This window comes from Quercus lobata, chromosome 9 (genome assembly GCF_001633185.2).
Source record: "Quercus lobata isolate SW786 chromosome 9, ValleyOak3.0 Primary Assembly, whole genome shotgun sequence".
Classification (NCBI taxonomy): Eukaryota; Viridiplantae; Streptophyta; class Magnoliopsida; order Fagales; family Fagaceae; genus Quercus; species Quercus lobata.
This window is the reverse complement of record NC_044912.1, coordinates 9432245-9576423: the sequence shown is the minus strand read 5'-3', so window position 1 is coordinate 9576423 and position 144179 is coordinate 9432245. Positions and strand designations below refer to the sequence as shown.

Genomic DNA, 144179 nt, shown 5'->3' with positions numbered 1-144179 from the left:
GAGGGAACATAACGCCTCTAGAAGTTAATGGCCGCGCCTCGTAAATTGCAGCACGTCAGAAGTAACGGTCCGCACGCGCGCCACACGCTCTCCTTATTTCCACCCTCTCCCAAAATATCAAAACCCCGTCTTTTCCTCCTCGGAGGGAGATAGAAACCGAAGTTTTGAGGGGCTAATGTGGGGCCCGGCCCAGAAATAATGGGATATTCCAAATTCAGGCCCGTCCGAGGAGCGTCCTGTCCGAAGAGAAACCACGTATGAAGCATTACTCAATCCCATAAACGCCAAGGAAACCTGTCCGAGGAGTAACTCCTCCTCGGACATCACGAAGCCCAGACGAGGAACTCTCCCCAGCCACTTCGGTTCGTCCTCCCAACATATAAAATGAATAAAATCCAAAATATCCCATGGAGAGCTACCACCACATTAATTGCGCCCCAACCACCCTTTTGGCCGCATTAATGAGGAAATGACCCCTGAACAGTACCGCCTTGGCCTCTGCAACTCACATGGGGAAAGATGAAGGCGTCTGATGGGACAGCCACTCAAGTATGTGCTTAGATAGTCAACAAGTGTAGGGTTGAGATGAGAGAAGAGAACTATATAATGTAGTGGAGTCCCTTAAAGAGGGGGACGAAAATTTCTGTATGAGGAACTAAAGAAATAAACTTATACGGGAGAGATCCATTTTCATGTCTTTATTTTCTGCAACCATATTGCCCATGCATCAGACTGAATAGACACGCTGAGGCCAAGTTCTTTGACCCATCCTCTACAAATATTTATTGTGGGTTGCGCTTTGGGCCAGGACCTGATCAATCGAATTTGGGCCAGGAAAATCGTGCAACTACAATTAGCCAAACAATAAATTCAAGTGTGGGACCCACCATTTTATGGATTGCAAAACAAAAAACTTATATTTAAATACTCTTACCAATCAGCCCTTAATTATTTTCTCTCTTTTTTTTTTTTTTTTTTTTTTTTTAGAACTTAGCATTAATTTTTTTTTTTTTATCCTGAAAACACCTCCTAAGTCGTTTTCAAAATCCTGTTTTAAATTAGGAAAATAGGATATAGTTTTTTGAAAACTATATTTAGAAAATATTAGCCAAACAATAAATTTAAGTGTGGGACCCACCATTTTATGGATTGCAAAACAAAAAACTTATATTTAAATACTCTTACCAATCAGCCCTTAATTCTTTTCTCTCTCTCTTTTTTTTTTTTTTTTTTTTTTTTTAGAACTTAGCATTAATTATTTATTTACAAATACCAAGAAAAGTACTACAAACATAGTAATTTTTATTATTGTTTACCTTTAATAGTAAAGTTTCTCTTTCTAAACTCTAAAGTTCTCATGTTACCTATAGTGGTTGCTTTGTCTATAGTCATGGTACACCCTCTCTAGTGTAGATTGAGATGGGTTTAGGAACTTCTATTTATCATTTTCAGTTGAATCCTTTATTTTCTTCTTGTTTTTGGCCGGATGTATGATGTGTTATATATATATATATATATATATATATATTTTTTTTTTTTTTAAATGTCATATATCTTTTATCTAAATAATAAGAGAAAATTGGAGCATTCAATTCAATAGAAGGAATCTTATCCCGAAAATATTACAACACTTAAAGAGGAACTTGAAATATTTTCAAACTACAATTGCGCTGTCACATCGATAAACAATATGGTAGGTTACATTGTGTTGCAATTCCAGTTGCACTGATTAATTGATGAAAGCAAAATGTCATAGCCTGGTCATGTAGTTCAACTTGACTATCTAGCAAACTCCTGGACCAATAATTTGAATTCCTTCAGCAAAATTGCTTTTCATTTTTATACATTCACAACTAAATAACCCTGCATAAATCATAAAATTCTAAAATATTTTGTATTGTCTCTTTACAATTAGAGGCAAGCAATAAATAAAATAAAATTGGAAAAAAATAAGTGTAATGAAAATTGTAAGTATTTTATTTTTTAGATAGATTATGTAAATTATAAGTTAGTTTTAAAAAGTCAAATGGGATTTAATGAGTCAGTTTTAAGAGCATTAGCATTAGTGGTGCCAAAACAAAAAGCTACTTTATCTATTTTGTTACTCCACTTTACAAAACACCCAACATCAAGGATTTTATTTTAGCATTCAACATAATAAAATAATATATCTATTACAATAAACAATAACCACCACCACTAATACAATAAAATAATAGAACTTTTAATAAATTTTTTTTTTTTTACCATCTTAGCTATAATAACTACAATTCACTGTTATCTTTGGTTGTGTACTATAGCTCAACAACAAAAATTTTTGACTTTTCCTCCATCATTATAATATACTTTTTAGTATTAGTGGTACTAAAAATAATAATACGGAACTTTTAGCACTACTAATAGTAATGCTCTAAATGTCAATGCACTGAAATTTATTTACTTTATTTATTTAGAGAAATAATGCTCTAAGAAATTAGTCAATTATTTAACATATCTCTCTCTCTCTCTCTCTCTTCCTACTGACAGATCTAACGTGGTGCACTGAAGCCCACATTTCATTACCTACCACCCTGTCCTAGTCCTTCACCTGCCATAGGTTATAGCTTTTAAATATAAGAATAAAACCTATCAATTATGCTTCAAGATATTAGACTTTTAGAACAGGCTAGGGCACTTTTTGCAAACAACGTTTATATAAGGGCACCTTATTATCAATTTGCAGAGAAGTACGGATGCTCACTTTTCTCGTTATATATAACTCGAACAAAAGAAACAATTCTTCGGAGCTCGGAGTTGATGTAAAATTTCAATTTGTACATAATTCTAGTTCTGCTTTTTCTCCACAGGCCAATGCTATGACTATTGAGCAGAATTTCACGTGAAAAAAAATATATATATATACTTTTCCTTGATTGACACTTTTTGTCCAATCGCTGAATTATATTTTTAAATTTAAAGAAAAATTTTAAGGAGGAATTATTACAAAGTACTGTAGTAGTAGTAGTTGCACGCACTTCGCACTCAATGTCCCCACCAATTCACCAACTTCAATTGTGTTGTTAACTTGTTATTCGTTGACAAAAAAAAAATGTGGATTTTCCTGTTCTTATATTCCGTCAAGACAATAATTAAAAACAATGATGCCTAAGGTGTGCTTTCTTAGGAGTTTGGTTACACCAATATAGACTTCACGGGGGGGAAAAAAAAGAGGCTATATTCATATAGGAGAAAGTTTACCGGCACTTTTTCCATTTCTGCATATTTTTAATGAAAGTAAAAAAGTGATAATAATAGTGTGCATAAGAACATTATTGTTGGTGGTATTAAAAAGTCATATTACTATTTTTAACATCATCAATTACAAAATTAAGGTTGCATTGGTAGAGTCAAAGTCAAATAATTTGGCTTTTCAACTACAGTGTATAGCTACTTTTGGCTATACACTGTAGCTCAAATATAATATATATATATATATATATTATATTCGATCTTCTCTCTTTTTTCTTTCTTTCTCTCTCCAGTCTTCTCTTTTTCGTTTTAACTTCTCTTTTCTCTCCAACACCGCCCTTGTCTCCCTCTCAACTGAACCAAGCCTTTCTTCTCTTTGTGGTGTCTCGTGGTGCCACCTAGGTTCGTTGAGATCGCTAGTGTGGGTCAGGTTTGTTTAGGTTTGTGTGGTTGGGTGGTTTGGATCGATGGTTTTAGTGGTGGTGTGGGTTGTTGTTGGGATTGGTGACTGGGATCGGTGGTTGGGTTGTTGTTGTTGTGGGTGGATCGTTATGGTGGGTTTGTGGTGGTTGTTGTTGTTGTTGTTTGTTGTTTTTTGTTTTTTGTTTTTTTTTTTCTCTCTCTCTCTTAAATCAAAGTTGTGGTGGTGGAGTTTTGGGTGTTGATTTTTGGGTTTTCCGTGATTTTTAGGTGTTTATTTTTGGATTTTTGGGTGTTGATTTTTGGGTTTGCATTGATTTGTGGTGGTTGTGGATTGTGATTTGGGTTGGCAGTGGATGTAGTGGTGGTAGATGTGATCAACGGTGGTATGGGTGTGTTGTTTGTTCACAAATAAGGAGAGGAAGAAAGAGAGGGGAAGAATAAAGAAATAGTAATATTTAAATGAAGTAGCTAAAAAATACTTCCTCCGCCCCAATTTGTTTATCCTGTTTGAAAAGTCAAATTTTTTAAGGGAACATTATTTATTGTCTTATCTGCCTTATAAAAATATATAAGTTTACAAAACTACCCTTAAATAAATTTATCATTTAAAAAAAAAAAAATTATTCTTAATGAGACAACTAAAAAGGTGCTCCAATTAGATTGATTTTTTAAATATTTGTTAGTTTTCTTTTCAAATAGTTTTGAAAATAAGGTAGGGGCATAATAGGAACATTAGTAAATTAATAACTTTTATTTTTATAAATATGACAATATTTTGAGACATCCCAAAATGGAATAGATGACAAACAAACTGGAACGATGGAGTAATATTTAAATGAGAATGCATAAAAGCATCCACCTTGGGTGAGCTTTAAATTTCATTTTCTCTCTCTTATCTTGTGTCACTTTCTCTCTTCTCTCTCAAACTTTAGCAAAAGTAATATAATTTTAGTGTTTTTTTGGATAGTGTTGAAAAACACTTTTTAGCTGCGTCTCACATTTTCTAGTGGGTTTCGTGTACTGTTCACGGAATCCGTAAGTACTTTTTTCAGCAAAAACAATTTCAAAATTGGGTCACATGGCACTATTCATATATTTTAAAATTATTTTGTTACAGTGTTTTCAGCAATAAACGGTATCCAAACACATCCTTAATGTGATGTATTGTAAATGAAAATAGAAGCTGGATGTGTTGTAAAGTAGTTATATAAAAGGGTAATTATAACTAAAGTGACCTTTTGTGAGGTAGAATGTTTTTATCTGTTTTTGGAATAAGCAGATAGGAATGCTCTAAAGAAAGGCTGGAGTCACTCTAATTCGCATCTTTAAAAAAATGGTTAGAAGAAGCGAGGAAACAGGGTATTGATCGAAACATTAATACAGACCAAACCATATGAAAAATCTTTGGTACAGTTGGTACAACCCAATATTTATTTTAGTATGTTTCAGGAAATTGAAACCAGTTTAATTAATGCTCGGTGCGAATTGTACGATGCATAACAAATGAAAAGTTAGTTTTCTTTTCCAAAGGTCATAAGCCATTAATGTATGATACTATAATCCATGTTATCTATTTACATCAAGTGTATAACAAGAGTACTACGCGTAGAACATGTTTTTTCAGCCTGGAAATCACTCTAGCTTAGGATCTGAAATTGAAAAGAAATTTGGTTAAAGATAGAATTGACTACTGTGTTCTCATATGCAAGTCTTGGAGTGTAGAAACAAAAATGTCATACTTGGGTCGTTTGTATTTTCTTGTAACAACATGAATAGACCTAAGAGGACCCCATAATGTCTTCTATTGTTAAAGTAAGTGTGTGGTGAAAAGGATCCGAAGCTAATCCTTGACTTTTTGTTGTATAATCCCATAATGCAAGTTAATATAAAAGGGTAAGACAGTGACCCTAATGTTTAGTCTGTTAATGATGTGTAGTCATTTGATTTTTGCAAAATTGCTAGCTACTTTTCATGGTTAATGAGGTAATATAAGATGAGAATCGAATGGATTATGGATGATCCATGTTGAGTAAAGAAAATGAAAGTTAATATTCAAATGTAGATGGTATTGTAAGACTTGGATAAAACTTGGAGCACATTGATTAAAATGGCTTTCTAGGGACTTGAAGAGCCAAATATACAAGACAATTAAGTTGTTTTGCCACCTCTTTTATGACTAGGCGATTTCGATAACGATTAAACTCTTTTGTATATATCTTAAAAATAAAGGAAGACATATGTCTTTCTTTATTTAAAGAAAATAGAAATATACAGAGGCAACTTTCATTTAAAGAAATCAGCCAATCACTTACCACCACAATTTAAGACAGAACTAAGTAATAAATCATTCAATACTATATCATGTACTATATAATAAAAATTGGGTTTAATAACTATGGTTACATGACTTACATCTTTTTTTTTTGAGAGTCAAAACAAAGTATTATTATTACGATGCTGGAAAATCAGAAATTACAACGTGACTAATATCTGTTGGAACATACTCCATCCAGACTAATAACGGAAAAGAAACAATAGCTCTCTTAGCTAAAGCATGGGCTGCACAATTACCCTGCCGCCTAGTATGAGAGAAAGAAAAGGTTCTTAGAGAACCTACAATAGACATTGTGTCTTTGATAATCACCCCCCAAGCTGAATGAGCCCCGTCCGCTGCCTTCAAAGCCCTCCAAACTACCTCAGAATCTCCTTCAATGACAGCAGCCGATAATCCCAATTCCACAACAAATTTTGCTGCTCTTCTTGCAGCTAGAGCTTCCAGCACCTCCACTGAACTCGGATACGGTATTTTTTCAGCTAAAGCAGCAATCACATCCCCCTTACTATCTCTAACTATAACTCCTATCCCTGCTTCCTCTGACTCGGCGAACACCGCACCATCATAATTTGCTTTAAACATTCCGACCTCTGGGGGTCTCCACTTCGTATTTTCCTTTCGTTGGTGCACCTTAGTCTCATGGAATTTTGATTGGAAATCCGAGAGGTATCTACTAGCCGTTTCAAAAAGCCTATCTCTGGGCACCCCTTTCTCATTCAGCCTCAACTTATTTCTTTGAGTCCAGATAGACCAAGCCACCACCCCAAACAACTCCAGTCCCTTTTCCCTCTGACCGACCAGATTTATTAGTTCATGCATGTCCTGAAGATGAGGACACTCTGTTCGGACCCAGCTGAAACAGGGGTTCCAAATATCTTTCAGTGTCTCGCAACTCCACAACGCATGGAACGTTGTTTCCTGATCCAAAAGGCACGCACTGCACCTCGCATCCTCAAGAATTTTTCTCCTCTTCAAATTATCCTTTGTGGGTAGCGCATTAGAACAAACTCTCCAAAGAAAAAACTTTATTTTGTTAGGAACATGGAGCTTCCAGAGGCGTTTCCAGAAAGCTGATCGGTTCGACGAATCCGAGCTTGATGCAGCGCTAGAGCTTGCTTCCCTACACAACGTTTGGTACCCTGCCTTAACCGAATACTCCCCATCATGACTATCGGGCCAAATGAGACGGTCTTCCTGTTCAGTCCAGCTCAGTGGGATTGCTTTTATTCTGGTAACCTCAAAACTCAAAAAATTCTGGTTGAGCAGATTAATATTCCAAGTCCCGGTATTTGGATTTATTAGTGCAGCCACCTGAGCTCCTTTTAATGCTGCTACTTGAGGAGAAACAATCCTAGCAGATCCCTTCCCTGGCAGCCAATTTTCTCCATATATATCTATGCTCTTCCCATCTCCTATTCTCCATCTCATGCCCATCAAAATCACCTTTCTTGACTTAAGGATACTCTGCCATGCATAAGAACCCGTGACTGCTGAGGCTTCAAAAATGGATCCCTTGGGAAAATACTTCGCTTTAAAGACCCGATACAAAAGAGAGGATTGGTCCTTCAATAGTTTCCACACTTGTTTTGCCAACATTGCATCATTGAATTTTTCCAAGTCTTTGAACCCTAACCCTCCTTCTGATTTAGGCTGGCATAGAACCTCCCATCTTTTCCAATGAATTTTCCGTTGCTCACCCTTTTGTCCCCAAAAGAATTTTCGGATTAATGCCTCAATTTCATGACAAAGGCCCATCGGTAATTTGAAGCAACCCATAGTGAATGTAGGAATCGCTTGCACCACTGCTTTGAGTAAAATCTCTCTACCCGCTTGGGACAATAGCTTTTCCTTCCACCCTTGAAGTTTACTCCACACTCTTTCTTTGATGAAATTTAGACTTGCTTTCCTATTCCTTCCCACCACCGCCGGCAAGCCAAGATACTTCTCATACTCTTTCACCTCTGGTACTTGTAGAAAATCTGAAATTTGAGCCTTCATGTTTTCATTCACTGCCTTGCTAAAAAAGATGGTTGTCTTCTCCCGGTTTAGCTTTTGACCCGAAGCTTGTTCATATAGTGACAGAATATCTTGGATTGCCTGTAAATCTGCCAAAGAAGCTCTACAAAATAATAAGCTGTCATCTGCAAAAAATAAGTGTGAGATTTTTGGGCCCCTTTTACATAAGGAGAATCCCCTTATTTTGTCATTTGCAGCTGCTTGCTGTAACATCCTATTCAGACCTTCTGAGCACAACAAAAAAAGGTATGGAGACAAAGGATCTCCTTGCCTTAAACCCCTTGAAGGCCTAATATCACCCTTAGGCTCTCCATTCACCAGAATCGAATAGGACACTGAACTAATACACTCAAGAACAAGAGACACCCACCTTTCACAGAAACCCAACTTCTCCATGATCATTCTTAAATAGCTCCACTCCATCCGGTCATACGCCTTACTCATATCTAACTTCATGGCCACAAAACCCATTTTTTTGGATTTTTGGTTTTTCATATGGTGTAAGGTCTCAAAGGCAACCAAAATATTATCAGTGATTGCTTTACTAGACTGAAAGGCACTTTGGGATTCTGAAATAATGCTAGGTAAAAACTTCTTAAGTCTATTTGCTAGAACTTTAGAAATAAGCTTATACAAAATATTACAAAGTGCAATTGGGCGATATTCAGAAACTCTTACCGGGCTTTTAACCTTTGGGATGAGAGTGATAAAAGTTCGGTTTATGGAAGGTGGGATTGAACCCGTATTGAGGCATGTGAGAACTGCATCAGCTACTTCATCACCAATAACCGACCAAAATTTCTGGAAAAACAATGGAGGCATCCCATCAGGTCCTGGAGATTTCAAGGGATCCATTTGATTTAAAGCCATGACAACCTCATCTCTCCCAAAAGGAGCAACAAGCTCTTGATTCATCTCCTCAGTTACCACCCTTGGTGTAGCTTCTAAAGCTTCCTCAATCCGACTTGGTAAGGATGAAGTGAATAAATTTTGGTAGAAATCCACCAAAATATTTGCTATGCCATTCTCATCCACACACCTCTCACCCAAATGATTCTCCAGCTCCTCAATTTTGTTTCGCCGATACCTGTGAGTAGCTCTACTATGGAAATACCGGGTATTTTTATCTCCTTCATGCAGCCACAATTCTCTAGATCTTTGTTTCCACATTTTCTTTTCTTTTGATAACAAATCATTTATCTCTCTTTTCAGCCTTGTCACCCGGTTTATGGACCTCCCCCTTATCGCCTCCTCTTCTGCCTTCCTTAGCAACTCTTTTTTTTCCTTCAATAGTCTAGTAATATTCCCAATTGCAACCCGACTCCACCACTTGAGTTGTTTTTGGCAATGACTGATCTTCCCCTCCACCCTACTCATAGCTTGACCGGGTGCATTGAAAAGCCAAGCTGTTTCTACTGTAACTCTACAACCCTCTTCCTCCAACCACATATGTTCAAAACGCCACGGCTTTTGTCGGATTTTTGGGATACCTTTGAGACAAATAAGAATAGGTTTATGATCAGATGAACCACACTCCAAATGAATTACCTTAGTTGCAGGAAATTTATCTAGCCATTCCATCGTAGCAACTGCTCTATCCAACCTCTCCCAAATTGTATGCCCATCCGGATGTCCATTACACCAAGTAAATTTTCCTCCCGTAAAGCCAAGGTCCCGAAAACCACATTCATCCAGAACATCTCTAAACTCTTCCATTTGTCTAGCTGGTCTTTGCCTACCTCCAAGCTTCTCATGACTCCGTGCAATCTCATTAAAATCACCTGCACAAAGCCATGGGCTTGAATTTCTACCCTTTAGTCTCCTTAGACAAGCCCAAGATAAATAGTGATTACTTGTCTCAGATTCTCCATAGAACCCCGTGAACCTCCATTCATCCGCCTTACCCTTATTCAAAACACCATCAATGTGATTTGGGGAGAAGGTATCTAGAGAAAAATCTACTCCCTTTCTCCAGAAAATTACTATCCCCCCTCCTCTCGTATCTCTACACACTTCTATCATACCACCAAAATTTAGTCGGACCCGAATATCTTCTAGCCTAGCCTTATCCAGCCATGTTTCGGCTAAGAACACAACTGAGGGATCTTGTGCCCCGATAATATCCCCAAGCTCTTGTTCTGTCGATTGGTTCCCAAGCCCTCGACAGTTCCAACATAAGAGATTCATTGCTCCTGGCGGGGCTGCCCAGCAGCCTCCACCATTGAAAGTTTTTTTGACTGACATGATCAACCACTCTCCTCTTGTTTGGTAATTCGCAACCATCAATCTCCATGAAAGAGCGTTTAGAAATATCAGCATTTTTCGCCTTCGCTTGAGCATCCCCTTTCTGCGCAAAGCGAACTACCCTAGTCCAAGTTCTGGTTTTTGCTAGACCTTCCTCTCCCACACGGCTAGAAGCCATTCCCTGAGTATCAGATTTGTTTTTTTCCTGTAGTTCATCAGTTAATGAATTTAAAACAGCCACGTGACCAGCACCTGCCTCCAAACCCTTATTTAAAAGTCCTTGGATCTTATTTGATGAATCAGCATTAGGGTTGTCCACGTGTGTCTCCTTATTTGAAGCCGCCTCCCCCCTTTCAATTTCTTCAGTAATTTCAACGCTATTTAATTCTCTATCAATCTCTAGTATCTGATCCTCCAGCAGGTCCCCATTATGTTCATAACTAACTCCATAATTCCCGCTATTATTCTCTCCATAAATGTCGCAATTATTCTCCTTTAACACCTCTACCGTTTCAGGTCTGGTATTCTCATGCACGTTAATTTCTTCCGTAATTTCCTCTTCTGAATTTACTGCTGCCCTCTCCGCTGCTGAGTTGGCAAGTTTGGTCCACTCCCTTCCCTCTTTCCCAACCGGTTTTTTCATCTCAGTCACCGGAATGTTGGCCTGAAGACTATCCTTTTTCCTAGCCTCATAGTAGCCAGGAACCACCACCACAGATTTCCTCCTTGTTTGAATTGGTGCTGCCCGAATCCAAGGACCATACTCCCTCTCCCTGCTATCTAATGTTCCCTCGCTTTCAATCCATCTCCCACAGTCCCTATCGGAGTGATCCAGACATCCACACCAATAGCAAATATTGGGGAGACGTTCATATTTGAATGACACCCAACACTCTTCACCATCCTTCATTGATAACACTCGACCCCGGCACAAAGGTATCGAGATATCAACACGCACTCGAATTCGGAAGAAACTGCCACGATCTACTTCAGTATCCTTTGCACTTCTATCCACCACGCCTACTGCTTCACACAAATCCTCAGCCACACCTCTGTTCAGATAGCTCACTGGAATATGGTGCACCTGGACCCATAACGATACAGAATCCAATTTCAATGCATTCACTGAGGTAGCGCTCTCTAATCGTTGAAGGACCACGAGATGCCTATCAAAACTCCAGGGTTCACTCATTAAAATTTTATTCACTTCTTCTGTATTATCAAAAACAAATAACATCATATGTTCGCCTGCATCGCGAATTTTAAAACCATTTTTGGCTCGCCACAAAGGGCTAAAAGTCCTCACAATCGCCTCAGTATTCAACACACGTTTAGTTAGAAATTTCGCCATGAGAGTAAACTCTTTGTTGGCTCTATCCTTCTTCACCTCCAGCTTGCCTCCCTCTCTTTCATTGAGAGACAACTTACGCCAATGCTCCGTCAAGTTCTCCATCCATCCTCTTGTGTTTCCCTAACCCCAAAAGAAAGACAACCCACTAGCCCTACCGGTAAACTAGTTACCCTAGGGAACCCAAACAGCCTTACAAGAAGGAACTCTCACTTCTACTGTCTAAGAGGCACGAAGTCTAGGACCCCTCTCTTAGTTACAGAGAAACTTCTGAACAGAATTAGTTAACTGAATAGAGTTAAGCAAAGCACGAGTATTTTGAATAGACTTACATCTAAATGGCTATAGTCTCTCTTCAACAAATTTTTAAATTCTCCTTTCTATAAAAAAAATTAAAAAAAGAATTTTAATTCTCAATAATTAGAATTGTTCACTTTAGGTAAAAGTCTTTTCTTTTTTTTTTAATAATTTGATAATTGGGCTAAGGGGATTTAAACCCTAGATGTCTTCGTTAGAAAGATTAGAAAATGCTAACCAGTTGAACTACAAGGCTCCTATAGGTAAAAGTCCATTAGCTTATAAGTTTCTGTTGGAACATTTTAATATTAAATAATTAAAATGAGTAAATGTTATAAAATAAATGTAAAGATGTGGAGTGAATATGGAAGATGAAGAGTTGTGAAAAATGTTTAATCCCACATTGAAAAGGAGAGAGACTTTTTTATTCTTTTTAAATTGTGGTGATTAATGGGCTAACATGAATTGTCTCAGATATTGGGCTAGATACGTGCACAAGGGGGAGGTGAAGAGTGGAGGTATCAAAAATGGAAATGAATCAGCCCCTTGGATCCTCCTACTTGACAGTCCATTCAGAATAATTACCATATCCGTTGGTGAGTAAATGACCCGAATTAATACTCCATTTTTATTATGGACAATGAAGAGCCATTAACCCACTTAATGGACTATCCGTTTGGGCCTATTCATTCTTCAGAAACTCCTCATCTCACCATTAATTGTGTAACTCCAGCCCATCAGATTAATATCCAACAATTAATCTTGTAACACCCACTACATCAGAATAATTGGACCTAATTAATTAGAATAAATTGGGTAGTAATTTCGTAAGGCCCATTGAGCCTATAAATAGACTCATTCAGACCCAATCCAAGTTACTGCAATTCACAATACACACTAAAAAAATAGAGAGATTATTGGCAAGGAAGGGTGTTCTTTCTGGTGGAGCTTTGGGCTTGAACACTTTGTGCAGAGGTTGTTCTAGCCATACAACACTTGTTGGGCTGTTGTATCCTGGGGGAGACAAGTCAGAGAAGGTCTGCACCGGTTACAAGAGTTAGCCAACCAAGGGCTTGAATCTCCTTAAAGAGAGCGAGTGCCGCGCCTCAGTCCAAATAGTGTTGTGTATTTCCTTTCTTTATATTAATAATATTCAGAAGTACTATTCAGTTTCTCTTTGTGTATTATTTCCATTATTATTGTGTTTGCACCAACAGTTTCAAGAAATTTAAAATTTTATAATTTAGTATAGGTAAAAATCTCTATTAGCTAAATTTCAAGAAATTTAAAATTCTACTTCAACTAAAATTCTATTTCAAAAATTTTAAGAATTTTGAGGTAAAATTTATAATTTATTTTGATCATCATCTATCGTAATAATTTTTATTTTAATACAATAAAATTTACACATTATATATCATAGTCACACCAAGTAACTCAATATAGAATTCTTATTTTTTATTTAGATAATATTTTTAAAATATATTTTTCTTTTATATAGAATTCTTAAACTAATTTGTGCATCTCTCGGACATGCTACCAGTTTTCAATAAAAATTGAAAACTTGTTTATGAGTGTGGTGCTAACATTTTACCTATTGACCAAGTTTTTAGAATCTTCTACCATTATAATTAACCTATTTTATGGTTAAGATAAAATCTCTTAGAAAGTTTGGGATGTGAAAATACAATCATTCTTAAAAGAAAAATTACTTATCACCTTGGCTGAATACTTTTGGTAAAGATCTCTCTAGCTAGCTAGTCTCTGACTTCACATGCTATATTGAAATATATTTTGTATACTATCAAAGACATTGTTATATTTAGGTAAGTCAATTTGCACTGTTAATTAAAATTAAGATGAAAATTACCAAAGTTATGAATGATATGACTCGTGAATTGAGCCATGAAAACTGAAATATCATATAAACATATTATAATATAAGACCATTATTGTTATATCACTGAGATAGTTTTTAAGGTACGAAAAGATTTGGCGAGAAAGAGAAACGTACCAAATAGAAATGATCCAAAACGACATGGACAAACAAAGCACGTTTAGTGACAGCTTATGAGTTGTATCCAAAAAAAAAGTGACAGCTTGTGAGTTCTGTCCCAATTGAAAATGAAATTGGATGCGCAGCAACAAATAACTATACCACAAAACGACACCACATTGTGTTCTGCATTTACCGCTTGACCCTTACCGAAAGGCAATAATGAGTGACAACACACTGGTTTATAATTATGCCGATCGCAATCATGATGTTCTATTTCATCTAAGAAAATAGATTAATGCTGGTGCCATAACTTGTCGATGTGGCGAGTCGTGATTGGTGGAGGGGTGATGGTGGGTCCATGTGAGGACACTCCTCCACCAATTACAACTCGTCATGGGCGAGTTTGTGACACCAGCATAACTCAAGAAAACAAGGTAGAAATGAAGATCGTAAACTTTTATTATTATTTTTTTTATATATAAAAAAATTGCTTGCATTGGAATTTGGGGTATTGTTTACTTACCCATATCTTGAAAATATTAAAATAATCTCCTAAAAAAGGATTAAAATAGTTATTATCCTAATAATATTACTAGTTAGTTTAAAAAACGATGCCTAGGAGTCTTGCACAAAGCTACAAGTATAATGATAGAATATCATCTAGGATGGTGGTAAAGACTTTCTCCCATATAAGTTTAATTCTGATTCAATACCTAAGTTTGAACCCTTCTAAAACAAAATGTTTGCTCACTTAAAATGACATCTAACATAGAATATAAATCTTCTATTTTATTTTTTGTATTTCACTTTATATGTCAATTATAATGTGTCATGACTCATGTGATTTAAAATCTATTGAGATTTTAGTGAATATGAAGTTAAACTCATCAAAAATTACTTTCTTAGTAAAAAATGACATCTAATATAGAATATAAATCTTCTATTTTATTTTTTGTGTTTCACTTTATATGTCAATTATAACGTGTCATTTATAATGTGATGTGACTCATGTGATTTTTAAAAAAATATTGTAATCTATCGAGATTTTAGTGAATGAAGTTAAACTCATCAAAAATTAATTTCTTAGTAAAAATTATTATGGACACATTGATATAAGATTAGGTTTTTACCATCACTTGCCCCCATTAAAATAAATGACAATATTTTTTCAAACCCAAATTGTAATTGTCTCTTTATTAATATTAGGAAAATTACACTTTACTACCCTAAACTATACTTTTAATTACACTTTGTATCATAAACCTTTTGAATGCATGTTTTGCACCATAAAGTATGATCATTGTTATACTTTACATCTTAACATCAAATTTGCTGTTAATTTGGATAGAAAAATATGACACCACCCGAAAAAACCTAACTGACCATCTTCTTATTGCTTTAAAAATAAAAAATAAATTACACTTTACCATTCTAAATTATACTCCTGATTATACTTTACACTCTAAAATTTGAATTTCTATAAAGTTAACCAAAAACTTAATGTTGGAGTGTAAAGTGTAACAAGAGTCATAGTTTATAGTGCAAAACATGCATTCGAAAAGTTTATCACTCTAAACTATACTCTTGATTATACTTTACACTTTAAAATTTGAATTTCTATCAAAGTTAACAACAAACTTAATATTGAGATGTAAAATATAACAAAGGTTATAGTTTATAGTGCAAAATATAACTTCAAAAAGTTTAATCACACCTAGCGTGTAAAAGGATTGGCAGCATCGACAATTACATTCTTGTACATCAACAGAGACATTAACTATAGCCAATCTTGCTGCCTGGGACTGGTGAACTGTAGAGACTAGAGATAACTTACTTCACCAAAAACAAGTGCAGATAAGTTATCGTTACCTTCCACAATCTAAAAGGTAATGATAATAAGTTGGTAATGTTATTATTGTTTTCTGTTTATTCGTTTTCCAAAGTTCCAAACAATAATTGTTACCTGAAATACATTGTGTTTTATATATATTTATTTAGTCCAAATGTGTTTGGCATTTGATACTCAGAGTCACAGTAAACAAAAAAGAAATCAAAAGCTAGTTCAATTCTCCATCACAAATAAGAACATTCGTAATTGGGTATTATTATATCCTAAATTTTAGCACCAGAGCAAAAGTGATTCGATTTTTTACCTCTCATTGCTTTTTCTAGCATAAAGGAATGCCAATAACTGTAGGTATAAGTATAAGGTGCCCCAAAGACCACATTATTTTCATGCCATCAAAGAGTGTGGCACTGTGTACTAAATTACAGGTCTCTTTAGAAGCTTTTTTACACTTTTTTACTGAGAATATCTCACAAATCAGAAGCTATAAATTATCAAGGATTTTACTAATACGTGTCTTAAGGGCACATATTAATTTTCATTTTTTGAAAAAAATTTCTCGTGAATTGAAAAAGTAATGACAATTTTTTCAATTCTCGAGAAAATGTTTCAAAAAACAGAAAGTTTAATATGTGCCCTAAGGGCACACATTAACCTAACCCAATTATCAAATACTCTTTCGGGTACTTATTAGGCCCACATGAAATGATTCCTAAAATATATTTCGAACCATGGGGTCCCTTCAAGGATCAGGGTTCACACGTGTCACGTGACACGTGGTTCGACCCCTTTTTGTGGTCTTATTCTTTTCACATTTTGGGTCCATGTCCTCCATCTTTTTTATATAAATTTTTTTAAAAAAAAAACTAAGCTGTCCATGTTGCCACCTACCCCAAGGCACAGTGCCATGAAATTGTTGACACTTACTGTTATTATTAGTGATTTTTTGCTTTCTTGAAAAGAAAATTTGTATAAAAAATTATGTAACCACAATTTATTACACACATTTTGTATAACTCTCTTATACGGCTGGCTGTGGTAGTAGAAAAAAAAAATGTTGGGATAGTTATAATCTGTTGTATAAAATGTTTTTAAAAGTATTTTTTAAACAAAAAAATCTTATAAATAATTATATGAACTTGGAAATAATTGATAAAATTATAGGTGCATCAGTTTCATGATTTACTATTTGGCCCTTTATTAGTTAGCAAAACCTAATGAATAAATAAATAAGGAAGTTCCTCTCTCTCTCTCTCTCTCTCTCTCTCTCTGTTTACTATATGATACGTTTTGTGTAGGTGTAAATGAGGTTGGCATCTCATATTTAGGACATAATAAGGCAATGTTTTGATCGATGTTACTTTGCTACCAAATACCAATGAGGGCCCGATGGGTTTGGCAGATCACAGATTGATCTTTACAATTCACATGGCCACCAAAACATCACCACCTACCTTTGACAATCATCCTCTACGCTACGTATATTATAACCAAAGATAAATAAAGAAAGATTTCATGAGGAACGTAGGTTCATCAAGAACATGAGGTCATTCTTTGAGCAAATCTTGAGTTTCATCATCAGAACCTTCAATACTAGCCCTACTGAAATTGATTAAAATGTACGTATAAGGTATTCTTGATTCTTCTAATATTTCTTTGGATATTTTGATTAAAGCAAAATGGAGATGCTCCATGAAATGAATGATGTGCTAGTGGGCTTCTTCTTTGCGTGACTAATAAGTAGTTTAATTTCGACTCAATTGTTTTGAAATTTCGAATTTCTCCAACTATCAAGGAGTGGATCTAAACACATGGAGTTTCATAATCATAAAAAAAGAAAAAGAAAAAGAATAAAAAAAAAGGCATTTTCTCTTTTCCACGGAACCATAACTATCATTCTTATTATTAGGAGTTTAGAAGGGTATAGAATAGGGGAATAAGAAAAGAGAGAATAATTAACCTTTTATTTGTTTGGAAGAACTTATTTTCATCTCAAAAGAGAATATATAATTTTTTTTATAAAAAAAAAAATATCAAATTTTTGTAAATACAATTATACTTTTACACACTAAACAAAATAAATCTATACACGTAAGTTTTTCCAAAAGTCCAAATACAAGCTAGGTACTAAAATGGAAGAACATAATAAACATCTCTTTCCTTGTTCATTTATGGCTTGTTTGGAAGTTTAAAAAAGGAGGGGGGAGTAGAGTAGAGGGAAGGAGAGTAATTCAATTACCTTGTTTGGAAGTTTTTTAAAGAAGGAGGGGGAGGAGTTTGGAGGGGTTTCAACCACCTCTAACCCCTCATTTTTAATTTCCCCAAATTGGAGAGATTTGGAGGGAGAGTAGAGTAGATAAATTATTGACTAGATAAATTTCTCAATTGACCCTTTCTAAATTAATAATAGACCAATGTTGCAAGTTCATTTTCAAATAGGGGTAAATTTGTTTATTTTAATCATTTGCTCTACTCTACATCCTAATTTTTAAAACATCCAAACAAGGGGAAGGGCTAATTACTCCCTTCCCCCTTACTAATTTTAAAAACATCCAAACAAAGTGGAAGGGAACCATTCCCCTCTACTCTCCTCCCTCTCTAAACTTCCAAACAGGCCATTAAGGAAATAAAATGACAAGATATTGTGTAAATTGGCCGATGAAGAAATAAGTTTAGATATTATTAAAAGTTCCAGTGCAATTCCTCCAAAATTTTTTTTTTTTATTTATTTGGACATTAGACGTACAACATTTATTTGATTTAGTGCGATTTACATGTATTTTTAAGGTCATTAACTTTTTGGTTTTTAAAATGTCATATGTCTCGCGTCTTGAGGAAATTTGAGGATTTAAAATAATAGGTCGAGCACAACAATGCCTGCAATAAAAGGTGGAAGGTAAAAGGTACTTAGAGTAGCACATGGTGAAGGTGCCATCGTCTTGTTGGCACCTCAATAATTGTCTACTCTTTTATTTGCAAATTGGAGATTGACACTCCTACGAGGCGAGAAGGCACTCTTTCCAATTGACGAAAATATCCCATGATGCCGTTCATGGAATGCCCCTCACATTTGATAGACCCATCACATATGTGGTATCCACATGTTGTGAGAGGGGTACTAGCTCTATATAAAACGGTTTCATAAGATAATTTTTCCTAAATATGAGATGATCTCATGTTGGATGTCGACTTGGTCAATGTCACAACAAGAATAAGAAAACAAGCACATAAAAATTTATTAAACATTCTAATATCTTTTTTTTTTTTTTTTTTGTGTGTGTGAAATTCTTCAAATTAAGGATGGGGTGAGGGGAAGGGAAAGAGCAATGGGGCTACACTATCCCTCCAAATCCATTCCTTTTCCCTCTTTTGTTTTCTATTTTTGCACTTTCCAACACAAACATAATCACCACTTTGTTATCTTTATTTTCTTTTGATTTTCTTAACCTTTTAAGATAATTTATTCTAAATACTAATTAACTCATGTTGCCAGGGTGCCAGATTTGGAAATTAGGTATGCCTCCCTGTGATAAAACCTTGTCTACATACTCATGGCACATGGTTGCACTTGCAGAATTGGAAGACAAAACAAAATTTAGCATGTAAAAAGCATACACAAGAGAATCTCCCCCATAATCTCATGCATAAGAGTCTCTTACTAATTTTGGATTTGTTTTCAATAGTTCATCTGATCTGAACAAAAATTATGTCCCAAAGGCCATCCTGCATGTGCAATGCAATGCAAAATTTGTTTCCTTAGATTTTAAGGCGACAACGATGTCCTACCTCTTTTTTTTTTTTTTTTGCTACTTGCTAGCTAGGTGTGCTACCTATTTTAATTGACTTAATAGAATTTTCATGTATATAAAATGGAGATGGATGTATAACACTTGCAATTCTTGAACTACCCAACAAAAATCAATGATGATTTGCTTAACATTATTAATAATTAACCAACAAACTTTTGAAAACTTTTGATAAAGTTTAAGAATTATTTAACCTTATTTAAACTTTTTAAAGTTTAGGGACCAAAAACAAACTTTTTGTAAAGTTTAAGAATCAAAATAGTATTTTACCCAATAATTAATCATATATATGTAACATAATTATTCAATCTCATCGAACTGTTGAAGTCAAACTGAGGTTTTTGGTGAGCCAATAAACAGTAAAAGTATTGTAAGGACGCGATTCGTGGCGGACCGTAACAGTGTCGGGTTCGCACGTGAAAAGGCCCCCAACAATATCATTTGTAGAGCGTGGGTTTGGAGGGCTAGGCCTTGATCGATAGGAGGTGGGTTTTTCGCGGTGTCCGTACAAGTTTAAGTTTTCTTACACCTCTGGAGTCTTTCTCCTGGAGGTGGGCTGGGAAGCTCTGGTTTCTGGCCATTTTTCCCAACCCCCTTTTACGTTACTTCTTTTTCCTTTTTATATTCGCCTGCGTTCATTGTCCGTCATCCACGTATAGGGTTAACCTTTCCAAAATTGATACTTGTCCCATCAGCCCATATTCAAAGTCGTTGAGGGTGGTTGTAAAAGCCAAAGACTGCGGCTCTGTCAGGTTCAGAGCATAGAATGGCAGTGAGAGCAGCTTTCCCTGGATATTTTAGATCTTTCGTCCTGATTTCGGTCCTATACCGTTTTTACCCTTCCTTCAGGGAGGGGAACTTTGGGTCTGCCGAGGACTGAGCCGTCCTCGGCGATATCCATAGGCTATTTTGTCGGGCTTGGGCCATAGCCCTCCTCGGCTTAGGCCTTCGGATTTTTCCCAGGTAGACGGGCCCGGCCCATAAATCATTTGGGCCCCACAATAGCCCCTCAAAACCCGGCTATCCAACCTCTTGGTTGGAAAGGGGGGTTTTGGCGATGCCAAACCTCTTCCTACGGCCCAATTAATTTGGCCTTTTAATAATGCTAGCGGCTCCTCATCTGTCCAAGAAACGCGCCGGTCTATGAGGCAGCCTTTTGATTTCGCGCTTGACGCGCTCGTATCGTTTGGGCATCCTAAAACGTGCTTTTAATGACCACTATTTACGAGACTGCTTTAATTCGGCGGTTTGTTTTGATGGGGTGGAGAAACGGAACCGGCATGTTCGTGTTGGCAGATTCCTTTGGATATCTGAACCTATTAAATGTCTCCCGCTCCCCCCTCAGTATAAGAAGGAAGGGCGGAGGTTATTGTTTTTGTAAATAATTCCTTCTCATCTTTCTGAGATTTGAAATATTTGGCCTCCCCCAGGGTTCATTTTACCGAAGGGTTTACGCACTAAATCGTGATACACTTTACCATAACGACGAGCGATGCGAGAGCCAAAACCCTCTCATAAACGCCATGTTCCAATAAAGCTCATTATGGCTCAATCGGGACAGGGGTGGCGAAGACTCAAAATCAACCTCACCCTCCTTTCAGTCAAAATCCGAAGCAGGGACTCGTCACGTCAAACTTTCGGCGTAACTGAGTCGAGAACACCCATCATCAATACCAACCGCTCTCCTATGAGCATACCTAGTATGGCTCCAGTGTGTTGGGAGTCAGGATCGAGGCAGGGACTAAGTGTCTCTACTTCTTCCCCTCTTCCTTCACTGGGGCTATTCTCCGTCTCCTTTTCTTAGTCTTCCCAGCACCAGTTCCACCCTGGTGCTTTCACTTCTCCCTCTTTTGCTCCTTTTTCTTTCCTTTCATCTCTTCTCTCTTCTTCTCCTCCTTCTTTACTCATGTCCTCCATCTTCTTCATTCATCTCCTCCATCTTCTTCATTGATTTCTTCCTTACTATTTCCTTCTCCGCCATTTCCTCCCAAAGAAGGTTCTTATCATAATATGAGCGGTATTGAGGCAAAGATTGGAGAGACTTTGAAGACGAGTTTAAAAGATGCCTGGGAGTTTACTTATCTATACTACGGATGTAACCGTCGCTTAGGCAGTTCACATTTTGCATAGGCTCGTTCGAGCCCCTCTTTGTACATTGTAATAGTTTTTCGTATTAATAAAAATCGTTGTTATTTTATTTCGCATGTTTTGTCTCTATGCCTTTTTTTTTTTTTGGATCTACAAACGCTGCTCGGCACAATAATATAGCATCTAAATCAATGACGACTAAAACCAAAAGATTTGATAATAAAAAGATGTTACCATAACTTTAATAGAAATGCTTGGCATAATAAGGCCGATCAGTGAAGAGTCATACTTACCCCATGCTAGCCGAGGAGAAAAACGAAGGCTTGATGTCATGTATGGAACAACCATTTGAAGATATATCACCCACCAAATGAGCGGCCTTCTAATATGACTAAGTGCTGGGCCGTTCCACTCCCTTCCTTACACCTTAACTGGCCTTAACCTTTTATGGTGTTCAAGCCGTGGATGAGGTGACTTGACATTCTTACCAAGTAACCCATCTTACGAGATTCAAACCTTGTCTTATCCAAGTATTTGGTTTCCCCATTGGCTGGGATCCGAGGACCATACAAGGCCTTGGTTCTGTCCAAAACTTGTAATTTTTATAATTCTTTGTACTTGGTTTCCCCATAGGCTTGAGTCCGAGGACCATACAAGGCCTTGGTTCTGTCCAAAACTTGTAATTTTTATAATTCTTTGTACTTGGTTTCCCCATAGGCTTGAGTCCGAGGACCATACAAGGCCTTGGTTCTGTCCAAAACTTGTAATTTTTATAATTTTTTGTACTTGGTTTCCCCATAGGCTTGAGTCCGAGGACCATGCAAGGCCTTGGTTCTGTCCCTGGGCCCCTATGTTAAACGGGCCTGGGCTGCGAATTTACTGGGCCCACAAATTAAGAGGTGTCTCCATAACCTTTGATCACGCGGTACCTTTTGGCGTCCCAGTGTTCGAGGTGCACCTTCTCGAGACTCCTTTAGCCTCAGGGTTGCAGACGACGTTGGAAATCGAGCCAGAGACGTTTTGTCTGTAGCGTTCCTTGGGACGCTGCGCGAATTAAATGCCACCGGTTTACTTCTGGGTATAAATGGGATAGGGGATCACTTCACTTGCACATGAACTCCCCCGTTCCCTTCAGAACTATATTTCTTCCATATCCGCGATCCCTCTTTCTAGTGCCACTGCCCCAAAGCAAGATGTTTGAGGCTTGGATAGGGACGAAAGGTCTCCGTACGCTTCAGAGGCACCGAATCCTCAAGGTGATATGGTATGGACAAGGATGACACAGATTTAAGCCAGTCCTCCATCTTGAGGGGAGGAAGATGGTATTCCTCCTTCTTTTAATCAAAACCCGAAGCAGGTTCTGGTCATGCCAGATTTTTGGTATGTCAGAAAAAGGAATTTCCGCCATCAGCACTGTCTACTTTGTGGTAGGCAGATTTTTGCGGGGGCTTCCCAACTTCCGGCTCCCTGCACCTTTTCTGTAGATGGTGTTAGCCTGAGGTCAGGTTCTTTTGCTGCCTGAGTTACGGGCGTGCAAAAGCATGGAGAAGGAATAAGGTCTCGAGGCAGAAGCCAACCTCTCCTCTGAACTGCCTCCTCGGCTTTATCTTCACTCTCTTGTATTCTTCGTTACTCACGTAGTTAGCTTCGATGTAGGTTTTGTTTCAGCTTTCCATTGTACACTGTACTGTTCTTTTGTCTTAATAAAATATGGGTCTATTTCTCTATACATATCTTTCTTCTCCGTAACCACTACTTTATGCATGAATATTAAATATGAGCTTGCCCTTAATGATATTCTAGGCAGAGAAACGCCTTAACACAGATTCCTACTAGTTTAGACTTACAAATATTATCAAGCGTAACAAGATTAATCATCAATAAATTAAACTCCTGGAACTAACCGGGATAACGGCTAAGTGCTGCGCGATGCGTGCTAGAGCGATGTCCGAGTACGATAAGCTCTAGGTAATTCGTCCAAGAGGGTAGCCGAGTAGCGAGGGGCTTTGGTTGCGCTTTTGGATAATTTGTTGCGCCGTATCGCATCAACCCCTTTGATATTGGGGGATCAGAGGGTAGACTGAGGAACCCACGCAATCAAGGTATTAACCCATCTGTTAACGCGGAGCTCTCTTCAGATGAATTTTGAGGTTTATGTGCCATAGTTTTTTTTTTTAAATAGTGGGTTCCCCATCCAGGTAGTTGGTTTCCCCTGAGGCTTGGGTCCGAGGACCATGCAATGCCTTGGTTCTGTCCAAAACCTAGTTTTCATTACATCTAGGTAGTTGGTTTCCCCTGAGGCTTGGGTCCGAGGACCATGCAATGCCTTGGTTTTGTCCAAAACCTAGTTTTCATTACATCCAGGTAGTTGGTTTCCCCTGAGGCTTGGGTTGCGAGGACCATGCAATGCCTTGGTTCTGTCCAAAACCTAGTTTTCCCTTTGTGCAGGATCTTTGGCTTTAGGGGAGTTAGCTCCTCAGCCAAGCCCCTAGAGTTTTATCCATACGGTTAACGTTATTAAGTGCCTAGTTTGCTCTTTACGGGGGACCTTGGCTTTAAGGGAGTTAGCTCCTCAACCAAGCCCCTAATCAAGAAACGTAGTTCCTAACAGAACTTTATACTAGAACCCTATAACCAACGGTTAGATATAACGAAGAAACTCTATCAACCCACTTCCTATACCAACACACAAGCCCTCCCCACAGACGGCGCCAATTGTAAGGACGCGATTCGTGGCGGACCGTAACAGTGTCGGGTTCGCACGTGAAAAGGCCCCCAACAATATCATTTGTAGAGCGTGGGTTTGGAGGGCTAGGCCTTGATCGATAGGAGGTGGGTTTTTCGCGGTGTCCGTACAAGTTTAAGTTTTCCTACACCTCTGGAGTCTTTCTCCTGGAGGTGGGCTGGGAAGCTCTGGTTTCTGGCCATTTTTCCCAACCCCCTTTTAGGTTACTTCTTTTTCCTTTTTATATTCGCCTGCGTTCATTATCCGTCGTCCACGTATAGAGTCAACCTTTCCAAAATTGATACTTGTCCCATCAGCCCATATTCAAAGTCGTTGAGGGTGGTTGTAAAAGCCAAAGACTGCGGCTCTGTCAGATTCAGAGCATAGAATGGCAGTGAGAGCAGTTTTTCCTGGATATTTTAGATCTTTCGTCCTGATTTCGGTCCTATACCGTTTTTACCCTTCCTTCAGGGAGGGGAACTTTGGGTCTGCCGAGGACTGAGCCGTCCTCGGCGATATCCACTGGCTATTTTGTCGGGCTTGGGCCATAGCCCTCCTTGGCTTGGGCCTTCGGATTTTTCCCAGGTAGACGGGCCCGGCCCATAAATCATTTAGGCCCCACAAGTATCTTTGTCACTCAATTAATCATTGAATATACATGTTCATTGATCATTTGACTTTTTTTTTTTTTTTTAACTTTTATCAATTTAATTTTAAAAAAATAGATCGTTACTGTCAAATAACCCTCCCTCAACTAAAAATTTTGTTCTTTAGTAAGTATTATAATATAATTATTTAAATCTTAAAGTGTTACTAGTTTTAGAAAACTTTCAGTTTCACCATAACATTGTTTTTGGAAATATTGTAATGATATATTTTTTTATCTATAGTTTCGGACAAGTCACAAGTGATAGTTCTTAATACTTAATGGTACTATATAATGAGTTTAACCAAGTTTCCATTTATACCATACCTTCCATATAAATAAATAAAAATTCTACGTGGACTTTTTTTTTTGCATGTGTTTTTTTTTTTTTTCTTTGTGAATTGATGGAAATTAAGTGATTAGGAATCCAAATTTATATATTGTAGTTGTTTTTTTTTTTTTTTTTAAATAGTTCAGCGATAATTAATTAGTAATATATTTTCTTCTAAAAAAAAGTAGTACTCCAGTAATATATTTTGATTTGGCATGTGGTAATTAAATTAAATTTTGTGAATCCCGAACCTAGCTAACTAGTAAAAGATTCAGATCAGCACATAAATTTATCCGAACCACAACTTAGGTTAGGTTTTGGCTCCTTGAACCTTTAAGGAAATTCCTTACGTACTCCCTCCGTCCCACTTTGTTTGTCATCTATTCTATTTTGGGATGTTCCAAAATATTGTCTTGTTTCTAAAAATAAAAATCATTAATTTACTAATATTCCTATTATACCCCTATTAATTTACTAATTCAATTTTTTGATAAATTTATTTAAGGGTAGTTTTGAAAACTCATATATTTTTAAAAAATAAACAAGAGAATAAATGATGTTCCTTTAAAAAGTTTGACTTTTTAAATAAAATAAACAAAATAGGACGAATGGAGTATCTTCCCAAAAAAAGAGAACATAAAGGAAAAGAAAGGTAAGAGAAAGTTGCTTTCTCTCAGAAATCAGAATTTTTCGTAAACTCCGCTTTTCTTTATTCATATCATCATATTCAAGGAGCAACATAACGAGGAAAAAGTTGGATCAATCATAAAAAAATTGCATTTGACCATAGATTAAATTAATTGAAAAACCCAATATCTTTAGTCACCAAACTCAAGAAATCATAGATGCAAGGGAAAATAATAAACAAAAAAGAGAGGTGAAGAATATTTAAATGGGGCATGTGGGGCTAAACCATCAATAGTTAGATCATAAACAACATATTTTATTAGATTATGTGTAAATTTGTGCATTTTGGGCTGCTTCACATGATGATGATGATGATGGTTGTAGCGTGCTTTAAGCGAAAAGTACAAGCAATGAAATTGAATAAAAATTGTGGAAACACTTAAATTAACAAGATTATGAATTGGAAGCATTTGCTTGTCCACTAGCTGCAAGTAGGAATAAAAGTGGTTCGAGGAAAAAAAAATGCTACTCTTCCTCTTAATTTTTTTATTTGCCTAATATTTACAATTTTCAAGTGATTGTTTAGAAAGTTTATTTTAGTTAGTTTATTGGACTTTAAAAAAATAGGATAAAAGTATAATTTTATCTTCTTCTTTTTTTAAGAAATAAACACATACAAGGAAGAGAGAAAATGAGTTATAATACAAAAGCATACCACAAACCTCACTAAAAAACTATAGTAATTTTTACGAGAAAATGAGACAATAAGTATAATTTTATCTAAATTGAAAAAAAAAATGGGATAAAAATATAATTTTATCTAAATATTAAAGTTTCAAAAAGTTGTATATTAATTTGTCAAATAAAGTTACCCAAATAAACTTGAGGATTCTAGGGTCTAACTTCTTTGTTATTTTTTATTACCGTTTTATAAAAAGGAAATTAATATGCAATATTAATAGCAATTTAAAGCCAAAAGAACACATGCTTAACAATGGAAAAAAAGAAATAAATAAATAAAGGGTGGGAGAGGATAAAAGGTAAAAGCTTCATACTTTAGGGAAAGCAACAGCAAAAGTAGTGGTGTACCTCTCTCTATCTGTTATCTTTATAATGACATATTAGTTTTTGGAAAAAGTTAATAAATGATGAGGGGTATTAATTTATGAAATATTTTTATAATAAATTATGAGAAAATAAAAAAATAATTAATTTTTTAACAATTTTTTATATTTTCTATATAAGTAATGTCAAAACTTTTCTAAAATAGTTTATTAACAATTATCTTAAAGACACATTTTTATTATTATTTTTATATAAGATAAAAATTATACTATAATATAATCTAAATATATATATGTGTGTAAAATTCTCTGGAGATTTAAATCTCAACCCTTACCCTCATCCCATAAAAACTTTATATTTGTGAAGTGATCATCGTACTAAGAGTATGCGATAATCCTAAAAAAACTATTAACACCGTTAGTTTTTATGTCAAAAGTGGAAACTGTCGTTTTTAAGTTATAAGGCAGCAACCATACAAGTGCAACTCTCCAAAAGTAGATTTGGGTGAGCTGGACTTGGAGGTTTTCTTCCTATTCTGGACTTGAAGACCAACGCACTTACCGTATTGCATGATTTTCATTGGGAAACATTTTCCATTATTGGTTGCCCCATCAATTTTTTCATAAATAATCAGAGTCCAAGCAAAACAAAACTCATAAATGAATCTTAGGCCCACCAGGCCCCACCTCAACAAAGTCCCAAACCCTACTTGGCTTTTGACCTCTTTCTCGATATGGCATCCATGTGAAGGATCAAGGGAAAAGTATTTTGTATTAAATAATATTATGTCATATGTATTAAAACCTAGCTAATAAATGAAAGACTTGATTATATGCAAAAAAATAAATAAAAAAATAAATAAAAATGATCTATTAACACAATTCTTTCATTTGTCAATAAGAAAATTATTTTTTGTAGACATGTCTCTTACTTATTGGATTTTGATACCGTCGATATGGTATCATTTGATACAAAATATTTTCTTTTAATTAAGCTCATATATTGGGATTTCCAATTTCGGGATTTAGATAGTGTACAATTACGGTGTGTTTAAGAGATGTAAAAGTTTAAAAAGTGAAAAACTAAAAAACTAAAAGCTTAAAAAACCTTTATGATTGAAGGGCTTCTCAGTCTTTGATTCACCATTGAATGGTGTAATAGCCTGAGCACTAGCAACACCCCCCAGTTGACGTTGTATGTGAAGAGAAAATGAGAGTGTGAGGAGACTACTTTTTATTATTTTACTAAGTGGTTTATATTATTTTATTGGGTTGTGCGTAAAAATAAAAACTAGGATATAGGGTAAGTTATAAAATAGGTTGGTAAAATAGATAAAAAGTGGTATTTAAAGATGCAAAATAGGTTTTTTTTTTTTTTTTTGCATCTCTGGATGCTAATGCTTTAGATTGCATTTGGGATTTGAGAAAAAGTTAGCTTATTTTACTTTTTAGCTTATTTTCGCTCCTAAAAGTGGATCCCATTGCACTGTTAAGTGGGTCACATTGCTCCAAAAGTCAGCTTTTAGCTTCTTCTTTTTTCTACATATTTTCAGTAAAAAATTTTCAATTTCAATAAAATAAGTGATTCTCAAATAGAAACTTAGCTATCGCAAACCAACTATAAGCCATTGTTAACTACTAGTCTCTGAGCACGCATGTACTCAGAGGCTCTTCTATTCTTTTTTTAATAAAAGTTAATAATTTGCATCTATTATAATTTAAAAATATATTTTTTATTTTTAAACAAATAAAAATGATAAATTTTAGAGATAAGTAGTAATTGTAATTTCTTTTTTGAGCGTGAAGAGAAAAAAATTCTAAATTTTAGGAATTCTCTTTTTGAATTCAAAATGAAATTTGTTATTTAACATTTATTACTCTATTCTAAATGAAGTTACCATTCATTAATAAAAGTATTTTTAAACCACATAAAAGTCCAGTTGAAAGAGGAGAATCCTCTTATATATAGTATAGATTACTCATGAGTCATGCCTAACTGTAAAAACACATATAGGCATTTCCAAAAAAAAAAAAAAAAAAAACATATATAGGCATTCCAGTCATTGAAGCTAGAAGTCAAAAATTCTCTCTTTTGGTCCATTTTCTTTTTCTTTTTCAACTAGCTATAAATTAGAAATGAATGCACACAATTAATTAATTAATTAATATTGTCAACTTATCAACATGAACATGATAAAATATAAACTATGACAAATGGATGCGGCCTCTCGAAGCAGTTGTAAACACAAAACAATTTGGCAACGTATTGTTGTCTGGGCGGTGTGTGTGTATGATACGTCGTCGTATGTCAGCACATGGGAAGGCTTAAAAGTTAGATCTTTAGAAGTACACACTCGACAAGTAATGTTGAGTTTAAATTATTTTTTTTATTCAAAATACAAAATAATTTATTTGAATAATGGAGACAAATGGTTAATAAAAAAATAAATTAATTAGTTAATGAGACTGTGATATTGACCGTTTAATCAGTTGAGGAGTTGGTACTCTTTCACAGATTCTAAAGGTCAGAAAATAAATAAAGTCACTTCAATATTGTATGGGTAAAATCTTTCATGCGGCAGGTGCATGAGGCCAGCCTTTCACAAGTCGATAGGGCTTACCTGTTTGGGAGAGGCTAGTCTCATGCACCTAGCGCACGAGATACCATTAGCTTATGTAGTATGATGAGTCATGGGTGAGGTATACAAGTTCTAAATAAGCTTTGTCCAATAATTTATGGCATTTTTATAAGATTGAAATATTGAATGATGAAGAAATTAGATTCTCAATATATATATTGAATTTTTTTTTAAGAGTTTCAACCTATGGTGTCCGCTCCTAATAATAACTCTTCATTATCAAATCAAAATACCAATTGAGTTTTGGTGTAAATAAGGATTGAACCTCAAACCTTTTGTTCACTTACTTTAACGTGGGTTTCAAAAACTACGCACTCAATTATAGGTGGTCAGTGTAGTATGAAGTGGGGTATACAACTTCTGAACAAGCTTTGTCCAATAATTTATGGCATTTTTATAAGATGCTGAAGAAATTAGATTCTTGATATATATATTTTAAATGTTTTTTTTTAAAAGAGAATTTTAACTTATGGCGTTCGTTCCTAATAATAGCTCTTTATTATCAGACCAAGACATCAATCGATTTTTGGTGTAGGCGGAAATTGGACCCTAGTTCTCTTATTCACTCACTTCAATGTGAGTTTCAAAAACTACGCACTAAATTATAGGTGGTTAGAGCAGTCACAACAATTTTCTCAAATATTTAGCTAAACTAATTCAAAAAACTCTATTTTTGCTAGTTTAACCATCTATTATTTTTATACACATACATCAACCTAAATACTTTATCAACATTGAAATCTAATGTAGCGAGGATAGAGGTTTGCTACATGTAAAGATGAGACTATCATCTTAAAAAACTTTAGTTAATTTAGTAAGGCTGATACATGCTTATTTTGGTTGAGTTTAGATAATTTTTTGCTAAATAGTAAATTGGTGAAATTTATGTGAATGCTCAAAGTTGTTATTGATTCTAATTTGAATCCACAACTTAAATTACTTTTTTTTTTTCTCACAAATAATAACCAATAACAATCTGCCATTTAAAATTTGATGTAAAAATATTATAGTCATAATATTTATTTTCATTGGTATGATAAGCAAAGTGGAGAGAAATTATACAGTTATCATGGTGGACCACGTCAGTTGTCCATCATTCTACTTAGTAAGGCTGATGCATGCTTATTTTGGTTGAGTTTAGATAATTTTTTGCTAAAATATTAAATTGGTGAGATTGCTGTGAATGCTCTAAGTTGTCATTGATTCTAATTTGAATCCATAACTTAAATTAATTTTTTTTTTTTCACAATAATAACCAATAACAATCTGTCATTTAAAATTTGTTGCGAAAATATTGTAGTCATAATATTCATTTTCATTGGTATGATAAGCAAAGTGGAGAGAAATTATATAGTCATCGTGGTGGACCATGTCATTTGTCCATCATTCTACTAAAAAGACTCTCACTTGTTTAAAATTGCTGAGTCAATAATTAGTTTATGTTTTTAAAAAAAAAAAATTCTGACTCAACAATTTTAAACAGGTAAAAGTCTTTTAATGGAATGGTGGATCACGTCACTTGTCCACCAAGAGAACCTTATAATTTCTCGAAAGTGGGATTCTTTCTTTTTCAATGGTTTTGGAGAAATTTCAATTTTCAAACTTGTTCAAGATGATTTCACTAAAAAAATGTTAAAAGGATTGACTTAGATTTTGTTTTATCATAAATAATTTAAATAGATATTAAAATAGTGATATTTAATTTTTGTTTAAAATGATGATGAGTGATAGAATTTGATGTGAACTTTATTTTAAAATGGTAGAAAATTTGAAAATCCTAATTTGAAGGCTGAAGGGGACACGAAACTTGTAGGAATGAAATAGTATACTGACCTAAATGAGAAATAAATTTTGGGACACACTTAACATCATCTTTTTGGGTAACACCTATTTAATTTCCCATTATTCTATCTCATATATAGGTTTGGTATTTCAAACTTACTTCTTCTACTACATACATACAACGCATCCTTTATTTTGTTTGAATCTTCATCATCCCATATAAGGAGTATTATATGATATGACAAAGAACATAAAACAAAAGGCATTGGCATCTTGAATGAAATTTTTGTGGTAGAACTAGCTTGAGTGCTTGACTGAAATGTTGGGTATAGTGATCTTATGTCTTTGTTGAGAAGGCAGTGAACAACTTCAAGGAAAGTGCTTACCCAACAAGGTTGTGCTGAGATTTGCACTTTGGAAAGCAAGTAGGGTCATTTTACTAGTATTTTTCCTCTTCTAAGATACGTGTGGGTAACGAAGAATTTATTACATTTTAATTTTTTTAAGCATAAATTATTTATTGATGAGCTCATCACACTTTTCTTTTCTTTTTTTAATTATTATCCTAAACAAGAGATTGGGAAAGGTATAGATGATTTCATTGATTCATGCACATACAATTATAAAAATACATAGTCAATGTTTGAAATTTTCTTCAAGTTATCAATAATAAATGTTTAAATCTATTGCAAATTTTTAAGATTCTCAAAAATTGTTGATAATATATAAAATGATGCTGCACACATTGCTATTTGTTTTTTGGATAAGAGACACTGAGACAGTGACATGGTTTATAATTTTTGCGGAAGTACTAATATCTCTTTTATGTTTTTTAGAGTAAAATGGAGAACAATCTATGAAAAGTTGTGTGGTGTGTAGTTTGATTTGGATGTTAGAGTGTTGTACTTTCATATTCAAGTCCATGGACCACAAAAAACTTATCTCTAATCAGTCTAACCTATTCACTCATTTAAATATACGCATACAAATGTAATAGTCAGTTGATATAGTTAAAAAATTTCGGGTAAACTACATATTTGGTCTCTATTTTTTATATCATATTTTAATTGTGTCAGTTTAGTCCATAACCTTTCAGTGTTGCGTTAATTTTGTTCATGCCGTTATCTCTTGAATGAAAATTACTGACGTGACAAATAGCCAAAATAAAAAATTAGTTTCCGTTGATACGACAATAAATTTTTTTTTTTTTTAATAATTTTGACTGTTTGTCACTTCAGTAATTTATATATAAAAGATAATAGTAAGGACTAAATTGATATGACACTAAAATGTTAGAGACCAAATTGACACATTTGAAAAGTTAGGAACCAAATTAAAATATGATGTAAAGAATAAGGACCAAATACGTAGTTTACCAGAAAAAAATTATTACTAAGTGCAATACTGGTCTAAACAAGTTCAAGTGTCTAATAAGCATGATAGTGAGTTTTTTTATTTTAAAAAACAATGAGTTAACTGACATGATTGATACGACACTAAAATGTTAGAGACCAAATTATCACAATTGAAAAGTTAAAAATCAAATTAAAATATGGTATAAAAAATAAGGATGAAATGAGTAGTTTACCAAAAAAAAAAGATTACTAAGTGGCATTGCAATATGTATATAGGTGGGGCCACATGGGTGATGGGTTGTAGGTCCAAAAAAAACTCATTGTCAAGCTTATTAGACGCTGTCTAATAAGGTTGACAATGAGTTTTTTTGACCTGCCCAGCGTCTAATAAGCTTGACAATGAGTTTTTTTTATTTAAAAAGACAATAAGTTTTTTTTTTTTTTTTTTTTTTTTTAAAAAAAGACAATAACTCATGATGATGTCGAGAATCGTCAATAAGTCACACAGTCCTCACGTGTTCGAGACAACACCTGAAAAATCGAAGACCTTAGGAGAGTACCGGGGTGGTACCGGCCAAATACCCTCCGAAGGTTAAGTTAGAGAACTTTCACAACTCTAGAGTGCCAGAACTGGGGAAATAATGCGTACCTTAGTTTGTGAGGGTCTTGGGGTTTTTATAGTAGCATGGGGTTGACATTCGTTCCTTGGCTTAGAAGATCTTTCCTTGTGGGAGAGAACTTCTTTAATTCATGTATCTTACGGGATCCTTTCCTTATAGGACTCTCTTGATTAGAGTTAAACGTGGAGCACAAAATATTTCCTTATATGCTCATGCATGGAGGCCAAGTAAGGCCATGTCAGCCTCGTCAAAGGTTCACTTATCCTCTTCAGCTTCCCTCCGTCAACTTCTTATCCCGTCTATATATTCTAGTCGTCTCGTTCAAGTGTTTGTTGACCTCAAGGTGCAACTGTTAGCTTTGAAGTGGAACCGTCGACTTTATCCTATCGTTGTTGGGCCATGAACATGCGAGACTGAGGAGTTCATTAGGACCGTTGCTTTTGCCTAATATGGACGACTTTATTAATACCACAAATATCTTTATCAACTTAATTAATGAGTAATGAACTAGAAAATATGACAATGAGGGGAAAAAGAAAAAGAAAAACAGAAACTGAAGAAATGCCATACAAATAAAAGAATCTAACAAAAAATAGAAAAAGCTATAAGATAATACGGCAATACAAATGCATGAAGTTGGGTGAGAACATGTGTAAAATGAGTTTTAATAAGAAAGTTTGTGAGATTTCTTGTAGGAAACATATTTTTGAAAATTGTTACACTTACAAATTTGAAATTCATCTTATCATGAACTCCTACGAATACTGGGATCTTTCCAATTTAAAGAAGTTTTAAGTGAAAAAATAATGCATGTTACCTCACAATTGGAGATAGCTAACAAGTTTGGGATCTACATTTAAGAATTAAAATATTGAGGGAAAAAACTCTTCTTCTTTTTTTATTTATTTATTTGGAATAACTAAGAATCAAAGTCGTGAATGTCCTATGATCCTATATATCCTCACTCAATGTAATGGTAGAGCCAAAATTTCAATTCAGGGGTAAGATATAAGACAAGATTGTAAGCAAAAATTGATCAAAAAAAATATTAATTGATATAAAAAAAATAATTATATAATAAAGTAAAAGTCATACAAAATGTAATATAAATGTAAAATCTATAATTTATTTTTACACCTAGGGTAATTTACATAATTTTCCTCCATGATTTTTTATATTATTAAAAATAAGAAATAAAAACAATCAATTCATAGCTAATAAAATTAGCTCAAGTAATTAATATTTTCACGTAAAGTCTAAACGTGTAATTTGATTACTCAAATAAATCGAAAAAATTCATCAATATAAAGTGTTAAAATTATAACAATATACCTAGAAAGTTGTATATTGTCTCACCATCTTGAATGCTTTTTTTTTTTTTAATTAAAATTAAAATTTCCTTCTCTGTCCCTCTAATTATTTAAAATTTGATTTTGTAGCAAAATTTAGAGTTTGAAACTTTGAAAGAGTGATTGAAAAAAAAAAATTAGAGGAGAGATAGAGGCAATAGGAATTTAGTGCCATGTTTTTTTGGGAGCTATTTTAAGTTTAAAATATGGGACTCTTTACCTTTAAAATATAGTGCAATGATAAAAATGAATTTGGTTTGAATTTAAAGAATGTCATGATACGAGAAAATTGAATTTCACTAAAAATGCCGTAAATTCCAATTCAAAAACAAAAGCTGTGAGTTCAAACAAAATAAAAAAGCTTTGAGTCCTCTAATCTTTTACATAAAAAGGTGAAACTTCCGTGAGCCCATTTTAATTTGATTACTTTATCTCTTTTTGCTAATATGGGTATATATAGGAAGCTAAATTCTGGACTAATCATATACTAATTATGGTTAATAAACTTGTAATACATAGGAGACTCAATTTGCATACAAGGTAGGATCGGGTTTGAGCCTCTGTTATTGGACTAATATGTCTCTAACAGCTAACTATGTTAAATTTATATCTTTTTGCTAGCTATGTTAAACTTATCTTATCTCTTTTTGCTTATCAGATAAGGAAGGGAGCAAGCAAACTAATCTAAAAATCTAATTAGGAGGCACTAAATTAAGAGAAATGCTATATTCACAACATTTTCACAATAAATCATAGGTGACAAGTTGTTAATTGTTGTTATGGGTGGACAAAAAAGTAATTTAAGTTGCAAATTCAAATTAAAACCAATAACAACTTATCACCTACGATTTGTTGTAAAAATGGTGTGAACATAACACATTTCTTAAATTATTCCTCGAACTCCTATATTAAAGGAGTTTTTGGGAGGTCGCCCCTCCCCCTATATATCATCCAAATAAAAGAAAAATCCTAGCTGTCATGTACAAATTGATTTTATTTTATCTAGTTTACTAAAATAAGATAAAAGCTATGCACCATGCAGTTTATAAAAATGTCACATTTAAAACTAGCTTTTGCTATGAATATGTATGTGAGAACACTAAAGTTTTAAATTTCAATTTTGGAAGGAATATTTTTGAAAATCAAAGCTAAAATCGGTTTTTATATATATAGGCAGTATATCTAGTTCAAATAAAAACCAGTTTATATATATATATATAAATAATTACTAAACTGATAACAATTAAAACTAATTATGTTGCTCTTGACTTGCTTGGTTTTGTGATTTGCCAAACACCCCTTAGTTCCAAGACTTTAGGGTTCATCTTCTATCTCTTTCCACTCCCATCAACTTGAATCAAATTATTATTCTTCACTAATATATTAAAATGTCAAACTAATAAAACTAAATGATATCATAATTTTGTTAGTAGAATTAATTTATATGTTCTTCTTTGCCAAGGCAGGCCCAAGCGTTTCGGAGGCCTAAGGCGAAATCTTCAAATTGGGCCTTTATGTTATTATTTAAATAATATTTAACTAACATTTTATATAATAATTTTTTTTTAAATCCATTCTTTTTAATTTTTAATATGATTTTTTTTGAGAAAATGCTAAAGTTATAACAAATTTTATTACGAACTGGTGTTGTAATGAATGTGATCAATAACATGAGGCTTACAAAAATACTAGAAATATTGTAAAATTTACAACATAAGAATTACAAAGATATATCACCAATCACAAATATTCATTCAAAAATGCATTTAATAATTTGTTGAAATCTACTTATCATATTCATTGTCATATCAAATAATAAAAGTTATGGAGACCACCACGCACCTTTAGTGTAGTGATCAATCCACAAGTATAAGTTTTTGTGAGGTGTGGGAAGTAATGACTGAGATTTAAGTCTCTAGAAGAGAGTTTCACACACATAAATTATAATTTTTATTTTGTATAAAAATAATTAAATAAATAAAAGTTATGTAGTAAAATTTATAGTATTTTTTAACATTTTCCTATTTGAATTACTTGTGATTAGTAATACGTCTATTTATAAAACCTATTTATTTAAATTTGTCTTATCTCCATCTCTAATATTACTTAATTCTTTGAGCCTTCTTAATAAAAAAATAAATAAAAAATAAAAAATTTGCCCCCAAATTTGGGGCCTTCTCTAGTAAGGGGGTCCTAGGCAATGGCCTAATTGACAAAGCCTAGGACCGGCCCTGTTCTTTGCCATAATATCGGCCAAGTTCATGGATTGGCAAAATTTGTAGGGTAAGAAAAAGTAGGGGAACGAAAATAATGGAAAGTGAGGTTTTTTTTTTTTTTTTTTTTTTTTTCTTACTTTTTTGGTACAACAGTGATCTGTAACTCTTTTTTCACGTGCATGCATGTTTTGCATTGGCTCTTCCGTCTTCATGTCTTTTAATTCGATCAGGTGTCACGTCAATTCAAAGCGTGCATTATTATGTATGTGTACATGTAGCATGTAGGGTAACAAAAAAACATGAAAAAAGGAAAACATAGACTAGCTAGGGACATTGGAAGATGTCGTGAAGGTGATTCTTCAAAAAGGTAAAGGGCGGCCGACCCCAAGTCTAAACAACACCAATAATGGTCGCTAAATTAGTAGATAATCTCGGAATATAGTACCGTAGTACTCTTTTATTTTACATAGATAATAATAGTATCATAAAATTAATTATTAAAAGTTAATGAACGTGATTCCTCAAAAGGTAAAGGGTGGTCTTCCCAAGTCCAAACAACACCAATAATGGTCACTAAATTAGTAAATAATCTTAAAATAGAGTAACGTGGTACTCTTTCATTTTACATGAATAATAAATATTATCATAAAATTAATTAATAAAAGTTAGAACACATTATTCTGTAAGGAAAATAAATATTATGTTATTATATGCTCAAAGTAATAACTCATAAAATTTGAATCAAAACATTAAAAAAATTCAAGTAAACTAAGGCAAAGATAGCATTAAAAAAATGTTCATTTTAAAAAAGGGTGGAGCAAGTTATACTACACGCAACATACTCTCTTAAGTAATGTGTCTTTGTGTTAGAACCACTTTCCCTCTTTCTTATGTGTGTGTGTTTGTTTCTCAAAAAAAAAAAAAAATGTTCCTTTGTAATTAGCAAAACATTTGGGTTAAATAACAAAACAAATTTAATTTTTAGTCTATTTAAAAAGGCACATATAATATTATTAAAAACTAAAAAAAGTAAATAAATTTTTTTTTTATTAGTAATCTTTGAAATCCTTTTAAGAATTGAGAGTTTAAAAGTGAAAAAGGGGCCTGTACAAGGCCTATGCCATTGGCAGGAAAAAAGCCTCCAAGGTAAAAAGTGAATTTTTTATTTTAAAAAAATTGTACCTAAGTGGTACATTTTCCCCTTCTCTTAAGAGGGACTATAAAATTAAGTAATGGTAGAGATATTACAAATTTTATTACATAGATTTTACAAATTGATGTGTCATCAATCACAATAAATAATTCAAATATTCATTTATTATTTTATTAAAGTGTCACCAATCATATTCATTACCACGCAAGTTTGTAAACTTTTTGTAATAAAATTTGTGGTAGTTTTATCACTTTCTCATTAAAAAAAAAAAATCATGGATTCTTTTTTTTTTTTTTTTGAGAAGAATCATGGATTTAACGCCATTAAGTGAATTAATAATATTTAAAAGTAATAATAAGAGTCTTAAAGTAATGAGGGTTTAAGTTGTAGTTAAACAAACACGAAAAAGTTGAAAAAAAGAAAGAAATGAGGGTCTATTTTGTAGTTAAATTCTCAACAGTCATATAGGTTTTGTACAACAATAGTAGCTCCAAAAAAAAAGGGTTTTGTACAACAATAAGTTTGTTTTAATTTTATAAGTCAATAAAAAATTAATTTTTAAAAAAAGTCAATGAAAAATCATTGACAAAAAGCTAATAGTCATCAACTTACAAAACTCACTTTTGGGTGCAATTAAATAGGTAATTAATTTCCGGTAAGAAATCATCTTATTGTAACAAAAGCATAAGCAGTGAATTCCTTATGATAAGAAAGTATGAACCTTTTGGCTCTATTGGTAGTCAAAACGCAAAGGATTTTATCATAAAAAAATTAAAAAAAAAAAAAAAAGCAAATGATTTTCTAAATTCCCATTTAGCTAGAAAGAGCTCTACTAATGATGAACGAGATAAAAAATCTGTGAGAATCACATTTGCAATCTAATATTTTGTTTTTAGGTGCAAAAGGAAGCTTCATTGTTATTGTCCTAATACACACTTTTCTTTATAATTGACAGAGTTCCAAACTTGGTTGACTCTGTATTATTAACACCTGTTTAAAAGCAATCATTTCGACATATTCCAATTTCCTTATAATTAATTTAACAGTGCCAATGCTTGTTATTCCAAGTTGTCCTAACTACTGTTGAATTTGTATGGTGTTTTTTGTTGACTCGTGGGGCTCATCAAGAGGTAGATAGTGGTAGCTAGGTTGATAATTTTTTGTTTTAATTTTGATAAAGTGGTAGGTTGATATAATTAGTATTTGCTAGACCATCCAATCTTATTCAGTGGGTAGTTGAAAGAATTAAATAAAGATTATAAAAGCTTATGTTTACCAGTTTCATCGGAATAAAAAAAACTATATTATATAAATTATAATATAAAGACTACAACTTTGAGGTAACTAGAATTATAAAATATTTCCACCAAGGCACCAAGCCAATAAAGCAATTGCTTTTTAGCTTACTGGGGACGAAGTTTCGACCTTGTGTGGCTAAAACAGAAAATATACTCTGCTTTAAGCTTTTCATTAGTCAAAACTCCACCTATTGATATTTGATAATTGATTCTGTGTGCCTATAAAGAAAGAGAAATCTTGGAAAAGGAGTGTACTGGAGTTTTTGCATACATGTATGTTAATGATTGTGATGTTTGTTTGTTTGTAATTATGGACTACTTTGATTATTCTAACACCAACCATGATGACTTCGATTATTATAAACTTTGTTTTCTAAAATGTGGGTTTCTTAAACTTTATTAATGATTAAAAAGGGTTGTGGTGATGGTGCATTTCAGAACTGAATTCTATAGCAAATGCAGAATTTTCAAATAAGAATGATTATGCCTAGTTAAACTTTTGCCGTGTAAAAGTATCTTTCATCATTCCATGCATAGTTTCTTGATAAATTCAAGATGCATGTGAGTCATGAACAGCCAAATACCACCTTTTTAGAAGTTAAAAGTTAAAGGTTCCTCACGTTTATAGAATTTGAGGGATTCTTTTGAAGTTACAGGGAAGCAGCCATTTTACTTTCCCTTTTGATATGAGCATAAAAAATTAAACTTATGCAACAACTAGCAGGAGTGGTCTATTTTTGGTAGAGACTGGAGAGAGTGGTTGTTGGTAAAGATTGGGGAGGGACATTAGTTTTTGCTCTCTCAAAATAAGTAGAAACCAATATTCCTGTCGCTGAAGCTGAAGTAATAAATTGGTTTCACATAATATTAGTTGAGCCATTGTTGAAAGTGATGCAAAGATATGTATAGATGCTATTAATGGACCATCCATTGCATCTTCATGGAGAATTCAGGTTCTATGTTCAAACATATCAAGTTGGTTGCTCTTTGTTAGTTTATTCAATTTAAATTAAATGGGCTCCTAGAGAGGCAAATCAAGCTGCCCATGTTTTGGCTTCGTGGTCTTTCAAAAACAAGTATTCAAGTTGTTTTATTCTTAGCTCTGCCCTTTCTGTATTTTGCGATGTATTAACTCTTAAGCAAGCTAGAAATTTGATTTCTTAGCTGTTGTTTCTTGTTCTTTTGTTAATAAAATGGTTGCTTAAAAAAAACACAAAACAAAACAAGAGTGGCCTATTATAAGCCATGCATTCTCAAGGCTTCTTAACTCACACCAATGTTTCCCATGGTCCACAATCATTATGAAGAAAGATGTTGCACACTCTAAACCCTAGTAATAAAAAGAAGTTCTAAAATGTCATTTATTTATTTATTTGGGGTACGAAAAGTATGTCATGTTAACATTTTTTTTTTCCTTTTTTTATGGGACCATGATCCTGTTCTGCATACCATTGTCACGGTAAGTTATTTGCCACAGAGACATGATGAAATTGAATTGTCAGTCACATTGATGACAATAAATAGATGGTGATATTTATGAAGTTTCATAAACTTTTTTGTTTTTTGTTTTTTTTTTTTTTTTTTTTGGGGGGGGGGTGTGGTGAGGGAGATGGTGGGGTTAAGGAAGTTTCATAACTTAGTATTCAAGTTTTGGTAGTTAAGGACACAGTTTTGTATGTGGTAGATAGCAAGCATTAAGGTAGTTGAGTTTGGATTTCACATGCTTGTGGGTGATGAGTTGATGTCATCTCATATCATTGTTTGGTTGTTGGAAATTAAAGGAGGAAGACAGTTGGCTTATCGTTGTCTTTGCCTAATCAGTGACTTAATTTTCTTTTTTTTTTCCTTTGGTCACATTTATGACACTATTCACTGTTACTACCAATGGTTTCTTTGGTGATGGTTTTAATTTTGAGAGTTATGTTGCAATTGGATGTCTCATGTGTTGTGTTCAGCTAAAAAACAGAGGGGCCTAGCTTTAAAGAAGTGAAAAATTATAAATCAAATAATTGTGGCTAGTTGGGCTGGAAAATAATCGAAAGAATCCAATCTTCTTCGGGCTCTCCTCTCAATTAAGTTGCAGTGTAGCAGGATAAGAAAGCCCACTATGATTTGGGCTGAGATGCAAGGAAGCTTTTTTGTGGAAAAAATCAGTTTTTTTATGGGATTGGAAAAAAAAAAAAAAAACCCTTGTTTTTGTATTTAATTGAGTATTTGAAAATGGTTCAAAAAAAATTTCTTGCCATTTTGCTTGCTCGAAAATCTTGAATATTTCTTATAAGCATGCTAGTGGTAATATAGGTTGCACAAAGGAATTTAGGGACCGTGAGGGTGAGGGCAGAAGGAAATGGTAGAAAACATTTTCCGCAATCATTTTTACTTTGATTTACATTGATCACAAAAAATTAGTTTCATTGACTTCTGTTTTTCGCGGTCCCAGAAACAATCACAGGCAGCTTAAATGATTTTTGTCAATGATTTTGGGGGAGGAGACAAGTTTTAGGGCTTCCTTGTTGCCTTGAACAAATTCAGCAGCTTTCTTCTTATTAAGGGTGTCTTTGGATACCATTTATTTTGCTAAAAAATTTCTTGAAAAAAAAAAAAAAAAAAAAAAAAAAAAAACACAAACGCAAACGTTATAATCTGAATCCAAACGGTTACTAAGTGTGAGTTTGGAAAGTGTTTTGCGCGTTTTCCAACAGGTGCATTTTCTTAGTAGGTCTCATGTACTGTTTACGGAACTCACAAGTATTTTTTTCAGCAAATATAACTTTAAAACTGAGTCCTACGACATTATTTATACATTTAAAAATTATTTTGCTACAGTATTTTCAGTTTTCAACAATAAGCAGTATCCAAACAGACCTTAAAAGAGATGGGCTTACTTAAAATTGTCCATTTTTATAGAAAACTCCAATACAGTTAGGCTTTCTATAGCACTGGCCTGCTCTTTTCTTTATATCCTCTTTCTTCTTCTTTTTTAAAAGAAAATTATTGGTTTTTTTTTTTTTTTTTTTTTATAAATGATTTCTCCCTCAGGTGGTGACCAGTGTCTGATTAAAAATCCCAAACCATACATAAATAATAAATAAATAACTCAACCTTAAAAAAAAAATGCAATTATGCTAGAGAAATTTTTGCAAACTCTTAACCAAAAGAAAGTAAAGCAAAACAAAAGACAACAAAGGGAATGGGAAGCAGCAGCTAAGAAATGTACAATTATCTTTTCCTACAACAATCACAGCCCTAAAAAGACCAACCTAAATCCGGTTGTGGCATTTCAAAACCTTTTTTTTTTTCTTTTTTCTTTTTTCTTTTTTTGCAGGTAACTCACTCAAACATCAATAATAACAGAGCAAAGAAAAAATTCGCATCCCAAAATTTCAACTCTCTCAAAAGATCAACTTCAACTTCTAAAGCTCAGTGTCACATAAACGCATCATCAATCCAGAGACCATTCTCCGAGCAAAAGGAATATAACTCAGACTGTACCTGAAACAGCTCATCACTAATATGCTCAGTGTCTATCAAAACCATCATGAAAAGTTAGCTAGGTCTTACAAAGTCAAGAGTAGTGAAGCTATATTAAAGATCTTGCTAGAGAATTGGTTATAGAGCATGTAAAATATAAGACACAAATTATGAAGACTGTTAACAAGTGAACTAAGGTAGAGAGGAAAGTGCTGATCTCCCTCTCCTTGGGCACAAAACTAAGGTAGAGAGAGGTGATTGTGAAAGGAAAACTCACCAAATAAGGGCGCATAACTCACTTATGATTGCAATTATTGTTAAAATCTTGTTATGGATCTGCAAGATGAAAAGAAATAGTGAGAAGGAATAATCACTTCTTGTACCTTAATAAATCATATCATGAACATGAAAATAATGGCAAAGTGTTTTGCAAGCTTAAGACTTCTTTGACTATTTTTTAATAAGATGCAGCATGAACACAGACCAGGGGAGGGCATGGCACATTTGTTGCAAAGAACTTAGGGGGCTTGTAATTTAACCTTTTAAGTCAGAATCTGAGGCTTTCTAAGAATTAGACCCTTTCCAGCATCTCAATAAATTTTAAAGCAGGGAAAATATTATTGATACATGATGGAAATTCTTGCACTGCACAAAGCAAGGGCATGAGGCAAATGAGGGGAGGCAATGTTGACGTGAAAGCAACGAAAAGTGGGGTTACAAATTTCACCAGTTTGTTCCAAAGCTTGTCATTTCAAAATTTCAACCCATTTCAGCACTCTAATGAGCGTTTGAAAAACCAAAAAATCAAGGTTTCACATTCAACAAAGTTGAGATTGCCGGTAAAAATGTGCAAAAGGAGTCACCGCCTTAAGGAAAATGGTCAGGGCACATCATCAGATACCACACTATAAGAATCAATTCAAATAAGAACACCCAGTCTTTCCTATCTCATCTCATAAGTTAAACATAGGAAAGGTGAGAATAATTCTGAAAAAAAATATCCTGTGAGGACACATATGCTCCTGAAGATTGGTACTATCTTAACAAAGGAATATCCCTCATGTTACCAAGATTATTGAGAATCCCTGATCCATCAACTTTTAAAGCCTGCTGATTTCAATTAACAGTCCTCAATTACATTTTCATAGGATCAACATCGCAAACTTACCCAGAGAGCACAAATGAGAGCTAAAACAACACATCCAAGGTAAATAGCAGTTGCATAGACACGAGAAGAATCAAACATCATCCTCATTTGTTGGACAGGTCCAAGGAGGAAGGCTGTGCTGCCAAACAGGACCACAATTTTAGAGTATTAAAAACCTTAGGAAAAATGAAACCAAAGGAAGGACAATTAAAGTGAACCAACAACAATTTTAGAAAATTGTTGCTATGTATATCAATACTGAAACTTAATACTAATATACACATTTAAACCAATTGAAGTTCATCCCTGCATATCATAATAGCAGCACTTGATAAGTAGATAATTTTGGACATGGACAGACACAAATATGTCAGACAATCTGGTTAATTTGATTTTCATTAATCAGAACCCAAGCTTTTGCCATAGGACAACAATAGGTGAAAACAAGCTAAACAAATGTGATGAATTCAAGATCAAGGAAGTTGGTCACTCTCCCCCCCCCCCCCCACCACAAATAAAAGCATAAAAGTTATTCTTCTCAACAAAAATATCCAAAAGTAAAAACTGTCAATCCATTTTCTTTAAAAGAGAAAGGGAAATTTAAAATCAAATGACAAGTAAACCTCAAAGGATATCTTGGTCTTCATAGTCTGCCCAATTTTGTTACCAAGTACATAATATTAAAAACTCATTGCTTGAATCCATTATCAGTTAACCTACCTTCCAACTGCCAACAGGTTGCCAAATGTGAACAGTACGGAAAATTTGATGGGTTTGGCAAAAACAATAAGTGACTGCAAAAGAAGGAGAATGATAAGAATATATTGTAAGGGTAGAACAGTTACATTTATATGTTGACACTTAGTGACTGGGCTATAAATTTCCTGCAATCTTCCTAAATTAAGAAAGTTCTCTATTGCAAAATGCGGACCAACAACAATAAAGCCTTAATTTCAAAATTTTGGGGTCGGCTATAGATCCTCAATAGACTAATCATGGTCAGCCACATGTATTCTTTACCGTCATTCTATTCTATCTAAAGTCATACTCTTCGTGTCCTCCTTAATTGACATGTTTTTACAACTTCTACTAATGTTTTTTTAGTATTTGTCTACCTTTTTCAAAACAAATTAGAACTTTAATGGGCACAAACTTAACATATCAATGTATGAAAACCATCATACAACTCAAATTTAAAAGTTTTCGGCTTTATCAAATTGTTGTAAGGGGTGATTTTGATGACAGTGAAATGTTAATATTTGGAATGTGATTCCTTTGTGCATAGTGTGGAGTGAATAATTTAGAGAGAAGGAAATGCTTGTATGTTTGAAGGGAATGGGCAATCCATTCTAGAGCTGAAAACAATCCTCTTATGTTCTATGTATGATTGGATGACAGCCAGCCTTGAGTGGTCATTCTTTTTCCAATATGCTCAAGTTTCTTCAATCATTCAGTTTTAGATGACTTTGGGTTTATCTCATGTATACTTCCAGCATACTTGGGTTGTGCCTCTTTTTTGAGTTCTGTTAATAAAATCTTTTTTCTTACTTATCAAAAAAATTATGAAAAATCATTAACCTCAGATGGCGAAAAAAATGATCACAAATCACCAACTTGCATCCATGAAAATTCTTATATCACTACATGATTTTTCCAATGCCCCACCGCTATGAGTGCTTCGCAACCAACCTTGCCACCAGTATAAGGGCCTTGTAATCACTAATTAATTTCCATTACATCACTCTGTCCACTTGATTAGCAAATCAAGATTACTTTCCTAGCTTTGACAACCTAAGACCACTGCCAATTATTGCTTTAAAAAAGCAATAAAACTCAAACAAAACTTAACCCCAACTACTTTGGGGGCCAGCAATAAGGATCCTCTCTTGCCATTCACTCCGGTATAAGGCCACAAACTTTAAAAAAACACTAACCCAACACCATCCTACATTCCAATGCGTATTACTCATAGTATTAAAAAAATTCATAATACCCAATTAAATTCTACACACAACATTGCATAAACACACATTTATTCAACAATTTATTATTAAAAAAACAATAAATAAATAAATAAGAGTGAACAAATGCTTGTACCAGGATCATACAAGCTAGACCAGCGACAAAAAACGCGGCAAAAGCATAAATTCTCTGCAAAATCAAAACCCAGGACGAGTATAGTTTTATAAAACCGAAAATTAACAAAAACCCAAGTGCTTGAAATTAAAAATTGTGGGAATTCATATATATATATATTCAAACAGTACCTGCATAGGAGAGAGAGAAAAAAACCCATCTGCTTCTTCATCCAAGAAGCCCTCTCTTGATCCCTCTTCATCATCATTTCCCAACATAGACTCCTTGAGCTTCCACATTGATGGAAAATCAAAGCTCTCTTTGCTTCTTCAATGGCTTTTTCAAGTACAGAGAAAGCGCATAGAGAACAGGGACCTGAGTATTTAATTAGGTGTTTCGCGAATAGAGTTATAGACCGTGCTTTTGGGCTGTGAAAGCCAATCGTTGATTGACGCATCATAATTGAGTATCATATGATTTGCACATGACTTCATTTTGCTGATAACTCGGTTTATGTGGCCATTGACTATTGGCTATGTTTATCATATTGCCATAGTGGATGTCACAGCAAATCCCGACTATAAACGAGTGGGTAGGCAGCACTCCGAGGTAATTTGCAAGCTAGCGTTATTGACAGAAAAAATATAATAAGTTGACATGTGTTCGAAATGATGCTGCAAAGTAACATCTTGAGTTTTAATGGCTCGAGTTCTATCTAAAAATCAAGACTCAAAGATATGAGTTCCATTTGTGGATATGGAAGTTTTAATGCCACGTAGATCTCGAGTCTTATAGACTCGGGTTTACTTTTTCAAAACCCGAGTCTATAAGACTCGATTAATGTTGGTATAAAGATGACACACGTAGATCACTTAGTAGAAAACTGAAACACTAACACTCCTTAGTGCCTCTAACACTCCACGTTGCTCACTCATCCATAACACCCACACTTCTCACACCACAGTGCCTCTCTTTGTCACTACTCCTCTCTCTCAACAAATTTACATCTAAGGTAATTGTTTGGGTTTTATTGTCACTGCAATTGGGTGTGGGTTAAAGACTTTGCCTATTTATTTGGTAGATACTTAACATAACTTAGTTGAGATACCATAATATTGTGAATATATACAACTTTGTTTTGTTAGTGTAAATATTTTGAGTATTTATTTGCATGGTTTTTGTTAGCAAAATTTATTCAACAGCTCTAGTAATGTTAGGCTCTTATCAATAATGTGTTTTTATCGTGATCTTAGAAGGATTTTGGTTTTTTTTTTTTTTTGGTAGTCTTATTATAACTAATTTGAAGAAATTTTTTTGTCTAACGTACGAATGTATAATGAAATTCATGCACTTTGAATGAATTAGAATTTGTACTTTGAGTAGAGAAAATGTTTTGGAATTTGTACTCGTATAATTTCTTTTTATTACTTTCCGGAAAGCAGTTGTTTAAAAAAAATTATAAAATGAGTAATACTATTCATATTATCTTACAGTTTAATTACAAAAATATCGAATTTATATCGTCAATGAGATAATATGTCCAAGACCTGGCCAATGGCAAAACCCATTATTATTTCATACAATTAACTTTCAATTGTGCATTAGGTACATTAGTTTCCAATATTTCATTTGGGAAGCAATTTTATTATAGATTGCCCAAATAAGATGAGCTCCTAATACTAATAAAGATAACGTAGTACATGTAAAGGGAATAACCATCACCTCGCATTAATTACCCTCACTTAGAGCATCTCCAATAGATACTCTATCTCTATTTTTTGGAGAAAAAAACTCACTGTTCACACTCCAACCGGTTCTCTAAACACAAAACTTTTCCAATTTTTTTTTGGAGTTGCTACAGTAGTTCTCTTAATCTAAAGAACACTGTAGCAACTCCAAATGAAATTTTTTTCCTTAAAAAAATTAAACAACCGAATAAAAAACAATTTGTTCTCTCTCCTCTCATCTCTTTGTCTCAGTCTCTTTGCTTCACTCTCAAAAAACGGCTCACATAATCCAAACACAAAACAAAATCCAATTCTTACAATAAAGTTGAATCAGAACAAGCAAATATGAAAAAGAAAAAGAAAAAAAAGAACAAGCTAATCTGACCCAGCCTGATGGTGGGGAGGAGGATGAGCGGCGGTGGGGTGGCGGACATGGTAGTGTCGCATGGTGAACGCCGATCTCCACCGTCTTTGTCCTTTCGGCGACCTCAATCTCTACTCGCCTTCTATCTATGCAGCACTCTCTCTCTCTCTCTCTCTCTCTCTCTCTCTCTCTCTCTCTCTCTCTCTCTCTGATGTGAAGTAAATGTGAGGTTGCTGGAATGTTCTTGAGGAGAAAAAGAAAATAAAAGAAGGGGGGATACAGATAGGACACTGGACACTTGTGCGGAGGAGAAAAACAAGAAAAAAAGAAATGAAACATATGGATGAAAATGAAATGAAAAAAAGAAAAATAATATAAAAAATAAAAATCCAAATTGAAAAATACTACCACAATATTTTCACATTAAATTTTAAGTAACAGATTGTTATTAGTTAATATTGGCGAGTAAAAAAATAATTTCAGTGGTGGGTTCAAATTAGAACTAGTAATAATTTTCCACATAAATTTTGTTGTGAAAGTATTGCATAAAATGTCGTGGACATAACACTTCTCATTGAAAAATATAGTTGTTAAAAAAAGAATAAATGATGATTAAAAAAAGAATAAACAAGGAATGAATAAATAATATTTAAATGAGATAGAGAATGGGATAGAGAATCCGTTAGAAAATGTATTTGAAAAAGTTGGTAACTAGAAGGTAAAAGCCTCTGTTTATTCTCCAAACAATAAATAAATTTAGAGAATCTGCTGGAGATACTCTTACTAGCAACTTCTCAATATTAAATGCTAAATGATCAATTTAAGTAGAGCAACCTACTACAAGTCTATTCCCTCTCTCCTCCCAAATGACCTATAATAGCACTCTCACGTATAATTGATTGATTGGGAAAATTTGATGACTTTAGAGAAATCTTACAAACAAACAATCGAAGAAAAAAAAAAAAAAAACAAAAAAACAAACAAAAGAGAACCAAAGAACAAATCAATGTTTATGTGGTTCGGCAATAGTCTAGATCCACATATAGCATGGGATAATTTCATTATATAAAGATAAATATTACAAAGTGCTTACACACTTAAAGGATGCTTCATAATAATATTTTTTTAGGGCTCTCTCAAAATAGTTGTAAGGACACGATTATTTAACGACCCAAGAATGACGTTGGGCTCGTGTGTAAAGGGCCTTAACAATATGATTTGTAGAGAGTGGGCTTGAAAGGCAGGACCTTCGTCACAGGTCAACGATTTAGTCGTGGTTTTTTATGGAAGCTTATATATGTGTGGACTTGGCTTGACTAGCTCAACCTTCCATTGTTGCAGATTGTAGGGTTTAAGTCCTCGGACGTCCGAGGAGCACAGTATCCTTCCCTTTCTCCTTTTTGTAGGATTTTCCCCTTCCCCCAGGGGATCCTTTTCCCCTTCGCTCTCTTTCCTTTTTATACTAGTGTTCACCTCCCTTTTAGTGTCCACGTGTAAGTTTTACTTTCTGGGGTGCAGACCTATCCTGTCAATCCATACCTAGAGTGATTGGGGATGGTTGGAAAAGTTAAATAGCATGGTTTGGAGTATGGGCCTGTCAGATGCAGGATTCTGTACTACGATGTTGGTAGTTTTCTCCCTTGTCCTGCCCCTGTACTGAGTTTGTCATTTTCTTCAGGCGTTTTGCGAGGTGCTGAGCATAAGATCGTCCTCGGCCATATCCTTGGCCTTTTTTGGGCTTTCATTATGCGTCATCGGCAATAGCTCTCCTTGGCTTAGGCCTTGGGCCCTAATGTAGAGTGGGCCTAGGCCACGAATTCTCTAGCCCCACAATAGTAATACTAAGTGTGCCTTTGGATACTGCTTATTTTGTTGAAAACAATAAAAAATCATTTTTCGGTTACTGTTCACTTTTAAAATTACTGTACATTGGCCTATTTGCAAAAAAAAAAAAAAAAAAAAAAAAAAAACGTAAAACGTGGACGTGAGATGCGCAAAAAAAGCGGACCTTAAGTCTCTCCCATGTAGAAGGACCCAACTATCAAAACCACCAAATTGAAGTTTAACCCTGGCTAAACAAAAAAAACAACCCCCCTTACCTTGGAGTCAAATCATAATTACTCAAACAACTAAATTATTTTATAATTAAGAGCCCTAATAATGCTAAGGGATATCCATTATCTTCAACAACATGGTATATACTTTACCATTAATACTGTTCCAAGGACCATTCTATCAAATGTTTTTTTTTTTTTTTTTTTATAAAGCTTTAGTAGCCTAAAATATGCTTGTACATTATAGCTAGATTATTCCAACAATCTTGTTATTTGCTTCTTTTGTATCCTTGAACTTTGTTATCCATGGTATCAAAAAAGAAAAAAAAAAGAAAGCCTTAATAGCTCAATTGGAAATTACGGGAACTCCTTTATTTTCAGGATTGGAGTTCTTGATCCAAAATTTATTTACTAATGTATACAGAGTAGTGCATAATACTTCTCCATTGGTATGAATGCCAAGATTTCTTTTTTGAAAACCATTGTCCCTGTGTTGTGAAAAAAGCCACCAAAGGGGTGGTTCAAATTAAACTTTGATGGCTCGACATTGGGGAATCTTGGCAGAGCAGGAGGAGGTGCTCTGATTCGAAATCATAATGGTGAATAAGTCAAAGGCTACACTAGATCTCCTGGGTTTACCAATAGTTTCGTTGCTAAACTTTGGGCCCTTAGGGATGGATTAATTCTCACTAAGGATCTTGGCTTAAACAACCTTATCGTTGAGTTGTATGCTTTGAGTGTAGTTCATTTGATGAGCAATGATAATGGAAACTTATTAATAGAATCTCTATTGTTTGATTGTAAGAACCCATTGAAAACTATATCTCTAGTAAGCGGATTGAGCATGTTTACCGTGAGGCTAAATCAATGTATTGATGCATTGGTAAGGATTGAATCGAGATCTATATCCTCTTTTGTTGTTTATATGGAAACACCGCGTGGGTGGGAAGCCTTTTGGCTTTTTGACAAAACTAAAATGTTTTATAATAAACTTATTAATTCTCAATTTATGCATATCTCCCCTTCTTCTTTCTTTTTTTTCCTTTTTTTTTTAAGTTTCAAACATAAGCAATTACCATTCAAATCCTTCCTCTTTAATTGCAATTATAAAATTTATCACCAAAAAAAAAAAAAAAGTCTCAATTCATTTATGGCCTACTAATTCCCAATCTTTCTCTTAAAAAAAAAAAAAAGTTTAAACTTTTAACCCCAAAAAAAAGCAAAATAATACAAATACAAAAATATACGTGGCACTGGGAGCTATAACAAAAAAATCCACAGTTCACTCCCAGAAAGAGGAGAGAGAGAAAAACCCTAACTCTGATTTCAACTTAATCGTCCAGAGAGAGAGAGAGAGAAGAAGAAGAAGAAGAAGATGTCGTCGACGTTGCTGGAGGTGACTCGGTCGGCTCACGAGGAGGTTGAGCGTTTGGAGAGGCTGATAGTGAAGGACCTTCAGAACGAGCCCACTTCCAACAAGGACCGTCTCTTTCAGAGCCACCGCGTTCGCAACATGATCGATAACATTATCTCCACCACCGATAAACTCGTATTCTCTCTCTCTCTCTCTATTTCCTTATCTTTGTTCAATTCTCTCTTTGTTTGCTATGAATTGAATGTGAAACTTTGAATCAAATAGTTGCTATAGCTATATAGTATCGTGCTTAGCTAAAGTCGGTTAGCGTTTTTGGAAGCAAATCCGTGTCTAATTTTGTATAGTGTTTCGGTGCTGAAACAAGAATTAAGCTTAGTTTGCTCTGTTTTCAGGTTGAGATTTATGAAGATAAAGATAATGCCAGGAAAGACGAGATTGCAGCTCTTGGAGGCCAAACCGCGGCAGGGACAAATGTGTTTAGTGCATTTTATGATAGATTGAAAGAGGTATACTCTATTCATTAATGGTTTCTAAGTAAATGTAAAACTAAGGTTGATAAATTACTCAACTGATGTCGTTATATTTCGAGGAATGGAAAACAAAATTACCAGCATAATTGTAATGCCAAGGGCGTTTTAGCTCAATTGGCACCTCCTGGTATTTTCCATCAGAGATGTCCAGGGTTCACTTAACTACATGCACGAAATGGATATTTAGTCTCAACTCTCGAATTAATAGTGTATTCATATTTACTATTCATTTTTAAATCTCTGTATATACCAAGAAAGATTTATCTTTGGTCCTTGGACCAAGTGGAGGATTACTACTTGTCCTTACTCCTTTTTAAAGTCTAAACACACGTCGAAACAACCATGTATGGAGCTATTACAGAACACATAGGATATACGAAGAAAGATAATATTGTTATGTGCATGTCCCAAACTGTGCTCTCACAATTGACTAGTTGAACTGCTTATTTGTTAATATTTTTAATCATTACCATATATGCAGATTCGTGAATACCATAGAAGGCATCCAGCTGCACGTGTTGTTGATGCTAATGAGGAGTTTGAGGGACTACTTAAAGAGGAACCGCAAATTGAGTTCAGCGGAGAGGTGCCTTTTGCTCTTTATTTCTTTATACACAGCATATCTAACCAAATGTTTAATTGTAGTTCTAAGCGTTGTTGTCCCGTGACGGTTATTACAACCAATGCATTACACTGCTCTTTTTTTTTTTTTTTTGGTCTCTTAGAACTTTATACATTCATTCAAACCTGACACCACAATCATATGAAGAATATATTGAACTATTTGAAGAAGTGTTTTGTTGGGCTTGCAATTTGGGAAAGCTAGCCTAACACAAGCCCAACTTAACTTGGGCTCTGTGTGAGCTTTGCTTGGAGTTTTTCAAGCCTGGGTTTCGCCTGAGTTAAATACCTCAATTGGAGCTTCTAAAGCTTGAATCTAACATGTTTGCCAAGACCAACCCTGCAACCAATAGTTCAATATTCAATTATTTAACTTATATGTATTTTTCTTGTTTACTCTTTAGATATATATGCATCTTATGTTTATTATTATTTGAAGTATGTCAAACTTAATTTTATAGCTATGTAGGGTCTGCTATCAAAGTTATAAATTCCGTTCTAGAAAACATTATGGTTTATCCATTGAACTGGAAAATGCTGTCATTGGAGCAATCTGGCTTATTGTTTTTGAATTATTGATATAAATATGACATGAACACAAAATAAAGTTTTATACTTGGTATTGATGTGACAAAGTAATAGACTTTTCCGTATCAAAAAGAAAAAGAAAAAGTAATAGACTTTTCCATATACAAGAATTATGGAGCTTTAACACAACACATTTTATATATTTCGTCATTTGGAAATTATTATTCTCAAAATGAAATGAAGGTAAGATAAGAAAAAATAGTAGGAATTGAGTTGTAAGAGAATTATATTAAAGATGGTAATTGTCAAAATGTTAAGATTTTATAAAATTACAAATAAACCATGCAAAACTTCATGGGGCCGAAAAGCGTATAGCGTATACAGTTACACTGGCCAAAATAGCCTGAAACACACTGAAATGGCTAGAATGGATTGTAATTGGTCAAAATATTGAACAAAACAGAATGGGGTTTGGCATTCTGGTTTGGTTAATGCCTTGATGGACATAATATTATGGCTGTTGTGGGCTCTGAACAGGACGAAATTTATACTTATGTTTGATATTGTGGTTTTCTGATGATGATTTAGGGTCAAATATTTCATGGTAAGTCATATTATTGGTTACTTTTGTAGCTTGAATCCAATGTAGCCCACAGGCTAGCTCAAAACCCTAAAGATTGGACCAATACAACCTAGAATAACAAGCCAGCCTGAGTTCGTAAAATTTGTACAAGCCATGCGTGGCTTGTCCAGTCTGAAATCTGAAGGTTAAGTTCTGTAGGTTAATTACACTTGGTCTGAGCTTAGGTTGGCCTCCTACGCAGGCCTAACCCTGCTGACTAATGGTTGTAGTTTTTGCTAACTGGTTGGTAACTTCTTGTGGTGTTCACTGGTCAAGGATATATATATTTTTTAATTTATTCCCTTTTTCAAAAAAACCAAATTGAGCTATGTAGCATATAAAATCAATGGTTTACTATTGCTATGTTGTAAAAAAATAAAAAATAAAATAAATAAATGCTATGATATGAGGCTATGAGCTGTCTCATCACCAAAAAAATTCGTTAAGATATTGCTCACTATTTATAGTTTGTGATATTAATCACCATCAGTGTCTACTGCTTCGTATTGAAGCAAATGTTACTGCAATGTTTTTCCCTTTTTTTAGGAGGGGCAGTTTAAGTATGTGTTATAAGTTGAATAAGCACCTTTTTTTTTTCTTTGGGTTGTAGATATTATTTGTTCAACTCAAACAGGTTATGGCATTTAATAATGATAATCTTATTTGTATTTTTATGAAGTACCATTTGCCACTGTTCAGTTGTCTTTTTGTAATAACTTGAGTTTTTGTTTTCAGGAAGCTATGGGGCGATACCTAGACTTGCATGAATTATTTAATCAGTTCATTAATTCTAAATTTGGAGACCCTTCTACCGAGTACTCTACTTACCTAGATGTTTTTTCACAACCACATAAGATTCCCCACAAACTGAAATTAACAAGGTAAAGTACAGTCTGATCTTATCTATATTTATGTAGGGTTTTACCATCCTCCCCACAAAAATCAAGGAGAAGTCTGGTTGTGAATGTTCATGCACAAGGATTTTGAGTTAAGGGAGAGGCAGCCTTGTGAGATCAGATCATAGAGACGGCCTTGATCCACTCTTTGCTGTTGTAGAGATCAGGGATGGTGGACTCAGTTGAAGGACTGAATGTCCTTGTTGGTGGCTGTAGCCAAGGTGCCAGGGCAGGCACTGGTGATGATGAAGTTGAAATTTTCAAACAAGAGAAAGCAAAATGCCTATGACTGTTAATGAGTACCCATTTGAAAATATGAGAGAGAGAGAGAGAGAGAGAGAGTAAATTTAAGAAGTTAGTCAGTTACATGGAGTGGGAGAGCAGAAGTGGGATGAGTCTCTGGTTAAGGATCTCCTGGGGCAGTTTCGAGTTGCATATCGTGAGATAGAGAGGAAACAAGGGACAAATAGGGAGACATGGTATGACGTGATTAGACATGGTGTGACTTGGGTGGGGTAGTGTGAGTTGTGAGGGTGGTTTTGATAGTTGGGGATAAAAATGCCCACACCTTATATGGAGAAAGTGGGGAATATTTGGCTAAACAAAAACGGGAAGGCTGCTATCCTTAACTTGAAAGTGGGAATGATAGTAAATCCCTACACACACACACACACACGTATGTACGTGTATATGTGCAAGTACATAAATATTTTACAAAAATGACGGTTCAATGTGTTGCAATTTTGATTTTCTGCAGGCAATACAAGGAATACATGGAGAATCTATTGGAGTATCTAATATATTTTTTCCAGCGGACAGAGCCCTTGCAAGATCTTGATAGAATATTCTCAAAGGTACACAAACACACTTCATGTGATCTATTTTTCACGCAATAGTGAGACCTTTTTATTTTGATAAGTACAATATTGAGACTCATTTTTAAAGTTTTAATTAGGCACGTGCTAAATTAATATGATTAATGGCAAAAATATTTAGACTAGGTAGCTTAACCTAGCCTCATAAACGAAAGGTGGACTGTGAATTCGTGGGTTTAATTCCATATGGGTGTGAGTTGTATTTTCCTTTCTAATACTGCTTTTAAGCTGTGTGAATTAGAGGTTCTTTGGTATGTTTTTGACTGTTGGAACTTGGAAGGCCTAGATTGTAATTGGTTATATTGGAAATAATTTATTTATTGGGCTTTAAAAGTGCTATGTAAGATACATGTGTGTCAGAAGGCATTTAGTTCCAGAAACCACTAACCAATTTATTATAGTTAAATTATATTATCCTCGGCTTCATCCTTTGATTTATTCTATAGAAATTAATAGCATGATAGGCTCTAAAGTTCTGTGTAAAATTCATGTATTGGAAGTAATTTTTAATTCATAAAATCAATTTATCATAGTTAACTTATGCTATTTTCATCTTCATCCTTAAATGCATATATATGGAATGTGAACGAGATTCCATCAAAATACTGTGGACCCTAATCTTTTAGATTTAGAACCTTCTATATGTGTTGCTTTTTTTCCCCTCAATAAAAATTAAGGTATGAGGGGTTTGTGGCAGGTCGAGACTGAATTTGAAGACCAATGGGCAAATAATGCGATAGAAGGATGGGAGAACATGGGTCAAGAAAATGGATATGTTCCTGCTCAGCACACTGTAATTGATCTTGATTATTACAGCACAGTTGAAGAGTTGGTGGAAGTGGGTCCTGAAAAGTTAAAGGAGGTAAGGAGTTTTTTTTTTTTTTTTTTTTTTTTCATTTATAAATCTATAGTTGTAAGGCTCCAGAACATATGTTTAAGTTGCTCCAAAGATTCAAACTCAGGATCTATCAATTCTGTTCTTGATGTTGGGAAATACACAGGACCCAACTCAGAAAATAAAACAATAAGAAACAAAATCTAAAGTTTCGATTATTAATAAAAACCTGATAAGGAACTACAACTTACAAGCTGCAAAGGTAGAGGACACTGAAATCCATGAGAACAGCATTTTCAAGAACCCAATTAATTTGTTGATATTGTAATTATAATCACAGTTGTTCTTGTTGCTGTCAATGCTCTTAGTTCTTACATCCTCATCTGCTTATGTTGATTGTTAATAATTATTATTATTATTTTTTCGACTAGTGTTTGTTGTTAATTTTAACTGAGTTACTAAATTTGAGAGTAAAAAGTAAACATGATCATGGAAGGGTATTCATTTTTTCCATGTGGTGAAATATGACGTCTTGAAGATGCTTATCAAATATCTGGTCAAAGTTTCTTTCAGACTCCTATGGCATAACATATTTTTCTGCCACGTGTTACCTAATCATGTTTGCTGGAAGTTTTCAAATGCACTCAGAATGGAGTTGGTAACTTTCAAGGATAAAAGGAAATATTCTCAATATATCACGCATTAAGGCTTCTGAATCTGTTTCTCTGGTTTTTGAGGTGCTTATTGCGATAATATGAATCAATGCAATTTCAGTAATTTTTAATGAAAATTGAAATTTATTAGAAGTGTCCCCAATTAGTTAGAATCTTTTTTTTTTTTTTTCTTTTTCTTTCCTCGATTCAAATGTTTCCATCAATTCATTCTTGCTTTTAACAAGTTTCAATGTATTTACGTTAAATACATGTTTCCAGCTGTCTTTTTTAGATCCATTTTCCTTAATTGATCTCTGTATTGTTGCCTGGCAGGCATTGGCTGCATTAGGACTAAAGACTGGTGGCACTGTTCAGCAGCGTGCAGAAAGGCTTTTCCTTACAAAAGTAATTTTGAATCATTTCCCCCCTAGTAAAAGATATAAGGTGTTAGTTAGCAAAAATTCTAGGATGTGAATGTATGTTATTGTCTGTACATTACTTTCTAATTAAATTTTAGTCAAATACCTAGTCAGTTCTCAAAATTATTATCACCTTTTCCGACTTTTAGTTTTTGTGATTACTATTAATTTGGATCTGCTGTTTAGGGAGGAAACCATTTTATTTTTCTTTAAATTATGTTATTGTTAATGGTGAACATGCTTTAAATTGAATATGCAATAGTTGTATGTTGGAACTACTAGATATCCTGTAATTATATGCTCTTTCTGATAGGGATGATATTGAATGAAATTGGCTAGAGGATTAGAATGACTGCTTGCTTAACCTTATGAGTTGAGAGGCCTTGGAAGGTAATAAAATATTGTTCAATTTTCAAGTATTAGAGTTTCAATAAGTAGTCATTATTCTTTAGCCTTTTTAAAAGGTGGATAATTTGTGTTCTGAATCCATCTTCACGCACAGTCTTGTTTGGTTGGGAGTGACCTTATTTTTTTATTGGTAAGTTACACACACATCCAGTGGGTCTTGAGCCCACAACCGCATCTTCCATCATAATGGGAGGGGCTATAGCTTTCTGGTTGGGAGTGACCTTGATTCCTGAATTCTGATTTTATATGATGTTCAGCTCACTTTCTTCTAAACTTTCTTTATCCATATGTCAATTTTTTAATTTGACTTAGTTTTCAATCCCCCTTATACCTATTGTGCAGAACACACCACTGGAGAAGTTGGACAAGAAACATTTTGCCAAAGGTTCACGCGTGTTTCAACAAAATGGGACTGCTGCAGCTCTGCAACAAGATGAGAATTCAAAAGAAATTGCCCTAATGGAAGCCAAAATGCAAAAATTGTGTGACTTACTGGATGAGGTTAGCCTGTGTTCCATCCTCATCTAATCTTACCTTATGTTTGTGCCCATTGTGCATAATTGAATTACTCTTTTATGTTTGGGGGCATTTAGATACATGCATGCAAAAGTTCTTATATATATATATATATATATATATATTAACTATAATGTATAGTTCTTTAACAACTACATGTGTGATTTTTTTCTTTTTTTCTTTTGTGATCTTCCACAGACAATTGCACGAACAAGAGACAATATTGTGAAGAAGCAGGCTTTGACATATGAGGAAATTGAAGCAGAACGTGAGGAGGTGAGTAAATAGACCTTTATTTCAGTCTTTCCAAGCATTTAAGGTAGAAGTTCAAATCCTGATTTTGAAAAGACTTAGTTAAAACCTTTAATGTGTCTGTTCTGTGGCATCTTGTGTCTATAATGCAACACATTAAATTTACGGCAAGGGTTATGCATCCAGTATGGTGTGATTAGTTTGGGAGCTGCTGATGGGGTAAACTATCCATGCTGTATACAATATTAATTTTGTTTCAAGTTTTGAACCACCCCAAGGTGGTTCTGCTCTCATCGTGTGTATACCCTTAACTGCAGCTCTGTCTCTTAAATAAAACCTCCTGTATATCTATCAAGATATTGAAATGAGTCCACAACTTGGGCCTAACAAAAACTTGAGGTGGGCATGAAATTCCTTAAAAGCAACATGAAGACTTGAATATTAAATTCATCACAGTTTGAGCAGGTTCCTCTTCAGAACCTAATTTTTCTCTTAGTTGGCTGACTGGGCAAACACATATGCTACCTAGCATCTTGAGACTGCCTAATATAAGTTGCTTCTGTGCTGTCCACTGTCCACCCCATTCTAACTATCTAATTTTATTTTTTTTATAAAAAAAACCTTATAAAAACTGAGAACGTTTCTACCTTCTTGTTGAACTATGCATTTAGATTAAATTGTGTGTAATGCAGGGATTGTTGACCCAGAAATGCATTATTTTTATAGTTTTGCTTCCTATCAAAATCTGGTTTTACCTAGATTTGTATCTCCACACTTTGTGCAGAAATATGCTTTGAGTTGGTTAGAGTATACTTTTGTTATAGCTTGAATCTTCTAGTTTGTGTTGGCTCTCATGTTACATGGTTGGATTTGATTAATTGTGCAGGAGGAAACACAAGCTGACACTGAAAGTGATGAAGACGACCAGCAAATTTACAATCCCCTTAAGTTGCCAATGGGTTGGGATGGGAAGCCTATACCATATTGGCTGTATAAGCTGCATGGTCTTGGTCAGGTATTTTTCCGATCTAATTGTAGGAGCCTTTCAAGCAAAACACTGTAAATTTATTCTCCTGTTACAATTTTTTCAGATGGTATATCATATCATCTGTATCTTCCAGTGCTCTGCATTTTTTGTTTTAGAAGTAATTAAATTTCATGAAGAAAAGCACCAAAGGGCTCAACCCTTGTACATGGGATGATACAAAGGAAAAGTGCTCTTCAATTATGTCTTTAATTAACTGGAAAGATTCTATTGTTTAATTTGGGCAAAACTTTGTGGAAATAAGAACTATTGTTCTTTATTGTTGAGATGGGAAAATAAGAGATTACTACTGATGTCATATGTCTTTTAACCAGCATTGTGTTGCATAGTGTGTGTTGCATAATGGTGATAAAAATATGATATGTAGTTTCTTGTCCTCCTTTCCTCTGGGATTTGAGTTGTTGGCTTAATCAGGCACTGGTGTCTATTATTGGCAATATCTTTTATGGGGTTTTTATGGCTTAGGTTTTTGATTTCTTTTCAGGAATTTAAGTGCGAGATATGTGGGAACTACAGTTACTGGGGTCGTAGGGCTTTTGAACGGCATTTCAAGGAATGGCGCCATCAACATGGGATGCGCTGCCTTGGTATTCCAAACACCAAGAACTTCAATGAAATCACATCAATTGAGGTATGCTTTTCTAGAGCTTTTTTTTTCCAATGAATTTTTCTGTATCACTGATTAGCATGAGTTTATCTGCTCAACATCTTCCAACTGTTGTTATTTCATAACGGTGTCTGAAAATCTGGTTGTCTTTAAAGAACCATGGGATAAATGAAACCCAGCTGAGACAAGGATGGCCAAATGAATGCCTGTTGTAAGCTTGTGGTTTAAATTCTATTGTTAGTGATGATCCTAAATCAACTTTATCATTGGCATCTATGGAATTGTGGTTCATTTGTTGTGGTATTGCTGTAGAATAAGAAAGTGCCAGTTTGTAAAATGTTTAACAAAAAAATTGCTGTAAAACATTTTACACCCTTTACAACTGTGTTTTCCTAATCAACTGAAATTATTTTCAGATTGACCAAGGTTTTACAATGAAACAGACACCCGAAAATTCTGAAAATGTTTTCTGGAGAACATTTTATAACAAAACAAATTGATTAGAATCCTAAATCTTCAAAAAAAGAAGTTAGTTTTAAAGTTATCACATCTCAAAAATACTGTGCTTCTAATCTGTGAAGAGCTGATGAGTGCATGTGATCGTGCGAAGTATTTTTCCTAATAGCACTAATAATGGTATGTTCTTTTCTTGATAATAACTAGTATGCATGTGCATTCTTTATGCAGGAAGCAAAAGACCTGTGGAAGAAAATACAAGAACGTCAAGGAGTGAACAAGTGGCGCCCAGATCTTGAAGAAGAATACGAAGACAAAGAGGGTAATATTTACAATAAGAAGACATATACCGATTTGCAGCGCCAGGGATTGATTTGAGAAAAGCGAAATTCGTTATGTATTTTTTGTACGGCTTAGAGGAAAATACTCTTCCCGCAGAGGATTGTATTGTAATTTAAACTTAATGAAGACGCCCTTCTCCTTGATGGTGATTTCTTCGTTTCTGAGTCTTCTACTTATAGACAAAAATCCTTTTTCCCAGCATCTTCATAACTACTCACACTGATGAATACTTTAATTGTGAAATATATATTACTCTTGATCGACATCCACACCCTCCCGGATTATAACCTCGTTCGCTGAAACAGCCCACCCCCTGTTTCTTTCTTAAAAAAAAAAAAAGAGGGGAAAATTTATGTGTTCTAAAAAATCAGGGATTGTCAATATTATAATTTATGATGTAAATAGTTGATGACTGAAGTCTGCTGACCGTAAAATAAGTCCCCATTATTTTTGTTTGAATTTTTAGTTTAATCACAAATGATCCTGATAAGATTACTGATTCCTGTTTGGTCAAAATCTTAATGGCATTTACAAGATACAATTTTGTACCAGCAAAGCTTGGATGCATGTTCTTTACGTACGGCCTTGTGTCGTGATTTTGTGTTTGCATTTTATAGTTTTTAGTTGCAGATCCGTATGATGTGCTTTGACGATTTGTCTTTTTATTAAATGAAAAATTGAAAATAGTAGATTAGATTTTTATAAGTGTTATTCCCAAACTTTCTTAAAATGATATGATTATTTTCTTAAAATGATATGATTATTTTCTGATAAAGTATAGTTTATATAGTATGTTAGATTTTTAAAATTAAACTATTTATATTTGTTATTTAAAAAGTATTTAAAAAATTTTATTTTGCAAGGAAAGATAATGCATTCAATTAGTATTATATAATGTGAGATATTTTATAAATAATGTAATATGTGCTTGGAATTTATTTTTAATATTCCTTTCAAACAGGTCATCATCTATATTTTTTGAATTACCTAAAGAGGAAGTATATAAGTAAGTCTATCACTCATATTAGAAAAAAAAAAATGCAAGACAAATTTTTTTTTTTGAGAAAGAAATGCAAGACTTGAATAAGTAATATCATTAGAAAAATGTAATTTTATTAAACCTCTACCAATATTACACTGTGAATGTGACATTAGTGGACCAAAATATATCGAATGAACCCTATTAAATCATTTGTGATTCAAAAAGAGGATGCTGCAACAAATTGACATTAGCGACAGCAAGTATGAGTGGTTAGGAAGGCTTCCGGCAGAATCTCGGTGGCAGCACGATACTTCGTGGAGTGGCTTGACTGGATTGAGGGTAAGCGTTCACTTTATTTTTCAAATGCTTGTAATTATCCTTATAAATGAAATCCATACGGAAGCCAGGAGATTGATTTGGCTACTACCTTTCTTTACACTCTGTTTTTCAAACTAGATGAACACTATGGCAGGGAATGATTTTTTTTAGAACCCAATATACTGCTGCTTGGGTATTTTTGCTTCTTAGGATGCAAAATGGTGAAATGGTTAAAGATTTCATCATTCATTTTCATATTTTGACAGTAAAAGTTAGCCAAATGGGTTGAATTTCTGTGAAATTTTCTGGCTGTGATTATAACAAGTCTTCAGTTTTTTAAAGTGGTATTAAACCTTTATACCTGCATTCTTATAGTAAAAAAAAAAAAGGGTTCTTTTTGTTGATTCCTTTGAAAAGCTCAAGTTCATAAGTGATGAAGTTTGAAACGATGATGAGTTTGTAAAAAAAAACAAAGGAGAGAATGGGTCCGGCGGTGGTGATGTTTCAGAGAGTAGAGGGATAGTTTGAAGATTGCAGAAATAAAGATAGTTTGAGTTGGCTTTTTTTTTTTAACCATGAGATCATTTAATTGCCACGTGTTCTTTATCTATACAAAGACCTCACCGAGTGAAAAAGGTGGGCTGCAAGTTGAATAAATCATTGAGCAATGCAAACGATTCAAAATTCACATTGATTCAGGAAAGAAAAAAAGATTCATACTTCACTCTCGTCCACAGAGCTTTTGTCCAAAAAAGTTAGATTTGCACCAAGAAGACGAAGGATGCTGCTAACAGGTATGTCAACAAAAAATTACATATAATATAATTATTTCAAGAATATATGGATATGCTTGTATAGATTCATATTAGCTATATATAAAGAACAAAATTAAATGAAGAACAAGTTTATTCTTTGATGAACATATATGAGTGAAAATTTATTCAGACTAACAGAGATAATACAATCAGTTCAGCAAGTTCATACAAACAAGCAGCGAATTAGACTGTAAGCAAACACTGGCATAATTATTAATTTGATATTTGAGATGACAAATCCTTATAATTATATAATTTAGCTCAAACAGACTGAATAGATAGCATCTCCAGCAAAAATAAATTCCTTCATCCATTTCTTAGCAACCAAGGAAGCCATACCATCTAAAGCTTAAATCAAACCAATAAATACCCCAAAAAAAAAAAAAATTTCAAGCTTCTATGGATGTTCTCCATCAAGGCATCAACTTGCAGCAACACTTTTCAATCACTACTCATAACACCCAGTTTAATTTGTTTTGCATTATTTTTGTATGATTGCAAGTATAACTCAACCACTATAAAATACTGTGAAGAATCTTGAAACCAGTACGCAAGCTTTAAAAACAAACACATTGATAATTCTCACTGTTTACCACTACCCAAGACCTCCAACACCGCCAGTCTTCCACCACCCCCACCAAACATCTTCTTTAATTCATAATCAAACCAAATTATGATTTTTTTTTTTTTTGTGTGTGGGTGGGTATTTTTTGGTTTGATTTAAGCTTTAGATGCTATGGCTTCGTTGGTTGCTTAGAAATGGATGAAGGAATTTATTTTTGCTGGAGATGATTCTTAACATAAGCTTCTATGATGGTAGTAATGTTTGTTCATAATTTTTACAAAACTCTTACTTTTTGATCTTGTTTTCTCTTATTCTTTTATATTTTTTTATGTTTTGAGAGGAGAGAGACATAAAATAGAGCAAAAATACATATTTAGCCCAATTTTTAATAGAGGTAGGTAATGGAACTTTAACTGAACTAACCTCATGTGAGTAAATTGCCAAATTTCAAACCATAGATAGGCAATTTAAATTTCGGCCAAATCACAGGTGAGTAAGTTATAATTAGCCCTAGAAATAATACTCCTACTAATTATACTACCATTTTGGGAGTGATTTGTCTGCCTCAAGATATTTATTTTTCAAATTTTTGTTAATGCTTGTGGGTGTTAGTTGTTCTTTCTTCGCGCACCTAGCTATTTTTCAAAGTATGCAGGGTTCTCCAAGTCCAAGCGCCTGCCACAAGATATCATTAAAACTTTAATGAAGCATAATTGTATATACTCAGTATTAGAAAACCTTAATTATTTCAGTAAAAATTATGTACCGTTTCAGTATTTGATTACCTTGATGATGAGGCATATGCTAATCTTGCCAACATATAATAATTTTGTTTTTGTTTAAATTCTGGTAAAGTTTTTAACAGTTGGGTTTTCTTGGAGACACGAAAGCTTATTCAAGTGTTCCCAGGGCCTGTGCGGAAATTATGGAATAATTGGGAGTTACGAGTTTTGGTTCTTGTCAGTTTCACCTTGCAGCTATCTCTTCTTCACTTGGGAAGTCGTAGAAGATATAGTACTAAAACTTGGATCAGGATGGTCCTCTGGTTTTCGTACCTAAGTGCTGATTCAGTGGCAACTGTTGCACTTGGTGTCATCTCCAATGATCAAGGAAATTCTTGTGCTTGCAATGATTCCCAGTCACAAAATGAGCTCACGGCATTCTGGGCATCGTTTCTATTGTTGCACCTTGGCGACCGGGACACAATTACAGCTTACGCAGTACAAGACAATGAATTGTGGTTAAGGCACTTGCTTGGACTGGTTGTTCAATTCGGAGTGGCACTCTACATCTTTCTCGTGTCTTGGAAGGCCAATTGGCTGTCTTTTCTTACTATTCTGATGTTTCTTCGTGGGTTTATCAAGTTTGCTGAAAGGACATGGGTCATGCGATTAGCAAATTATGATCCGAGCTTTATAAGGCCAGGGCGGCGACATAAAGTTCTTGATAAAATCACAGATAAGGTTAAGAAGCATTTAGTTATTCGTCGGCTAATTGCAACTCGTGATGTCAACTATACTGGAGAGGACATACAAAAAGATGCATTTCGGCTGTTTAAAATTTATAGATGTCTCTTCCTGAATCAGAAGGTCATCATTTCTTATCGTATTCTTTTTCACAATAGCACCATTTTTCTTGATTCTCAAGCCGCCTGGAAGACGATTGAGGTTGAACTTGGATATGCTTATGATGTATTCTACACCAAGGCTCCTTTTTTTTTCACGGCTTGGGGTTTCATCTTCCGTTCCTTCTCTTTTACGTCCATTCTTTTTGTGTTTGTGCTTTTTCTTTTAAAAGAAAGGCACAAGCACCTACAGATAGATTTGATTATCACTTACTTATTATTGGTTGGAGCTATTCTTACAGAGATATATGCTGTCATTTTACTAAGTAACTCCGATTGGCCTTGGCCAGATTTTGAGAAAATGAAACACCTTCAGACACTATTTGCTCCCATAAGAAACTGTTGTGCAAAACTGACTAGTAAACAAAGGTGGTCTAATTCAATGGCTCAACTCAATCTGCTTAGCTTGTGCCTCAAAGATAAGTTTGATCAGGATGGCCATGGTACCCCAAAACCCTTTGCTAACTTGAGAGAGTTGGTCTTCAATCAAATGTTGCTAAAAATAAATGGAGAACTGGAGATCCTTTTGTATAGGACTCATAAGCAGGTCTCTGCTGAGTTGAAGGACTTGGTGTACAACACATTCCGGGAAAAATTAAGTTCCAACAGCAATGGGTTTTCCGAAGAGTACAACAATTACATAACAGATGAAACTCAAAATGTGGAAATTTACCAAAGGATTGTCATCTGGCACATTGCCACAGATCTCTGCCTTTACACAGACAGTGGTGCGAACGAACCTAACAATAATTTAAGCCGGGATGTGAGCAAGGATGTTTCAGATTATATGATGTATATTCTTGTGATGTGTCCTTTCGTATTATCAACAGGAAATGCAATAGTCTGTTTTGAAAACACTTGCGAATCCATTAAGAATTTTTTTCAAGAGAAAAAGCTCCCTAGACTGCCTAAAGCGGATGCTTGTGCAATGTTGATCTCAGAATATGAAGCTTCAAGCGATAGTGTAGACGTTTACTTGTTGACTGACTCTGTGTGTCCCATAGCAGTTCTACTTGCAAAAAAACTGAGTCAACTGGATGGAAAGTGGGAGATATTGAGTAAGTTTTGGGTGGAGAACCTAGCTTATGTTGCAACTCTTTGTCGAGGAAATAATCATGCTCAACAACTCAGAAAAGGTGGGGAGTTTCTTACGCATGTCTGGCTTTTGATAGAGCAATTCAATCTCACAGAAAGTTTTCAAAGGTCACAAGCAAGACCACTAGAGGAAGACGACATGGCAGGATAGGAGACTTGGGATTTATTTGTGTATTGAAGTTATCATCACCATATGAAACTGCAAATTTAAGTTGACATGTCCCTTGTTCCTTTTCCTTCTCTCTTGATATGTAAAATCCCAATACATTTGGGTTCTAGGTGATTTCAACTTGTTTCTTACCCTTTTCCACCAATGTTTTGTTGTAGTATGTACACATTGTAGATTAATATTTGACTTTATTGATATTTAACAGCACATATATGATATATCTTTCGGCACATATAATCCCCACTAGTTTAAAACTTATTCAACATTTATACCGGAAGGACAGTTCATTCGCCACGGACCTTATGGCATTATCATCATGATTCAAAGGGCAAGCCACAAATTAAGGAGATTGTTGGTTTAAGTTGTGGCAATTGCTCTATTTGACAAATGATGATTATTCCAAATGTTTTTGACAGTGCAGATCCTCCTTTTACCTAATCAAAGCAAGGATCCATATTCCCTGAATATGCCTAGGGGACTTATCCTAGGCGTTTGAGACGCCTAGTACTGATGGAAGAATGAAGATCCTGGACTTCGTTTCCTAAAGAGTCAATTCTGCCAAGTTCTAAAGTCTAGGGAGTTAGTTGAATTAGTCTCTATATATTCTTTCATCCTCATTTACATCTATTATTCCAGACACATATGACACGTCCACATTTAAAATATAAAAATGGATGTGAAAAAATAGACCTAAAAAGGTGGATGTGAGAAAATAAAAACCCATTGAATTATGCATGGTCAAGTAAATAAAAGAGTTCTGCAGATTATTATTTTGCTTAGTATATCAGGTGATAAGGACTAAAAGTTGGCCTACATTTGGGGGGCACAACAGTATTAACCAATGGTATCTCCCAAGCATCAAGCATTAGATCACCATTACTTTTTGGTACAAGAAAAAATGAACCGCAGGTATGGTTAACATTCAATAAAATGGGATAATCATGGTCAAAACCCAAACCCCCATAAATGCATCAAGGATTGTGACATTTGATGGCAGAACATAGAAGACAGATGAGATAATTGAAGATAGCTTTCAACTATTTCGTTTCTTTCAGTATTGAGTAAAGAATAATAATTACAGATTAAAACAATAACATAAGACAACAGATATTTACACTAATCCATTGCATCATCACAAGACCTTGTAAACAGGAGGGCTGATCCATTCACCCCACGAAGTACTAGCAGCCTGGAGTCCACATATGTTCCACATACAAGCTTTGACAGATCAAACATTTCGGGTGGGAGTTGTGTCCGGATTTCCTGAACTGCGTTTTTTGCAGTATCAATATTTTGATTCAATGGCTCACCAAGATTCATTGTCACCTCAATGTCACCTGAAGCAAGTTTTGCAACTGGAAGGCTTGACGGGAACTCTTTAAAAGGGATTGCTTTCCTCCATTTTCTACCTGATAATTTCTTAGCTAGAGAACCTTGAATACTTGATGGACCCAAAGTAAACTTTCCTGTGGTCTTTTCTTCCTTAAGATACAGCCGTCTCCCCGCTGTTAATCTGAATAATGAATTCACTTCCAATTTCCCACTTATACCAGTCTTGTCATGGGGCCAATCCTTACCAATCATGATTTTAAATCCAATTTCTGAAGTGAATGAAAGGTTGGTGCTTAACTTCGATGCTCTTGACACAGCCAAACGCACATCACCAATGAGGACTCGAGCATTCGGCTGGCGAAGGGTCAACCCTATGTGCCTCCCAGTACAGTATAATAAGCGCCATTTTCCAGGCAGCAACTCTAGCCAATTCTGCATGTTCAGAATTATGCATAAATTAGCACAAGTCCAAAAAGCTAAACCAACGACCGATTATTCATGTGATACAACAAACTTTTCCCCAATGATATGGACCTTACGAATTCAAGGGCCACAAGAGTGGTCCAAATGCAGAAAAAACGATTTTTTGATTTCATTACACCAATTGACTACTTGCATGTGGCTAATCTAACACACACTAGATCAGAATGGTGTATATACTCTGACTACAAACCAGATAGTTGAATCAACCAAATCTTGGAGCACAAGCTCTTCACAATACAAAGAAACATACTAAAAGATTGCTGAAAATGGATGCATATATTTACAAGAATGGATTTCAATATTAAGAAACAAAAACAAAAACTTCTCGCTTAAAATGCAGAGAATGCCATCTTTTTTATGTCATAAGAGCAAATCAATTGAAAACATGTCTTCATATGAAGTCAAACAGAAAACATTGAATATGCAAGTGGAGATCAACCAACAAAACAAATTAATAATAATGAAAAGCTGAAAACATTTGCTAGCCATGTAGTTATATTATAAAGGGGGTTAGAAATCAGGATTTGAAACATACCTCCATCCTGGGAATATTAAATGTTAATTAATCTTAGAAAGCTTAATGCCTAAACCAAATTTCATTTTTAAAGAGCATCAGGTGATAAGGACTAAAGTTGGCCTACATTTGGGGGGCACAACAGTATTAAGGAATGGTATCTACCAAGCATCAAGCATTGGATCACCATTACCTATTTGGATGTTGTAAAAGAAACAATCCAACATTGGTATTATCAATATTTTGATCCAATGAAGAGCTATTGAGTGGTATGATATTAGTAAAAGCCACAACAGACATAACTAGAACCTACCCCACATGTGTGTTGAGAGTGAGTGCGTGTTTGGGAAGAATATAGATAATTACCTTTGGCTTTGAGTTAGGATTCAGCATTTCCATCAACTCGATGAAGTGGGCAAGCCTACTACGCTAAAACATGAAAGATAAGAAGTTCAGTGCACTTCTACATTCTCAAATTTCTGCATTAATAAAATATATCTGAGTCCCAGATATCTAGTAGTCTGAATTGAAATTTTGAACACAAATACAGATGGAAACATAGTATGCATATAACTATCCTTGCATATAATATTTTATAATGTACTAGTAGTGTGCCTATTCAATGCACGGTTTAAATAAAAATTGTGTAAAACAAAAGCACAGTGTAAGGCCAAGTGTTTACTAAAACAAAATGTTATGGTAAATAATTAAAATTATTTAAAATAGATAATAAAATTTCTTAGAACTTTTGGTAATAGAATTTTAGTTGAAGCAGTACTTTAAACTTTTTGAAACTTTTGTCAATTAGTGAATCATATGGTGAGATCAGCCTGTACAACATGTAACATTTGTGTTAAGCCATATGGCGTGGCCCAATAAAAAATTATAGTAGATACAACAAGCATTCATCCCAAATTTTGAAACAAATGATAAAATTTCTTATTAAAATTTTTGAAACTTTTGGCAGCTGAACTTTAATTGAAGTAGTATTTTAAAGTTTTGCAACTTTAGAAATAGACTCTCACCTAAAATAAACAATCTTAATTATTATAACATGCTTATAGTGAACTTGATGAACAGGCATCTGTAAAATACAATTTATACCCTCAAATTAGGGACCTTATGATAGTTTCTCTTCATACATACATACGTATATATCAATGACAGTGTTTTGACATAACCAACAAAATAAAACAATGTGAACCTATTCACTATGGAGGTATTGACAATTTGAAAGAGAACAAAAAGCAGGAAATTGGATTCAGAAAGTAATCATGTACCTGAGGTTGGCCATAAATATATTCCTCTGTAATTCGTACTGCAGTAGAACCCAGACCCCATCTGATAATATCCATGGATGGGACTACCCGCCATCTTGGACCACAAAGAAATGGGTGTCTAAGAGCATCTAAACAACTGCAAAGCAGTTCAGAAGGATTGTTATGAACGGCATCATTTCTCTCAATCAAGATGCAATATCTAATTAAATGTGGTTTAGAAAAGTACATGATATTAATGTAACTGTATATGAACGGCATCATTTCATGTACATGATATTTTTATAAAATCTGATTTCTTTCCTAACATGATATTTTATCTCACATATAACAATTATACCTTACTCTTTTGGAAGATTTGGTTGCAAGCAATAAGGATAAAAGGTTCCAACCTGCACCCCAATTCCTATCCAGTATCTGCAAATGACAACAAATCAATAGATTTTCACATGAAGAAGGGAAAGGTACACTGAAAGTGGAAATAACTTGCGTTGAAGAAACAAATACTTGGAGTCCAGAATTTCCCGATGGAGAATTCCTACTAAGGAACTGTAGAAGAAATTCACGCAAGCATGAAGGATCATTTCCCTGAAATAGCATGTAAAAGAGAAATTTAGTAGTATGATAAAAGTTACACTCATTTATTAGAATCTTGAACTAAACAATTATTCTAATGAGTTTTGTTTCAAACTTAATCATAATACGGTTAATGTGGCTTTAAGCAAGGAGCATAAAGAAAAGGGGGCAAGGGGGAACAATACTTGCTAGTTCATTGAGAGATGTTAAAGAAATGTTAGAGAATTAACAGAGAACAAATTTGAGATAAGGAGTCAAAATGATACAGCCCACATATTAGGGCCAAATACATATCAAAAGATGCCAAATTTAAGATGGAGAGTCCAATTATAACATATATGTGAAGGCCAGAGAAAAATTGACTAATGAGGGTTGAGGGACAAGGGACCTAATTCATTTACACACACCAGAAGAAGGAACATGACATACCAGTTTCTCCCGTGGGAAGATGAAAATAATAACGGATATGCATACACATATTAAAATATAACAATAACAAGAGCAACTTGTAAAAAACATATTACATTTAGTGTTGAACAAGAGCAACTTGCAGTGATGAACCATATAACAAGCAAAATGGTTCATCTTACATACTAAATATTTTAACACAACACATTCTGAAGTCTTCCTACATGTGACAGATGACCTCGTATTACTGAAATGTGAAGATTTTTTACAGGATACACAATACATGTGCCCAAGATTTAGTTCTCCTTTGGATTATATGATTTAAAGGCTTGAATTTAAAAAGGAAAATTGTGCATGTTATACCTTCGTGAGAAATGATTTGAACTTCGTAAAGATAAAAGGATCCATAAGTTCCCGCAACACCATTTTTGCCATCATGAATCCAACACATCTTTGCATCATGTATGAAACAAAATAAGCATCAAGAAAATCTTCTGGTGACAAAAAAAATTTACACCTTATTTCACTTTCTCCTCGCCATACCTCATGTCAAATGCAATCATCATTTGTCGCCTATCCTGGTTGTTGTCCAGAGTGCTACTATTCAGACCATTCTCGTAAAAGTCAGCAGCATTTCCTAGAATCCCTACCTGAAAAGCTAAAATTTTAAAAGCTATATACAGACAAGAGTAAACCATAAATGGAAAAAAAAAAACTGAACTAGCTGATTTGAATGAAGTATACCAGAATCCCACCTATCCCTAGTAATCCCAGATTGCAATACCTCTTGCATAAACTAAATCCCTCAACATCAGTAAGCTCAATTCATCTTCAGCTACCATCAATCTCTCTCAGTCACTAAGTGAATGCTTATTCTATTAGATATTTGAATTAGTTGAGCATACATGTGGTGGCTGAACAAACTACCATCAAATTAATCAGTAAATCAATTATAAATTGCTGCAACACAAGAACTTCTAACCATCAAAAATGATAAGTTTTTATTTATCACATTGTTGGAATGTCCCCAATCATGCATTTCATGAGCTTGCGTTTGTTTTATTATAAATTGATTTTTATATCAATCACCCTTTTGATTATCTACCATGGTGCTCCCAAAAAAACTCCTATCAAGTAGAAAACCAGATATAGCTTTATTCTTGATGAACTTATGGGGGTGCAAAGGAAACTCATATATATTTAGGACAAAATCACCGATGTGATAATGAAAGCCAAAAAAAACTTATTATATTCTGAAAGCATACATGAAAATCTGGTGCTTACTTTAATATGTCTATCCACTGGACTTATGTGCACATTCTCCAGTCTCAACTCTGTATGGGCAAGTCCATGGCTGTGCAAGTAATTCACCTGAGTTTTATAAACAACAGAAATATTATAAATCCTCCAAATGTCAAATTCATATCTATGCATTGATGACTGCAAAAATAAAGCATACTCCAATCAAAAGATCCCTCATCAATATTCGAAAAAGGCGCAATTGCCGACTAATTGCAGGCCCTCCAACTGTGTCATCACCCACCCTCCTGACACACTCTTCATCCAATGCAAGAGTAGCTTCTAGGGTTGGGAGCCAATCTGATTGTCGAAGCCAATGTCTTAAGGAGAAACTACCATGATACTGCATTAATATTTATAAATAAAAAATGGTTAGTGTCTAAAGCACATTAATTATTCACCATTTTTTCTATAACAGATACATTTGATAGTTCTATATATATATATATATATATATTCTCCTTTCTTTCTTTCTGGTAAGTAGTTATTTGATAATTCAGTCATTCTTGTTCAAACCATAAAAGCTCTTGGTGAGACCTCTCATGATCATGTGATGAAGTAAGTGGCAGTATAATAATCTATCATACATGGGAAAGAACCTACCCCATGGACCAGGGTAAATGAAACACGACCACTACTTGTAGGTGAAGAAATGTAACCATGGACTTGCATTGAGTAAGAATGGTACATAAGTTTACGGCGAACAAGCTTCTTCAATACCTAACAAACAATCCAAAAAGTAAAAATAATTACATAAATCCGGAACCTTCAGGAACAACACAGAAATAACGATAAACAATCCACAAACCTCTATTGCTCTTTTTCCTCTGCGCTGAGCTTGAGCACTAGTAAGGCGTCGAAGCACAACTTTAGTGTTATTCAAAGGGCTGCGATTTCATAATACCTGATATCAAGATCAAATCTCTTTTGCAACATGACATCACCAAAACAAACAGGAACTAACCTATTAGCATCCTTCACTATTGCTTCAAATATTACCTCATCAGCCTACAACAAAGCACAATCAAATTGCCCCACCATTAATTTCATACTCATCCTAAGAACACCCACCACTACACAAGCAAATAACAAATTTTTAAAAATATTCATACCCGCCCTCCGAGGCCAACACTAACACAATCAAGAATTTTAAAATTGGATATCTTGAACCTCGTAACATGCTCCAATTCTTCCTCCACGCTATCCAATGACGCAGTCTGAGCATTTACTTCTGATTCCATCGAAGATACAGCTTTTCTAGCTGATGAGCACCGAACCCCCCAACATTGTCTTCGATTCAAATTAGAAGGCTTCCCAATGAAGCGCATGGGACTGCGTCTGATCAGTCTTGTCGACAAATTACCACTCAAAGACACTACTTCAGCATTTTCCACACTCGGACTCAAACCAATTCCGCATAGCGCCATTGATCAGAGCTCTTAACGGAAAATAATAATAAAACAAATTAATAATAATGATCATATAATCAAACAAGTTTCTGTAACTTTTCATTCAAGCTCCATTTCTACTCTCAAAAAAAAAAAAAAAAAAAAAAGGCAACAGTAAATGAGACAAATAATAATTTGGATATATTTCATTGTTTTGGTACCACAGATAATATTGATCAGCTAAATATAATTTTTGTACTAAGGTTTAATCCAGCTGAACTCAACTTTCTGATTTCCTACAAGCCACACAACAACAAAAAGAAAAACAGTAAAAGACTCGTGGAAACCTCAGTTTTCTTGGCAAACAAACAGAATTATACTCCATTCACAGAATTACAAACAGAGGATTATGCTTTCTCAGCTCCCAAACGAGTGAGAAAAAACACAGCCAAAACGCTGCGTTTTGTTGTTTCAGCTTACCAAAATTATATAACAATAACACGCGCATATGATATGAGACATTCAACTCAAGTAAACGAAGCAGCTAAATTAAGCGCAGCTGAGCGAGAAATTAAGTAGGAAAAAAAAAAAAAAAAGTTCGTGAAAGTTTCTTTCCATTTCCAGTGTTTTCTCGGGAACCAAACAGAAAACAACGGAAAGATAGAGAAATCATAAGTGAAAACTGTGGAACTTACCGGAATTAGAAAGAGGAGGGAGATTCTGAGAAGTGAAAAAAAATAAGAGAGAGAGGGAATGGTATTTATAGAAGAAGGTAGGGAAGGGAAAATGTGGGAAGCGTGTGAGAGTTGCGTGGGGGAGGAAGGCAGAGACGCTTCGCCATGGGTTTTCCCGTTTTTTGTTTTTCGTATCGTACGTCCACGTCTGCCTGCCTCTACCAACAAAAATATCTAATACTCATTTCTGGTTGGATCAGAAGGAATTTCCCTCAAGTGCCATTTCGCCGGTATCGTACAGTGATTGTTGCCATCTCACCATTCTTATTTAGGAAAAAAGTCCTGGCTTAGGCTTATCGTACAGATCTATCACTGTTTTGTCTGTAACTCGAGATTCAAGGAAAATATTTTTTATTTAACTTGAGTGCTGTAAAAAATAACATAGCAAATTACAAAGCAAATTCGACTTTTAAAAATATGATAGATTGTTAAATATTTCATAAATAGTGATATATTGTTAAATATTTTGTCAATAAATGGTATATAGTCATTTTAGCCTTACTTTCAATGCTCCAATGCACAGAGTCAACATAATATAAACATGTATGTTTGTATTGTGCCGACTTTAGTATTAGAAGTTCTATATATAATATACCCTAATACTGCCAAATTGTGCCAATACTTATTCCTGCATGGTTTTTTCCCTAATTGTTTATGTATATATGCATGTGATATTGTTTTGTATTTAAGTGGTTGATTATGTAACATTTAACCTTTTGAGGGTTTAAATTCAAATATATATATATATATATATGGCTTCAATTTTTGAGTGTTAACACAAAACTCTTTGTGGTATTGTTCATTTGTTTGGTATAAAAATACCGTTATAAATATGTGTATGTGTTATAACAGGAGCAACTCACCATTTTTTTTAATGGATAATTAATGGTTTACACATAAAATGATAAAACAATGCCATAAGAATTAAGTGCTATGTACGGGGTTGGACCTCGGGCCCATTACGCCTTGGCCTGGACATTCTCAAAGACCAAAACTAAGCCCAAACCTAATAGCAAACCCATTCCATTTTGGATGCATGATAGACAAGCGCACACCAGTCAATTATGACTTGATCGGGAATGCGTTTGCTCGAAACGGTCCATGTCCTGGGCAACTCGGTATCGCCTTGGGGAATATCGCTGCTGAGCAATCCTTTAGAGGCAGAGCCAATTCCAATGCCATTACCACTATCTCGATAGAGCTTATCCCTTGTCAGAAATAATTAAATTGGACCCTACACACACGAGTGAGACCAGAACGTAATAATGAAACCTTCACCAACCTCAAGCTATAAATAAGGGAAGTGAGTGAAGAATGGGGGTTGGCAATTCTAAGGAGAAAACAAAGACTAAAAGGGAGGGGGTCAATACCATTAAGAAGGGGAATAACTTCAAGAGGGAAGAGAGGGAATTTGTGAGAGCCAAGGTGTGTCATTGGGTTGCTTGGCAAGGAATTACCCATAGTAGGAAACACTAAGCCCACCATACAAGTAAATTGTGAGCCCAATCTTAAACCTTGTCTATTAGTGGAAATTTAGGTGCGCACAATTGGCACCGCTTGTGGGAGTTTCCTACGTAGTTGTAGTTCTGTCGAGATTCGTACGAGGAAAATGTCCGGTAGACAATTAGGAAGTTACTCTGAAAGCAGCTCTGGGAGATCTTCTCGGGGATCCGGTTGGCGGGAAAGAAGGCAGAAGAGGCGTGAAAACAGGGAGTATGAACAGGGGGAAGAGTAGCCTGGTCTTAGAAAAGGGTCGTTTCAAACACACCGGACAGTATTAGGCGCCTCAAGGCATGAAAGTTTTGACAGAAGGGATGAGGAACTTGAACGCTTGCGTAGATTGGTAAGGGATTTGGAGTTTGAGGCAAGAGGTAGGCGTTGGAGAAGAGATCACAAAGAGCGTGTAGAGGGGTCAGCTAGTGTGGGGGGTGGCTATGGAGAGACGTCTCATCAATCCCGTTCCCATCAACACCAGGACCGGTCTCGGTATACAGACCGAAACTCAATTTCCCTAGAGGGGGGACAACCCCGGAATGCTGTCATGGATGCTGTGAGCCGAGTATTGCGTAGAGCTGCTCAATCACCGTTCTCGGGGGATATCGAACAGGCATAAATGCCGAGTAGATTTACTAAACCTCTATTTAACTCTTATGATGGGAAAATGGATCCAGTGGAGCATGTAAGCCATTATATCCAAATGATGTCTTTGCACCGTCATAATGATGCGTTGATATGTAAGGTGTTTCCGTCAATTCTCGGGCCCACCGCCTTAAGGTGGTTCAATGGGTTGAGAAAGGGCTCAATCCATAGTTTTGCTGAGCTGATTCAAGAGTTCGAGGTCTAGTTTATGACTTGCAGTCGGGTACCGCAACTAGTGGACGCACTGCTGTCTATGAAGATGGGAGCCGGGGAAACACTTCGTAGTTACACTAGCCGATATTGGGAACTGTACAACGAGAACGGTGAGGGTAATGAAAAAATCGCGGCAAGCACTTTCCTGTTGGGATTGCTCGAGGATTCTGAATTACAGATTCGTTGATAAGGAGGTCTCTCGAGGATATGAGATAGTTGATGAGGCGTATTGAAGAATATAAAAGGTTAGAGGATGATCGGCAGGATGATCGGCAGCAGAACAAAGGCAAGTCTCCGATCATGAGTCAGCTCTGGCAAAGGGGTTTTCAGTCAAGGCCCCGAAAGGATCTGAGGATCCAGGAACCAGGCGCACGAGCGGGGGAAGTAAACGTGACGTTTAAGGAGCCAATGCATAGAATTGTGGATCAAATTAAGAATGAACCATACTTTCGGTGGCCGAACAAGATGGGGGGTGACCTATCGAGAAGAAATCAAAATTTATACTACACTTATCATAGGGATAAAGGGCACACCACTGAACAGTGCAGAGTGTTGAAAGACCATTTGGAGTAGTTAGTAAAGGCATGGTACTTAAAAGAGTTTCTTGTGGACCCAAGAAATCAAGAGACGGGGTAGGGTACCCGACCTCGGGGGAATCCTCTTCCACCCCCTTTAGGAGTGATAGAGACTATCCATACTGCTTCAAGGGGTACCTTAGTGACCCGAAGGAAAGGGGTACTGGTAGTGGCTCCAATAGAGAGTTGTTGGGATGAACAACCCTCCGATAAGAAGTTGAAGTATACTCAGGAGCCCATTGTCTTTAATGATGACAATCTGGAAGGAACGATCTAGCTCCACGACGACACTTTAGTGGTTACGACTCGGATAAATGGTTTTATAGTGAAGAGAGTGTTGGTAGACCAAGGGAGTGGTGCCGAAGTGATGTATCCCGACCTGTTCAGGGGGTTAGATTTGAAGAACGAAGACTTTTCTAAGTATGATACCCCTAGTTGGCTTTGATGGTCGGATGGTGATCCCGAAGGGGTAAATTTCGCTCCCCGTGAACATGGAAGGCAAGGAAGTAATGGTGACCTTTATAGTGGTCAATTTGTTTTCTCCATATACGGCAATTCTCGGAAGGCCATGAATTCATGCAATGGGAGCAATTCCGTCTACATTGCATGTTAAGGTTAAATTCCGCACTGAGCATAATATTGCTATAGTAAGGGGAAACCAAAAAATGGCCAGACAATGTTTGGTGACTGCTGTTAACCGGAAGATTAAGCAAAAGAAACCAGCTGATGAGACCCTAATAGCAATTACAGGAATCCCAAGAGGAAATGGGGGCTAGTTGTGTCGAGGACATAATAAGAGTAAAGATATTGCCGGATGAGGATAGGAGTTTTCAAATAGGAGCAGGTATGAAAAACAAAGATAGGGTGGAGATGCTGTTATTGCTTGTACAAAATGTAGACGTATTCTCTTGAAGCCCGTATGAAGTGCCCGAGGTAGACCCCGAATTTATAGTTCACAAGCTTAACGTGAATCCATTATTTCCTCCCAAGAAGTAGAAGCCAAAGAGGTCGGCTAAGGAGCACGTTGAGGCAGTCAAGTAAGAAGTTAAGAGGTTGAAAGAAGTAGGGGCAATAAAGGAGGTTTTCTTTCTAGAATGGCTTGCAAATATTGTAGTGGTAAAAAAGAAGAATGGGAAATTGAGGGTTTGTGTAGATTTTACTGATCTGAACCGAGCATGTCCAAAAGACCCTTTCCCTATGCTGAAGATTGATCAACTGGTAGATGCAACGTACTGGCACCTGAGGATGAGTTTTATAGATGCTTTCCAAGGTTACCATCAAATTGCCCTAGTCGCCGAGGATTAAGAAAAGACTACGTTCATCTCTCCTGATGCCGATTACCATTATACCGTGGTGCCGTTTGGTCTAAGGAATGCTAAAGCCACCTATCAACGGATGATGACGAGGATGTTTAGGGATAAGATTGGGCGTACAGTGGAGGTGTATATTGACGATATGGTGGTTAAAAGTAAAAAGGAACAGGGGCACATTGATGATCTTAAAGAAGGGCGGTATAAGCTACGTCTCAATGCTAACAAGTGCGCTTTTGGAATGGGGGTTGGCAAGTTCCTTGAATATATGATTACTTACCGAGGAATAGAGGTTAATCTCGATCAAATTAAAATTGTAGAGCGCCTCAAGCCACCGAATAATCCAAAGGAAGTCCAGGTGCTGACCAACATGCTAGCTGCCATAAACCGGTTCATTTCTAAGTTTGCAGATCGGTGCCGTCCATTTTACTAGCTTCTGAAAAAATAGAAGGGATTTTAGTGGAACAAAGAGTGTGAAAAGGGTTTTCAGGATTTAAAGGAATATTTGGTGTAGACACCTACGTTGTCAGCCCCAGGAGCCCGATGAGGATTTGTTCATGTATCTTTCAGTGTCCGGACATGCCATAAATGTCGTGTTGCTAAGGGATCAAGGTGTGTAGCAACCAGTATATTATGTCAGCAAAATTTTGGTCGATGCCGAGACGAGATACTGGCCCCTGGAGAAGCTGGTGCTAGCACTAGTGCATGCAACAAGGAAGTCGCCCCATTATTTCTAAGCTCATACTGTCTATGTATTAACTGAGTATCCCTTACAGTCATTTTTAAAGAGATTTGATTTCACGGGCAGGATAGCCAAGTGGAGGACTCAGTTGGGCTCTTTTAACATTAGATATAGACCTAGGAGTTTAATGAAGGGTTAGGTTCTTGTTGGTTTTGTTGCAAAGTTTTTCCCGAGAAGGGAGATGAAAATAGTTTGTCATGTGGAGGTTCGCCCATGGAAGGTATTTGTAGACGGTGCATCTAATGCACTGGGGGCTGGGGCTAGAATTGTTATCATCACACCGAAAGGGATAAGGGTGGAACGTTCTTTTAGATTGGGTTTTAAAGCTTCTAATAATGAAGCTAAGTATGAAGCCCCTGCTTTAAATCTAGGAGCTCGAGAGGTGGAGGTTTGCTCGGATTCTCAGTTGGTGGTTAATTAAATGCAGGGTAACTTTGAAGCCAAGGATCCCTGGATGATGGAGTACTTATGGTTGGTAAAGCAGATTATGAGCCAGTTCTAGAAAATGAAGGTGGTTCAAGTGGCCGGGGGGTAGAATCGGCATGCCAACTCTCTAGCCACTTTAGCCTCATCACTGATCGAAGAGGTGCCTCGATTAATCAAAGTAGAAGTGGTGGCAGAACCGAGTATTGATGCAGGGGTAGATGTTTCAGTGGTGGCGATATCTGAGCCGTGTTGGATGGACCCAATTGTTAAATTTCTACCAGAAGATCGACTGCCTGCCGATGTAAAATAAGCAGATAGAGTACGCCGTATGGCTGCTCGGTTTTGGTTGTCAGCAGACTATAAGTTATACCGAAGGTCTTTTGGGGGACCGTATTTGCAGTGTTTGCATCCGAGCAAAGTGGAAGAGATCTTGACCGAGCTCTATGAAGGAGTATGCGACAGTCATGTTAGAGGGCGTTCATTGGCCCACCAAGCGATGACTAAAGGCTTTTGGTGGCCACAGATGCATAAGGATGCTGCTGAGTATGTCCGAAGATGCGAGCCATGTCAGAAACACGCTCCCCTAATACATCAGCCGGTGGGGACCTTGAACCCTATTAGTAGCCCTTGGCCCTTTGCACAATGGGAACTAAACGTTATTGGTCCATTCCCTCGAGTTACAGGGAACCGAAGATTTATTCTGGTAGCCGTGGATTACTTCACAAAATGGGCCGAGGCCGAGGCGCTAGCTAACATCTGGGATGTAGACGTTAAAAAGTTTATTTGGAGGAATATTGTAACAAGATTCGGAGTGCCAGAATCCCTAGTGTCTGACAATGGATTATAATTTGACAGCAAGGCTTTCTGAAAGTTATATAGTGATCTCGGTATTAAAAACAAGTATTCCACCCCACTGTATCCGCAGAGTAACGGCCAGGCCGAGGCTACTAACAAGGCAATTGTGAACGGATTAAGGAAAATATTGGAAGGTGCAAAGAGAATGAAGGCTGAGGAGTTACCAAATGTCCTTTGGGTGTACTGGACAACCCCTAGAAGATTTACGGGAGAAACCCCATTCTCGCTAACATACGGAGGGGAAGCAGTGATACCAACCGAAGTAAGTTTATGCAATGCACGGGTCTCAAGATTTGTCCCCGTTGAAAATGAAGAACTTATAGTAAAGCAATTGGACTCGTTAGAAGAGCACCGAGAATCAGCAACTATAAAGCTGGCCGAGTATTAGCAGAAGCTAGCTCGCCGGTACAACCATGATGTCAGAAGTTGGGAGTTCAGCGCTGGTGACTTAGTGTTGAGGAAAGTGGTAGGGAACACTCGAGATACCAATGCCGGAAAGTTAGCGCCGAACTGGGAAGGACCATATAGAGTTATTGTTATTGCTGGAGCTAGAGCATATTACTTGGAGGATATGGGGGAGAGACCACTCTCCTGGCCATGGAATGTTCAAAATTTACGAAAGTTCTATTACTAACATTTTTTTTGGGGGGGGGGGGAAGTTGCAAGTAATATACAACTATCAGTCATATACAATTGTTGTGTAAAGAACAATGCCTACCCATGTAATATATAGAAGTTGCATAATTCACTAAGGATAGAAACCTGTGCTCAGTTCAATCCTAACCACCGAATAGGTGGAAACCTTATGTCTATTTTCACTAAGGACAGAAACCTGTGCTTGGCTTGATCCTAATCACCGAATAGGTGGAAACCTTACGTCTATTTTTCACTAAGGACAGAAACTTGTGCTAGGTTCGATCCTAATCACCAAACAAGTGGAAACCTTGCATTTATTTTTACTAAGTATAGAAGCCTGTGCTCTGTTTGATCCTAATTACTGAATAAGTGGAAACCTTATGTCTATTTTCACTAAGGATAGAAACCTGTGCTCGACTCGATCCTAATCACTGAACAGGTGGAAACCTTACGTCTATTTTTTATTAAGGACAGAAACCTTTGCTTGGCTTGATCCTAATCATTGAACAGGTGGAAACCTTATGTCTATTTTTACTAAATACAAAAGCCTGTGCTCGATTCGATCCTAATCATCGAACAGGTGAAAACCTTACATCTATTTTTACTAAGTATAGAAGCCTGTGCTCGGTTCTATCCTAATCATCGAATAGGTGGAAACCTAATGTTTATTATTTCTAAGGATAGAAGCATGTGCTCGGTTCGATCCTAATCACCAAACAAGCGGAAACCTAATGTTTATTCTCTCTAAGGACAGAAACTCGTTTTCGGTTCAATCCCGGTCACCAAACGGGTAGAGACTTAGTCTCTATCTTTTTTAAGGACAGAAATGAAAGAGTAATCTTTATCACCGATCAGAAGTAAACTTTAATTTGGTTACTCAATTATAACAAATGAAAGAGTAAAGTATGGTAGAAATAATTTAACAACAATGCAATAGTTATTCATAAATATGGCTAAAATAGATGTCCTGTCACCATATCATGGCGACTAATTAAATGAAATAAAATAAACGCAAATTAAAATTTAACTAGTGTTCTCGTGCACCAGCTCCCTCATGCTGGGGGTATCCTCTTCGTTGTCGGCATCGGAAGGATTCTAAATGGGGGGCTAAGGCTCCGAAAAGGGTATTTGCTTGGGATTCCTTAGTAGGAAATCATCGAGCACTCTTATGGCTTGTAAAGTGGCCATCCATCCTTCCCCAAACCCATGTCTTCGTGCTTGGTAGACGATAGGTTCCACAAAGTTCTCGGTGTCCGCAAAGCCCTTGTTGTACCACTTCTCTTTAGAAAGCTGCAAGGGCCACCTTTAGATCTGCAATTTCATCAACTTGTGCCAAGTTCAGACTCTCCGCTTTTGCCAATTTAAGCTCAATGCCGCCCAATTTCACATCCATCTTTGTCAACCTCCGCTCGGCCAATATTCGAGCCTTCTCAAATGCCTGAGCCCTCTTCTTGGCAGCCTTGCCTTTGTCCTTTGCGGTGGCCACAACAACATCTTTTAGGACCTTCTCCCGGTCGGCATCTTCAACAGCCTCCTTCAGCCGATCATCTATAACATAGGCCAGCTGTGCGGCCTGACAACACAATAATGAAACACATGAAAAGAGGAAAAATGCAAGTACATTTATGCAATGAAGAAAAAGTAAAGTGTATTACCGCTATAGTATGCCACTGCAACCGGGCAGCTAGGGACCTATCAGTGTCGCCCGAGAAGAAATGCACGTCCTCAGGTAGTAGAAGGCCCAAGTCCTAACACTAGCCGTCATGGGAAGATGCTCGTTCCCAAGCCTAAAAGTGTTCTACCAGCCCACTTTTGGCTGGGAAAAGGACACCACATTAGAGTTAACTTATGCGGTTGGTTAGGCATCACCAACAGGCTCCCGGATGACTATTTCGCCAGATGCTTGGGGAGGTGTAGTGTTCGAAGGCACGCCCCCTAAGCCCCTGGGCAGCTGGTCAGTTATGCGCTGCCTTTTATGGAAGTGGCCAGGAGAAGGTGGAGGGGGAGTCTGAACCCTACCTTGGGGCTGTTGTTGTTGTGTTGCTGGACGGGCGCTAAGCAAAAAACGATTAAGGGTCATTGTTCGCTTGGCCACCATTTTGTCTTCACCTTGGTCGGCTTCTGCTTCTGAGGAGTTTACTAACTCAGCGGTTGCTTATTCGGCTGGCTGGGCTTGGGCTTGGGCTTGGGGCTCTTTGATAGGTCTGTGGACGGCATAACTTTGGGATACAATATCTGTCGAAGCATCCCTTATTGGTACTAGTGACTCCACCCTAGCTATCCGGAGGCCGAAGTCCCGAGCTTCACCAACAGTCAGGTTTGGGGGGGAGAAGATTGGGATGCCGCACGTCAATATATGACAACAAAGGGCTGTCCACCAGTAAGGCTTGTTCGAAGGGTTGCCAAGTGGAGTAAACTGGATTGCAACCAAGAATGAGGTGGGATACCCAGAGTTGCTCGTCAAAGTGCACAAATATCTCTAACCGAAGCACGAAATTGAGATCTCTCACATGCACTACTCTAATGTCTGGCTTAAACCTTTTGTTTTCTGCATCAAAATAATATGAAAACTGGTTAGCACGTGTTCGAGCAGGGTAAGCAAGGGTAAAACACTAAATTGAAAATGGTTAAAAGTGATAGATACTGACCAACGTCACGCGGCGAGGTTGGGCAAGTAAACTCGTCAGCAAGCCAATTGCCACTCACCCAAACATATTCCCCTATTGAATTTCGGTTAGAGTCGAGAAGGCATGATAAGAGCCATACTCGTACATCCCCAACTTTTAAGTAGTAGTTAGATCTAATGTTGCCATATAAACTGTAGTTTATGTCATGGTGGTTTAGTTGTAGCCCGTATATCAGGTTTAATCTATTGACACAACTCACAACTCAATAAAAGTTAAGGGGAAATTGGTCGGGGTATGAACCATAAAACTTAAGGGTACTAAGTATGAAAGGGTCCATGGGAAATCTAACCACTCCCTATAAAATGGCCATCAAGGGAAAAAACACTATGTTAGAACCGAAGCGTCGCTGGAGAGCGATGTCACCCTCGTGACAATAAGCAATGTCTACATGTGCAGGAATATTCTAGGCTGCTCTAAAGTTAGCGAAGGACGCTTTAGTAGAAAGAAGATGTGAATAACCCATTCCTAACTCTAGAGTAAGAGAAAGAAAGAGTAAAGAAATTTACTGTGGGCTCTAGGAATTGGTGATCTTGGTTAGAGGATCTATGCACGGGAGGAGTATGCTCGGCAGAGAGAAAATTGAAGGAGTGAAGAAGTAAAAAGTAGTTTGAGGAGTCAGAGGGAACTATTTATAAGGCGAAAGCATTTAATGGAAAAGGAGGCGGGAAAATCTTTTCGTAACTCCCACACGTGTGGCCTTGATTCACGAACCGTCAGGTCATGATTACGGCTGGACTAGACAGCCTAACATAATGCTTCTTCTGAGAGGGCATTAATAGCCGTCTTGTTCATTTAATGGCTAACGGTTGGACTTCTTGAGGAGTCTCTAGCACCTGTTGGGTTGTCCTTGATTCGCTCCCGGTAATCAGACACAAATCAAGGGGGGCTATTGTACGTGGTTGGACCTCGGGCCCATTGGGCCTTGGCTCGGACATTCTCAAAGACCAAAACTAAGCCCAAACCTCATAGCAATCCCATTTCGTTCTAAATGCATGATAGACAAGCCCACACCAGTCAATTATGACTTGATCGGGAATGCGTTTGCTCGAAACGGTCCATGTCCTCGGCAACTCGGTATCGCTTTGGGGAATATCGCTACCGAGCAATCCTTTGGAGGCAAGAGCCAGTTCCAATGCCATTACCACTATCTCGATAGAGCTTATCCCTTGTCAGAAATAATTAAATTGGACCCTACACACACAAGTGAGACCAGAACGTAATCATGAAACCTCCACCAACCTCAAGCTATAAATAAGGGGAGTGAGTGAAGAATAAGGGTTGGCAATTCTAAGGAGAAAAAAGAGAGTAAAAGAGAGGGGGTCAGTACCACTAAAAAGGGGAGTAACTTCAAGAGGGAAGAGAGGGAATTCGTGAGAGCTAAGGTGTGTCATTGGGTTGCTTGGCAAGGAATTACCCATAGTAGGAAACACTAAGCCCACCATACAAGTAAATTGTGAACCCAATCTTAAACCTCGTCCGTTAAGGGAAATTTGGGTGCGCACATGTTATATTCAAAATTTCAAGAGGTTTCGTGTTTTATAAATAACCATTGGGGTTTTGTGAAATTTTATTATTATTTTTAATTATTTTGAAATGTTTTTATTCTTTTAGTTTTTGTCTTGTGTTAAAAAACAAACAAACAAACTTAGGTTCCTAATAAATGCATGATATGATTTGAAATTGTAAATTATTGTTATTGATATTTTTAAATAGATTCAAAGTTAACCATAATTCAACTAACATATTTTGGTATTTCCAATGAAAACGTCAAATGTTCAAATCTCCCTATCTTCCAACTATTGAATTATCACAATTATATATATATATATATATATATATGTTATTTGTACGTATCTCTCTCTCAATGGTAAAATTTAGTCTTACAATTAAAAGAGCTATGAAAAGAAAAATATGTTTAAAAAAAAAAAATCATAGTATATATAATGGATAAAACTCAATCACATATACGACATCTACCTTATCTGTTATCTCTTTGTTTTAATCATTCAAATTGTCATACAAATCAACGGTGAACATATGCCTTCAGGGTGCAAAATAACATCATTAGACCTAAAAGAAGTACCGAAGAAACAATTAAAGGTCATATGTGTGTTTTTTTTTAACACAAATATATGTACCAAGTCAGTTCTTAGCCTTGAGGTCGCAATTCTTGCTTACATGGCAAAATTCGACAAAGCCACGTGACGCTCCATTATAACAAGAAGGCTACAAGAGAACTAAATTGGTACATTTACAAATTTTTAAGGATTAATGATGAACCTTTCAAAATATCTTTTTATCTAAAAGGGATCTTATAAATTATAATTATTTTCAATCATTTTCTGATTTTTGATAAAAGGTGGATTTACATTATTAGACATTTGGTTTATTGTGATGTGTTCTTAATATGATGCATATTACGATGATGTGATATTAAAGTTTTTGATTTATTTTATTTTTTCTAACATTACCATAATTTAAAATTACAAAATATATTACATCATCTTAATTTCATCACATTCCTAAATAATGTAATATTGTATTCTTGTATTGAAATTACATTAATGCAAGATTACAATAACGTAATATTATGGTGTAATGTAACATCACAGCGAACCAAACACCCCCTATATGTATTTTGCATTAACGTAAAATAAGTTTTCTATTATATAGGATTTTATATTTAAAAAAAAAAATTCATTTATTTTATAATATAAAATTGATACTTAAAATACTTTGTTAAGTTTATCTATATCTTGATTAAGTTTAAGTCATGCATAGTATGAGTATAACACTAATATAATATATTAATTATAGGAGGTAATTTTTAGAGTGGTGAAAGCATTGACTATGAAACTATAACAAATCGAATATAGATCACATGAACTCTAGGTGTCACTAAAACAAATCTAAGGTACATATTATCACATATTATAAGGGAACTCGGTTGAGTTCTGTCATGGGGAGGAATAAATAATGGTCCATTTGGATTGAAGGGGAGGGAGAGGGGGTAGAGTAGATTTAGCATAAAATTAGCCTATTTTCAGCTAACTCTACTCTACTCTTCTCTACTCCCTCTCCTTCTCCCCTTCATCCAAACAAACCCTAAATGTTATTATTGAAGTATCGAATAGTTATTCAAATAAATTACACTAGCACATTTTTATAAAGAGTTCCTATTTTTATGTCTTTTTTGGTTGAAGGCAAACTTTACATTATTGATCACCAAGAAGCTATTCACTCCATACAAACATGAAACAAGGTCACTGTTAGGGTTTTGTTTTTTATTTTTATTTTTATTTTTATTTTTTTTATTTTTATTTTTTTTAACGTAACTATGAAAGATAAAACAATATGATCTTAATCACACTAAAATTCAATTTAGTCCATTGACTTTCACTTTAATGGTCAATTAGTTATTATGGATTATTTTTTGTCAATTTAGTTTTCCCTTTTATCAAAATGAACCTTTTAATTTTTTTTTTTTTTAGAGTTTCACAACCTGTGACGTCCGTTCCTGATGATATCTCTTTATTATTAGACTAAGACACTAATCGGTTTTTGGTGTAGGTGGGGATTGAACCCCATATCTCTTATTCAACCATCAGGACTTTACCAGTTGAGCTAACTGAAACACACAAAATAAATCAATTTAATCGTTTTATATTTCCATCCAAACCTGTTAGGAAATTATCCCATTTTAAATACACAATTATATTTATATTAATATTAATCCATGTAGTCTTACAGCATGATTAAGATTGTACTCTTTTACATTTTTAGTGATATCAAACGTCATACATTAATATTTGAATAATTTGTTCCAAAATAAATTTCCCAATTACATTAATTTGATTGTTTGGTTTTTAAGGGCTAAATTTATGTGTAATTCATTAGGTGTTATATCTTAAGTTTCCAATTGAATTAAATTGTTTGGAATTGACTAGTATAATAAAAAAAAATTATATATTTCTCAAAGACAATTAAATCCAACCATATAGTTTATTAGTTAATGCAACTGCATGGTTGAATTTAATTGGACAACTTAAGGTTTAGCACATAAAGAACTGTATCTAAATTTTATTTATTTCAAGTTTGGACTTTGACATGAGAGCCAACTTGGTCATTGTAGTTTCGATTTGAGTAATTAACCGTTGGACTTTAGGTTTGTGACAAACTAGACATTTTGTTAGTGCTTTCTATTAGTGATTAATGGAGTTAATCATGTGATGTGCATATAGGTGTTCTATATAGGGTAAACTTAGAGGTATAAATTAAAACTTGACATACGTAAATATAGATTCGATCTAGATTCATTGGGTTAAGTAAATTAAAAATTATATTCTAAATTGAGTCTCAGTCGTACAAAAAAAGCGTTTGGATGAGTTTATTCACATTTAATTACTTGGTTGTGTAAATTTACTGTTGTTATTAAAATGTATGCTAAAAAAAACCATACATTAGAAATTCAAGTGATAGCTCAATGATTATGGCATCTATTGTGGTATTCCATGTGATGTATGGTTCGAACCCTATCTCCCTCCCACTCCTCTTTGTTGCTTCCCCTGGAGCCCCTCGTCGGTGAAGTTCATGATGCCCTTTTGGCCCTTAAACTGATAGTCTATCATCATCTCTCTTTTGTTATTTTTGAAAGGAGACTCCCTTTAGCTTGATTGAATCTTTCCAACTTCCTTTTGTGCCTGATATTATTATTTATTTTTTTGCCCATTGTATTTGTTTCCCTTAATTCTCTCTTATTTAGTTAAGGGTGAAAATATTAGTAAAAGAAGATGGGATTCAAATGTTTTCAATTGGAGCCTACCAAATTCTTATCTCCCCAAATTGATAGGGGAGAAAAATGGCTTGAAGTGTATAGTTAGGAGTTACCTTTCCACACCTTTTAGTCTTTTACTATTTACTTTTTGGTAAATATACACAAAGCAACATTTTCATCTTCTCATTCTTCTTCTAAACCATTGCAAAAGAAGCTAAAATCCAAGTACTGGTATTGTGTTTGAGTTCACTTCTTTCTTCTTTGTACTTCCTCTTTAAGTCAGAATCACAATCGCACTGTGTTGTCTCTAGAAGATTGAAATCAAGTGGACTTGGTTCCATCCAGGTAAGGTGGAACCCACCAAACAACTCCTACGGATAATATAATTTCCAATTTGACCTCAAAGGTCCACCTACCCCACGTAATCACCGGAGCACCATATTTACTCTGCTCCCGCTTTTACATACGTGTCACCTCCCTATTGGATACAGCAACGTGAGCCAATTACAACAATATCATTTGTTTCAACACAAAACAAACACCGCAATGACACCCTCCGTAATTAACACTGAACTACCGAGGGTAATATCGTCACACCGGCACAAATTATCTCGAGTCCTCTCTGAGTCTCGGTAAACAAAAGCAAAGCAAAAAGCCTTCACACCCTATTCTTGTTTTCCCATTCTCTTCAAAACCACTTCTCTCTCCGTGGCTCTCTCGTAATTCTCATTCATTTCGATCCCATTCTTATAAATCTCCTCCGATTTCCGGCGATCCATTCTCTCCGGTGGCTTTTCCGTTCTATTCTCCGACCGCCGTACACTGTTAGGGTTTATTTTTTTCACTCCCTCCGAGATTTTCGCACTTAGGGTTTTTGATTTTTTTTTGATTCGAGTGCTCGCTTTTTTGCTGAGAAGCTTCGCGATTAGCGTTCTGATATCGGGGGTTTCAATTTTTGAGTATCGATTTCGAGGCTAGGGTTTCGATTTTTCGATCTGGGCACTCAATTTTTGTTCGTGGATTTGCAAGTTAGGGTTTCGGTTTGGGGTTGGTTCGGGAATCTGCTACTAGGGTTTTTGAGTGTATTTCAGTGATGCCGAGAGGTTCAAGGCACAAATCTAGCAAACACAGCTCGAGGGAAGCGAGGGAGTACTCGGACTCGGAGAAAGATTTGAGCACGAAGGATCGGAAGGGAGGCAAGGAGGAGAGTGGCGCTGGAGCTAGGGTTTCAAAGGAATCTGCTTCGAGCGAAAAACGGAAGCTTGATTCTGTGAAGGATTCCAAGGACTTGTACGCTTCTGGAAATGGCGAGTATGCCGAAGAGCATGGCTCGTTGAAGCGGCGAAAGGAGCGTGGCGATGAAGTAGTAACCGATCGGTGGAATGGCGGGGATGATGATCGGATTGAGGTGTCAAAGAAGTCCAAGGAGTCGAAGGAATCAAAGGAGTTGAGGGAGTCTAGGGAGTTGAAGGAATTGAAGGCTTCCGGTGAATCGAAGAGTAGTAGCAGCAGTAGGAGGAGAGAGGAGGGTTTGGGAGTGTATGGTGAGGCTGAGGAGGCAAAGAGGAGCAGTGGGAAGCATCGGGATTCAGGTCGAAAGGAGAGTAGAGAAGCTGAAAGGGAGAAGAAGACTAAAGAAGGGAAAAGTGAGAGAGTGGTCATTGATAATGACGAACAGCGCGAGACGAAGAAGGCCCTTGAAATTACTGGTAAGGTAACTGATTGGTTTGCTGGTTAATATGCATTTGTGTGTATATTGTGATTATGTTGTTATGTACTGATAGTAGGTTATGGTATATTAGAGTGTTTCTAGATTGGTAGATAGTATTAGAAAATGAGAAGTGTGGTTGTTTGAGTTACTAGGGAAGTCATGAACTTTTGAATATCAGTACCTAAAAATCATTGGATTTTGCTCCATTTTTAGAACCCCAAGTGCGATTTTATACGGTAACTCATTTTTTAAAGGATGTTTTTAACTTTGTGCAATTTCAGTAGCTGTGAGGCTTAATTATGTTAGATTTGTTTTCTTGCTTGAAATTTGATATCCTTCTTTGTATTCATTTTCTACATTTGATTTCAGTCTGATGATTTTTCTTAAATGCTTCCGGTTTCATGCTGTGACCTTTTTTGTTGCGGGGCATCTAAATTAGTCATAAGCCAACATTCATGAAATTTAAGTTAACATTGTCTATCATGTCTTCAGGACAATGTTGTTATTATGACTATTCTCTAGATAGAATTTTTGAAATGTTTTAACTTTTTATGTAATTATTTATTTTATTTTAGATCTAAGGATCTTGTTTTTAATGGGTGGGAGCTGATATGAATCTCAGAACATTAAAATTGTCCATAATTTTATTTGAAAATGTAACATCACATAATTTAATCAAACAGAATAAATCCTAGATACGAATGATAACTCATGTTGTGTGCCTTTGACAGTGATAATTTTAGTGATCTAGCTGGTTTTATATCTTTTTTATTTTCCTTCCTTTTTGTTATTCATAGAAATTGAAAAGAATTGGATTGCTAAAGCCTAAATGTGACAAAAAATAATTGTTATGCATTTCATTGGTGAGGTAATTGAAGCTGATGATAGAACAAGACTACAGTTAATCAGCTATCATCTGATTAAGAGGAATTCTTTAGTACAGTGCCCGGATGCTTTACTTATATAATGATTGTCGGAAATAGATATTCAATGAAGTTATATTACTGATAATAAAAAAAATGATTGTCAGAAATAGATGATTGAATTGAAACTGATTAGAAAAGAAATAATACGAGAATACTTGTTGAAATCTTCATTATATTATTACAAATATGATATTAGTACATTGTGGTGCTATCTTCCTTCTACATTCCCTTGGAAGCTCGCCATTATGCTCATAGTTATTGAAACGTTGAGTGTTTCTGGTCTTCAATTGGACCTTCAAAACTTTCAATTGGGGGCAATTTATTAGGTTCTACAGATGTGTCACACCTTTCAAGTCAGGAGCATTGTTTTACTTAACACTTTAGGTTCATGTTACATATGCTCCAAACAATATCTATGCAACCTCACAATATTCATTGTGTCTTTAATCCATTATATTAGTTATCAGAGTTGTTATTGTGCTAGTCAAATTCATGTTATTCTGTAATTGAACACCATGATTACGTCAACCCTAGAATTTAAGATGAAGAAAATTTTGAATTCTCTTATTTTTCAGGGTTTGATTTGTCATGGGCTAAAGGAAATAAAGGTTTGAGAAAATATGTTTAGTAATATATTTGAGCCTGTCAGGATTTGAGCTTTTTTATCCACAATATGTGAGATTTGGAGAGAAATTTATGGACAAGACTAAAACTAAAATTTCTTTGTTTTGTTTTCTCTTTTTAACCGTAAGTTTTTAACAATATAATCTTCTGTTCATTACTTTTCTAGGAATCTTTCTGATACGTGGACAATATATGCCCTGCTTTGAGATGTTGGTTGTCCGTTCATAGTTTCCGATGCTTGAGTAGCATTTTTTGGAACTTTTTGCATGAAGGAGGTAATATTGAAAAATGCAGTTGTAACCCAAAAGAAAGAAAGAAGAGAAATGCAGTTTTTATCAGAGAACTACCGACTCATTAGACGTGTTTATGCTTGATTTAAGAAAATGAATTGTAAAAACTTCTTGCTTTGTAGTTAACATGCTTATACTCCTAAATTAAAATCTTTGATTGTTGTTGCATTTCCATTTTTCTTAATTAAGCTTTAAACTAACTAATGGGGATTGGTTACACGAATCCTGTGCCATTTTGTTCTGTCTAGGTCAATATTCTTTGTTAAGTCTTTGGCAAGGATGTCAACTTATCTGATCTGTTTTGATTTGCGGCTTGCGAAATTAATGGGTGCCATAGGCTTAGGAATTTTGAGAAATTTTGCTTGTACTCATAAGAAAAAAGGTCTTTGGCAACGATGCCTTTCTCCCCTTCTACATCCACATGTTCTTGGTCCTTCCTCTGCTCCCTTTTTTGCCTTGGATTTTACAACAGTAATAAAGGAGGAAGAAGAAGAACAAAGCCTTGTCCCAAAACCTTGGGGTTGGAAGGCTGCGTGAATTCTTCTCCTCCATCCTATCCAGAATCAGACTTTTTGCTACTCTTTAATTAACATTTTCATTTTTACTACTACTAATATTATTTTAGGTCTTCCTCCTCTTCTTGTTCCTTTACCTTAATCAAATCACCCTTGTTCACTCGTGCAGTCATGTGGGCTGTTGTTGATGTGGTGAAGATTTTATGGTTTAATTGAAAGCTCCAGAACAGATGCAGACACTATTAATTATCGAATATGGTTTAAAATTGACTTAGAAGAAAAAAAGCCATTTCTTAATACACTTAACTATTGTTTGGGTGAAACATTCTCCCACTTCAAATAAACCAATATATATTTCCATAACCTTCTTTAATTCGATAAACTTTCATTGTTTTCTCAATGGGAGAGCTTCACTGTATTTAGTGACATTAAATACTCTTTCCATCCCATATTGTTGGTTCTCTAGTTTATTTTGGAATGTTCACAGGTATGGTTCCATTTGAAAAGTCAATGAAGATAATATTAATACCTTTCCTAATTTACCCTTTACTTGATTTGAGAAATAAATATCCCTTTTCATTTAGTTTTATTTAAGTTTAAATTCAAGAGTATAGTTTGGATACTTCCAATTTTTTATTTGAAAGACAATTCATCAAAAAATGTACCCCTGAAAAGTTGGATTTTTTAACCAAAACTAGCAAGATAAAATGGAGGGATTATTTTTCATGTGGATTGTTGAGCCCTTTAGCACGCATTTGGGAATGTATGGATGGTTGTAGTGAGCATTGAGATACTGCAGCAGGATTTTTGTTGATTGAATTTTCATATATCTCTCTGTGTGTGTCATTTCTTTATCTTTCTTGGATGAATTGGAGCGTGTAATTTTTATACCACTTGTGGATTTACCTATAGACATTCTGGATATTAAGCATTGGTAATTTAGAGTTTCCAGTGACTTGAAGTGATTTTATCCTTTTCAATTACAGTGCCGTAGGAATTCAGGGATCTACTGATGGATTTATATTGTGTAGCTTCTATGGAATTTATTTATTGCTGACAGTGTCCTTCAGGAACACAAAAATATTGATCTTTATTAGCTTCGTAATTGGTATCATTTACTCTTTTTTGTTTTTAAAAATCTGAAACTATTAAAATACTGTGCTATCTTAAGCTATAATGTTTAGCATGAAAGAACTCTCATATAAACCTATTTATCACTTGATCATAGTGTCCGATTGTTTGTCATGGCACAAACCATCCTTTTCCCCTTCTTAATAACAACCATTATACATAATGTTTTAGCAATAACATTTACTGTGATGACTTGAAACATAGTAGTCTGTTGGATGTTGGATTATTACCATGCATGTAATTGTTTTGTAATGCAATTATACCTTGTGCACAAATACATTGGAGGCTACATCCAGTTAGCCAAGGCATCCTTGTATTGCAAAGAGAATGAAAACTGATGACTGTTATACTTAATTTTTGGATGGCGTTGAATATGGTGTTGCCATTAACCTATCGAAAAAAATAAAAAATAAAAAATAAAGTTGGTGTTGCTATGGCACTGGAATATGAAGCCACTTATAAATGGAGTTAAATGCCTAGAGCCAGTTCTTTTAGGAGTTTTCAGTTGTTAATGGGTGCTTTTGAAGAACAGAAGAATTGAGGTTAGAGAAACATAATTTTTTTTGGAAGAGAGGGTTTAATGAACAAACTTCCATATAAAATTTATGTGTTTTTATTCATAACATGTTTCATTGATAAAGTGCCTTATGAAAATAATTTTTAATTGTTTTTAACTCGTGCATAACTAAAACTATTGATTTGAGTTTGGCATGTGACCTAGTTCCCTGACCCTTAAAATATTACTCTATTCTTATTTTAGAAGACCTGATGCGTTTCTTTAATGAATATGAAGAATTTGTTTTATGAAATGTTCTATGAATACCATATACATGATCTTTGCTTTTCTAGTCAAGACTCCAGCTAACATCTTTATCTGTGTCTTCTGGCAGATTTGAATGCACAGGATGAGTTGCAAACTCCTGAACCAGAAAACCAGCTTGAGAGGCGAACGAGGAAAAAAAGAGACGGTTCTGGTGATTGGGAAAAGCATCAAGATGATGTTGGGGATATTAATGATAGACGATTATCGTCTAGGGATGATGTTGGCAAGGATGGACGACAAAAGGATGAAAAGCGCAAGGATGATAGATCAAGAGACAAGTATCGAGAAGACATGGAAAAGGACAACAAGCATCGTGATGACAAGCAAAGTGATGAGCGCCCTGCAAAAGATCATGCTAGCATTAGGTCTGATGATAAGCGTGCAAAGGATGAAAAGGATGCTGTAGAAATACGACAGAAGAGAACCAAACTTCAGGATAGTGACCGCGATCGAGAGCGCGATCGGGAACGTGATCGTGATCGTGATCGTGATCGTGAGCGGGAAAGGGAACGGGAACGGGAAAGGGAACGAGATCGTGATATAGAGGCTAGTCGGGATCGCGATCGGTATCATGACCGTGACCGTGACCGTGAACGTGATGGGGACCGTGGGCATGAACGCAGCCGTGATCGTGACCGTGACAGTGATCGTGACCGTGATTATGATCGGGATCATGACCGTGACCGTGATTATGATCGGGATTATGACCGTGATCGAGATCGTGATCATGACCGTAGTCGAGACCGCGTTCGTGATCGTGACCGTGGGCGTGATCATGACCGTGAATATGATCGTGACCGAGAATATGAGCGTGATCGAGACCAAGACCGTGACCATGACCGCCATCGTGATGGCGATGGATATGATGAGCGAAGTGCTAGGTACAAAGATGGCAGGGGAAAGAAAAGATCCCCGGATGATCGTGATGATCCTAATGATAATAAAACTAGAGTTGTCAAATCTCACTATCCTGATGTGGAGAAGAAATCTGTGACTGGCAGTAAAGTTGAATCTGATGCTGATAGGGGAAGATCTCAGTCTCGCCAAGCTCATGTGGACGCTACTATTGGTAGCAACAGACGGAGAAATTCTCCCAGCTCCAGTTCACATGTTGGCGTAGATGAATACAGGTTTGTATTTTTTCTGAACTCCATGTAGTGGAAAATCTGGTTGTTGTAGGCATATCTGATTATGTAGATTATCTGGAAAATCTGGTTGTTGTAGGCATATCTGACTACGTAGATTATCTTTGGAATGGTTTGCTCTGACATTTGTATGCTGGTTTTGTAGGTGTGTCTGTTTCTCAATATTAGGCATTGTGCTTTTGCATATTTGAAAATATTATTTTACTATGTTAAATTTGCCTCAGGTTAGCATGCTCAGCAATGTACTGTGACAAATCTCTTTGTTCTGTTTTATCTTTTTTTTTTTTTTGGGGGGGGGGGGTGGTGGTGGGGGGAGTGGGGGATCATATGGATAAGAGTTTAAATTTTGTGTTATATGTCATAAACATGTGGTTCATTTGTTGTCCTAGCAGATCTTCTGTAAGTATTCTATTAATAAAATCCATTTGATTGTGGGTTTGTGGTAAAAGTGGTGGCCTTTTAAACAGTTATTGTTATGTTGATGATGTGAAACTACATTTGCTAGTGTTGTGACCAACATCATGTCATTATCCTTTGGCATGCCATAAAATTTATTTTCTTTTAATAATAGAAGCAAATGGGATAAGCCTTCCGTTTAATCTGTTTGTGTTGCCATTCATCTTATGCTACTGCCTGATGTAATCAAACTTGGAGGATTAATGCTAGGAGCTGGACCAATACAGTGGAAAATATTAATTAAATGATTATGTCTGAAACATTAATGTGTTTCACAATAGCACTTGTTTAAATGCTCATTCTTTTGTTCTAATATATCTGTACATTTGAAATAAAATATAAGGAGCCTGAATTCACCTGAAATGTTTTTAAAGGTCAATTGGATTTTATAGAATGTGATGTGATATAACCATATTTTTTTGTGAAGCATATGTGGAATTCAATAATAATGATGTCTTCATTTTTTTCCGTTACAGGCATTTAAATCCTGAAGATTTGAAGTACAGGGATAATAAGTCCGAACAGAGGCCCAAGACAATTTCTTCGAGAGAAGTAAGTGCTTTCTCTGGAGTGTCAGAAAGAGGTGCAAAGTACAGAACCATGGAGAAAGCTGTCAAAATGGATGATGGCCATTTAGGGGAGCTGCCAACTGAAAGGTCTTCAAGTTCCAAGGCTTCACCCAAGGGCTTGATGGAAAGATCTCCTTCATCTACAAGTATTGACCGTAGGTATATAAATAGAACCAGTGTTAGGCGGAGTCTTGATATTGAAGATACAGGACGCAGGAGCAGTGCTTCCATTGATGCTAGAGATTTCTCTACTACTGAGGACAGGCTGTATAGGGACTTGCCACCAGAAAAGACCCCATTGGATGACTCCTCTCAGGCAGATTCATCTTATTATAATAGAACTAGTCAGAGTAATGCATCTTCTTTGATTCCTCCATCACCTGCTTTCAGAGCTGGTGTCGACAGCCCTTCATTTGCTGGTTCCTTGGAAGAAGATGGTAGAGTTAACTCCACTCCCCGTTATAAGAGGGGTAGTGATCCTAGTGTAGTAAGAGGACATGGAAATGCTTGGAGGGGTGTCCATGGTTGGTCTTCATCGGTACCAAATGGCTTCATTCCTTACCAACATGGACCTCCTCATGGGGGTTTTCAGGCAATGATACCACAGTTTCCATCTCAACCTATGTTTGGTGTTAGACCTGCTGATATTAATCACTCTGGGATTCATTATCACATGCCTGAAGCCGACAGGTTTTCTGGTCACTTGCGTCCAGTTGGCTGGCAGAATATGTTGGATGGTTCAGGCCCTCCTCACTTGCATGCATGGGATGGAAGTAATGGCTCAGGCCCTCCTCACATGTATGGGGGGGCTGAATGGGACCAGAAGAGGCATCCGATGAATGGTCGGGGTTGGGACTCAAATGCTGACATGTGGAAAGGACCAGATAATGAGATGAAGAGGGACTTGCCTTCCCCGTCCCTCAAAGATGATTATCCAGTGCAGGTCCCAGTAGATGATGCTTTGGCTGGGAATGCAGGTCAGAGGTCTCAACATGAAGAAAACAATGAGGTTCAGGCAAAAACCACCGAAATAAGCTCCATTGCCACTTCTCCAGCAAAAGAAGCTATTGATTCTCTACCTAAACCTGCCCATGAAAAGGCACCTGATCCTTCCAAATTATCAAGGGATGATGCTTCTTATTTCAGCCGCATATATCTTTCTAAGCTAGATATTTCAGCTGAACTTGCACGTCCAGAGTTGTACAATCAGTGTATAAGCTTGTTGGATATTGAACAAAGTGCTTCTGTTGATGAAGACAGCACTATGGATGTATTTTTGGAGGTAGAGAATCTTGACAAAAACTCTCCCATTCCCTTTATAAATATTGATGAACTCTTAATGATAACTTTTGCTTCATTTTGTCTTTTCTTTGTAAATGTGACAGGATGAAGGAAGAGCTGGTCTGAAATTTTCCAATAACTTATCGAGCCATTCACTTTTTCCTGCCATAAAGGATTCTGTTCTTAAGGTAATTTTTCTGATGGATGGAGATATTGCTAGTCATTGATATCTTATTCTTATATAGTTTTAGTAGCCACATCCTCATAATTGTTCATATGTCCTACCTTGCCCGAGGGCTACAAGTGGTTGTTATGATGCATGCTTTTAATCAGATGTTATCCTTTTCTAACCAAAAGATAACAAAAGCCTTTTTTAATCAGATGTCATTAAAACCTTTTAAAGCCTGTGTGCAAGAGGTAGGTTCCTCTTCATCAATAAAATATGTACATACATAGAAGACCTCATAAGACAAATTTTTGGTTTAAAGTGAATAATTTGTGTGTGGGATCATTGATTCTCTTCTTTCTGTCCTGTTACTTAAAGGGGAAGCTGTTTACCAGTAGTTGCGCTGCATATTTCATAATTGCAAACTAATCATGTCATTATTATTTTGTTGATTTATAGTTTCAATGGAAGTACTGGATTTCTCCAGTTTGCAAATTTTGAATTTACCTTTTTCCCCCTAGTTTCAAGTACATGTTTTGGTGAATACTGGTCAGGTTGAGTGCCTTTTTGGGTGCTGTTTAGCTGTGCTGGAATTATTTGTAACACTTCAATGTTTGCATCTGTGCACGACTAACTCATTTTTGCTGTCACTGTCACATTTATGCCAACACTGGTTTAACTGTCTGGGAATATTGCCAGGACTTTAAATCTAAGTCAAAATGTTTGAATACTGATTCTAGATTCTAGCTGGTTGACACACATTGTGATTTGCAGAGAGCTATGGACCTCTACAAGAAGCAGAGGGTGAAAATAGTAAGATTGTCATCTCTTAGTGGGGGAACATTTGACATGAAATCAGCTTCCAACCAGGTGAAAGTGGAGGAGCAAGTCCCCATCTGTGGTGTGGAGAAAGTGGAAGAGCAAGTCCCCATCTGTGGTGTGGAGAAAGTACTGGAGCCAGTCCTGACTTTGGATGCAGAAATGCCATGTTCGCCTATGTCAACTTTAGATCAGAATAAAGTGGAAGCTATTTCATCCAGAGACATACAAGAAGATACAGAGGAGCCCATTTCATCCCCAATTCAGGAGGTGCAGAATCACATCTTTACCCCTTCTCCGAAGATGGAAGTAGTGGTTCAATTTTATGGTGGTGAGACCCCAGGGGAGAGAGAGCCAGTTTCCAGTTTGGAGGAAAAGAATGGAATGGCTTCTGAACAGGTGAATTTGGAGGTTGCAGATGGGGATGCAGGTGATAATGAATCACAGACGACTACCACTCTGCCGATGGATGGCGATGGCGATGGTGAGAAGATCAACAACATGCTTGGAGAAACTAATGGCAATAACTCTGGCTATTGTGGAGAGGAAAGGTTTTCTGATGATGCAATAAATGGTCCTAAATTATTTCCAGGTGGTTCTCCTAGGGCTTGTGAGGGTTTGTTGCCTGGGCCAAATGAGTCTGAGTCGGTAATTTTTAGTCGGATACATCATTCTCCTGAAAGTACACATTGAGACAATTTCTATAAACTTTGTTTCGTTTTTATTGCATTTTTTGGTTTTTTTAGTTAATTTTGCTATTTCATAGTTCTTGTTGCTTCTCTTCTTCAGTAAGGAAATAAAAAGGAAATATCTCTCAGCTTTGGGTCCCTTGATAAGAGGGGGGGCGAGGCCCACGTCGTTTTTGTTCCCTACCTTTCTTTGATTGATGAGAAGATCAGGTAAAATCTGTGTTCTCCTTGGACAAATCAAATCATATCTACTTCTCTTCTCTTCTCTTCTTAATGTGCACACCTTGCATTTGCATTGGACAATCATGTTTTTTGGAGTTCTAGATGGAGATCGGAATTAATGCACACGTACACAAACGTCATGTCCCCCCTCCCCCCCCCCCCACACACACACACGTGCACACGTACTACTTTACCTACGACTTTTTCACTTAATTATTATATTTTCCTCATTTGGGAACATTTGAATTTGTTTTTAATATAATATAATATAATATAAATGAAAAGATGGAAAGTGTTACTAAAAAAAGATGGAAAATGCATTGGGCCGGCCCGCCCAAGTTTTTCCCTATAAGCTTGAAGGCGCGCACACGCACACGTGTGTGCATATATATATATATATATATATGGAGGATATTTATTTTTGGAAACTTGGATAATGCATTGAACCAACAAGTGGAAACAAATTACGACGGGAAGGAACTATTTTATCTTTATCCTGTGACAACAAAAATTCCAGCCCGGATTAAGGTAATCTTTCCTTCCAAACTATAACAACTACTAACAACTTAGTTTGCGACGTTTGACATCTACTTTTTTCTGCTAAAATATACTTGAAAAAGTAACGTTCTAAAAAGTAAGTTGAACCTAAGAAGTGAAGTTTACTTTTTTAAACTAAAATATAATTAAAAAAGTGTAAAGTTTTAAAAAGTTGAACATGTGAAGTTTTAAAAAGATGGAAAAAAAAACTAAAAGTTGAGCAAAGTTAAATTTTAGAATTAGTTATAAAATTCTCAAAAGAAAAATCGGGTCCGGTCAATTATTTGTATTTTTCCTTTTCGTCTGATGAATCACTTCCTCTCAATTAAGCAGAGCCAATATAGCTCAATTATTGGTTACAAAATTCGCCCCATGAACGTCTAATTTACAAATCTGCCATCAATGTGATTTCTTTATTTTCTTGCCTCTTTTGCAACTCATCCTGTGCATTAGTAAAAGGAGTTTGCAAATTGGGTTTTGGGGAGGAGTTGTTTATAATGCACAAGAAAATTCCCACATATATATATATATATATATATAATGCATTGTTGGATTATCCCTTGTTCTTGTTCTTCGTGACATGCAAGTCATTATTTTTCATTATTTTGTATATAATTTTAAAAGATAAAATACTTAATTAAAACAAGATGCGTTTTAAACTCTAATCATGATTAAATTTTGTAAGTATGAAAGGTAATGTATAAGGAGCAAATGTAATGCAATTGTAGACTGATTTAAAATATACACAAAATGAAAATTATGGAATGATGTATTTTTGTTGAAGTTAGTTTCAGTAGGAAATTGTGGGAAATACCGATAACACGACTATAAGGCTCTGGATTTTTTTTTTTGGAATGAAGCAGCGGAGTTGGGAATAAAATCTTATAGAGACTCATTTCACTAAGTGCAAGAAATTGAGATAGAAATGCAGATTCTACCCAAAAAAGAGAGAGAGAGAAATGCAGTAACTTGCCTGCGTTTTATACTCAGGGGCTGACAGGCATTTTGATTTTGGTGGGGGCTTGGTTATGAGCAGGAAGGAACCATGGTGCCTGTTCGCGTCCGTGTTGTACAGTACCACGCTTATCTCTCTTATCTCTTGAGTGTTCGAGTTCCCCATACAGCAAAATGACATGCTTTCTTTTGATAAATGCAAAAGAGACAAGAAAATAAAGAAATCACATTGATGGCTAGTTGGCTACTAATAAGTCACTTGAATTGTAAGCCACGTCGGTTGGGGAAAATTAATTGGGAGAATATCTGTCGGAATATCCCAATTTTCTTTTACTATTTTGAACTTGTTTTGTGGGTGTCACGTGGCCATTTCCAAATCATCCTTAATAAAATCCTCCATTTGCATTTGGCATGCCTTGCCTTCACTTCTCTTTGATTATAAGGCTTTTTGCTTTTGTTGGGCATATGACAGAAAACAGATTATTCTTTGACAGGTGAACTCCTGATCTCTTAACTCTCTCTCCTCCCAAGCTGACACATAGCTGTATTCACCATTTACAGAAGCAGACCTCATGTTTTGTCATCTTTCAGATTGAATTTCAACTTGGGGAAAGCTTTAGTGTGGATCAGAACCAAAGAGTCTGATCTAGCAGGAGCTCAGAACCAAATAACATGATGCAACGAGTCTGTTAGTTTTAAGATTATGGTGGTTTCTTATGGGGAATTTGGAATGAATCCACTTGGGTTGATGAAATGCCACCTCCAAATGGAGACCGGGTTGAAGTATTATTTAAAGGATGAAATTGAAAATGGGTAAGCAATTAATTAGAAGGATATAATGTGAGTAAACAAATTTACACAATAGGCCATACCCTAAAGGCCGCCAGAACTAAAGCTTTTAATATAAAGCTCTAATGATTGTCAAAAATAAAGATAGAAACAAAAATATACTATGCCTTTTTTCCTCTTCTTCTTTTTTTTTTTTTTTTTTTCCAACAAAAATTACAATTTTTTTTTTTGTATAAGAGAACTGTGAGATCCCGCGAGAGAGGGAGATGGGTTAGTGTTCCTTGCGGAGAAACAATGGCTATGCTGTGTGTTGTATCCTAATTCATGAATTTCCGGCAGTTTGGAGCTTTACATAAACAGGGGACTTTAAATTCATCAGGCTCATCAGGATCAAACAAGTAATCATACCTGCAACATGCAACCAATGATAATGCATTAAACCAAGGAAGAAGAGAGAGAAACAGAGAGATAGATAGACGCAAGAGAGAGAGAGAGAGAGAGAGAGAGAGAGAGAGAGAGCATTTACGTTAGCTCGTCACCAGCAGATACATTCGTCTTGGCAATAAGTACAATCCGGCTTTCTTCATCACCAACACTCATAATTCTTGCATAGCAATTGGGCATACACTGAATGAAAGGTGAACCAAGGGCAGCATGTTAAAAATAAATAACACAATAACAGTTGAATTATTAGTTGAAGAAATAAACTATGGTCAACTACAAATCCCTTCTAATGCTGCCATCATTTCATATAAAATGAGGGTGTCACCCAATTTACTTATTTTAAAGTTGATGATCAAATGACACAAACACCTTCCATAAGAAAGCGCGGGGTAACATGATTGGCAGTGGCACAATAGCAATTTTGCAACACTTGGAGGAAAACTGCAGAGAAGCTAAAGTAACAGACAATTTCCTTCAATTACAATTACTCACCGAATGGTTGATTAGGCGTGCTATGTTTCCTTTATCTGTTGCATCCACCACGACCTCTTCACTGATCTTAAACAGCTGCAAGATAATATATCGGAAAAGATTTAGTGCCAAAAGACAAAAAAGAAAAGAAATAACAGAAGATTATTTTTTATCAACTCACATAGCAGTCTTTGCCTTCTAATCTGTACTGTGACTCCCTCAGATCTGCAATACTGCGTCTCACTTGTTCACCACGATATTCAAGAACCTGCAGACAAACACATAAATGTTACTCCAAATACAAGATTCTACTTCAAATTCATGAGCAAAGCCAAAGGCACTGAACTGTTCATAAGGCCTGGAACAACAAAAGGGAAGAAATAAAAAACAAAAAAAGGAAAATTGCAGACAGAGCTTCCAAAGTTCTGGCTTTGCTAGCACTTAAAAACCACTTCCTCAGCCTAGACAAAGGCATGAGCAGGTTAATAGACACACAAACATAAGATGCTTCAAATGTTTACTTATATGGCACATATCCTTCAAAAATCAAGGTTTGTTAGAATGGTCCACTGGGATGAAAAAATGCATTAGAAATAAGCAGCAGAAATTGCAACTCAAGTAAGTTAATACTACTTGTATGGCTTTTGAAATGAGTGGTCTATTTCATGATGCCATCTTACAATTTTACTTTTTTTTTTTGGTGGTAATTACACAAAAATGCAAGGGGTCTTGAACCCATGACCTCACCCTTTACACCTTGCTCTTACAAGAGGAGGAAGCACCATCTTACTATTTCACAATATGAGAACGTGTGGTTTAAAACATCATTTGCAGCGATAACTGATAAGTGACCACTTTCCACAATGCACCCAAAGTAAATCAAATATAAACAGCAATTCCAGCATAAATTCTCTATAAAAGGAAATCTAAAGGAAAATATTCTAGCTTTAACTGATATACCATTTCTCCTTCTGGAATGTTTCTACGTGCAAAAAGCCCCCATCCATGTATACCAGATCTACCAAAGCAGACCCTATCATGTTCGGTTCTCTGCAATCATATATGTATGCCCAATAATAGTCAGGAACCCAACCCAAAAAGAAGATTACTACTGAACAGAAAGGTTGAAAATTTGCCTGTAAGTGGTAAAGCCGTTCCCTGAAAGAAGAAAAGGTTTTCGGATCCTCTACAACCTGCTAAATTTATTTAAAAAAAGAAAAAGAAAAACTAATGTCACCTCTTGATTGATTTTATTGAATCCCATATCACAAGGAACAGAAGTATAAAAAGTCACATCTAATCTAGAAAGGAAAAGAAAATTACTCTATAGGTGTTCAAGCTTTGTATTGCTTCTATAGGATGATGACAGTGCCCCATCACTCTGTGGGAAACGGCTTCATCTTCTGTTCTCTAGCAATCATTAAAAAGAAAAAAAGTGAGAAAAATAGTGACATTAACACTATTATCATATAATGCAAAATTTATTTAATCTGAAACATTTATATATAGGGGGAAAATTAGAACCAACTACTCAGATGATTATAACATACATGAAGATCTAAATCTTTAATGTAAGCTACCTTCTTGTTATTGTTCAATCTTTTAAAGATCCGACATCTTGCAGCTGAGAATGGCTCAAGCTCAGTAGTTTCTTCTGGAGGTATCTCTTCAAGCTTTGCTCGTTTAGATGAAATTAGCCTTGACCCAGCCTTCTTCTTATTTTGGAGAAGGCTTTTAGCAGAAAATACCCCAAGAGGAGTTTGTATAATCAAAACTGTATCTGGATTTGGAGCCCTGCACGGAAGATGAAACCATAAAGACAGGCTAAAACTGTAGACAGTAAAAGTGCAGGGCAAAGGATGGCATTAGGGTCATCCAAAACCACATTGACCCCATGACGCCACCAAAAGTATAGGGGAAAAAGAACAAGGGATAGAGAAAACTCAGAAAATATTAAAAAGAAGGGAACATTTCAGAAATGAGGCTTCTATACCTGTGATAGGCACAATAAGAAATCATCTTCGTGATCTGTCTACCATTTTTCTCCAAGCAGTGCAACTGAAATTTAAAAGGGAGAAACGCAATCAAAAATTGGCAGAGTGATCATAAATCTAATCCATAGAGAAGCACATTATCAAGTGTCAGATAATAAATAATCATTAATAAGACCAAAAGAGCAAAAGTTGGTCTGGACAGAAGCAAATGAAGTATATTATCTTACAATCCTGATGGTTTGAACAGAATTAAGGGAACTATATTATTTTCCATTCTGGGGCTGACTGTTAGATTCAATGCAATTTATTTATCACAATTTTATCAATATTTTAGGCACTTCCCATGAACACACTTAGTTTCTATTAAGAAGGTTTTCTTGCAATTTCAAGTTTCCTTTTTTGTAGTACTAATGTAATATCAATCCATTTCACATATAATTGCCCCAAGGCGTGGCATTACAACTCACCAAGATGGCTTTTAACAAGACAAAACATATAAATCATGCTACAAGAAGATGCACAGAGAGAAGCACATGAGAAACATGTTCATAAGTACCCTTGAACCCCCCTAACTTTGAGCGGAAAGCAGAAGGTACCATAATTTCATAAAATAGGACATGTTAAAAAGGTTTGCAAGTATGCTTGAAACATATTACTGCTCTACTGAACCACCAGAACTTAAGTATTGCCTCTAAGATAAAATTTGTTTTATGAAACAATAATCATAAACATACCTCCATGCGATACCCTGCCCTTGAAGCACACATGGCATGGAAATAAGTGGAACACTTGCAACATTGTGTGCACGAACCATGAATTTGCTTGCAAATTACGCAAATCTGAATTTCAAGTAAACAAGATGCACTTTAGATTGATTTGGGTAAGATTTTCAATACAAGAACCAATCAACTCATTAGATCAGCATGTATTCATTAAGACCAGAATGAGACAATCTAACAGGAATCAAATCATTTCTGGTGCATGGGCAATTACAAACAATTTCGCCTAGGTTACAAAAACACTGTCTTCACCTTGATGATATTGAATGGAATAATTCATCATTGTTTTCAATAGTGTAAACAATTTTTATGTCTTCGCCAACAGAAAATTACAAATTACTTATCTGGATAGTTATTTAATGAGTAAAATTAAAACATCACTTTTCAAAATTAAAGCGCTGTATGCTCAAGAAAATTCAAACTTGTCAATATAAATTTCAGTGCAATACAAGAAAAGTTAATAGAGGAGCTAAGTTGGAACAACTATAAAGCAGCCAAATGTAGATCAGATATTCCACCTTTACAAATGAATTGGATGGTATACTCAAGATCCCAAGAGCTGGCTCCATCTTTTCATCACTGGCAAAAGAAACTTCGGGTCGAAACCAAGCACATGTGACATGAACCCACAATGTGTCAACATCGGTTGGCTTTAGAGCACCTCCTGAGGGCCAAAAAAGTAGAACCAGAATAAAATAAAGATATCAAATGATAATAACGTGTAGAAGCCAGCTTTACAAAAGTTTGATGAATTAATGTTCCACATGTAGTAATATAATGTAATTATAATGTAAATGGCAACAGAACCTCCGGATAGGAGAGGAAAGATGTCATCATATATGTGAATTCCTTTTAGAAGTAACATCCAAATTAATAACTAGCTAAACTCAAAAAAGGATGAAAGGGGGATTTTGCATGTAGGAAATTGAAGGACATAGTGGACAGTTTCACAGAACAATACCAAACAGGCATTTTTGATCATTAACAATCACTTTTAAAAAGAGAACTTGATCAATTTTGGTATCAAGCAAATATAAAGAACTTAAAATCTACAAAATTACCAAGTCAAAACTAATGAAATTCAATGATAACAAAAGGAACATGCCTTTTACAGGACAAAGGCAGCACTCCCGCTTGACTTCAGGTGTTTCACATGCTTTGCAAACCCATGAAGTGAAATCCCGAACATGTCTTGCACCATAACATTCTTGATGAACGGCAATTTGACATCTGAAAAAAAAAAATCAACCATAACATTCATGCAACAACAGTACATCAATCTGATATGGTAAGATCTCCAGTAAAGAAAGTCTCGCTTTACGATTCCATATGAAGCAAACCAAGAACACAATAAGCAAGAAAAGAGAAGATTCTAGCTTCGGATAACAGGTATAAGAGGACTGAGCAATAATGAAAGGGGGATATCCAACATTATGCCCAAATGTGGCTAAGAGCAGACATTTGGGTGCATGTGCAATTGTCCATGGGTAAAACCAATGACAATAACCTCCTTTACTCAGGGCCAAAAAGAAACCTGAGAGAGAGAGAGATATATACAGCTAAAGTGATTTTGTGACCCATAACCTTATTTGAGATCAATTTGCAATGTTCACCCACCAGCCAAATTAGGGTTTTGATAGTAGAATTTTTATAGGGGGTGAACGTTGCAAATGCCCCTATAGTTTTAGACGCTTTAGATGGCAAGCTGCTCACTAATGTGGTCATTTTGAAAATAGTACAGGCTGTCTTATGTGAATAAACTGGAGAAAAAGCAATAGTCAAACTTTCAAAGGAGGTTGAACTTATGTTGCTTTCAATCAAATTCTTTTTGTAGAATTTATGGATCTTTTAAATTTTAAATAAGAATTCTTTAAAAGTAGCTCTATATTCTTCCCAAAAGTCATTCACAGAATATAGGGTCATCACCTGGTGCTAGTCCCTTTAAGTGGGGCCTGAGTGGTTTGAATATTTTCCTACCCTTTAAAATTTTTTAACATGAAGTGGTCATTCTGAAGTCTTATATCTACACACTTGTGCTTGCCAGTCCGAGACTTTACATTACACTTGACAATAGCCCCTCTCTTATTTTTATATATTTTTTAAGTTACAGAAAATAAAAATTATGTCAAAAGTGTCAAGAAGATGTCCAAAGGGTACATAACTGCCTGATGTCACTGCTTTATACCCATACATTTTTCAGGTGCTTAACAATCTATCTTGAATCATTACAGTTTGATGACTAATTATCAGGAAAATAAAGAAAAACACATTGAGCTCACCTATTGCAGATGATAATTTTGTTATAATCCCAATCTTCAACCCATCTACATACAGCACATCGCTCTGTTGTCCACCTAACACAAACAGGCTCATACTTCTCTGTCACAGCAAAATTAAGAATTAGTACTATTATAAGTAGAACTTCAGCTGGCTCAACTCATCAAAGTTTGAAATTCTTTGCTAGGAGAAACAAATTTGGTTATGATTGATAGCTAAGAGAAACATATATACCTTGCAAAAAAGCAAGCAACTTCTGCTTTCGTTCTTTTATGGAAGGTTTTTTAGGAGGTTTTACAGAAATAAGAGCATTTTCATGATAATCTGCTAGTTGCAGCATCTGCAAAGTCAAATGAGAATGCATAAGATATATATATATAGAGAGAGAGAGAGATATATGAATAAATGAGGTCATAATTTATAATAATAATAAAAAAAAAAAAAAAAAAAAAACAAAAAAAAAACCCAATATGATGTAAAAGAAGGAAAGTGGATAAAAGCATTGTTATTATTAATAATTTGCTTTGGCAGAATATAGTGAAAAATAGGAAAAGAATGATACAAAGGTTCTAAAATCTAGCACCATATATTGAACTTCAAAACGAAATGCATGAAACCAATCAACAGACATTACAAAACACCAATTTAGAAAATACACATTGGGAGGGGGAGAGAGAAGTGATCCCAGACAAGACAGTGAGATACTGACAATAATGAATTAAACTGGGGGTGAGGGGAATAACTTAAGACAAGATTTTGGAGACATTAATGAAAATGCTTAAATTGAGGAACTTGAGCAGAACAGAAAAGAAGATACAATCAATCAGAATCAACATAAGAGGATGGCTAAAGAAACTATGATGCAGACAGAAATTAAGTCATCTCATTTAATGTTTTAGCACTTTCATATTTATAATTTAAGTTCAGTACTAGCCACCAGCTTCAACTACATTCATATTAATCATAAAACAATTTCTGCTGTGACTTCGCAGACTGGTAATACAAATACAAACAAAAAATAGAAATTTACACCTTTCAAGGTTTTAACAGATCCATATCCATCAGCTCTAACAAAATGGATAAAATTAATTACACATTTTTTAATATATACAACTTGATATTCAGAAGATTGTGGACTGTACAAATAGCATATTGAAAAAAAAAAAGTCAAATTTTGCAGAAGATGAGTGGAATTCAGTTTTTGTAATCATTACTTGGAGTTTGACCCATGCAGATAAAACCCTAGTTTCAGTACAACAACAAGAAAATCATTCTCATAAAAGGAGTAACTATAAATACATAAAGGCAGACATGGGGAAAGACTATGCAATATGAACAAAATGGGAAAATGAATCATAATACAAACCCATTGTTCCAGTGGCAGCATGGAACCTTTCACCCTAACACTAGTCCTCCAATTTTTCATTTTGGAACCCGTATGTTTCACCCATTCACTAAGTGCTTGCTTTTCTGTCCCACAGAACCCACACTTGCAGATAACCCTGGAAAAAAAAAAGAACATAAAGAAAATACTTTCAGATGTCAAAAACCCGAGTTAATAAGAGACCACAGAGTGAAGCCTTAGGCTAACTGTCTCTTACAACCATTTATTTATTTATTTTAAGAAAGTCTCAAATGACCATATCTATACATGTTAATAACTCACTTAAGTATTTGTGGTGACAGAGACTGTTGAGAGGTTTACTGGACTTTTTTCTTAATATACAAAATTTATAATCTAACAGAACCACTAGATTAAGGACCTACTAAAAAGATTACTAGATTTAATATTTTTTCAATGAAAAATTGCGCAAAAAGAAAAAGAAGAAAGTTATTGATCAGCATTGATATTTCACAGCATAATCCTATAAGCCTTCCTCCTATAATGAAAATTCAAGTAAAGGTAATGGATTGATATTTCACAGCATAATCCTATAAGCCTTCCTCCTATAATGAAAATTCAAGTAAAGGTAATGGATTCAACTGTAATAATTTATTAAAAAAAAAAAAAAAATTAGGCACTTATGAAGCTATTTGTGCTTACAGGTGAAGACTTGGAAAATATGTGCCTTCCATGCCATTGCAGAAAACAGTAACCTTGTTAGGCAGCACCAATTGACCATTATTTTTGTTCCATCTGTACAGAAACTCTTACAGTAATCAGACATAAAGAGGTGAAGAGACAGGTCCAATATCAATCAGAATGCCAAGAAAAAATTTCTTGCAAACAAAGTGAACTAATGATAACAACAACAACAGCAGCAGCAGCAGAAAAAAAATTACAATAATACAACTGCAGCTCCTGCTACTCATTTCAATTTTTTTCCCAGATAGGTATACTCATTGTAATTTTTTCCCCAATAGGTATCCTCATTGCAGTTGATTGCAATATTTAAAAACACTAACATAAAGAATTTCATACCAGACTTACTTGAACTTATCAAACTATAAAAGGGGTTGGGGTTTTGGGGTGGGGGGGAGGGGGGGAACTTACTTGACTTTAAGCTGCGACTTTTCTGAATCTGATAATTCAAAATCAAATTTTGCTTTGCAAGTTGGGCAGTAATAATCAGTGCCTCCCAGATTCTACAAAGCTCAAATAAATTATAGTCAGGGGAATCCAAAATGTCTTTCCATCATCTCATTATGCTGTGAGAACAGAACAGTAATGTCAGATATAAAGTGTTATGGATAGACCTTAAAAAGGTTGCTGGAAATTTTGTCACACTCAGCGTGCACCCACACTTTACAGCCATCACAACGTACCTAGTTCAGAGAGGTCATCCAAATAGATCATTTTTATAATATAGTAGTTACCTTCAAGCAGAAAACAATTAACAAAACAAATAAAACTGAGGAGTAGCATGTAAATTGACTTACCCAACTTCCACTGTCTGAATGATTCCATATCTTCTTGCATATGCCACAATAATGTTTTGATTTTTTCAACTGAAATAAGAATTCATGTAAATTTGAACAATAAATATATAGCACAGAAAAATTTTAACTAAAAAGTTGGTTTACAAAACTTATATAAGAAATGCCATAGGACAATGCAGGGCATACGAACCCTGGCACATGTTTTACATAATAATTGCCCTCCTGGAGTTGGAACTTTGATTTTCTTTGCCATTTTGAAAGGAAAGGCCATTCCACAACCTTCACAGGGCTGTATGTCTTTCTTCTTCCCATAAACACCCTGCATAAACTAGCCAAATTCAATGATTTATGAAGTTTGGAGGAAAATTTCTTACTACAGAATAAAGTAGAGACCTCTACTATTCAATTGGTTAAAAAAAAAAGGGGAGGTCGGGGGGGGGGGGGGGGGGAGATTGGAAAAGAAAATGTAATTTGCTATTTTGCAACTAAGGCTTAACTTAGATAGGCTTCCTTATCAAAAGAAAACTTAAAATGTTAATGATTCAGTTGAGCAGAGTTTTCCCTTCTTGAGTCACAAATAATAAAAATTATCTATGAGACCTGTACTCTGACTATATTTCCTTCTATTACATTCTCAAACAAGCAAAGCAGTTTGAGTAACCCCCAAAATAAGTCTAATCAATATCATACAGAAATTCTATACCTATCAACAACAAAAAAAAAAAGAAAAGAAATTCTAATAGCAAACCAAGTCCTGCTAATGTTTTAATCTTGATTATATATTAACCAGATGATTTTAAAGTAATTCAGATATAAGAACAAAAACAAGAAAACAAAACAGGAAGGTAACTTGCCTGGGTGGCGTAGTGACAATCTGGATCCTGGTTTGAACCAGTAGCCTCTTGAACTCCCCTAAGCTGAACAGATTCCTCACAAGTTGTGTTCCCAGCTGCCATGTTTATATCTGCTACCAACTTCTCTGTAAACCCATTTTCCGCCAAAAATGCCTCATCTATTGCCATCTGAAATTCACATGGCTTGCAGCCATTCAATTCAGACTGCTCCTGGAACCTAGACCAAGCAAATACTCCTGTAAGCACAAAGGCCAATCTAAATAACACAATACAAAAAAGCTGCAACAATAACACACCTGTCTGCATACTCCATAAAGGGAAATATCATCCCACGCTTGACCCATGCATAATCCTGTTCAAGATCATTCGATGTATCCTATTAAATACCCCACATTCTTCTAAACACAATAACAACACAAGTTCATAAATGTAACAAAAAACCAAGCTTTATAGAAAGTAATTCATACCCTTTGATTCTCATTCCCAGAGTAGCCAAAAAACATCAAACAAGCTGCATCAGGTATACAAGACCTCAAAACCAATTCAGGCGCTTGAGTCATTGGATCGATCACAATGGCAGGCCAATAAGGCTCCTTCTTCCCCGACTTTGCCCACACTATGTCACCCGAATAGAAGTCCTCCGGCCCGTAAAACCCGTCTTTCCTCACACCATTCTCCAAATACTCATCCTCTTCCTCAATTATCTCAACCGGGAAATTCTCATCTTCCCCTAATTGCTCATTCACCGATGTCAAAGTACTCCTCGAGCTCGAAAACCTCCTAACATTATTGAAATTCTTGAACCCCACATACCCTTCTTCCTCTCCCTCCTCTTCCTCACACAATGTAGCAAATTTCCTACACTTAAACCCGGTTTTATCATCTCTCCTCACATCCCGGTTACCAATTTTCGCCACTCTAAAGCTAAATCTATCTCTTTTACATTCACTATCATCATCAAAGCTATAATCACGCAAGCTAGTCTTACTATCTTTCCTCCAATTCTCAATAACCGAATCATTAAACCGCGAAGGAAGTACCTGAACTCGTCCACGCGACGTTTTCACTAGCGGTGGCCGCGGAACCTCAGTTGCCGCCGCTGCCGCCGCCGCCACCGCCACTGTCCGATTACTCTTCATCTTCCCTTTGGCCGCCGAATCGCGCCCCTTCGTTTTCGACTCGACCTCGCCGCCTCCGCCGGGGGAGCACGACAATTCAGTGCACCACGAATCATCGAATCCCTTCTCCGAGCTCAGCATCCCCTGAAAGCTCACTGGAATTATACCAGCCGCGACTTCACCCAGAAGATTCAGCGGATAGTACCCATTGCTATTCTTCTTCGTCTTCGTCTTCATCTTCTTGCTACTATTGCTGCTATTGCAATTGCTGTTACTTTTCCTCTTCCTCCGAGTCACTTCCGAGTTCTCCTCGTCCTCACCCGCCGAGTCGTCGAGTTTCGTCCGTTTCAGACTCGGCATTAGGGATTTCAAATTGCGCTTGATTATCATTCTCTCTAAAAAATTTTCCGAATCAAAACGCCACAAAAAGAGCCTTGGGAATTCGAATTTGGAGACTGCGAAAACCGCCTCTCAGAATCGAACATCCAAATCAGCCATAAACCCTAATTTCGCGAGAAAAGAGAAGAAAACAGAGCAATTGGGGAACAATAGGGTCTGAGAACCAATATACACAGAGAGAAACCAAAAACACAAACTTTGAAAGAGAGAGAGAAAACAAAGAAAGAGAAAAAACACAAAAACAAAGAGAGTAAATTGATCGAATTGAAAGGCTGTGTGAGAATAGGGATCTAAAACTCGCTCTTTTCTCTAACTGCTTCAGAGCACAGAGAGAGAGATAGAGAGAGAGAGAGAGAATATTATATAAATATTTAAATAGATAAACTATTTTATTCAAATCGTAATGTAATTATAGAAAGAAAGCATAAGTAGTAAATTTGGGAAAAGAATTTAAAAAAAAAAAATTTGGGAATTTTTTTTTTTTTTGTTCAGAGAGGAGAGAGAGAGAGACAGAGAGTCGTAGAGAGAGAGAGGGGTCGGCGTTATCTTGTAAAAGTGATATAATGTGTGAGTGTGAGAGAGGTGAAGAAGGCTAACGTGCGCATTGCGTGTTTGGAGCACAATTTTCTTCTTTCTTTGTTCCTAAGGTCCGAGAAAGAGAGAAAAGAGAGCATGGTATTGGTAGCTGCGAGTCAGTGAGTGAAGTTTCGTGGGCTGGGTTTTTATAAATTTGTGACCTGAGCTTTTAGTTCAAAATTTAATGAAAGAATGACTCATTTTTTTTTTGGTGTACGACGCAGAGTGAAACTTAGTTGTATTAGTTTGTTCCAAGAAACTTGGAACTTACTCTAATGTTACGTGCCATGAAAACTTGGATCCTAACATTTTTTTTTTGGTTTTGTGGTTAGTAACATTGTGTTTTTAATGTTTTTAACGTTGTTTGTTTACTAAAATTTGACATGGGCTTGTTTTGCAAAATTTCAAATTTCGTGGGGATGAGTCTCGTGACTCGTGAGTAGTGACTCTTTAAGGTACATGTTTCTATGGAAAATTTTCGTGGGATTATTGTGAATGGATTTTGGTTGAAAATATGTTGATGATTTTGATATGTAAGTGATTTAAAGTGTTTCTGAAATGGGATTTTTGGCAGAGGCTGAGGTTTCTCTCGGAGAAAATAGACGGCAAAGATGGGAAAAATTTATCAATCATGGAACAAATTTTTTTTTTTTTTTTGGTTGGGGTTGTGTGTGTTTTGAAAGGAAAAGAATGGTGGTGGTGGTGGTGGTGTAGGTGTTTTGAACTATAGGGGTCAGCAATGAAAGTGAGGGATTTTCCCACCAATTTCTTGGAGGGTATTTTTGGTATCTCACCCACGAGTTAAAACCAGTGAGACTGTTGATATATATATTTTTCTTTTTAAAATTTTCAATATTTTTTCATTTTATTATTATTTTGGATTATGTAAAGCTCAATTAAATAAATTCACCATAGTGTATTGAATTTTGATATAGTACCATGTTTCATTCGGTGTTTTGGGTTGATATGGCTTTGTTAAATTGTCACTTTGGATCGCTGCAAATCTAAGCTTTTGTGGGGGCCATCATGATCATACCCTGAATCTGTGAAATAAATCCATCAATTTTTGGTTGAGGATGTCTTTGGTGGATTCATAGATGAAATTTGTTTATGGGTACGATTCCATGGATGTCCTTCATGATTTCTCCACTTTTTTCTGCAAGTTCAAGTTCACACAGCCACACAGGACAATTCATCGGAACCTAGGAGCTGGGATTCGAATTTTTCTTTTTTCTTTTTTTAATTTAATTTTTGGGCTTCTATTTTTATTATTCTTTTCATTTTTGGGTGTTTCGATTTTTATTTTTATTTTTGTAAAACTTAAATTGTAGTAACAGATTCGGTCTTTGAAGGGTATTTCGGGAACTATGATACGGATTCCAATTCATTATTTGAGTGTTATTCATGAATCTAGTATTGAATCTTTTGTCGACAAATTCTACATGGTTTCTGTTTTTAATAATGATTTTGTTGTACCAAATTTTTTTTTGTATTGATTGATTTACGAGCGAGCCAAATTTACGAGCTTGACGAAGATGACCTCCATGGTTGTACTTGTACCTACCAATACCATGAGAGTTGTCACAATTTCTCTTTCATTTTTTTGGGTTTTGTATTTACTTTGGCAGTGTTTTATTACTTATTTGGCTTATTGCTGAATGCTGATACGTTGAAAAAGTCTTCGAATCCGAGGTTGAAAAGCCTGAGCTGAGTTTGCACCATTTTGAATGGTAAAGTACCAATCGATAAACTGTTTGGTCTATGAATTGGATTGACTCGGTTATAGACACACCGATTTGGAACTGTAACTTGGGTTTTGAATTTTGATGTTGTTTCTTTTGGCTGTAGCGGAGGAGGTGGCGGATGAAGAAGAAGAAGAAGACGAGCTTTCACTGTTACTGTGATGATTGGTGGCCATTTACAATCTCAATCATTCTTTGAAAACCGGCTATTATGTTTGGTCTTGAAAACTGAAACAACTATGTCTTGGATATAGATGTATACTGTGTACGTATATTCGATGCATGAGGTATATATTCTCTTCCAACCAAGTTAATCGAACATCTATGATAGTTTGATTTGTAAATTTATTGACCAATTAAGAAAAAGCAAAAACCAAATCAAAGGTTATGATTCAATGATCATTCAAAGTTCTAGTCATATGGGAGGACAAGAGGAGCAAGCATGTGATGACAGGTCAAGGATCAAATAAAATATCTAAGATATTTGATAAATGGTAAGAGGTACGGTAATGTAATAATTATTCATATAGTTTAATTATTCTTTAAAATAATCATTTTTTTTATGAATAGTTATTCTTTAAAATGGAGGATAAATATTCATTTCTAAAATTGTTGTAATAGTTATTCTTTAATAAGTATAATGTTTCTAAACTAAATATATTTCCAAATAAACAAACTTTTCATATGCATATAACGATTATGAAAATAAAAAATCATAAAAATAATTCATTTCTCTTTCTCATTTAGAAAATATTATTTTTTAGGAAATATATTTGTATGCTTAAGATATTTCTTAAAATAGATTTTAAGTTTTATTTTAATGCTACAACTTATAACCAAATTTATAAATATGTTTTATGATTTCATTACAACACATTTTACTTTCAGTAATAAAGATTACCATTCATATTATAATTCTCATTCAGTGTATTAAACATATTTTAAATTTTGAGTAAGATGTTTGGTTTTGAATTAATGAAATTACCCTATAGTTGGATTCAAAGATAATAATAATAACAAGTTCTGAAAAAGATGATAAGAATATGACAGTTTTGGGTGTCTTTTATCAGAGGTTAATGATGGCAAGGCCTAAACTGGGACAGCATATTGGAATTTGGAACACGTTACACTTGAGACCAAGGAAGAAGGTTTGGTATGTTATTTTAGTTAATAATGCATGTTATTTTGACAAGTTGACAGAGTTTTTAAGCATGGTATGGTTTGAAAATGGTTTTGAGGAGATATCCTGAAATGAAATTTCCTTGAAAGTTTTAGTAAAATTTAGCCATAGCTTCTCTATTTCTTTTTCAATTTTATTTCTGGATAGTATAGGACAACCTTTATACTAAATTGGCATAGCTGTGGTTTGAATTATTTAGCTACAGAAGCTATTTCATTAGAAGAAGATTGCCCTTATTAGGAACATCTAATAATAGTGTTTTTAATTCACTTTTATGAATTTGTAAATATATTTATTTGTAATTTTCTGTTGTAAGAGGCAGCGGATTTGGATTGGATCAACAAAAATTGATAAGCTTGAAAAGCCATAAGATATAGACTTCAAGAGGATTCATATGCATTCATATGCTTATATAATTGTAACTGTGAACAATAGAAAAGGTTTAACTATTATTTCAAATGTCAACAAGATTTAGTAGCTCTTTTATAAAAAAAAATTGTATCCTTCGTAAGGAGGTCAACTAATGGTCATACGTCTTGTTTTATAGTATTTATAGATTATAGATTATAGATTTCTTCTTGGGTTTTCTTTTGGTTTGATTTCTGGTAAATGATTTTGAATCTTTTAAAGTTTTAATAATGAGGTAATCAGTAGTAAAGTTTGGGGTACTATTAGAAGAGGATGAACTTGTGTCCTATTGGCAAAGCACAAACTCTTATATCACTAGAAAATTTCGCTAACTTAATTATGAAAAGAAGAAGTTGGGAATCAAAAACACAGTCACAAGGGGAGAAAAAAGGAATTATAGAGAGAATCAAGAAGAGAATTCAAAGTTGCAAACCATTATCAGGATAAATGTTTGGATTACATACAAAGAATCTATTAATTACCATTATTAGGTGAGTTAGCTACAATGATCTAATGGAAGCTCTGCTGGGGTTTTTATATATATATATATAAAAACAATAGTAATATGACTGTTAATTATCGATATTGTTGTCAATTGGTGATCAAGTTGAAACCATAGGTGCTCCTTGAAGAAGTGAGTGGAAAGTTAGTGTGTAAAATCCATAATAGAATAATCTAACTAGGTTAGAGCTGCATGGGATACGCGAGTAAGTCACTACTGGAGCTAGCAACTAGAAATAAGGATTAGTTTCAATTATAAAGACTTCAACTTAGTTAGTAGACTTTTCCTTGGGGTTGGTGGCTAAACTCTTGGTGTGTTTTTTCCTTTGGTGGTTACCATTGGCTTTCTACATCCCTTATATTTTTGCACTTATATTATTGTGGTTTGTTTTTATGGTATAATTAACCTTGTATTGTGTCATTTATATTTTTGAACTTATATTATTGTGATTTGTTGTTGTGGTATAATTAACCCTGAATTAAAATCCTTCTCATAATCGGTTAATTAATCAACCTGACTTAATTTTGCTATAACTTAATAAATGGGATCTAGTTTTGAACCATTTTGTTTTCAATGACAATATAATTTGTAATATTTTGTCATATCTTGAATCAGTTGGGCCTCACAGAGAGCCCACGACATCTTGGATGATCAAAAATGGGGGACATATGGCTCGATAATTGAGCTCAAATTGCTTATTCAATGTGGGAAGCAATCAATTTGTGGGAGGAAAAATATGAGGGAGAAGTGAGGTTTAATGGTGGGTTGGATTTGATGTGATTTGAACTAGTGGAGCCTATATTGCATAGTTTGAAAATGATATATGATTAGGCTGGTGTAATTTTGTCTTAGTGTGTACTTCCTTCTTAGCCTGAATTGGACTTAACACGTATGAAATTGTGAAACTACAAGGATAAATTTTTTGCTGAGCAAAACTTAGGTACAATATTTAGGTGATATTCATTAAGTTTCATTCTTAAAATTTTGTCATGTGACTTTTTTTTCATGGATGGAAGTGTATGTTTTAGTTAAGTAGCCACATGATTGAATTTTAAGAAAGAAACCTAAGGAATAGCACCTAAGGTATTGTAAATAAATATTGTCCTTTCCCATTAAGGTTTAAGTCTTTTTTTTTTTTTTGGTTTTGGGTAAGCTATGAATAGGGAATTGAGAAAAGTAACCAAATGGTAAAGGAAAGGTCTATGATGGTAAACAAGAAGTCTATTGCAAAATAAGTGCTACACAAATAACATTTTCACAACAAATTTTATGTGGTAAATTATTATTAGTTCTAATTTGAACCCGCCACTAAAATTACTTTTTTGTGTACCAGTAACAGTTAATAACAATCTGTCACTTATGATTTGTTATAAAAGTGTCATGAATGTTATGCAAATAGTTCTTTTATTGTCTGCCTAACTAGAAGTTTAGTCCAGAAGCACATGCCAAAATCTCTGTAGTCAACAAGTTCCCCACGGATCTATCATACACCTTAAAACGTGGCTTTGGAGTTAAAAACTTAGGATCTTCTCGAGAGTGATGCTTCAACAACGTGTTTTTTCTGGTCATGTTTGCTTGATGTCCATTGTCCCGACACTAAGTGCATGAAGCACTTTTGCATATCACTACGAAAAAGTGCATGAAGCAAACTTACAATAATAGGGTGGAGTCTAATCTTCTAGCTGATTATTATTTTGTGTAAATTGTACCCAATCCAACTCTATGCAAGGAGGTGATATACTATTTATCCGATATATGTGACTCACGTCACCATACTCTTGCATGAGAGTGAATCTCTGGCTTCTATTCTATATGAGAGGGTGGTTACATTCCAATTTGGAATACTTCTTGTAGACCAAGCAAAACCAAAATGTACTCATATTTGGAAGAAATAAATTGATATGAGTAAAGATTTTCTAGCTTGACAAAAATAAGTCAAATCAGAATCTGACCCATGATTAAACAAGTTGGGTAAGCTCACATAGCTTTTCAACTAAAACCCATCTTAATTCTTTTTTTCTTTTTTAAATGTAATTGAGTGAACTCACAATTTTACATACAGAAAATCTGCCAGTCCACCCAAATCAGGGGGATTTTTTGACCCATTAGGGGAGACAAGATTAACAGATTACGAAAGAGGCTGGAAATCAGTAGACAGTAGTCTAGGTTTTCTTAACCCAAACTCAAGTTGACTCAACACAAGCTTGACCCAATGTAACTTTTGGCAGGTCTAATTTTATTACCCTTAAAAGTATGAAGGGAATGAGAGAGGAGGGAGTGAAAAGTAGAATAGATACTCATCCTCTGATATGAATGTTCTAAAGATTTAAAGGGAATGATAGTATATATCCCTCACGGATGTTTGGTTGTAAGGTGGAAAGAATAGGAAATTATAATATATAAAGGAATGGACAAATTTACATTCCTTTGTTAAACTCTATACCTAAAAATTAAAATAATAATAATAATAAAGGTCAACTTGAAAGTTGAAAAGTACATAAAAATTCATTAAATCAAAATTCCTTCCCCACTATATGCCCAAAAAATTAAAAAAATTCCTAACCCCTCTAAATTCTCCCAGATTTGGGGGAATTTAAAAGTGGTTTGGAGGGGTTTTTAACCCTCTACTTATCCTCAAATCCTAAATATATACATAAAACAAATCCAAAGAAGGGAGAATCAAATCTCCATTCCTCATCTAAACATATCCTAAGATTAAAAGCTTTCAAAATTCTTATTTTCATACAAGACTATACAAAAAAAAAAAAAATAAAATAAAATAAAATTCTTATATATTTCACATATGCAAATAGGTCTGCAAATGGTGTGGATGCCCCAACGCCTCACAAAGCAAGCCCATTAGGATTGCCACATTAGTTCTAGTGATCATCTAAGAAGGCTCATGTAACCATGCTGTCGGCAGTTAATAGTTCAATCAGTGTCAATGCTTCTGGCAGACGAATTCTCCTGCTCATGTACTTTTGAAAGAAGAAAAAAGGAACATCTGCAAAGTTCCTACTTTTATTTTGGGTCATCTCTTTCTACCGAACAAAGGAATAAAGGGATGGAAAAGAAAGTAAGATAGAAAAAGTTGCAGTTTAGAAGCTTATATTCATGACTGTGATGTGTGACCAACACCATAATTGGTAGTGCCATTTGTTAAGTAGAAGCATGAATAAAGAGATGAGTACATTGCCATTACATAACATATATATGAACAAGTACAAATTTTTGCTTCCCCTCTTATTTTAGCAAACCTTATATACAACCCTACTCCTGCACTTCAGTCTACTAGGCAGTTATTACTACAAATAAAGAGATCAAGGCTACAATAGCAGGGGTCTTGTTTATTGAGTTATACCTGTTCAAACTTAACATTGACTCCAAAAGTTCTATTTTCCAGGGTATGCTATCTCTTTCATTACTTCATGGACCTAGCTGCTTCTTTTCTATGCTCCCTCAAACTGAATTAGTTAACAGTTATTACCTCTTTCCATCAGATTCTTCAGTCTTTGCAAACCTTCCACGGATCCTTGGTTGACTGTCAGCAAGGGCCTTCCTGCAAGCATACTGAAAACAAAGCCAAATTATAAGTTTAATTAATCAGCTCAATGGCTAAATCCGTGCATGGAAAACTAATGGAAAAGATTGTTGAAGTCTTGAAGCCAAGAATATATGTACAAGTGAAAGCATAATGAGGGAGTCTTCTATGGGTTCTCATCTCATTTAATGTTCTAGGCAAAGCAAGTCATGACTGGGAATTATTGTAGGTGTACATCAACCAATTAGATAACTTCTTGAGGCCCCAGGAAGTATGAGGGAGTCTTATATGGGTTCTCATCTCATTTAATGTTCTAGGCAAAGCAAGTCATGACTGGGAATTATTGAAGGTGTGCATCAACCAATCAGATAATTTCCTGAGGCCCCAGGATGTAATGACAAAGGTCGATTAGTAGCTCTCCTTGTATCAAAATTCAAAGGTCATTATTTTATGCCAAAAGCAAAAATATTCCAAGGCAATAGTTTACAAGAGTGGTTTTCTAGACATCACTGATAGCAAACTTCAAAAGAAGAACACACAATTGGATATGCATGAATCCATCTCTTTTGATATGGTGTTTACTTCTTCTCTTGCATATGCAGGGGGATGGCAACAGTTGGACACTGTGCATAGTTTACTTGCAATAAAGATCTGATTCTATCAACATTTAGTTCACTTTGAAATTTTTGAAAAAATATTAATTGATGAAAATATAACTTATGTACACAATATTTAATATTAAAGTACCTTGATTTTCCTGCCAAAGTTCCTCTTTGTCTTCTTATTCCTATATCTGGAAAGCTTTTCCTGGCGCTCTTCAGTAGTGCAGTTGCTAATTGTTAATGGACGCTCATGAGGAGAGGGGATGAGGCTCATGCCATTACCAAGAGCCTGTCATAAAAACTCAGTATCAATGACCCAGCCCAATCCTGTTGAAAATGACCAGAAACATCTAAACATTTCTCAGTCCATAGACTTTGTTACAAAGTCAATGAATGCTTGGTGTTCAATTGCAAGTAAATGAATCTCTAGAATCTGGTGGTCTAAACATTCAAATGAAGAGCAGGGAGGAGGGAATTAAAAAAGAAATAAAATATAAATAAAATAAAATAAAATAAAAAACTAAAGAGATAATCAACAGGTTGTGATTTAAAGGGCTGATAACATTACTAGACTATGGCTGTATGAATTTATCTGGTTCTCAACTGAAAAAACAACATTGATAAATGTTTGTGAGAAACCTGATGCATTGAAACTTCAGTCACAAGCATTACCTGATAGTCACGTAGTATTTGTAAATGGTCATAGATTGTTCTAAAAGGAGGTTAATTGAATTTTTCATAAAGGGGAAATAGGGTTGTCAATTTTATTTTCAAGCAGCAGGGTCCATCCAGGGGAAGCTGTAGGTTCTATTGATATTAACCCCAGAAAAATATTATATTACAGAAGCATACTATATATTAATATCTAAAAAGAGTGGGGCAGACAAAAGGAGAATATTCTCTTCTTGCAGAATATTGGGTGTATTCTAGATTTTTTTTAATTTATTTATAAAAAAAAAAAAAAAGAAAAAAAAAAAGAAGAAGCTCATATTGGCAGGCCTCCCAACAGAATATAGTAATTACTTGATTAAGACTCTACAGGAATACTTTTGAGGCAAAATTTAAATCAACAGAATGTCTTAAGCACACCCACCAACATTATGCACTTCCAAAGGTGAACAATTTCAGGACAGCAATGATTGCCTTTCATGAGTGGCTTTTAACACCACTAGCATGGTAAAAGCATAAAAAAATACATGCGAGCTCACAAGGCACATACAACCTCTGAATTGATCTTCTTTTTTATTTTTATTTTTTGGTTAAGTAATCTCTACATTGAGCATGTGCCTAAAATTTCTAACAAAATGAGTCCAAAGACATCATCCAAAAACCTGTGAATTACTTAATGAGTATTTGAAATAGTAGTAATATAAATGTGATCCTTGGTCAGAAATTACAAAGTCCAACATATTCAACTCAACTTAGCCTTAATCCCAACTATACGAGTCTTAAAACAACTTAAAAAACCCCACAGCAAATAGTTGAAAATTTTAGTTACATGCATCATGTTTTCCCCTTCGCCTTCAATTTATTATTATTACTTTTCTTAACATAATCTCTTCTAGAACCTAATCTATGTAAATAAGTGATGTTTCATTCTGGTAAGAAATCAAAAGTTGTATCCTTCCTCAACCAAGGAAAATAAACATGTCAGAAAACAATGTAAATTATTTAAGTCTGACCTTAATGTCTCCTTCACTAAATGCCCTCCGCATTCCATAAACTGAACCAAAATCCATTCCAGGAAAATCCAGGAAACTTGGTTTCATTGCAGCTCCATGCATCCAGTCCATTGAGCTTAAACATTCTGAGCTAACACTTTTCTGGAATGGTATATCAGGAAATGGTTTGTTTTCTTGAATTTGGTTTTCATCTGTCCTCATAAAAGGAATTTTGGTATCCATCCCATCAGAGAGTGGAGCTTCTATGGCTGCTTTTTCCAAGAGATCCTTCCTGCACTCATAGAAAACCTCATTCAAAAGCTGCTCATTTCGAAGTGATTCAATGTCTGCAACCTTGAGCCCTTGGGTGGAGATGACATCCTCCCCACAAGATATAATTGACATGGCAGCTGTCATGGGATCAAGGCTCACAACTGGTTCTTCAATGATGGGTTCTGGAGCTTTGAAAAGATCCCCTTCTCCTCCCAAGTCATATTCCAAGATAGTGGAGGTCTGAACCAGGTTGCCCTGCATTACACAAAGGGAAAATAAATTAATAAGTAACAAAGAATTACTGTTGACTGTGAAACACCTTACTCTTGACACTATTCTCAGAAAGGGAGATGTAGTAATGATCAGAGAATAAAAAATGCCACACAAGTTATTAAACTGTTTCTAGATTCCGGTAGTCATCAGACAAAGAGTAGCAGTATTATTTTTGCAAGTTTTTACCATTTAACAACATGCTTAAACAAGAAAAATCACTTTCTCAAAAAAAAAAGAAAAAAAAAGAAGAAGAAGAAGAAGAATCATGTTTACACACAATATTGATCATAAAAGTATGCCAGATTTATATTTGAACAGGCAGCTCTAAGCCAATTAAGGTTATGCATTATGCACTTATGCTCAAATTGGTATCCCCAAAATACGAGCGGAAATGATAGCTTTATAATTTCAGATAAAGAACTCAGGGGTTTTAGAGAACAAGCAGCAAGCATGGTTTTCATTCTTTTGAAATTATGTATTTGGTCTAGGAATAAATGGACGTGCACTTGATATTAAATCAAGTGAGTTTTCCAGAATGGAACTTCCAAAATTGTCAGGCACAAAAAGTCGTTGTTGCAAATTCATCCAAAGCAAGAAAGAAAAAATTAAAAAAGAAACATTTAGAAAAGCTGGCCATATTTATCTTCTCAATTAAATCTTGCAGAAACTGGTATAGTAGTTACTGAAATTTGAACCCAAAATTCCTTCAGACAAGCCAAATTTCCATAAGTAAGCATTTGGATGGAAAGGAAAAACCCCAAAATCAAAAGAACTTTCCCTTCCCAAAACTAAAGTTAATATCTTCTTCACATGCACTTTATCTATCAAGAAACCCTATCAAGTTGCCTAAAAAATCTTATATAGATGGCTAAACCACCAAACCACTTAAAAAGGATACTAAAATTTTCAGGTAATTCATCCACTTTTAGCAAAAGCAAAGATCCACAACAACTTTGTCAAAGGCAATTTTTCTTTCTTTCTCCTTTTCCCAAATTTAGTGTTCACACTAAGCAAAGACCATTGAATAAAAATAAAGTTAAATATTATAACTTTCCCTTTTCCTTTACTTTTTATCTCTTTCCACAACAAATAAATAAAAAGGAAAAAAAAAACTTCTACGCTCACTTTGTTGTCTCCAAGTAAGTGCTGTGAAAAGTAACAAACCCAACAAAGAGTTCACATCAGAAATTTAAGAAAAAATGGAAGAAAGAGTAAAACACACGGAACCATGATTGAGAAAATGTTTTCCATCTAGATTCCTTTTCTTTTCTATCATTTTCCAGGTCCAGCATGTAAAGCTAATCCCAGCTGTTTCCAAATGTGTTCAGACAATTTTTGGTAAAAATCAAAGAAAATGAAAGATCTTTTTTTAACCAAATTTGTGTAAACCCAACAGCATAAAACATAAAGATGCCACACTTTTATTACTTACATATTAGTACCCTTTTTTTTCTTTTTTCTTTTTTTTTTTTCTTTTTTTTCAGCTAGCAAATATTAGAGTGGGCCAAAAAGAAAAAACCAAACATAAATCTCTCAAAATTTTACAACTTGAGCTTTGATATCACTGAAACAAAAATTGCTCCATTTGCTTTGTCCCTATTTCTCAGCAAGCAATAAGAAGATAATTCAGAGTACAAAACAACAAAACAGACACTTAAAAAGTACACAAATGAACAGTAAAAAACCAAACTTTAGAGCAAATTAGCTCCAAAGCCAGTTCAAAACAAGACAAACAAATGAAGATCAAACAAACCCACAAAGCCAAAACAAAAAGAAATGGAAAAAAAAAAAAAAAAGAGAGAGACAGACAGTACCATTGAAGCATTGCACTTCTGGGTTTTACAGTACTCCTCAAGTTGTTGAACTTCCTGAGAGAAATTCTGAAAGTAAGGGAACAAAAGACCAGCCTCGGCATACATTTTCCAACACTTCACACGCTTAACTAAGCTTCCAGAGAGACACACAGGTTTTATAAAGAGAAGAGGTTTTAATTCACTTCCCCTAAGAAAAAACAGAGTGACAAAAGCAGAGCAGTCCTACAAAGAGAAATTGGCAACTTGGGTTGGTATGTTGTTGGGCTCTGATTTTAGCACTATAAGGAGGAGAGAGAATGACATATATATAATAAATTATTGGGTGGTAATTAGAGTCAATTTTATAGTTTTTTGCTTTTATTTTTTATTTTTTATTTTTTATGTGTGATGATGTAAGAAAATAGAATAAGGACAAGTTTGGAAAAAGGACATCATTCATCATCTTTATAATGCACTACTCCCACTCCTATGTCTCTTATCATACTATTTTCTTTTTCTTTTTCTTTTTTTTTAAATTTTTGTGATATTTGTTATTGGGAAAAAAACTATTTTTGGTACTATTATTGTAATGCAATTTGTAATAGACTAACAGGTGAATTGTACCAAGCCAGAATCTGTGGACATGTTTGTGGGCTGGTCAGAGATTTCAGAGATAGGTGTATATTGGTCCATGCTAATAGACCCACTTTCATTGGGGGCGCGTGGGCACACTTTTTCTTTTGTTTTTAGATATCAAATAGTGCAAACAGCAATTAGCAATTGAGAATGAAAGTAAGAATTAATACTAAAGAAAGTATTAGTGCCTTCTCAAAAAGGGAAAAAAAGAAAGTATTAGCGTCCGTTTGAATTTAAGGGATGAAGGGAGAGTAGAATAGAGTTCGCTCAAAATTAACATATTTACAAAAAAAATTTCCAAACTAATTTGGAAAAGTCTCTTCCAATCTATATGAAGTAGTTTATTATTTATAAGACTAGATAAAGGTTTTTCTAAACCAAATTGGGGAAATTTCCTCCAAATATTAGATGACAGTTTATTAAACCATTCACATATACTACCATAGTTGTTAAACCGTGAATCGTATCGTGAATCGATTTTTAATTTTTTTGTATCGTATCGTATCGTGTATCGTAAGATACACAAACACTTAATAAAATTTATAAAAAATTATAAATATACATATATAAAAGATATATTCATTATAAATTTTAAATATATTCAACTAATGACTAATTTATTCATCACTTATGTAATAATATCTAACAAACTAACTAAATAAATCAAACTAGCACGTGTTGATAACATACACATTAAAATTACTTAAATTCAAAAGTGATAATATATTACAAATGACTCAAAATTAATAATTTATTTTCATCATATTCATCAAATTGCCTAATCAACTCCGTCTAAGTCAATGCTATCATCATATTTATAATTTTGCAAATTTATTTATTCATTAAAATTTTCTTCATCGTCATTCGTCATTAACATTTACTATCTCTTCTTGTTCTTTCTATTTCTATAAATTTTTTTTGGCATTCTAGTTTCTTGGACTTATAACAATAACGACAAAAAAAAAAAATTAAATAAATTTTTAAATATTAAAGTGAAAGGTACATGTGTACTGTATAGTCCAATTGAAGGAGAAAGGGGAAAAAAACTTATCAATATGTTATTTTAGTAAGCAAAATTAAGTAAACTAATAATTTTGTGTTAAAAACAAGTCTAACAACTTGTTAGATTCAAATAAAAGTACAAATTTTAACAAAAAATCTCATTTTAAAGCATTTGTCTATGTATTGTACGATACGTATAATTTTACGATACGATACGATTCATACGATACACACACTATATCGTATGATTCATGAGCACTTACGATACGCCGATACGATACGGAACTTTTTACACACGATTCGATACGTATCGTACGATACGTATCGCGTATCGTACGATACTGACAACTATGTATACTACATCATATGATTCATTTAATAATTTAAATCATTTAAATAAATCATATGATTGTTTAATAATCTAACTTGTCTAGTTAAAATTTGAATGTCTTTTACTCAACAGTTTGGCGACATTGAATTAGCTCATGATTACGCAAAATACATGCTAGATACACTACTTGTCCAAATATTATTAACACTATAGCTTATCAATTGGATTTTTCCCCCTTTTGTTTATTCTGTGTGTGATCTTTGAATGTGAAGGGCATGATCGTGTTGGTGATGAAGTCGCAATGTTGGGGTGGTGCAATCTCCATTTCACGGTGTCCACCACTATGACCTTAAACCTAAGCCACTGATTTCCATCAACTTAAGGTCTTCATCCACCTCTTGCTCGACGAGAACAATGATTTCAAGAGTGAGGATTTCAACAAAAGGAACTTCTTAAATTAAAATTTTACTAAAGTTATTTTCAATTTGTCCCTTACGTTTCAAAATTTTCATTTTTACCCTTCATGAAAATGAAAATATTGAAATGTAAAGGGCCTAATAGAAAATTAAGGGACAAAAAATGAAAATTTTGAAACATAAAAGGCCAAACAAATAACTAAATCTAATATGAAGGACCAAATGAAAATTTTAAAAAGTAAATGGCCAAATGAAAACAGTCCGGAAATTTAAATGTCGAAAGTGTACTTTAGTCTTAAAGTTTGATTAAACAATTGGTTATATAAAAAAAATATTAATGCACTAAGTTTTTTCCTCTCAAAATCTCTTGCTTTTAATTAAATGAAATTTAGACTCTCTTTTTTTTTAAAAAAAAAAAAAGGTATATTGCAAATTATACTCCTAAAATTTCAAAATTTAGATTTTATCTTCTGAAGTTTGGAAGTGTTTGGATTTTACACCCTAACATTTTAAAATTTGGATTTTACTCCCTAAATTTTAAGTGTGTTTGGATTTTACTCCATAAAGTTTGGGGGTGTTTGAATTTTACAACCTAAAGTTTTAGAATTTTTGGGGTGTAAAATCCAAACATTTCAAATTTTAGGAGGTAAAATTTAAATTCTAAAACATCAGGATGTAAAACCCTAACATCTCCAAACTTTATGAGGTAAATTTCAAATTTTAAAACTTCAGGGTGTAAAATTCAAATACTTTCAAACTTTAGGATTATAATTTGCAATTTATCCAATAAAATATTAAAGACAATGTATTAGTTGCCAAGATTCTTGCAACTTCTTACTCTTATATATATATATATATATATATATAAAATTTAATATTCAGATCAAAACGTTCTATTCTCCAATGTTTTTGGAGAAAAACAAATCGCAAATTTTTTTTTTTTTGAGAAAACAAATCGCAACTTGGTTATGGACTATATTAATATTATGGTCCACTTTTGTCAGTTTTTTTTTGGTTAGACTAGCCTACTGCTAGAATAATATAATTCAAGGTCAAGTTCACACTTCACATGCATATTTAATTTAATCTGTTTTATTCATATTAAAATTAAAAATCTGAATGCAAGTTCTCTTTTGAATTGTCTTGACTCTTTTTTTTTGGGAAGAATAGCAGGAATATTTGTAATTATCACTGCTGATTTATGCACTGTAATCTAATCATCTCATACACGTATATGCTTCTATGCTATTAACCCTTTTGTTTATAACATTCTTATGTTTTTTTCAAGGTTTTGGCATAGAAGATAGTTTGCCGCATTATTTTTTTAAGAATAGCTTTTTTATTTTAACATTTTCAATTTATTTATTTATGTATAAATTTTTAAAATCTCTTTTTTTTTTTTAAGGGATAGTTGTATTTTTGTCAAATTTTAACAAGAAAGAAAGGTTTTAAAAACTAATCCAAAACCACACTAAATCTAATCCATAAATTCATATTTTATGTATAATTTTGAAAGGAAAAAAAAATTCTTAAAATTTAAAAATTTTATATATGACATTATGGAGGGTGTAGGGAAACAAAGTAATTTAACAATGGATTTAAAAACACATTCAATCGAAAGTTATTATAAAGTGTAATATTGACAATATATAATTGAACGTAACATTTATTTACTCATTTGTTTGGGGAGGGGTCTCGAAGAAAAGTTCTCTAAAGGATGACATGGATGAAACCATTAAAAAAAATGAAAATTTCACAATCCAAATAGTAAGTATAACTTCACAAATGGTAGAAAACTAGAATGTCATTAACTATTATAAGTAGAGGATCAACAACAATTTTGATAAAGGTTGGACATCCTATCAAGATATGCATGGCATGCATGGCGCAGCAAAATGAAGTAATATTATATATTTTCAGGATAACTTTTTTTCCATGTACTATATATAAAAGAAGAAGAAGAAGAAAAAACAATAAGACCAAATAGAACTCTAGCTCCTAGGGACCTAAAGGGCCAAAACTTGAAAGAAAGTTGAACCACCAATTAGGGTTGCAATTTTTATCATAACCAATAGTTTCATGTCCACTAAACATGTTAAAGTCTCCCTCAGGTAATGTCCAATATTCCACTAGTTATTACCTGAAATTATTAGCATTTGAATTAGGTTTGCATAGACAGAATAGAATATATTAATTTTTTCCTAATTCAATTATCATAAGTTACATTAATCAAGGATGCTATTATAAGGCATTGAAAGATAATTAAAAAAGGACAAAAAATTCCTATTATGTATAACTCAAAAGAAGAATAGAAGTACAAAAAAGAATGGAAGAAGAACAAATTATCAGCAAAGTCGTAGGGAACCATATAAATATCCCTTAACCCTTAGTTCATAACTTCAATAGCTTTTTTCTTTTGCCTAATAAGTTAAAAATAGATCTATCAATGAGCCGATTTTTTGATTGATTTGTGATTCTGAAAATATTTTTTTATTGATATTATCATTATTACTATCATCTTATCAAGATCATACGTTGTTATGCAATGACCAATGAGTAGTAATTACTAATTACAGGTAAATCTTAGATGATAGCGAAACCCGTCATGTAATATAATTTCATACTGACTTTTATTAATAATCTGCAGTTAACTAAGAGTTGTTCTGTGATGAATTGTTCTGTGATGATCAGAATCACTTGTAATTACATAATTGTTGCAAAATAATTAAGCAGATCTTGAAGCTATTGTGTCACTGCCTTCTCACATTTACTTCTATTTTCAAATTTTATTGGACCACTGGTTATCTATATATATACATATACATATACATATAAGCATCAGGAACAGCTAATTTATGATGTAATTCTTTATTAATATGACACATCATTTATTAATATCTTAGAAGTCACACGATTGAATTATAGCACTTAATGTGCATTTAGTAAGTCCGTTGGTTTTTTTTTTTTTTTTTTTTTTTTTTTGCTAATTCTATAGTTGAGGGAGAAGGAATTTGAACCTTGAATTTTTTCGTTGGAAACATTAAGAGGTGTTAACTAGTTTAGCTATAAGATTCTTGGCAATTGTTGGAATATTTAGGTATAAGTAATTAATGTAGTTTATTAAGTAGTGAAGTCTTGCACCCCAAACCCATTGGCTTAATCTTTTGGGTAAACCCTATATGATACATACACACACATATATATGTATGTATGTATGTATGTATGTATGTAAGTATGTATTATAAGAAAGACTCATTTTAGCTCTAAACATGGTTGAGTAAGGGTTTAACTGGTGGTGAAGTAAGGCGGTTGTGCATGTTGGTGACTCCATTGGTGATGGAAATGGACGACACTTGGATTCTTGTTAGAAGGCTCACGAGTGAAGGGAGAGATTTTTTGGAATATTCAAGTTTAGCTAGTAAGGTTAGTTAAATAGTAAAGCTTCACATTAGATATTAATAACAAGAATGCGTTGTTAATAATATAATTGAGCCCAAACTATTGACTTAAGGTTTTGGATAAAGTGATGTCTCTATATATTATATTAATACTCAATTAAAGTCTCTCCAAGGTGTTATCCCTCCAATGGTAATGCATTATGAAATTGCATTTTTTTCAAAGAATAGCTTCTTTAAATTTCACTTTTTTGTTTTAGTTACAATTTTTTCAAATAAGCTAATTTTCAATAGTTGAAAAATAAGTTGTACAAAAAAAAAAAAAACACTTAAATATATTTTTATTAGATTAATAGTTTGAAAATCACATTGGTAAATTACAAGTTTTCTTTACTTTTTTTTTTGAGAGTTTCAACCTATAGCGTCCACTCCTAATGATAGCTTTTTATCATCAGACCAAGATACCAATCGGATTTTTGGTTTAGGTAGAGATTGAATTTCAGATTTCTTATTCAACCATCAGAGACTTTACCAGTTGAACTAACTGGAACCCACAAGTTTTCTTTACTTTTAATGCATGCTTAATTTATCGTTAGTCGGATGTAATTTACAACTCAATCCATCAACTCTTGTCTTGTGTATAATTTTTATATATAAAAATTTAAAATTTAAACATTTAATAAATGCATATTTTCTAAATATGAAGGATATAAAAAGAAATAATGTAAGCCAATAGTGAAGTTGTCATAAAATATATTGAATAAAAAAAATATTAAGTGGTATAAAATTGACAAAAATTAGTGCAACTTTAACCTAACACCTTTTATAGATATATATTAAAAATCAATTAGCAGATTTTGCAATTAAATATAAAAGGTAAAAAGAACTGTCTAAAGCAAGTACTAAAACCTCAACTAAGCATTGGTTTGCCGACTGGGTCATAGAAAATTATTATATAAAAAAACAAATGATGTCTTATTCAAAGGCCTAATCAGATTTGCTGGTTTCTACTTAAAAACATGTTATGGTTGAACTGGTTTTGATTCTGAAAATATCTCGATAAGCATTATCTGGCTTCGTACCAAATAAGCTTTTAAAGATAGTTATTTATTTTGAGTTAAAGAAATATTTAACTATGTGTAACTTTGATATATAATATAGTTTAATTAAAGAATTTTTTATATTTTGAAAGGTCCCCCCCAACCCCTTGTCGAATTGTACGTACTATCTTCAATATGAAACTACCAAAAATGAGTCACCATAGGTGTATGCCAATATATATATATATATATAAATAAAAATAAGATCTTATTAATTTTGTTTTTCCTTAAAAAAACAAGAACAAGAAAGAAAGAAAGAAAAATTAGTGAAAACATATTATTAGCTGTAAAAGGAAGAAAGAAAGAAAGATAGATAGATTCTGTATTCCAATTTGATCAAATTATTCAAATTCTCTTTCAATGTGGTGAGGTCTATTCCTCCACAATCCATATTGCAATTTGGATTTTAGAAACAATATTTTTAAGTGTCAACCTAACTTTTGTCCCTTTCTCAAACTCAAAAGCATTAGAGAGAATAAGTATTTCATAAAATGAAATGGGAAAGGAGGATGAGTTGAAAAGTAAGCAAAGTGCAATAAGAGTTTTCACTGTTCCAGTCTCCTAGATCCCAGAATAAAGGGCATATTGAAAGACTTTTTGTTTTTGTTTTCCTCTCTTTTAAAAGAGTAAAGGTAGTTATCCACTATGGGGAATTTACAATATGTATGCATTAAGCTTCGAAATTATGCAATCAACACCTAAGTTTGACATAGTTTACTCACTAATATGATAATTTAGACACTAATTTTTTGTAAAGATTACAAAATAGTCTTGAATTGAGGTATTTGATGGTAAATTTTTGTAATTTAAGGTGTATATTACAAATATACTTGTAATTTAAAAAATGCTATATTTTCACAATACTTTCATAGGTGGGCAAAAAAATAATTTTAAATGTGTGTTTCACTTAGAACCAATAACAACTTACTACCAATGATTTGTTGTGAAATTATTATGGATGTAGTACTTCTCCATGATTTAAGATAGATAGTTGCAATTAATTTTCTTTTGAATTTTGATTGATCTTTGTAATAATAATTACAAAGATCTTAAATTATGATTGTAACTATCTATGGCTATCCAAGATAAGGCTATGGCTATCCATAGCCTTGTCTTTCCTACTAATATTGATTCACTTTTTTTCTATTTGACTATAAATGTTTATGTTTGGTTCCACTAAGAACAGAGGGTTTTCTGTTTTCATTATCTGTTTTTTGTGGCCCCACCACCCAAAAACATGTTTGGGTGTGGTTTTGTTCTCCATGTTCAAATACAAGATCCAAAAATGTCAGTTTGAGAAAAGAAAATGAAAACAAAATTTTGGCACTATTTAATTTAGAAAAATGAATTCAATGTACATTCTCGTAATACAAAATGGAAAACAGCATGCACGTCTTGTCTCACTCAAAGTGAGAAAAGTGGTTTTTTTTTTTAATTTTAATTTTTTAAGAACCAAGTGCCAAATGGAGTACCCATGTTTTTTGTTCTCAAAACATGTTTTTAAAACCGTGTGCCAAACTAGTTTTAGATCCAGAAAATTAAAACATGTTTTCAGAACCAAAAAAAAAAAAAAAGGAATAGAACAAACTGGGCTTGAACATTTACTTTTGAACTCATGTTAGTCATTTGCTACAAAAGAAATACAGGTGATGAAGACAAACGAATTTAGTTTTTAGTATTTCAATTGGCTATGTAGTTAAAGGAATCGCATATAACTATAAATAGAAATATTTCTGTGTCTTTTTATTGCTAGTACGCAACATTTCTTCAAACTTTTCAAAGGAGAAAAAAAATAGTGGCAAGAATAAAAAAAGAAAAGGTTGAATTGTTTTCTTATTATCAAAGCTACTCCTAGTCTTTTCTAACCCAAAAAAATAAAAAATAAAAATAAATAAAAAAGAAAAGAGAGGAAAAAAGGGCTAATCCTAGTCCCCTGTGTTTGCATCGACGGTCCAACAACTGAACAAAGAGGCTAGTTAATTCAGTTCTTGAAGACGGGTAACACTTATGTGGAAAGTTTGAAAATGTTGATCAAGGATACTTTCAATCTCATTGACGTATATATAAATTTCAAATTTTCCCTTTTTCTATATATGAACCAAATATTTATTTATTTTTGCACTCATTTGGTTCATTTGCAAGAAAATATATGTGTGTGTCTCTTTTAATTCCTAATATGCAACATTTTTTAAAACTTATTTAAAGAAAAAGAAATTCAAAGGCAAGAATGAAAAGAAACAATTAAATTATTTTCTCTATCTTGTTTTAATCCTCATTTGAGAACCAAATAGCAATACAAAAATGAATGTTTTATAAATTTGACATATACCCCTCTTTTCTATATGTAAACTGTTAAACATAATTTTACAATGTTTGTTGATTTTGTTTAACATGAACTAAATATTATTTTAAAACTTTTTGGGAATAATAGATGGTTCCCTCTTTTTTGCTTGACAAAATTTTCTCCAATTAATCCTTTGATTTATTATGTGGCTATTCATATAATTAAGTGTATTTTAGTTACATGACAAATTAAATAATTTAAATAAAATTTGTGAGATTATATTTTAAAAGTATATGTGAATTATGAAATAAGTATGGATTCTTAAGAAAATAGTTTGGCTTACTTCCAGTACTTTTTTTTTAATTGGATATTTCATTTTACTTTAAATAAAATGACAAATGGTAGTGGGTTTTAACATCCACCATTTATTTAGTTAGGGTCTGTTTGGGAGTTCATAAGGGAATGGAATGAAATGTATTTAAGTAAGGGAAATGAATGGAAAAGAACAAAATAGAATGAAATTAAGTAACCTTGATTGGATGTTTTAAAATAAAGGAATGGAAATAAATGAAAATGAATGGAATGTAAGTAATCTTGTTTGAGTGCAACATGGAGGAAATAGAATGGAATCATTTTATGACAATATTACTATTAGACTCTTATTTTAAAATAAATGATTAAATATATAGGAGTATTTTGGGAGTTTTAGTAAAAAAAAATTATTAAATCTAATTCAATTTCCTCTCATTCCTCCCAATTTCAGGGGAATGAAAATTTGAGGTTTTAAGGGAATAGAGAGGAATGAGTGTTTCCTCCTACCCATTTCATTCCCTCCGTTAAAACTTCCAAACAAGGGAATGAACTTTTCATTCCCTCCGTTAAAACTCCCAAACAAGAGGAGGGAAGAATATTCTAAAAATATTCATTTTATTCAATTCCATTCCATTTTATTTCCTTCTCCAAAACGAGACCTTAGTGAATAATGTAACAGTTTCTCATTAAAATAAAAGGAGATTAGTTAAATAGTACTTGAGGTAAGTCAAATCCGAAAAGAAAAAAGAGTTATTAAATAAGTTATGTGATGCCAAAAACAATAAATTTAAATAAATTTGAGTATTAAATAAGTTACTTGATTAAAGTTTAAAAGTATACGTGAATAGTTATTTGCAATATCATATAATAATGGTTCCAAAAACAATATTCAAGAGCAAAATTTTGTCTTTTTCGGTGGAGGATTTGGGAATTACACAATTAAGTTTTAACTTCTAAGTGAATGTGAACGCAAAACTTAAATAGGAAGACCCACTATGAGATTTCTTTTGATAAATATAGTTTAATTATTAAGGTCAAATAGCTTTCAAGCTTGAAGTATGAGGAAGAGGAATATGGGGTTGGGCTGTAAAGTGAGGGGAAAAAAAAAGTGTAAAAAAAATTTCAACCAAAAACAAAAAGAGTATATGCCCCTACTTTAAGTAATGAGAACTAAGTGAGGTATGCCCCCCCTTTTTTCTTTTGAGTAAATGAGGAGTTGGAAGTATATACACGTCGGGGATGGTTTACACAAGAGGTACACAAAACCTTAAAAATTCCCACATTAGGAAAAAAAGAAAATGTAAAAGTGAAGGCTCTATGGGAATCTCCATTGAAGAGTTAAAGGTACGAGTTAAAGGTACACACAAAACACAAAGTTCAATTTTTGAGTTGTCTATGTCAAAAGGGAAAATAAATACAAAATAGATTGATGCCCATTAGTCATCTACATGTGGCGCACTAAGGTCACAACACTTGGCGGCCGAATTTCTTTGTAGTAGACTTAGAGCAGACAAAGAATGTACAAAAAATTGTCTTTGTTTTTGCCAATTTTATCATGGGAAATCATTGAGGCTGTGTGCCACATTTGTGGGTCGGCATGCTGGTTTAATTCTTTTTGGCCAGTAATGAAGGAATATGTGAATCATTGCTAATGATTTTTCACTGTTTTGAGGGTATCAAACTATCACATACCATACAAAACATGATACAATTTGCATTATAACTCGAATTTGAGAATAATCCAATTTTGCACTTAGTTTTATTTGACTTTGTTGAAAGAATCAAACACAGAGTAAAATTTTGTTAATGGAGGAGAGATTAAGTGTATTTAGTCATTGCTTTGCAAGCTTTGCATCTAAATGACTTTTCATGACCCCATTCCTTTTCTTGAGGGAAAAACAAATGGTATGTAACTATGTGGCTATGTGCTCTTGCCCATACCTCTTTGTCCCAATAGATTTCTCTAACTTCAAATGATTATAATCACCATCTGTTTCATGAATGTTGCAAAACAAAAGGGTTCTGACTTCTGACTTCTGACAATATGTGTAGGCTGCTTTGAAGTTATGGTCATAGGGAGAGATTTGGAGTTTTTGACTAGACCAAAAAGAAGAAGAAAAAAAGGTACAACATGAGATTTTTAAAGTGGAGTATGTATGTCATAAGGACTTAGTTTGTATGGTGTGAAAATTAAATGAGATTGTAAAAAATGTTGGTGTTGCTCATCTACAGTAATGGGATCTCACTCTTTTTTTTCTTTTTCTTTTACTTTTTTATATTTATTGATCATATAGCTTGTAGATTCGAATAATCTAAATCATTTGTAAACAATATAAATAGGTGTCATCTAAATTTTAGTTTCAATTAGTGAACTGTGAGATATTCTTATTTACCATGCAATAAAACCCTTGTATCAATGTTAACGAATACAAACTATTTCACAAAATTTTATGCTCAAGCGATGAAAATTGAGTTCAAACTTAACCCATTCAATGCATTTATCGGTTGTCACTACACCGATGTTATATAGTTTCTCTCTTTCCTTTTTATAGGTATTCATCTTCGAGTCAATAGTGCAATGAGTTATATAGTCACCATCTAACAAATGAATGCAACAAAAATTCTAAGTACTAAATAAGGGTATGGGAATTCTTAATTCCAAATTGGATTTCCACGATCCTAATTTTTTTTTTCTTGAATTCTAAGAACTTTTGGCCAAGAGAAGAGTTCGAAATTGGCAATGGGTGAGAGAAGTAGACAAGGTGAAAGTGATGGGTTATTACAAAAAATTAAAAAATAAATAAAAACAGCTGGAGTGGATTGTCTTGTAGTGCTTTTGTCATTCTAGACGAATTGCAATTGGAATTGCTTTGGTTTAATGGGTCCCTCTTGCAGCCCAATTTTTGGCCCAAACTTGAAGACACTTTTTTGGATTCCTTCTGATGTAAAAAATGAAATGATGTGTGAGGCTGAAGGGTTTGAGAGTGGTGTTTAAACAAGTTTGACATTGACAAAAAGTTAAATGCACTCTCCCATCAAAGTCATTGTAAACAGTGAACTGGAAAACCATATTGCTAGCTACCCATATATGAACAATGAAATCAACTTTATGAATTTTCGTAGTTTTACTTTTACCATAATTGAAAAAAAGAAAAAGAAAAAAGAAGAAGGAATTTTGTAGTTTTGGAATAAATTTTGATGTTTAGTTTACGTATGCCTGTCATAATCAATATTCTAATTCCTTTACTTAACTATAATCATAGTAAGAGAAGCAGGAAATACTTTGCTTTTTAGGCAAAGTCGGCAGTACTAGTACCTGCTTTCACATGTACTTTTTTTTTTTTTTTTTGGCTTTCACATATGCTCTACAGTCGGTAAATATTTCACAGCATATGGAATTTGTAATTACCAAGGTGGGCGAAATTTGTAAATTTCAACTGTTTCTGTGTAGATAGTCAGTGTGTGTTTGGATTGCACGTTCAATGTGCGTTTCAGTGTTTGGTGTTTGAAGTGGGACCCACAGATACTATGCACGTTTCAGCCATTCGCAAGATAAGTTGCGTTTTGCTTTTTTTTGGGTCCCACGGCATTGTTTATGGATCACCAAACTCAACAAAATGCAGATTTTTAGATAAATTTGGATCCTACAGTACTATTCATACTTTTAAAAATTATTTTACTATAATGTTTTTAGCAATAAATTTTATATTTTAACAAATAAACGGTATCTAAACAAAGCCTTATTCAAGAAAATTTTGCAAATTCTTCCATGTAAAAGAGCCCTTGTGACCCAACTCCTAATCAATTAAAAAAAAGCTTTTATTTTTCAATTCTTAATTTTAAGAAGTCCATATAATCACTTAAATTTATGAGTTTATTTATTTATTTTTATATTACTGGCATAACATTTTGTTATTTTCAGCTCTTTTTTGAAAGGATCTAGGCGTGGAATTCAGCCACTGCAAACTGCAGTATTATTATTATTATTGTTATTCGGTCAAAATGGCTGATAAATTAACTAAACAACAATAAAAATAAGTCTGTTACAAACGGTAGCTGCCTTATTAAGAGCAAACAAGTTAACAACCACAAACGGTAGGCTGTCAAATTAAACAAAAAATACAAGATAGATTAGAGCCAAACTTAGCCAATGTATCAACATATTTGATTAGCCTCTCTATAAATATGCTCAATCCGACTCTTGGGGATAGTATTCAATAGTTCCTGCAGAGAGCATTATGTTCATTTATTGCCATTTTCATCTCTATGAAAATAAAGAAAATAAACCCACAAAAAAAAAAAAAAAAAAAAAGCACAATAGCAACTTTTTACCAAATCCTGGTAACGACAAAAGACCTGAAAATGACTGACTCCTACACTTCACTGTGAGAAAATGAACGGCGAGCACTCTCACTGTTTGTCTGCACAACAAAAAACTGAAATTCTATAAATAAATAAATAAATAAAAAAGAAGAAGAAGAAAAAAAAAAGTCACAAAATTAGGAGGGTAAAAAGGGGAGTCGAGCGGTTCATAATTGTTCATTTCATTTTTTTTTTTTAACACAAATATGTTAAACACCACAACTAAACATTACACTTGATTAAATGCCAAAAAGCTAAAAGAACGTACTTGATTAACTTAATTTTTGAACAAGCTCAAACTTGTTTTAAGATACTTGATTAACTTAAATTTTCATGTATAGTAAACATCACAACTAAAATTTTTTGTCCTTTCATAAATTGTTAGAAATTTGCATTTCTTGGCCTCACACGCTTTCGTTGTCTGTATAAAAGGGACAATGACTCATTTGTACACTTCGATATTTTTATTAACGTGTGATGTTGTAGAGAACAATGCACAAAGAAACATTTCTCTCCATTTTCTAATTAATTTCATTAGAGCATCTAGGTTGTGGATACTTTGTGTTTTGTTTTAATAAGAAACACCATCGTTCAAGTCTCAGTGATGTTCTGTTCATGAGATAAATTGATTTTCAACAAAAATCTATGCTAATAATTAATAAACAATTATAGTAGAAATTATATTATCCGAGTGACTTTATATGGAGCTTGATATATATAACATTAAGCCCCGTATTTACAAGTAAATTCAAGAACAAATTATTTTCTTTAAGCTTTAATTGTCTCATTTAATAGTTGAGCTCAAACTTAAGCTTGAGCTTAAATTAGTTGCAAAATAAATATAAATAAATAAACTTTTTCCTGAGTCGAGCATGCATAAAATGTTTATAAATAAGTTAGGATTATTAACATTCCTACACAATATGCATTTCATCATTTGTAAAGCAATCACTAATATCTATGTCCCAGTATATAATAAATTTAGTTAGAAAGAAGAAGTATAAATCTGGTTAAAAAAAAAAAAAAAAAACATAAAGTTACTGGAAAGTTATCTTCTTCTTCTTCTTCTTCTTTCTTTCTCTCTCTTTTTTTTTTTTTTTTTTTTAAATTTTATATATTTGTTACTTGTTATTTTTTATTCCCTGCCAACCTTTCTAGAAAACTAACCATCTATGTTAGAATATGTATTCTTTCCCCTTTCGCATTCAAGAAAACTAACCATCTAGAATAGAATATGTATATTTTCCCCTTTCTCCTTCAACTTGATAGTGATAACATTAAAATAAATAGTGTAAAGTATTTGCTTTGGGTTTTATAGATTTTTTTTTTTTTTTGGCCATAATTTAATGGTTTAGTGAAGTGGGATTTAATCTTAAACGTCTCCAATAGAAATATCAAAAGGTACCAGTTGAACTATAAACATTAATATCAGGAGAAATCTGTCATGGGAGGTAATGACATAAGATATTGAAAGATTACCTTAACCCAAGACTTAAATTAAAATAATATTTTTTTGATAGATAAGTTTTAAAATGGTAATATTATTTCAACCACTTACAACACAATACACATTGCTCAAACTTAAATAATTCAATACAGGGTTGGTACAAGATATTTAGAATATAATAATCAAAAAAGTTTATGATTTTTTTAAAATTATCACACATATCCAGAAGATTGGTAAGTAATTAAGAAAAAAGAGCAGTGCATATATCTAAAATTACCTTCTATAAAAAAAAGTATAAAACAATATTATTAATTTTTATAATTAGGAACTATATAAATAATCCTTTATAGCGTGGACACCAAAGAAAATTTCTTTTTTCTCCAAAACATTTTTGTACTAGTATAAATTAATTGATAAAATATCATTTTCATAGTAATATGAGAAGTGGAACAAAATGACATCTGTCACCTTCGAAAAAGTCCCAAGTGACAAAATATTGTAATGCCAAATGATACCTTATCTCGCGCATGCAGCCCGTGCATAGGACAGCATGTCACAATAACAATTTGGCTAATGACATGCCCAAACAAAGTCTCAAAGATCATACATATTAATCCATTTATATTGGCGGTATGATATTAGGGATATTACAAATTTTACCATACAGAGCTTTCATACTAATGTTTCATCGATCACAAAAAATTCAAACATTAATTATAAAATGGTTGATGATATATTAGTTTCTAAAACTATGTTGAAAATCGTTTAGAGCAATGCTACCCAAAAAAAAAAAAAAAAAAATTCATAACATTTTGTACAATAGTTGAGTTCAATGAGTTGACAAGATTTTATTAGTTTTTATTTAAACCCATCACTAATATTATTATTTGACCTACTACTAACAATTTGTTACATAAACTAGGCATGAAATTTTTTGTATTTGTAGACTTTCCTAAATTTTTATAAAGTTATTTTAAGATAACAATCAATTTTATATTTATTTTTACAATTATTTTATGTGGTAGGTTGTAATTAACTACCTATCACTTTTACAGAAACTCATCATTTTTTTTCTATTCACAATTAGTCACATCAAGTTGTTGCGAGAATGAGTATAAAATTAACTGTGATTCTACAATTTTTCATATCCCTAGATCCATGTTGACAACAACATGGCAAGGTGGACACATCAATGTAAAAAAGGCATGCCACTTGTCATTGAATTTTAGCATAAAACCAAGTACAGGTGGATAGCCACCTGCGTTGGGCCAAAAACCCTGTATATGTCGAGTCCATGTCCAACTAAAGCCATTGAATGTTGAGCCTAAGCCTTGTCCTTGTTCGTGAATGCAATGCTTTTGATTTCTTATTTTATATTAATTGTTGTACTGCAAAGGATTGGAGCACTTGGGACAAGCTGAAGTGATCTGTACTACATATATATTATATAAAATAAAATAAAATAAATAAGTTACTTATTAAAAATTGAACAAAGATAGTGTTTGTTTTTACTCTAAATTTTTACTATATATTTATATTTATGAACACAAGGTCATATAGGTTTCTCAATGTAAGTGGTTTGGTTATACTATGGAGTCCACATATTTTGACAAGGACCAAAGGATGAAAAGGGCTAATAAAAATTAAAATATGTATATAAAATCATATGTACAAAGGGATTAATATCATAATAAGATGGTTACAACTTTCTAGCTCTACCATCTTATTCATGTGATCTTTAAAGATAATTTTATAGTTTAAAGAATTGAATAGAAATAGAACACTAAAAGTATGAAAAATATATGAGTTTTTTGGTAAACTTGAAGTGGTGGATCTGATAAAATTGGGTTGGAAAGTGATTTTCATACTATAAGATAAACCAAGGGATATGTTAAAAAAATCAAAAGAAAAAGAAATAGAGAGTTTTTTTAATGAAAGTACCGCCGCAAAATCTGTGTCGGTAAAACTATTTTTTAGAAAATTTTTACTATAGCTTGGACAAAGACCCAAGGAAATATAATTCATCGATGTTATTTTAGATTATTTTCTAGCAATAAAAAATATAATGTGTCCATTTCACAAAAATTAATTATTTCAAACTAATGCCGTCAAAGACTGGAAAAAAATTATAATGTAATTAAACAAAAAAACATTATCGAAACATGATAGATCATCATACAGTACTTTGCTTTGTTTAATTCTCCACTGAGTTACTCACATTTTTTGGGACAGTGATGAACTATTTTATGATATTAAGATATGATTATTGATGTGACTTCCATTTTTTTCG

General features: G+C 34.5%; 7 protein-coding genes across 13 annotated transcripts; 3 read left to right on the top strand and 4 right to left on the bottom strand.

Moving 5' to 3' along the window:
- Positions 1-42561: 42561 nt before the first annotated feature.
- On the bottom strand, positions 42562-46726 carry LOC115959393 (vesicle transport protein SFT2B). Its single transcript, XM_031077755.1, has 6 exons — positions 46321-46726; positions 46151-46204; positions 44774-44847; positions 44075-44192; positions 43184-43242; positions 42562-42927 (listed from the first exon to the last, which is right to left on the bottom strand). The coding sequence occupies exons 1-6, from the start codon at positions 46426-46428 to the stop codon at positions 42849-42851; spliced, it is 492 nt and encodes a 163-aa protein (XP_030933615.1). The 5' UTR covers positions 46429-46726; the 3' UTR covers positions 42562-42848.
- A 4801-nt stretch (positions 46727-51527) lies between these two features.
- Positions 51528-61519, top strand: LOC115960382 (splicing factor SF3a60 homolog). Its single transcript, XM_031079257.1, has 12 exons — positions 51528-51823; positions 52042-52155; positions 52661-52765; positions 54686-54831; positions 55604-55700; positions 56419-56583; positions 57543-57614; positions 58379-58537; positions 58751-58828; positions 59691-59819; positions 60334-60480; positions 61144-61519. Exons 1-12 carry the CDS (start codon positions 51650-51652, stop codon positions 61288-61290), a joined length of 1533 nt encoding a protein of 510 aa, XP_030935117.1. The 5' UTR covers positions 51528-51649; the 3' UTR covers positions 61291-61519.
- An 881-nt stretch (positions 61520-62400) lies between these two features.
- LOC115960280 lies at positions 62401-67042 on the top strand. Of its 4 annotated transcripts, none has more exons than XM_031079080.1 (3): positions 62401-62575; positions 63292-63348; positions 64790-67042. In XM_031079080.1, exons 2-3 carry the CDS (start codon positions 63336-63338, stop codon positions 66802-66804), a joined length of 2028 nt encoding a protein of 675 aa, XP_030934940.1. In that variant the 5' UTR covers positions 62401-62575; positions 63292-63335; the 3' UTR covers positions 66805-67042. The 4 variants fall into 4 exon arrangements, with proteins under 4 accessions (XP_030934940.1, XP_030934939.1, XP_030934941.1 ...); XM_031079079.1 differs by having other exon boundaries at positions 63254-63348; XM_031079081.1 differs by having other exon boundaries at positions 62401-63348; positions 64844-67042.
- A 766-nt stretch (positions 67043-67808) lies between these two features.
- LOC115960210 (probable plastid-lipid-associated protein 14, chloroplastic) lies at positions 67809-75096 on the bottom strand. The gene is made up of 14 exons (XM_031078985.1): positions 74795-75096; positions 73824-74149; positions 73676-73719; positions 73520-73598; positions 73315-73431; positions 72872-73054; positions 72697-72783; positions 71956-72062; positions 71776-71863; positions 70936-71016; positions 70769-70845; positions 70432-70567; positions 69518-69580; positions 67809-68586 (listed from the first exon to the last, which is right to left on the bottom strand). Exons 2-14 carry the CDS (start codon positions 74136-74138, stop codon positions 67939-67941), a joined length of 2025 nt encoding a protein of 674 aa, XP_030934845.1. The 5' UTR covers positions 74139-74149; positions 74795-75096; the 3' UTR covers positions 67809-67938.
- Positions 75097-89813: 14717 nt separating this feature from the next.
- On the top strand, positions 89814-100411 carry LOC115958988 (zinc finger CCCH domain-containing protein 13). Its single transcript, XM_031077270.1, has 5 exons — positions 89814-90899; positions 95278-96340; positions 97288-98662; positions 98766-98849; positions 99602-100411. Exons 1-5 carry the CDS (start codon positions 90284-90286, stop codon positions 100337-100339), a joined length of 3876 nt encoding a protein of 1291 aa, XP_030933130.1. The 5' UTR covers positions 89814-90283; the 3' UTR covers positions 100340-100411.
- Positions 100412-102846: 2435 nt separating this feature from the next.
- Positions 102847-114771, bottom strand: LOC115961003 (histone-lysine N-methyltransferase ATX5). Of its 2 annotated transcripts, none has more exons than XM_031080053.1 (23): positions 113004-114771; positions 112833-112888; positions 112537-112753; positions 111873-112001; positions 111683-111751; positions 111500-111568; positions 111297-111388; positions 110847-110939; positions 110169-110304; positions 109037-109142; positions 108805-108904; positions 107631-107755; positions 107044-107189; positions 106481-106585; positions 105746-105810; positions 105333-105546; positions 105076-105162; positions 104889-104948; positions 104713-104802; positions 103934-104020; positions 103774-103848; positions 103364-103464; positions 102847-103245 (listed from the first exon to the last, which is right to left on the bottom strand). In XM_031080053.1, exons 1-23 carry the CDS (start codon positions 114042-114044, stop codon positions 103155-103157), a joined length of 3354 nt encoding a protein of 1117 aa, XP_030935913.1. In that variant the 5' UTR covers positions 114045-114771; the 3' UTR covers positions 102847-103154. The 2 variants fall into 2 exon arrangements, with proteins under 2 accessions (XP_030935913.1, XP_030935914.1); XM_031080054.1 differs by having other exon boundaries at positions 104889-104945.
- Positions 114772-121587: 6816 nt separating this feature from the next.
- Positions 121588-126914, bottom strand: LOC115961002. Of its 3 annotated transcripts, none has more exons than XM_031080050.1 (4): positions 126626-126914; positions 124287-124793; positions 122750-122893; positions 121588-122031 (listed from the first exon to the last, which is right to left on the bottom strand). In XM_031080050.1, exons 1-4 carry the CDS (start codon positions 126728-126730, stop codon positions 121945-121947), a joined length of 843 nt encoding a protein of 280 aa, XP_030935910.1. In that variant the 5' UTR covers positions 126731-126914; the 3' UTR covers positions 121588-121944. The 3 variants fall into 3 exon arrangements, with proteins under 3 accessions (XP_030935910.1, XP_030935911.1, XP_030935912.1); XM_031080051.1 differs by lacking the exon at positions 126626-126914 and adding an exon at positions 125495-125941; XM_031080052.1 differs by lacking the exon at positions 121588-122031 and having other exon boundaries at positions 122772-122931.
- Positions 126915-144179: the final 17265 nt, after the last annotated feature.

Coding starts and splice junctions, on each gene's coding strand:
- LOC115959393 (XM_031077755.1), bottom strand. CDS start 46,428: ATGTGGAAGCTCAAGGAGTCTATGTTGGGAAATGATGATGAAGAGGGA. Junction 46,205..46,320: donor TTTCTCTCTCTCCTATGCAG/GTACTGTTTGAA, acceptor TTGATTTTGCAG/AGAATTTATGCTTTTGCCGC. Junction 43,243..44,074: donor CTCTCATTTGTGCTCTCTGG/GTAAGTTTGCGA, acceptor TTCATCTTGCAG/ATCCATAACAAGATTTTAAC.
- LOC115960382 (XM_031079257.1), top strand. CDS start 51,650: ATGTCGTCGACGTTGCTGGAGGTGACTCGGTCGGCTCACGAGGAGGTT. Junction 51,824..52,041: donor TCTCCACCACCGATAAACTC/GTATTCTCTCTC, acceptor CTCTGTTTTCAG/GTTGAGATTTATGAAGATAA. Junction 60,481..61,143: donor ATGAAATCACATCAATTGAG/GTATGCTTTTCT, acceptor TTCTTTATGCAG/GAAGCAAAAGACCTGTGGAA.
- LOC115960210 (XM_031078985.1), bottom strand. CDS start 74,138: ATGGCGCTATGCGGAATTGGTTTGAGTCCGAGTGTGGAAAATGCTGAA. Junction 71,017..71,775: donor TCAAATCATTTCTCACGAAG/GTATAACATGCA, acceptor ATGCTATTTCAG/GGAAATGATCCTTCATGCTT. Junction 68,587..69,517: donor ATCCTAACTCAAAGCCAAAG/GTAATTATCTAT, acceptor CTGAACATGCAG/AATTGGCTAGAGTTGCTGCC.
- LOC115958988 (XM_031077270.1), top strand. CDS start 90,284: ATGCCGAGAGGTTCAAGGCACAAATCTAGCAAACACAGCTCGAGGGAA. Junction 96,341..97,287: donor GTTGGCGTAGATGAATACAG/GTTTGTATTTTT, acceptor TTTCCGTTACAG/GCATTTAAATCCTGAAGATT. Junction 98,663..98,765: donor CTATGGATGTATTTTTGGAG/GTAGAGAATCTT, acceptor TAAATGTGACAG/GATGAAGGAAGAGCTGGTCT.
- LOC115961003 (XM_031080053.1), bottom strand. CDS start 114,044: ATGATAATCAAGCGCAATTTGAAATCCCTAATGCCGAGTCTGAAACGG. Junction 108,905..109,036: donor GTTGCTTGCTTTTTTGCAAG/GTATATATGTTT, acceptor TTGCTGTGACAG/AGAAGTATGAGCCTGTTTGT. Junction 103,246..103,363: donor TCTGCTGGTGACGAGCTAAC/GTAAATGCTCTC, acceptor TGCATGTTGCAG/GTATGATTACTTGTTTGATC.
- LOC115961002 (XM_031080050.1), bottom strand. CDS start 126,730: ATGTATGCCGAGGCTGGTCTTTTGTTCCCTTACTTTCAGAATTTCTCT. Junction 124,794..126,625: donor AGAAGTGCAATGCTTCAATG/GTACTGTCTGTC, acceptor TGTGTAATGCAG/GGCAACCTGGTTCAGACCTC. Junction 122,894..124,286: donor TTAGTGAAGGAGACATTAAG/GTCAGACTTAAA, acceptor TTTTTATGACAG/GCTCTTGGTAATGGCATGAG.